We start from the raw sequence: 144,179 nt of genomic DNA, 5'->3' as shown, positions 1-144,179 counted from the left end.
TATGCAGAACGGGGCGCAAGAAACATTGGTACGATCCACACGTCTAACAGTTCTACTCCGGTTTATTTTCCACGGTGTTGGGAGGAATTATTACAGCTTGAACAGGTTAAAGTTCAAAGTAAGGCATGAGAGGATTTCCTTACCACAATGTCCGGATAAGATTGTCAAAGACTGTAATAGAACGTACTCGGGAATGGCTTCGGGTGAAGCTCGAGTAAACAGGTAACAAAGCTACAATTACACACTGAAAATACACGGACGTTGCGAAAACTTTCTCCTAGCACGAGGAGCCCCTTTTGTTTAAGTCCCGTATTAGAACTAGGGGATGACGGGATGCGTAACGCAACACTGAACGACTAAGAAGGCGTTACAATACCAACACGAGTTGTGATCAGATTAATAAGATGCAGCTTTATTGTCATCCGCAGGCGTTCAGAGCCACCTTACACTCGAAAAGTTAAGATGGCATTGAACTACCTCTGGAGAATGTTTTTAAACTTTTTTTGATGATTGATGATGACGATTGCTTGATGATTGATTGTTGACGGACACACTCAAAAAGTAAACAAGGCAAATTACCTGCGCTACTGGCGTTACCACAGTAACGAAGATCGCAATAAGGCGGCTTTTGTAACTCATACACGAAGAAAGCTCCGCAGTTCCTGACTCTTATATTGTTACTCCAGTAACAGCAGTTGGTTGACCAGTACCGTTTATAATTCCAGGAATCATAACAGACTTTACGAGTGACCACACCTTCAGCGACTGTCGGATGTGTGTCATTAAGCCAACCTGGATGTTGAGTACCGCAGTAATTCGTGGGAACACATTTGTCCGCCATCTGATTTCCGGCAGCTCCTTGGAAACGATACCAACCTGGTACCAAGTCATGCCTATCGCATCTATAATTGCTGGCGTTGATCACTATTTGTCCTTGAGCGCGGTCTGCTTCACTCAGGATTGTGTAATTTTTACATCCATCTACTGTAAATAAGGATACATCAGTTGACTACAGTAAACGACAAAACTGCATTTCTTAACTGAACGGTAGTGACAAATAACTAAAACAAACTGAGTCATGAGTGAAAATGACAAAAGCGATCATCTTGGATTGTTGACATTGTTCAATACCTTTTTTTTCAACACTGTCCGCTTCACTCAGAACTGTGTGGTTTTTACACCAAGTTTACAGAGCCAGCCTTGCATCAAAGTCTCGGACTATGCCCGGAGAAAGGATTGACGCTCTTGGAATTACGTGACACACCATGAATTTGAACATAGTGCGTTACAATGCGTGAAAATAATTTGAATTTTCCCTCCCTCCCAAATAAGTAAGTGTACTTATAAATGTTTCGCCCGTATAGGATCGAGTCTCTCTATAAAACTATACACACTATAGGTTTGAATCCTAACTTGATCGAAAGAAATCTCGCAGGCAATGAACTCCAGTAAAATTAAATTTCGTTCGTTGAGCACGGCAATTAAATTACTTGAAAAGAGTATAAAATATTACATAGATATTTCACTTTCCTCATTAGCATGTTCCCCCAAAGTGAAAATGATGCGCATTATTTTGCATGAAGCAAAGTTTCTAAGTTTACTGTACGTGGAAAAAAAATTAAATCCTTTTTAACTTAGACTTCTTGTTTAGCCACTAAATTCTCACTTCTCTACAAAGAAGAATAATAATAAGACGCGTGCATCACGGTCACGTGAACAGTAACAGACGTCAAAATGAATCTCATAATTTATTATGAGGCAAAGTCCCATCCTAGTATCACTAGAATTTTTTGTATTATTATTTATTTATTTTCCATAATCAATGTTTACAATGAGGTGTTTTAATTGAGTAACTATGTAATAAGTATTGAATGAAATAATTGCCTCGCGCTGGCTTCGCTCGCAGTTTTTCTTTCGCGTGTGTTGAGAAATAGAGAGGCTCCGTACACTCGACATTTTCTGAGCTCCGGCTATATTGTGATGAGACGTGCTTCGTACCGTACCGTGCGTACTCTCGCGAGTAGTGTGTACTGGAATTTATGTTTATTGGCTATTAGTTGGCGTGTTGATCAACGCCATCAGTCATAATTTTTTTCAAGCGACCGGTAGAGGCAAGCGTGGTTGGTTAGGTTAGTGGAATTGCGAATAAAATTATCCATTCATCGAATAGCCAAATCTAAATTTCTCTTTTTCCAGTGAAAACTAGTCGACAGTAATAGGTAACCTGCTAAACTTAAAGTAGTTGTAAACATTCATCGATTTAAGAAATAGAAAACATATACCGTGTTTCTATCGAGTTATAGAAATACCAGTGGAAGTTTGGGAGAAAGAGTGTAGAACGAGAAATGTTGTGGGAACACGAGTCGCAGTGTTTCCACAGCTTTTTCGAGTTCTCCCAAACTTTCACGAGTGTTTCTATAACTCGATAGAAACACGGAGAACATGTAGGAGCGTACTTTGTACCGCCAATATTTAGTATAAACTAAGTTCCATCTTTGTATCTTAAAGTTTAATCTTGACGAAGTCTCACTTGCAGACGAAACCGGTCGATTAATGAACTCAGTTGTATAAGATCATTAGTTGTTGCTGCGTGCTGCCCACAAGTATTCTTATCTAAAAAAAAGATCTATAAACAATTGTAGTCTAATAAACCGGAGATGAACGTCGGCCTGATGGGCCACCATGTTTGCACGCAGACTTTCCCGAATCTCTAAAGCAAACACGCTAAGCTCTAGGGATTTGAATTTAACCCAGCAAGTTATTCTAGTGTGTTTTTCGGTGTCGGAGTTTATTAATTTGCATTTGGTCATTATTGTCTCAATACAACGACAATTGAGAGCATGGTACAGAAACGCTTTTCGCTCTCTTTCGAGAAAGCTAAGTTTTGGGCCAAATCGTCATGAAAACCGCTGCTGGGGTTAAGAGAGTGAAAAAAAGGGAAAAGTGCCTTTTTTCGTCGTAAAAATCAAGGCAGATATATGTTTGTTGTTCATGATAAAGAACTAGAGGATAGAAGTGATTCTGATATTTCTACAAATACGCTAAGAATTACTTAACATGGAAGTTTCTCTAGACACATGTTACGTAATACCAATACGAGTTGTAATCAAACTAATAAGATACAGCTTTATTGTCATCCAGAGACGTTCAGAGCCGTCTTACACTCGAAAAGTTAAGATGGCACTGAAATACCTCTGGAGAATGTTTTTAAACTTTGTTTGATGATTGATGATGATGATTGCTTGATAATTGATTGTTGACGGACACACTCAAAAAAGCAAACAAGGCAACTTACCTGCACCACTGGCGTTACCACAGTAACGAAGATCGCAACGAGGCGGCTTTTGTAACTCATACACGAAGAAAGCCCCACAGTTCCTGACTCTTATGTTGTTACTCCAGTAACAGCAGTTGCTTGACCCGTACCAGTAATAATCCCAGTAATGATAACAGACTTTACGAGTGACCACACCTTCAGCAACTGTCGGGTGTGTGCCATAGAGCCATCCTGGATGCCGAGTACCGCAGTAATTCGTGAGAACACATTTGCCCGCCATCTGATTTCCGGCAGCTCCTTGGAAACGATACCAACCTGGTACCAGGTCATCCCTATCGCATCTATATTTGCTGATAACTATTTGTCCTTGAGCGCGGTCTGCTTCACTCAGGATTGTGTAATTGTTACACCCATCCACTGTAAGTAAGCACACATCAGTTGACTACAGTAGACGACAAAACTGCATTTCTTAACGAACAGTAGTGACAAATAAAAAGAACAAACTGAGTCATGAGTGAAAATGACAAAAGTGCTTATCTTGGATTGCTGGCATTGTTCAATACGTTTCGTTGAGCACGGTCTGCGTCACTCAGATTTTTGTAATTTTTACACTCAGTTTACAGAGCCAACCTCGCATCAAAGTCCCGGATTATGCCTGGGACCGGGGTTGGCGCTATCGGAATCAAGTGACTCACTATGAGGAAATTTTACTATATCCAATTTGACAAAGCGCGTTTTAATGCTTTAAAAGAAATTTTATGTGCCGAAGTAAATATGCAAATTAACTTATAAATGTTTCGTCCGGGTAGGATCGAGCCTCTTCACAACACGATACACTCTTGGCTTGAATCCTGACTTTATCAAAAGAAATCTGGCGGGCAATGAACTCCAGTAATATTACCTTTCTTTCGTTGAGAATGTCATGTAAATTACGTGAAAAGAATGTAAAATGTTAAACAGATATTTCACCCTTCTTATGAGCATGTTGCCCCAAAATGAAAATGATACGCATGATTTTGTGTGAGGCAAATTTTCCAAGTTTACTGCACACAAAAAAATGTTTCCTTTTAAATCTGAGCAGTCCTATTTAGCTAGTTAGGGCTAGCTACTTAACTCTCGCTTCTGTACAAATAAGAATAATGATACGCGTGCATTTCACTTTTGTCATTTTAATCATTTTGTTTAGAGAACACGGCAGTGGTTTTCTTTTCCTTTTCTTTCGAAAAAATTGGGTCTGCTTCCGTGGAACATTCTTGAACGGTGCATAAGAAAGTCGACGTTCTACAGAGTTAAAAGCTTCCTCCGTTTCTTTGTAAACGTTCAAATATCAAATGTATGCTGAATTTGCCGCAAAACTTCCACCTCCCAGTATTTGGTGATGAAACATGCTTTGTACCTCGCGTACACTCACGAACGATCTCACGATTGTAGTGTATTAATTGTGCCAGAAGTAGTGTTCATTGGCTATTAGTGGCCATGCTAATCAATGCCAGTCAGTCAAAGTGGTAGACATTTTCCAAAGGGAATGTCTCAGGCGTAGTTTTTCGAGCGGACTGTAAAGGGAAGCTTGGAAAAAAAAACTCACTTGATCGCAGATTAGTCGGATTGTGAATAAAATTATCCTTTCGTCAAATCTAAATGTACAAATCACATTTTCCCTTTTCTCGGTAGAAACTAGTCGACAGAATTGGGCACTTGAACTTACCGCAGTTGTAACCATTCACTCATAATTGTTACTTACCAATTACAGAAGAGGTTGTTGTTAGTTTTACTGTTGAGGCAGCCGTTGGCTCGACGCTGACTTGCACAGAGCGCAACGTCGTAGACATGAACGATGTTGCACCAGACGATCCCGGTGTGGCTGCACTGGGAGATGCCTGTACCGCAATTGATGATCCGTTAGGCGATCCCACGGTTATTGTTGGGCCGGGCGATACCATAGATGTTACAACACTGTAAAATCCTTCAGTTGTTGTTATTGCACCGGATACCTCCACAGCTGATGTTACGGCGACATTTATTACCATGCTGGAGGATAGCGCTTCGGAGCTCTTGCCTAAAAAATGTGCGATTGAAAAAAACAAGACTTCTGGCATTAAAAGAATAAATAATTGAAAATCTTATTTCTTATTATGAAAATCTTATATCATAACGCTCGGGTTTTCCGCCGTAACTACTTAGATTACAGGCAGTCCACCTTATTCCTTAGCTCATAAAACGAGCGGCGAAAAAGGAGCACCTTCCTCCCCCCCCCCCCCCCCGTCCCCTAAAAAAAAAAATACAATATTCAAATTAAAACGGCAGTTCTCGGCGGTCACGACTACCTGGAATTCTTTTGGTTTGATTTTCATTTTGTAAGAGACTTTGCTTCCATTATCACGTTGACTAAAAAGAAAAGATACTCCGAGTAATTTTCTATCAGTGATTGTGATCCGAATCATGCCAAAGGAACGCATCCTTTGTCTTTTGTATTGACGGTGGTTAAGTAATGATAAAATGAGTGGCAGCCGCGACATAAGAATCAAAAGAATGGAAGCTAATAAATAACACCTTTTCAACACGAGACACCCTCTGCAAACATAATACTTCGAATTGAAACAAATTTGAAACAAATAAAGGATAAAAAGAACCTTAATATTACAGGATTAGATATAATCGGAAGTTCAGACACGCGAGGTATTTTGTTATACAGGGAAGAAAGAAAATGGGAAATGTTTGGACAGTGAAAATACTTGAAGTAAATGTTATCAGAAACCGCTCGCGTTGAAATGTCCAAGTTTCTGTTGAAAACATAAAAAAGTATATACTCAACGATGGCCTAAGGTTTTTCCCCAACTCTTGGTAAAACTTATACATTTTCTAAACGAGTTAGACGTTGTCACGGCGTCTAGTTGTGTTATACTGCGTTTAGATACGTTTACACTAGGCCGATACCGTGCTCCTCACTAAGCCCCCCACGACTTGCCGCCAAAACAAAAGCACTCGCGCGCGAAATCCCGCTAGCTACGTAGGTCAGTATGATATCCAGAGTAATCAAGACTATATAAGTGCTATCACCCGAAGCTAAAGGCTTCTGAGTCTGATATCACTTACCAAAATTATGATTATTGTGGATATTACGAAAAACCGAATTCAATAGTTGTTCAAGAGAACTTTGAACTTTAAGTTGTGATTAAACACAAGTTAGTCTGAAAATTGCCTGGGGACTTTATTCGATGCTAAAACTTCCTTGGATATTTGGGTATTTTCGAAGTCAACTTTGTTCAACGTTATTTTTATGTTCCGTATTTGAAAGTTGTTTGGCTGCGCTCCGCAGACCACCAAATCTTATCTGCTGCTTACACAAGAGATATTAAGACCTCAATAGTAGTATAGGACGCTCATATGACCGGTAACCAATCGGGAGCCGATAAACACAATAGGCTATTGTTTGGAGAACAATGGACGCTATTGTTTTCCAAATCCAAGATGGCGCTATTTCTTTTAAGCCAATCAGGAATTTTTGGAGTGGGCGAAACAGAAGGAAAATCAAAGTAATTAAGCATGCAAGAGGTAAAACTACTTATGACGTCATAAGTTTGTCACGCTAGGGTCACGCAAAATTGTCATGCAACTTCAAACTCGATACTTACAGTGTCCTGTGGTCCTAAACGACGAAGGTCCGTCCGGCAAGTGGCCATGATGAAGACCGAGAGACTTGGGTCCGAGTCTAGCCTATATAAGGTGGTGCAAAGCATCGTGGGACGATGACCTCATCGATATCCAATCAGAATACTCACAGATGGGCTTCCCCAGTCCCCCTCTGTTAAGGAGAGTATTAAACCAAACATCACACAATGTCAAATGTCACGAACTTAAATATCAAAACTTTTGCGCTAATATTAAAAGATATGACGTCATTGCCATGTTGATCGAGTAAAAAGACCGGTTTCTATCGTCATCGCATAATGTTTCAAATGAACTTTAATGTCCAAAACGTTTGCGCTAAAATTACAGAAAGCTGGTCATTGTGTCTCAAATCAGATAACACTATCAAAAGAAACGGAACAGAAATAATTTGATCTAGCGTAAATGCAATCTTTGACGAGTAACGAATAATAAGCGAAGACAAAAATTTATAGGGTAAAAGGTGAGAAGAAAAAAAAAACACAATTGAAATACTTCAAGTGAAAATGAATTGCTAATGGCAGTTTGCAATAAAATCTAAACTCCTTGATCTCGACTGTTCTCTTGAGAAAAGCATCATTCAAAGGAATCTTGAACAAACAAAAGGCATTTTGGGCGACCATTGAAGAATTAACATAATTAGTCAGAGATGAAACATGGAATAAATTAAAACCGAAAAGCACATGTTTAGAAGCTGAAATCATGATAGACTGTATCTTAACCCTTGAGAATAAAATCAAAGGAATTTCAAAGAAACGTTTCGCGCTTGAAGTAAAGATTTAACTTCATTTACAAACACTGCAAATCGCTCCTAATTCAACAATTATAGTTGTCTAAGCGGGTTTCCAATAGCGTCAAAAATAAATCACTTACTTCAAACATAGTCCTTTCCTCCAAAGCGTCACACAACTAGCAATCGCTCAACTCCATAGCCACTAAGACAGGAAAGAATGTTACGCTTAGAAAAGAAGACGTGTGCTGAACGTTGTCACAAGTAAAATGAATTCTATCAAGACCGATTGACTTATAAACGGGTATTCACAAAACAATAAACAATGTCGCGTGGTTAACAACCAATGAGAGGACGGGGGATAGGGGGGTACGCGATATCACGTGGTTACGAATCAATGAGAAGACGGGGGATAGGGGTTATACCGCACAGTAATTTCATTAAACTGTTATAAGCAAAACAGAGTCTGAGTCTTTACAACGTTTATTGAATAGTAACTCAAAAGAAAGAATTGATTATAATTTTAACTCTTAAAGCTTGACCGGTTACAAAGTGTTGGGAACTAAACTCGTTTCCAGTTTCTCAGACTCTTGGTCCCTGGCCCCAAAACGCACGATATTCTGCCCTAGTTTTCTTAGCTTTTGGTCATGAAGTCTTTGCCTGATGCGTTCCTCATTCTTGGCATAATAACTTCTCCAATATTCGTTGATCCGTTCCCTGTTGTTTTTACAGTATTGTCTTCGGTAATTTCTAATGTGCTCCTTGTTCTGTTGACAATAGGCTCTCTGGCTGCTGGCGAGTCGTTCCTTCTTGTTTTCATACCATCTTTTACGACACCACCACCACCTCATCCACTACCACCACATTTACCACCACATTTACCACCACCACCACCTACACCGCCACCACCACATTTACCACCACCACATCCACCACCACCATCACCATATTTACCACCACCACCAAATCCACCACCACCTACCCCACCACCACCATATTCACCACTACCGCCACCACCACCACATCCACCACTACCTACACCACCACCACCACATTCACCACCACCGCCACCACCACCACATCCACTACTACCTACACCACCACCACCGCCACCACCACCGCCACCACCACCGCCACCACCACCGCCACCACCACCGCCACCACCACCGCCACCACCACCGCCACCACCACCGCCACCACCACCGCCACCACCACCACCACCACCGCCGCCGCCGCCGCCACCACCACCGCCACCACCATATTTACCACCACCACCACATCCACCACATTCATCACCACACCCACATCCACCACCTACACCACCACCACCGCAGCCACCACCACCACATCCTATCACCACCACCACATCTACCTACACCACCACCACCGCCACCACCATATCTACCACCACCACCACATCCACCACATTCACCACCACAGCCACATCCACCACCTACACCACCACCACCGCAGCCACCACCACCACATCCTATCACCACCACCACCACCACAGCCACATCCACCACCACCACCACATTCACCACCACCTTCACATCCACCACATTCACCACCACAGCCACATCCACCACCACATCCACAACCACCTACACCACCACCACCACATCCACCACCACCGCCACCACCACCACATTCACCACCACCACCACATCCACAACCACCTACACCACCACCACCACATCCACCACCACCGCCACCACCACCACATTCACCACCACCACCACATTTACCACCACCACCACATTGACCACCGTCACCACCACCACATCTACCACCACCACCACCACCACCTAGTCGTGGTGGATGTGGTGGTGGATATGGCTGTGGTTGTGAATGTGGTGGATGTGGCGGTGGTGGTGGTGAATGTGGTGGTGGTGTAGGTGGTGGTGGATGTGGCTATGGTGGTGGTAAATGTGGTGGTGGTGTAGGTAATGGTGGATGTGGTGGTGGTGGCGGTGGTGGTGAATGTGGTTGTGGTGGGGTAGGTGGTGGTGGATGTGGTGGTGGTGGTAAATATGGTGGTGGTGTTGTAGGTGGGATGTGGTGGTGGTGGCTGCGGTGGTGGTGGTGTAGGTTGTGGATGTGGCTGTGGTGGTAAATGTGGTGGTGGTTTAGTTGTTGGTGGTGGTGGCAAATGTGGTGGTGGTGGATGTGGTGGTGGTGGATGTGGTGGTGGTGGATGTGGTGGTGGTGGATGTGGTGGTGGTGGATGTGGTGGTGGTAAATGTGGTGGTGGCGGTGTAGGTGGTGGTGGTGGTAAATGTTGTGGTAGTGGATGAGGTGGTGGTGGTGGTGGTGAATGTGGTGGTGGTGGCGGTGGTGGTGGTGGTGTAGGCGGTGGTGGATTTGGCTGTGCTGGTGAATGTTGTGGATGTGGCGGTGGTGGTGGTGAATGTGGTGGTGGTGTAGGTGGTGGTGGATGTGGCTGTGGTGGTGGTAAATGTGGTGGTGATGTAGGTAGTGGTGGATGTGGTGGTGGTGGCGGTGGTGGTGAATATGGTGGTGGTGGGGTAGGGGTGGTGGATGTGGTGGTGGTGGTGGTGGTGGTGGTGGTGGCGGCGGTGGTGGTGGTGGATGTGGTGGTGGCGGTGTAGGTGGTGGTGGTGGTAAATGTGGTGGTAAATGTGGTGGTAAATGTGGTGGTAAATGTGGTGGTAAATGTGGTAGTAAATGTGGTGGTAAATGTGGTGGTAGTGGATGAGGTGGTGGTGGTGTCGTAAAAGATGGTATGAAAACAAGAAGGAACGACTCGCCAGCAGCCAGAGAGACTATTGTCAACAGAACAAAGAGCACATTAGAAATTACCGAAGACAATACTGTAAAAACAACAGGGAACGGATCAACGAATATTGGAGAAGTTATTATGCCAAGAATGAGGAACGCATCAGGCAAAGACTTCATGACCAAAAGCTAAGAAAACTAGGGCAGAATATCGTGCGTTTTGGGGCCAGGGACCAAGAGTCTGAGAAACTGGAAACGAGTTTAGTTCCCAACACTTTGTAACCGGTCAAGCTTTAAGAGTTAAAATTATAATCAATTCTTTCTTTTGAGTTACTATTCAATAAACGTTGTAAAGACTCAGACTCTGTTTTGCTTATAACAGTTTAATGAAATTACTGTGCGGTATAACCCCTATCCCCCGTCTTCTCATTGATTCGTAACCACGTGATATCGCGTACCCCCCTATCCCCCGTCCTCTCATTGGTTGTTAACCACGTGACATTGTTTATTGTTTTGTGAATACCCGTTTATAAGTCAATCGGTCTTGATAGAATTCATTTTACTTGTGACAACGTTCAGCCACGTCTTCTTTTCTAAGCGTAACATTCTTTCCTGTCTTAGTGGCTATGGAGTTGAGCGATTGCTAGTTGTGTGACGCTTTGGAGGAAAGGACTATGTTTGAAGTAAGTGATTTATTTTTGACGCTATTGGAAACCCGCTTAGACAACTATAATTGTTGAATTAGGAGCGATTTGCAGTGTTTGGGCAAGATTTCCGTATAACCCCATACATTTATTATGCATACAGTTCTTTGTTTAACTAAACAATAGAGTAAACAAAAGCGCTCCTTTGAGACTTATTTGATTTGAATAACTCTAAATTTTACCATTTGTGTAAGTGTAAGTGTCGCATACTTTTAGATTTCTTTGAGACTGCGAAATATCATAATTTGGGCCGCATTTACCGTATTTTTAAACTGAACGCAGGCTTAAAACTGCTTAAAATAATAGCGATTTAGACCTGTTCGCTAGTTTAAAAAAGCTTAAGAATACTGCTTTAGGCCTAAGCAAAACCGGCTGCTTGCGGTTAGCGCAAAAGTTTTGATATTAAAATTCGTGACATTTGACATTGTGTGATGTTTGGTTTAATACTCTCCTTAACAGAGGGGGACTGGGGAAGCCCATCTGTGAGTATTCTGATTGGATATCGATGAGGTCATCGTCCCACGATGCTTTGCACCACCCTATATAGGCTAGACTCGGACCCAAGTCTCTCGGTCTTCATCATGGCCACTTGCCGGACGGACCTTCGTCGTTTAGGACCACAGGACACTGTAAGTATCGAGTTTGACAAACTTATGACGTCATAAGTAGTTTTACCTCTTGCATGCTTAATTACTTTGATTTTCCTTCTGTTTCGCCCACTCTAAAAATTCCTGATTGGCTTAAAAGAAATAGCGCCATCTTGGATTTGGAAAACAATAGCGTCCATTGTTCTCCAAACAATAGCCTCTTGTCTTTCTCGGCTCCCGATTGGTTACCGGTCATATGAGCGTTCTATACTACTCTCAATGTATTATTATGTTCTGAATTACTTGGAATGACTCCAGAGGTCTTGGAATGACCTTACTTGATTCAAGCCGTCAAAAGGTGTCTGGTAATTTTTTTCAATTATTCCTTTTCTCATAAATTATTCCTTTCCTCAAAGTTAATAATAGCCGGTGGGGGAATGGTTATAGAACCCGACAAGTGATAACTTTTTGGTCGCTTTTTTGGCTATGGTTTACTTCGGATTGGGATCCGAACTAACCAACAGAAACGTTTCGGTTCATGAAAACAAAGCATAAGATTATGCACAGTCGTGGACCTTCCAACATAAATCTTGTCATCTTTGTTTGTTCCTTTGCCTGGGCTCTATAAACATTTCCTTCTATTAACAATGCACTGTCGGAATAGCCATTAGAGAGCCATTGTTGTCGCTGATTCAACACTTAGTCAATCTACGAACCCGAACAGATTTCCGGCTGTTGTTTAAGCCGTTGTTAAACAACAGCCGCTCGGAAATCTGTTCGCCGGCTTCCTGAGCAGAGTAAAGAAATGTTAAACTGCAATGGGACAGTAGTCTCACAATAGGATTAAAGCGGTTTACAACTATGGTTTTCTATTAAAAAGCAGATGAAATATCCGTAGATTTGAATAAATAACATTATTCCCCCTTTCCAAGCGACCAAAAATCAGTATCTTCCAGGCATGAATATTCGATTTCGCAAAATGCTAGGAATCACCAATTCGTAAAAGTGCTTGATGAATATTTCCGAGTTTGGCAATATAAGAAGGATTACCGGAGATGAATTTGAATAATTTAATCCAACTTTCTCACGGGTGCGCCCTTGGCGACGGGACTCTGCCATTCAAAACACTGGAAAAAGGACCATCCATATCCCGCTTTCATCCCCTATGTTTAGAAATTTTCTGTCGTTAAACAAAGTGCTGTTCTATCATAGCACTAGGCAGTCTGCAGTCTGTTTCGAAGTCGGGTAGGGGTTATTACGTGAGTCTGCAGAGAGTACAGGTATGAAAATCAAATTGATATAACATGATACAAACAGGAAGACACATCACATTCCTTCTCGATCATGGTTAAGAGAACCACTAAATCCAGCTTACCCGAAGGAGATATTGTAGAAGCCATTACGATGTTGTCATAACTGGATAGCTTTAAAATATAAACTGTGCATAGCAGCACAAAACGAACTCTTCCGTATGCGCCCATCGTTGCTTTGGAATGTTTACTGTGTAATGTAAACTGGGATGAAGCTTGGAGACTTAGATCAAGTATAGGCTATGAGAGAAGAATGGGGAGAAGTAGAGGGAAAGGTATTTTTAGAACGACTGTACCGTGACCTAGGTCATAGAGGTTGACTCTAGTAATTTTGTTTAAATTTCGTTCGTTGAGAATGTCAAACAAATTTCTTGCCAAGACTGTAAAATATCAGATAAATATTTCACTTCCCTTATGAGCATGTTCACCTAGAATGAAAACGATGCGCATAATGTTGCGCGAAGCAAATTTTCCAAGTTTACTGTACGTAAAGATAGAATAATGATAACTGTGAATTTCACTTTTGACTTTTTAATCATCTTGTTTAGAGTACAGGGCTGTGGTTTTCTTTCCTTTTCTTCCAAAAAATGTGTCTGCTACCATACAAGAGTCTTGAACGGGCATAACGTAGTTGAAGCTCAACGGAGTTAAATGTTTTCCATGTTTCGTACCGCGCGTTCGGGCACGCCCGAACGATCTCACGAGTGTTGTGTATGGAAAGTAATGTTCTTGTCTATTCAGTAGTGGCTTTAATGAATGCCAGTCAGTCATAAATTTAACAATAACTGCAAAAATTCGCGTGTTCATTGTCGAATTTTCACTATCAATAAGCGGACAGATACATGAAGATGCTTTAACGAGAGAAAGCGGAGATTTTGACGATTTGTTATTGTAAAAAACAAACTGACGTCAGTATTTCATGTGTCTGTCTTGTTATTGACAATGAATTTCGTCAAAATATTGTCAAAGTAACCAGCAGATCCACGTGATTATCGCCTGGTGGATACACAGCTGCTTTGACAATGTTTTGATGAAATTCATGGTCAATAACAGGACAGACGCAAGAAAACCTGACGTCAATTTATTAAGGCAAGGGGAATTTTAATGCAAATATCTCGTTCACGTTTCACGCAGTCAAGAATCCCTCATAAATTTTTTGGTGATTTTTAGGTATATTTGGAGATAAATAGCTTTTCTCAAAGGTTTAGTGAAATTTATGGAAATAGGAAATTTTGAAATTTTGGTGTTGTTTTAAAGTTAGAATTTGAAGTTAAAAATTGATAGACGTACACCAAACAGTTGTCCACCAACCTGAGGTGCCCTTTCCGGGGGTTGAACTGTCTGGTGGTGTTCCATAACCTTTTTTTTCCCTTTTAATCCCTCTTTAAACTTCCTAAAATTTCACTTAAATTCCTGTAGACCTCCGCCTTAAAATGAGTCCCAGAATTTATTATGTGGCAAGGGCCCGTCCGGCTAGTATCACTAGAACTTTTTTTTATTATCATTTTTTTTTTATTTTCCACAATCATATGTTGAAAATGAGATCTTAAAATTGAGTAACTATGTCATGAATACTAAGTTGAATGAATGGCTCGCTTTTCCTTTCACGTGCATTGAAAAGTAAAGGGGCTCTGCACACTCTACATTTTCCGAGCTTTGGGTACCTTGTGATGAATCGTGCTTCGAATCGTACTACGCGTACACCACCGAACGATCTCGCGAGTAGTGTGTACCGGAAGTAATGTTCATTGGCTATTAGTTGGCGTGTTAATCAATGCCATCACTCATAAAATTTTTCAAGCGACTGGTAGAGGCAAGCGTGGTTAGTTTTAGCTGACTCGCGAATAAAATTACCCATTCCTTAAATAGGCAAATCAAAATTTCTCTTTTTTTCTGTGGAGTCTAGCCCACAGTATATAACCACTGAACTTAGTGCAGTTGAAACCATTCACTCATAACTGTCACTTACCATTTACAGCAGCGGTTATTGTTGGTTTCACAGTTGATGCAATCGTTGGTTCCACGCCGGTCTCAGTGATTGAAATGGGTGCTGTAGTTACTTGCGGTGTCTTTACCGACTGTGACGTTGAGTGCAATGCAGTAGCCGTAAATGATGCGGCGATGGAGGATCCCGCATTTAATGCCCGTGTTGTTATGTAAGACAATGGCACATCTATTGTGCCGCTGGGCGATACCACATTGATTTCACTGGACGATTCCAGAGTGCTTGCTGCACTGGACGACTCCCTACTTATTTGGTCGCTGGGCGATCCCACATTTGGTGTTGCACTGAACGATTTCACAAATGATGTTGCACTGAACGATGCCACACTTACTGTAGCGGTGCTCTGACCTACAAGGAATGTGTGATTGAAAGAACAGTGCTTTCGGCAATAGAATAACCTAACGGAAATGAGAAGGAGGGTGTCACATTCCATGTAAAAGCGCAATAGTTGTACGAGTCAAACGAGCAAGTATGAATGAAATACATTATATTAATCGTTTGCACGCGAAAGCATTTAAGCTAGAAAGGACATCGAAGTGCTGAACCCAAAATTATAACCTAGGGTCTTGATTTTCCGTACTTTCAAACAAAATCCGATGAAATCGATAAAATCGATAACTTTGAAACTACGTCAGCGTGTGAGTATCTAACATTTAAACTTAATTTATCGATTGATATCGATTTCTCGAGTGGTTCCGATATCGATTTTTATCGATTAACTATCCCGGGTTAGTTAGGTTAGTCAAATCGCGAATAAAATTATCCATTCTTGGAATCGAGAAAGCAAAATATCTCTTTTTCGGGGTGGAATCTAGCCAACAGTATTACACAACTGAACTTAGTACAGTTGTAACCAATCACTCATAACTACATACTTACCATTTACAGAAGAGGTTACTGTTGGTTTCACTGTTGATGCAATCGTTGCTTCCACGCCGGTCTCAGTGGTCGAGATGGGTGCTGTACTGACTTGCGGCGTGTTTACCCACTGTGACGCTGACTCCAACGCCGCAGACATAAATTCTGCGATGGACGATTCCACATTTACTGTTCGTGTTGTTACGTAAGACAATGGCACATCCATTGTGCCGCTGGGCGATACCACATTGATTGTTGCACTGGACGATTCCAGAGTGTTTGCTGTGCTGGACGACTCCCTACTTATTTCACCGCTAGGCGATCCCACATTAAGTGTTGCACCGGACGATTCCACAGTTGTTGTTGCCCTGAGCGATGCCACACTTACCGCAGCGGTGCTCTGACCTACAAAGAGTGTGTGATTGAAAGAACAATGCTTTTGGTTATAGAATAACCTTATGGAAAAGAGAAGGAGAGAGTAAAAGGGTGATTATTGTGTCATACCTGATGAGTCAAACAACAAGCAAGTACAGCCGAAGCTCTCCTTGCGACGCCTCTCGTAAGAAACCAGCTTTAGTTACGACCATCTTTTCGAAACCCCACTTGAACTGTGACTTAAACTTTGTAATGAAAAGCACTCGTGAGCCGACCGCGACCACTTTTAGGAATACCCAAGTAGACTTTTCCTTTGTTTTTAAACTCTTGCAAAACTGTATGTATTCACCATGAATACATACAGTGTTGCAAAAGCTTTTGTAAACTAAAACTAAAACAGTAGCGATTATCGTGAAAATGTAATAAGGTTATGATATAGCAATCAAGTTACTGACATCGGTTTGATTTGAAAGTAGAAAGTTACGTAGATCAAAGCAAGATGAAATAATTGTTGCTAACATTTTAATGAAACTGCACATTGCGCAAATGGTTCTTGACCAGTTAATAATTAAACGTAAAGTTTAGCCGTGTCTATATTACATAGAAAGACACTCATTAAACATTAATTTCTTTCTTTTTTTTTTTTTTTTTTTTTTTTGTCAATCTTTAATGAGTTTCCGATGCTCTCGTCGACCACCACCTACTATTGTTTTACCATGCGGTTGCTTACGAGAGTTCATTCTTGTAAGCGATCAACTCTAGTTACGAACACTTTTTCGAAATTCCGAGGTCGTCGTTTGCGAGAGTTTCGACTGTATTAAAATACAGAATATTAATCGTTTGTCCGCGAAAGGATCGGATAGAGGCGAGAAAGGGCATGCAAGAGGTAAAACCCAAAGCTACAGTGTATAAACCAGGATCGTTAAGTTCTGCACTTTACCGTGGCTTGTCAATAGCATGTTCTGTCTTTATCCAAGATATTTTTACCAGCGTTTATTAAATTGCCATTGTGGATTTCACAATGGCTACTAAGGCGAAGGCAAACGCAGGCATATTACTGCAGTTGTTGCGTACGTCTTCCAAATACTTGCCCAAGTTGGAATATGTTCCAAGAGGTTGGATGGTGCAACAGAGTGGCAAAGGTATACTGCGTTGATATGTTGAGTGCGTTTGCCCTGGCCTTAAGGGTTTTAGTCTCTTAAATGTACTGTGCTCAGTTATTAGCAAATTCAATTAATTATGCACCTAGATGTCGTGTGTTAAGCCCATGAACGGCAACGTAATTAAATATAAAGGCATGAATGATCTATCTTCACGACTAAAGCAATAGAGTACATGAGTTTTTGTCGGGCGTTATTTTCACAACTGTTTTAGCTGTGTACATTATCAGTCGTGTCATTATATCTTTCTCCGTAGTTTAAGATTTAACAACCTTGATATATTCATTTGCAACGTAATTAAAGTTGTTTTTTCTTTCTCTTCTTTCGACCGCGTCTTAAGGTCATGTTTTCGCTATCGTTGTGGAAACTAAACACGCACGTACGCTAAACTTACACGTATATTATGAGGAAATTATTGAAGAAAAATGATTAAACTTCCGAAATCAGACACTAGTTATGAGAAAGCAAAAGTATCAGGAACAATGTGAAAATGAATCTCAGAATTTATTACTGAAAAGGCCCCATCGAGTATCATTGGACTGAATTGCAGTTTAACCTAAGTTTTGAAACAGATTTGCAGAAAGCTGTGGTAAACTAACTCAGTTTTGCAGTAAATCACACCATATGAAAGGAAAGCGTTGAAAAACCAAAACAGATGTTTCTTTAGACACACGTTGAACAGTATGCTGAGAGGTTCACTCACTCTTGCGAAGCATAACGTAGGACAAAGGGTAGTTTAGGCTTGTCATCGTTTAACACATTTGAAATTACAAAATAAGGATGGATGAATTTAAATCAGACCTTCCTCCAAACCTAACTCTGTGTCTGCACTTTACTTCACTTAGTTCAAAAGGAAAGGGATTCAATCTTTAGAACATCTCGAGATTGCATAACACAACATTTCAACCATGCAAAATTAGACGCCTTAAAAGTAAAGCTAAAAGTATGACATACCTCTACTACCTCCCACAAGGCAAAGCGAGAAGCACAATACAATGAAGGTTTTCATTTCTCTCCTTATACTAATGATTTAATAGCGTCTTGGTTAAAACACAACGCTTGTCCTAAAATACACCACCGACCGCTCGACTCAGTCAAACTCGTCACCGCTTGATTGACAACTTGTTGTTTGTGCGCGGCAAAGCGTGACCAATATACACCTGGAATCTCTAAAATGCTTTCTTGTTTGCCTTGAAAAACTGAGTTATTTGAACACACCACTGTCTTGTACAAGAAAGTTTCGTGCAAAAGCAGTGGTAGTTGTAAGAAAAGTGGTGCTGTGTTTTTCAATAAAGATGATCACGAATTCTATTTCCTGTTTGTATTGTCTGGATGGGAGTGACATATTCTACATTATTTACATTGTTTGCGTTGTTTGCGTTGTTTGTATCTTTGCTAGCGTCTCCCTTTTCTGCGTTTTCTTTCTTTTCTGCTTGTGGATGCCTTGTCAGCAGTACTCATTGTCAACATAACAATAGGCCAAATAATATGTAACTAACCCTTGGGACAAAATGGCTTAGATCTGATCGGTTAGTCGACAGTGTATAAGAAAATATATCCACTTTTGTCAAGCCTGCTTCCTCAAAATGTAGAGTGTGCACCACAGCACAAATTCTCCTTAGTTCTCAATCCCGGTTTGACAACTTCTCCCGCCTCCCCCTCCCCCCAACGCCCCTAAAACACTCACAATAAGTCATTTACGAGTTGCCTTTTGGCTCTGTTTCAAGACAAGTCTTCGTGCGAAACCATTCATATGAAAATATGTTTAGCCTACAGGTTCATTTGCATGCAAATCAAACTCATTTGGAAGGTTTTGCACGAGAACTGGCCGTTTGAAATAAAAGCACAAGGTAACTCAGAAATGGCCTTTTCTATAAACGAAATTTAACTTGAACGGGGGTGCGTTACACTGCGGCTTACCAATAGAGGGGAAACTGTGGGGCAGCACCACGCTACGTTAAAATATCGGGAATCTTTGACATGTCAACTTTTACGAGGGTTTTTACGTGCGGCACTTTACGGTAACTTTAAATAGAATGTTCTTTTTTTTTTGATCTAAGATATTTTTACCAGCGTTTATTAAATGGCCATTGTGGACTTCTCAATGGCCGCTAAAGCCCAGATAAACGCAGGAAACATAGTACAGACATTGTTGCTTACATCTTTAAGCAAAATCTTGGTTGGTGCAACAGGGACCGACAGGGCGACAAAAGTATCTTGTGTTGATATGTTGCATGCGTTTGTGCTGGCCTTGAGGAGTTTTACTATCTTAAATATATCGTGCTTATTAGCAAATTTAATTAATTATGCGTCCAGATGTCGTGTGTTATAGCCCATGAACAGCAACGTAATTAAATACAAAGGCATGGATGGTCTATCTACACGACTAAAGCAAATGTATACATAAATTTTTTTCGGGCGTTATTTTCGCTTCTGCTTTATTTGTGTAAATTATCATCCATGTTATTATATCTTTCTCCGTAGTTTAAGATTGGACAACTTTGATATATTCACTTGCAATGTAATTAAAGGTGTTTTTAATCTTTGTATTCCATCTACCGAGTCTAGGGTCTACGTTAAAATATGCCCAGGGCTACGCTAACAACTGAATAATAACTAACAACAGATTCCAATTCAAAAAGTCTTAGAAACAGATAGTCCAGCATTTAGAGAATATTTTACGTGCCAACCTTAACGAGGGTCGTTAAGTTCGGCTCTTTACGCTAGCTATAGTTAGGAGATGTCAATATGTTTTTTTTTTTTCCCTAAGATATTGTTGTCAGCGTGAATTAAATTACCATTGTGGACTTCACGATAACCGCTAAGGCCTAGACAAACGCAGGCAACATGTTGTAAATATTGTTGCGTGCATGAACATCGTTCAATCGTTTGCTAGATGTTGGTTCAGTGGTGCAAAAGGCTGACAAAGGTGTGCTCTGTTGATATGTTGCGTGCGTTTGTCCTGGCCCTGGGGGTTTTACTCTCTTAAATGGACCGTGCTCATTAGCAGATTCAACTGATTATGCGCCCAGATGCCGCGTGTTATGGCCCATGAAGGGCAACGTAATATATTGTTAAGTCTTAATGATCAAAGCAATTATGTACACAACTTTTAAAAGCAGTCGTACATTAATTTTACCTGGCATTATTTCACTGCTGCTTAAGTTGTGTTTGTAACTGCTATCATCATTCTGTCATTCTCTCTCTCCTTTAAATTTAGAATTCACGATCTTTCATATGCACTTTTTCTTTTTCATTTATAAGAATGTTTTACAAGGATATCAGGCCGAAATTTATGGTTGGCCATTCGTTCCAAAATTACGACAGGGTATACGCGGGTTTTTCTGCCGCGTATACTTGTTTACATACGTTACGTATGGACTTTAAGCTCATATATACGACCATTTAGATCGCGTATATACGCATTTTTAAAGGGCCACACATTTGCGTAAATTCAAGCGCGGGGATATGCGAAATAAACGCCCAAATATACGCGTCCTACAAGGACCCATATATACGCGTGCTAAAATGCGCGTATATGCGGGTCTCGTAAATTACGTTGTATATGTCAGCACGAAATGTGCCTTTTAAGAGAATGGCTGTTCATGTATGATAGCAATGAAAATTACTTTAACTAGGAATCGTCAATATGGCGGCAACGGTAAAATGCCTTGTCTTGCTCTATCTGCTATTTAATGTTTGTTATTGCAGCTCTCCAATGAATGATCTTCTAGAAACAGTTATGCGTGTTTTGAATGACTGTTCAAGATTTTATCCTGACGCTAATCGTCGTGAAGTTGCTGTGGATTAGTCTATACATCGTTTAGTGGCCTGCGTAGCTTGGCAGTTTTTAGGCAATTTGAACGCTAAGAAAGCGGCGAAGCCGCGATAACGAGCGCCAAATGGGGCGTAGCCACGAGGAGCCTGGGGGGTTCCTGCTCGTTTTCGCGGCTTTGTCGCTATGTGCGCTCGCGCTCAAATTCCTTAAAAGATTGCTAAACCGCCAAGCTACGCAGGCTAATCCGTTAGTTGATTCATTGGACAGAGGTACCAAGGCGAATGCTGAGAGGCTACGGCCTCTAGAATCGCTGGTGAGACAAATGCAATATTTGCTACTTAGATGGGAAATGTTTGCATTAAGAGCAGTTTCATGCACCTCAGTGTACTCCCATTAGGGCTTTGCCAACCGCATCAGCTTCTAAGGGAAGAGTGGGTCGTCCAGCCCATGATATATCAATACCTCAAGGGCAGTTTTAGGAAACAGAATGTGATTTTAGTGTAAGTCCTATTGGGTCTTCACCAGATAATTCATCTGGTTGGGTGTTATCATCAAATGTGTCCTTGACAGCAAGTATTTCCAGTATTACATATATCTTGCAAAATCACTGCGTTCACCCATATTGGTTGTGCGTACAGCATGGTTATTCCATGCATCAACTAGGAGCTAGTTTAACTGGTTGTTAATTCTGGAAAGAAATACGTAATACAAACAGAACAGATCGATTATGCTGGTCGATTCCAGGATGCCATTTTCTTCCATCTGGTAGAACAGAGTGCAGTAGAACTGACCGACTTCAATAAAGACTTCTCTCCAGAGACGTTCAATTCACTGGTTGTGTACAGACAACCCCGCAATTTTGCTTGCCCTATTAAATCCCCTGTGCCATAGCATAGCTCTTCCTACCTCTAAATTTTCATCCCCTTCGTCTGAACACACTCTAGAGGGCAATCTATAACTTTGCACAGCAGCTAAGAACAGAGCGAGCCCAGTAGCAGCAGAATTCTTTGTTGCACAACTTAAAGTCTAGATCCCTGTCAAAACCACCATGTATTACAAACCTCCAACTGATAAGGCAGTGTAGTCCATCAATGTGCCAGAGAGAATTAGGTCCCCTGACGCCTTGTGATGGTGTTGAACCACCTCAAATCAGACCCTGCTGGGTCAGTTTGAAAAAAAAACTTTCCTTTACACGCTGACGCTGAACATAGATGTTTCTACTTGGCAAATGACCCAGCATGATACTGATACCAGAATTGGAAAACCCACGTCAGTCTTATTTCTCGAATCATTAGGGCCGGGTTGTTCGAAAGCCGGTTAACGCTAACCCAGGATTAAAAGTTAACCCAAATATAAATTTTTCTGTATAAACTGTTTTCCACTGCTTATGCTTTGTGTAGTTTGAGATTACTCAAGTTCAAAACTGAACTGCAAGCATTTCCCATCTATGTAGTAAGTATTGAATTTGTTTCACCAGCAATTCGAGAGGCAGAATTCTCTCAGCATTCGCTTGGGCACCTCTGTCCTAAACGGTGAACAGAATCCACAGCAACTTCACGACGAACGATCAAGTTCTCTGCCATGTTACGATTAGCGTGGGGATAAAATCTTGAACAGTCATTCAAAACACGCATAATTAACTGTTTCTAGAAGTTCAGTGACTGGGGGAGCTGCAGTAACAAACATTAAATAGCAGATAGAGCAAGACAAGGTATTTTACCACTGCCGTCATATTGACGATTCCTAATTAAAGTAATTTTCATTGCTATCATACATGAACAACCATTCTCTTAAAAAGGCACATTTCGTGCTGGCATATACAACGTACTTTACGAGACCCGCATATACGCGCATTTTAGCACGTGTATATATGGGTCCTTGTAGGACGCATGTATTTGAGCGTTTATTTCGCATATCTCCGCGCTTGAATTTACGCAAATGTGTGGTCCTTTAACATGCGTATATACGCGATCTAAACGGTCGTACATAAGAGCTTAAAAAATACGTAGCGTATGTAAACAAGTATACGCGGCAGAAAAACCCGCGTATACCCTGTCGTAATTTTGAAACGAATGGCCAACCATAGAAATTTGCAAAATTTGAGGAGTATTTTAAGAATTAACCCGAGGCTGAGATTTTGAAAAGAATATAATTTTGTTTGTGAAAAATTTGTTCATGTTAATACAATTCAATTATACGTTTTTAACTAAGCCGTATAGAATTCTTTTTTTCTCTGAACGACAAAACTAGACAAAAAGCAACAAAAACAGCACTAGCCATATGTTCGATGCCAATAACATTTCTGCATATGTGTGTGATATCTGGCTGTAATGCCTGGGCGCTGGCTCCCTGCGGCCAAAATTAGTTTAACGCCTTTCAGACACCAAATACATTAGAAAACTAATATTTCATACGCTATAATCTAAGAAAATTTACCTAAAACAGGCATAAAAATAAGAATATTCAGCCTCGGCCGAGAAAAAAAAAAAATTCTTACATAAAAAAAAAGATTGTATTCACTTGCAATGTAATTTAAGTTGTGTTTTCTTTGTCTTCTCTCTACCGAGCCTAAGGTCATACTTTCGTCATCGTTGCAGAAACTAAGAGAACCTACGTACAGTTAACTTATAATTCATTATGGAGAGAACATTAAAGAAGGAAAATGACTCAACTTTCGATATCAGACACTTGCCATGAGAAAGAAAAAGTATCACGAACAATATGAAAATGAATCTCAGAATTTATTATGAGACAAGGCCTCATCCGAGCGTCATGGGAATGAATTGCAGTTTAACGTAAGTTTTTAACACAGATTTGCAGAAAATTGTGGTAACTAACTCAGTTTTTCAAGAAACCACATCATATTGAAGCAGAGCGTTGAGAAACCAAAACAAAAGATTCTGTAGACATCCGTTGAACAGTCTACCGAGAGGTTCCCTGACTATTGCGCAGCATAAAGTAGGACTAGTGGGAGTCCAGGTTTGTAATCGTTTAACACATTTGAGATTACGAAATAAGGATGGATGAATATAAATCAGACCTTCCTCCAAACCTTACTCTGTGTCTGGACTTTACTTCACTTAGTTCAAAAGAAGTGGTATTCAATCTTTAAAACATGCCGAGATTGCATAACACAACACTTCAACAATGCAAAATTAGACGCCTTAAAAGTAAAGCTAAAAGTATGACATACCTTTACTACCTTTCACTAGGCAAAGCGAGAAGCACAACACAGTGAAGGTTTTCATTTCTCTCCTTATCCTAACCATTCAATAGTATCTTGATTAAAACAGAACGCTTAAGCGAAAAATACCACCGACCGCTCGACTCAGTCAAACTGGTCACCGCTTGATTGACAACTTGTTGTTCGTGTCAAGCAAAGCGTGACCAATATACTCTTGGATCTCTAAAACGCTTTCTTGTTTGGCGTGAAGAATCGAATTATTTGAACACACTACTGCCTTGTAAAAGAACGTTCCGTGGGAAAGCAGGAAAAAAGTATTTTTAAAAAAGAGTTTATCCTTCAGTGGTAGGTGTGAGGAGTGTTTCTCAATAAAGATGATCGCGAATTCTATTTCCTGCTTCTATTGTCTGGATGGGAGCGATATATTCTATATTGTTTACTTTTTTGCATCTTTGCTAGCGTTTCCCTTTTCAATGAAGTCTTTCCTGCTTGTGGATGTGTTTTCAGCAGTGTTCATTGTCAACATACCAATGGGCCAAATTATGTGTAACTACCTCTCTGGACAAAATGGCTTAGATCTGATTGGTTGATAGACACTGTGTGAAACTATGTAACCACTTTGAAATGGCCATATCAGGCTCAAACAGAGAGCATCAAACTGGTGTGAAGCCTACCTCCAGAGGCGATAACGACTGCTTTATCCTCAAAGGCAAGTTTTAACATGAGAGTGCACCAGAGCACAAATTTTCCTCTCCGCTCAATCCCAGTTTGACAACTTTCGCCTCCCCCCACCGACCTCACTCAAACAATTCATCAGTTTGCACGTGCCTAGAGGACATATTTTGGAATCAACAATAGAGGGCACACAATAGCTAAAGTGTCAAGCGTTACACACCGAAATCTGGTGGGTAGGAAACAATCGCGTGAAAAGTAACATAACGTGTCTGTTATATACACGAACGGTAACTTCAACTGGGGCGTGAAACGGGTGTCTGGAAAACCCGAATAGCGAATAGTCGCGAAGAGCGAACAGCGAATAGTCCCGAATAGTGAATAGCGAATAGTACGAATAGTGGCGTACAGTCTCGAATAGTGGCAAATAGTTGCAAATTAGTGGCAAATCGTAGCAGATAGGATACCCAGTATCTCGCAGTCAACCTCGCGGCAACGTAGGACGGGATTTCCCGCTAAAAAGAACAGACGCTTATCAGGACAAAAGGTGTTTCTAAACGTAATTTCTTCTGTTTTAACCGCTCGAAAAGCGTAAATACGTCTTTATTAGGTTATCCTTCTGTTTTCTGTTTTCTTTATGTCGGCGATGGACAGCCCGAGGCTGAGTCCGGAGAAGAAAAGGTAAATGATAAATTCACTGAAATTCTGTTGCTTATTTGGATAATTAATTAACGCAGGATATTAGACCTAAAGCGGTGACTATTGACGACTGTTCGCCACTATTCGCACCATTCGAGACTATTCGCACTATTCGTGACTATTCGCTATTCGCTATTCGCGACTATTCGCTATTCGCTATTCGGGTTTTCCAACAACTAAACGTAACTAACAAAAGCATCAAATTCTTAAATCACCCACGACTTATGACCCATGATCCACGACCGATAGAAATTCTCAAGCAAAAAAGTGACTTAGAGTTATGCCTTTCATTGTAGGGAAAACATCTAAATAAAGGCATCTAATCGTTTAATTATTTCCAACAGAATGTTTATTTCCATTAAATCGATCATTATATAAACAATCTTATCAAGCATTTACTATTCTAATTAATGTCACGAAGAAAATTATAACCTATGTAAATAATTTTGTGTAACCAGTTATTGTGACATTTTCTACTTGTCCTCGCATTCAAAGGCCTCCTTGAAACAAAGGAGAAGACATCGCCAGTCGACCCATATCCCATCCCACGAAAATGATGTCGCCTTTGATATAACCTGCTCTTCTTGAATTCTTGTCCTGCCAGATATTTCAAGGTGCGTTTTTAAACGTGTTCATAAATTCGTCATTCTTAGGCTGTAATTACAGTGGACTTTCCCTTTTCTTCCACCTGACATTTCGGAGGCAACCACAATCGCAAGATAACAATATTTTTCTTCCTGCATTTCAATAACTATATATGTTGAAAACCTCTTATAAGTGAATGAGGTTTGCATGACCAAACGGGTGGTCGCCTAAAATTCGACATCTTCTTTTTTACACGTATATTAACGGAAAAATGAACGGGTCAGGATTGTGGTACAGCATGTCCGTAGTGGGCGATAAGCATTCTGACGAGCTGGTCTTCTCCAACTTTGACTACCCACTGTATCTGCACCCCTATATGGAGCTCAGGGTCTGGTTCGGCGAAGACTTGGAGAACTGGTCTGAAAGCGATAACCAGGGCAGGGTGTGTGTTGATGTCGTCGCTTATGTCATCGGGGACATAGGAGCCAGTGCTGGAGAGTGCCCTAAAGGAGGGACCTCACGAGCAGAGGCCCTTCTTAAAGACTTGAAAACGAGCCTAAGCAACATCATGTAGAAGAACTGGAAGAAAACAAAAAGTAAAGAGCGGAATGTATTGTTAGCATGTCCATGATCGTAAACAGCTTATTTGTCATCTGTAGCAAGAAAAACTGCGCGTGAAATCAACAGGTTGTCAAAGCACCACCTGCGCTCCACCTTCAAAGGCTTCCTTAACCACCGCCCCTCCCCTACGCCCCAAATTTCCAACCTGAGGGTGATCAACATTGAATTTCTCATTACAGTGCACCAACATGAAAAGGCATAAACACACGGAAAGGCAGGAGGCTAACTCGAAAACCCAACGGTTTATTTAGCCTCTAGTCTCATTGAAAACAACCGAATTTTATAATTCTTAATTAAACTACCTATTCAAAACCTGAATTACTTTTTTTATTGTTTCCTTGATATAGTATTATGAGTAATGAAGTTATTTCTTTCGAGTTAAGCTCGAACATATGAAAGCATATTCCAGAATACAGGTCATGGGGAAGGGAAACATTCTCCCTATTAGTGCATAAAATTGAGCTTCGACTAGTAAGAAGAATGGGGCTGACAGCGTTAACTAGAGCGTGCTGTACTCATTTGATCCTGGATTCAAGCGCGTCTGTCGTAAAGGTCTTCTTCTTCAAACAGATGCTCCCTGGACCTCAACGGCACCACAAATACCTTAAGATATTCAACATCAACATCAGTACAATGGATTTACGCGAGGACCTCAACAGAAAGCATTTTATACAAAGATTTATACACAATTATATTTATATACTGAGGACCTATAGATAAGGGCCTTGATACAAGGATTTCTATTGCTGACTGTGTACAAGGACCATTACTTAAGGGCTATCCTTATGCAAGGAGCTTTGTGCAAATACTTTTGTATAAGGACATTTATCAGACTCATGTACAAATTAAGGTCTCAATGTAAAGGACTTCCTGTATATTCAAAGACCTTTAGATAGGTACCTTAAGAAAGAGACCCTACCTTATACAAGGGCTTCATACGGGGTCCTTGATATAAGAAAGGCTTTCATTGATTTGACCACATCGACATATCAGTGCTACAATCGTGTATCGATTGATCGATGCATCTCTACCTTGATGTATAAGACCGCCGACAGTTGCCATAAGAAATATCGCACCACGATTTAAGATCGAACAGCAATCTTAAATGGTGGCGAAAGAGATAAATTGGCGATCTTGTATCGATTAACGATACAAGATGGCCAAAAGGATGTGCATATAAGCAGAAACTCGTAAATATTTTCCGCATATATACATAACTTTGAATTTCTGATGTACGTTGATCGAAACCATAATTAACAACTTTAACCAGTCAAGTAACGAAATGGAGTTAGGTAAGTTTATGCACTTCTTTATGATGAGCACTTCTCGCCCTGTAGCGCATGACCAACGGACGAAGAAAAGACGGATGGCTTATAAAGTACGGTAAACGTTAATTAAAGAATAATGCGTTAGTGTATAAATCCTGATATATCCTATAGTTATTTCACGCTCGAACTCGAATTCTCCTAAACATTCTCTAGTGTTTGGATCACGTTTTGTGAAAAACAAGCGGCCGTTTCCAATTATTTTTGGTCTAAAACTAAGCCAACAAAAAGTATGCGACGATATTTACATAGCCTCGTCTAAAACGACCGGCCTAGCTAGCCAATCAAGGCGCGAGTTACATCACCAAAATTTTTCAATAGTGAATACCGAACTAACCAATAAGAATTTATCACAGAACACTACTTGAAAGGTTGAATAAGCAGTAATTACAAGACAGTAACAATTACCTATGCAAACAAGGGCAGTTCCACTCCAAGTTCCGTTTTCCGTGCATCTTCTAAATGTTGAACCTTTCGCTTCAGATCCTTCCTTACAAGAAAAACTACACACGGTGCCATATAACATCTCTGTTGTACTGCAGCCCAATAGCCTACTATAGGTCGGTAATGGTAACGTCGGGCACGTGACAGCTACTAAATGGGGAATAAATCAATACTTCGCGTGACTGTCACATCATGCTTGTGCTACCGTACAGATCTCCTACACTCGTTGTGTAGAATCCCAGGGAATTACTCTCGTGCAAAGACTTCAATATACAGTCGAACCTCTCTAGAATGGCCTTCTTGGGGACAAAGGAAAGTGGCTGTTGTATAGGGGTGGTAGGAGTGGTCGGACGGAAATGGCAACCGAAAACCAAAAATACCTTTCAAACGCTCTTATTTTAACAACATACAGCTCGAATGCTGCTTGCGACTCGAACACAACTAGTCACTATTCACACTGTTCGCTCGAATCACATGAATAGATGAATAATTATGTTAAGTATAAAAAATTCCCACGAAATTATTAGCTTTCCGCACACAATGGTCAAGCGTTTATTCTCGATTAGAAAGTGTCTTCCGAACAAGGGGTGTAATATGACACCGGGTTTTTAAGGGTGCATCATCTTTCTGTTTTTTTAAAAAAAAACGCCTATTTTAGAATATATAAATCAAAATATATCAATAAAACAGAAACTTAACATTAACAGAGACAAACGGCGCGTAGTACGAATCAAGTCTGGTCACCTTTTGCAGTAAAACAGGGGGTTTTGTATACACCATTCGTACGGTCGTTGATTAACTGGCCGTTGCCAAGAGGTTATTTGGGCAGTTGGGACCAATTTTAGTGGCCTTCGTGGAGAGGTGGACATAAAAATGTATGGACTGTCCGCAGGACTAACAAAGTGGTCGTTGTACAGAGGTGGCCGTCAGTGGAGGTTCGACTGTATTAGAGCATTGTGGAGGGTTGGGACTATTAAAATTTTGCTTAAATTTTTAACCAAACTTAAAACTTGCTTTAGGCCCAGTTCATAATTTACGTTGCTGCAGTGTCGAATTCAATTAAAAGAATTGAATTCGAAGGAAATTGGGCGTCTGAATTACCTGCCGCATTTTTGCCGCACGTTCGACTTGTCTTGTCGCATTATTTGACAGAAATGCGACACCGATTCAAACGTCGAATTTCTACCGTTTCCAAGCTTAAACATGTACATACATAATGTTGATGTATTGAGCATGCGTAAATTTGGTCCCGCCAAAGAAAAAGATCAAAACTGGCCATTCTCGTTCCAATACTACCTGGCAAAGCGCAGTAGCTCTATGATCACGTTGCTGATATGCTAAATGTGATCTGCTCAAACGAATTCTTTACAAGGACAAGTTGGAGTTTTAACCTGAGTTTTAACCTGAACATATTGCAACACATACTGCTGCATTGTCAGCCTTCTCCTTCTCGTTCCACCGGCGGATATTTTTTCGCAAAATTTAAGTCCTTAGTCCGCCATATTGAATATTCTCATCCTCGGAGACTCAGGGGCAGTTAGTTGGGTCGGGAGGAAATAAATCGGGCAAAAAAAGAAAAGAAGCGTCGTAGGTTTACCAGTAAGGCTGGAAAAGCCCCTGGGAACGGACTCTTGCCAGACCATTTCCAAACGGCTCTGCCAATGCTGCCTCCTGATTGAGCAGAAGAAGTCTTTGTATTATTCTGCCCAATCGGCGAACAGCAGCTTTTGTGGTACTTTGGTGTGTTCTTACACGAACATTGTTGCATCGGCCATACTTCTTTGGATCATTTTGCTTCAGAGAGCCATAGAAATTCGGGAAATCATTTCGGATGTTATCAAGAAAGAAACTCCACGTTTCGCCGGGAAAATTTTCGTTTCGACCGATCAAAGGTATCGTAAAATAGTGGCTTGTTTATTGGCGAGTCGATTTCAGCTTTCTTTCATTTCTTCGGTTAATTAAAACTTTCACGCACTACGTCCATTTATTTTTGTACACAGCCGTTACATCCCTGTCTGATGATTATTATAAATTGCTGATGTTTTGGCTTACTCTGTTCTAAAATTACAAATATTCTTATTATGCTCAATATTCTGAGCACAGAATTTATCCAAGACCAATAAGCTTATTAAATAAACTATTAGAGTAAGAAGCCTTTTGCAAACGTTCTCATCAAATTACGCACAGCAATGAAAACAACTTCCAGTCAAAACTGAAGTTATATTGTAATTTTTTTTCCTGATGCCTGCAACTTTCGGAACTTTAATGCAGTCTTTAACAGTGTTTTCTTACATCAGAATTTGTATCAATGTTTTCCTTCTGTGGTCTGCTCAAACTAAGCAAGAAAAATAGAAAAATTACATGTACCATTACGTACAGTGTAGCTGGCTTTATTCTCACTGTTGTTGTGAATTGCAATAAATAGCATTTATACATGTAGACCTTTGTGTGATTTCAAAATAAATGGACGTAGTGCGTGAAAGTTTTAATTAACCGAAGAAATGAAAGAAAGCTGAAATCGACTCGCCAATAAACAAGCCACTATTTTACGATACCTTTGATCGGTCGAAACGAAAATTTTCCCGGCGAAACGTGGAGTTTCTTTCTTGATAACATCCGAAATGATTTCCCGAATTTCTATGGCTCTCTGAAGCAAAATGATCCAAAGAAGTATGGCCGATGCAACAATGTTCGTGTAAGAACACACCAAAGTACCACAAAAGCTGCTGTTCGCCGATTGGGCAGAATAATACAAAGACTTTTTCTGCCCAATCAGGAGGCAGCATTGGCAGAGCCGTTTGGAAATGGTCTGGTATTAGTCGGTTCCCAGGGGCTTTTCCTACCTTACTTGTAAACCTGCGACGCTTCATTATTTTTGCCCGATTTATTTCCTTCCACCCCAACTAACTGCCCCTGGGTCTCCGAGGATGGAATACTCTGTGTTTAAAACATTTTCCGTCAACCGACATACCCGACAGTATTTAAGTACGACACAAGTGCAACGTATGAATCGACAGTCGCATTTCTGCAGCACTTAATTGAATTGAGTTAAACACGGCAGAAGTTCGACGTGAGAACTAGGCGAAAGCGACAAGTAACATAATGATTAGTTTGCTTTCAGCAATTGAACATGTTAAATTTAAAACTGCTTAAAACTCATCTTAAAAACTTAATTCTATTCTCGGCACAGTTTCTGTTGCCTTCGTCAGATTTAGCTTAAATGCATACTCGATTGTCATTTGCCACTGGTCTAAAGCCTGCCAGTGATGCCGCCCAAGGAAAATAAACTTGAATGTTCACTGGAAAAGCCGTTCTTGCCTTTTGTTCTCGTTCCTTTCTAGAATTTCAACGTAATGGCGTTATCCGTTGTTTTGGAGCGCTGCCAAATTTACCTCCATTGTTCGACCCGGTTTCTTGAAAATGCTGCCTACTGTTTCTAACAGGTACGAATGTAGCCTTAATGTTTTTTTTTTGGTTGAGTAAACGAAAAACCCTTTCAGAAACACCCTTTAAAAGTGGTAATTTTGACAAAAATACAATTAATTTAACCATCAATTTAACCTGTTCCGCAAACGTAAAACCGTGTTACCGAAACAAATTAAAAATCTTTACTGCACAGTTGATGTTTTGGCTACTGACTGAGGTAATTAAAAACATCCTGAGAAACTTACCTGCGATTCCCTCACCGCAATATCGAGCTGGGCAGTAATACGGCCACGGTAACTCGTACACGAAATACGCACCACAGTTCTTTACTCTGATATTGTTATACCGAAAACAGCATTTGTCTGACCTGCGATAACAGGTTCTACGAATGACCACACCCTCGGCGACTGTCGGGTGTTCACCAGAAAGCCAAACTGGATCGCGAGTGCCGCAGCGTTTCATGGGAACACGTTTGTCCGCAATCGGGTGTGCACCAGAAAGCCAACCTGGAGTGTAAGTACCGTAGTGACGTTCGGGAACACATTTGTCCGCCATCCGCTCTCCAGCAGCTCCTTGGAAACGATACCAACCTGGTACCAGGTCATCCCTATCGCATCTATAATTGCTGCTGATCACTATGTGTCCTTGAGCGCGGTCTGCTTCACTCAGGACTGTGTGATTGTTACATCCATTTACTGTAAGTAAGAACACATCAGTTGGCTACAGCAACAACAAAACTGCATTCCTTAACTGAACAAAATTGGCAAATAGCAAAAGCAACTGAGTCAAGAATGATAAGTGTACGACACGCAGGAGAAATTAAGAAAATATCCTGAATAGTGGGTGTGACGATTAAATGCTGAATGAGTAACTTGCGGTGAAGTAGCTTTCCATCCAGGAGGGAGTGGAGATCTATAACCAATTGTAGTCTGACAAAACGGAGATGAACCCCGGCCTGATTGACCACCATGTTTGCACGCAGACTTTGTCCAATCTCTAAAGCAAACAGAATCTTATCCAAGGTACAGTGGTTTTCGACAAACACCTTTCTCCAAAAGAATACAATTAATTTAACCATCAATTTAGCCTGTTCCGCAGCAGTAAAAGCGTGTTGCCTAAGCAAATTTAAATCCTTACTGTAACTTGATGTTTTGGCTGCTGACTGATATAATTAAACGCATCTTGAGAAACTCACCTGCGCTACTGTTACCGCAATAGCGAGCTGGGCAGAGGAACGTCCTCGGTAACTCGTACACGAAATACGCCCCACAGTTCTTTACTCTGATGTTGTTTTTATACCAGTTACAGCAGTTGTTTGACCAGGAAAAACAGACTCTACGAGTGACCACACCTTCAGCGACTGTCGGGTGTGCACCAGAAAGCCAACCTGGAACGGAAGTACCGCAGTGGCGTACGGGAACACATTTGTCCGCCATCTGATCTCCGGCAGCTCCTTGGAAACGATACCAACCTGGTACCAGGTCATATCTATCGCATCTATAGTTACTGGCGTCGATTACTATGTGTCCTTGAGCGCGGTCTGCTTCACTCAGGACTGTGTAATTTTTACATCCATCCACTGTGAGTAAAGACGCATCAGTTGACTACAGTAACGACAAAACTGCATTTCTTAACTGAACAGTAGTGATAATTAAAAACAAAATGAGTCATGAGTGAAAATGACAAAAGCAGTCATCTGAGATTGCTGACATTGTTCAATACGTTTTTTCTGAGCACGGTCTGCCTCGCTCAGAACTGTGTGGTTTTTAAACCCCGTTTACAGAGCCAGCCTTGCATGAAAGTCCCGGATTAAGCCCGGGGCAGGGATTGACGCTCTTGGAATTAAGTGACACACTATGAGGAAGTGTTACAACATCGAATTTGACATAGTGCGTTTTAATGCTTTCCAAAACTTGGTCAGTTTCACGGGTAGTAAAGCCTCGCTCACTAGCTTGTTTACCTGACGCACGCGATCATTGTAGTCTTCGAAAGGTGGACGCTTTCGTGGCAGGATCTGACACACCACAAAGAATTGTATGTTGCACACGCTGAGCATTAATTCCGCTAATGCTGCTAGCCCCGATGCGATAGCGTCTGCATCGCTATCTCGGTCGCAGACATCGTTAAAATCCAACTCTAAAATTACCACGTTTGGGGCGGTGCTGGTAATCGCATCGAGATCGAAACGTATCGCTTTATCGACCGTGCGCCCTCCTACACCAAAAATTTCGACTTCACAAGTATCAGTTAAGTGCAAATCCCGACGATAAACATCTCTCGGCTGGCTGGTGTCGATAAATTCGCCTTAACCTCGCACAAATGAATGCTCATACACAAGAGCACGTGGTTGAGGAGCTGAGGCCATCATTGATTCGTTGCGCCGATGGTAAAGTTAAGATAAAGAATCCGATCCCACCGACGTGTTGGCCGACGTGTTGGCCGACGTGTTGGCCGACGTGTTGGCCGACGTGTTGGCCGACGCGTCGGCTGACGCATTGGTCACTTTTTAACCTTACGACGTACAAGCAGCGTCGGTGGTGCGTCGGTGGCGTGTCGGTGGCGTGTAGGTGACTCATTTGGGCCTTACTGAACTATTGCAATGCTAAACGTATCTTTTCCAAACTGAACTTAAATGCCTTCGACGGAAAACTTTCACCACGATATGAAAATAAGAAATTTACTTTACCGCCATCTTTACCGCCACCTTGTTTTTCGTGCTCTTAGAACCCAGTCCCCATCACGACAAGTGCTATTTCGACCAACGCGTCGGTAGAGTGTCGGCCGACGCGTCGATAGTGTGTCGGCCGACGCGTTGGTAGTGTGTCGGCCTACGCATCGATAGTTTGCCGACCGACGCGTCAGTAGTGTGTCGGTGATGTGTCGGTGGTGTGTCGACCAACGCGTCGGTCGACGTGTTGGCCGACGCGTCGGTGGGATCGGATTCTTTACCTTTACCGAGCTTTGTAACCCGCTCGCTTGGAGCAAGTCAGCAAGATCGTTAAACTAAACCATACTTAGGTTTTTCTCCGCTTCTTTGATTATTTTTCTTAGACACTACCCTCTCAAAGGCTTGTAACAGGGTGAAGAAAAACGTTTGCGTTCCTAAGCTGGAGAAAAAGAGGCCTGAAACCTGGCCTGCATTGATTTAAGTATTCATAACTAAGAGTCCCGTATGTAACCTGACCCTTATTAGGCAAACATTAACTGGCGTAGCTAGCTGCATAAAATCATTTATTCTCTATAAGAATAAATTTTCTTTGAATTTGCCCTCCAAAATAAGTAAGTATATTTATAAATGTTTCGCCCGTATAGGATCGAGCGTCCGCATAACACGATACACTCTTGCCTTGAATCCTGACTTGATCGAAAGAGATCTCGCAGGCAATGAACTCCAGTAAAATAAAATTTCGTTCATTAAGCATGTCAATAAATGAATTGAAAGACTATAAAGTATCAGATAGATATTTCGCTCATCTCATAAGCGTGTTTTCCCAAAATGAAAATGATGCGCATTATTTTGCATAAAGCAAATTTTCCGAGTTTAATGTTCGTAAAAAATGTTTCGTTTTAAATTTAAGAATTCTTTTTTTTAGCCACTTAAACCTCACTTTTCTACAAATAGGAATCGGTAATAACTTTTAAAAAAACTGCAAAACTTCTCGCGCGCTCATTGACTAATTTTCATTGTCAATAAGCGGACAGAGACATGAATTTATAATTATAATTTATGCGATGCTTCAACGAGCGAGAGCGGACAATTTAACAAGTTGTTATTGTAAAAAAAACAAATTGACGTCCGTTTTTCATGCGTCTGTCCTGTTATTGACAATGAATTTTGTCATAATATTGTCAAAGTAATCTGTGGATCCATAGCTTCTTGACATAGTTATGACGAAATTCATTGTCTATAAAAGGGCAGACGAATGAAAAACTGACGTCAATTTGTTAAAAGGTTGGCGAGAGGGATTTTCTGAAAGGATTATCTCAGGCCGTAGTTTTTCGAGCGATAGGAAAAAAAAAAACCTCGCCTGATGATCAGATCACAACTTAGTCGGATCGTGATTAACAGTATCCGTTCGTCGAATTAACAAATTTCTGGCCAACGGGCACATGAAGAGTACCAGACGTCAAAATGAATCTCAGAATTTATTATGAGGCAAGGCCCCCTCCTAGTATATTACTGGAATTTTTTATTATTATCATTTATTTATCTTCCACAATCAGTAATTATATGTATGTAATGCATATTGAATTAAATGGCTGCCTCGCGTTTGCCTCGCTCACTGTTTCTTTTGCGTGCCTGGAAAAACAGGGAGCTTCTTTCACCTCGCGTACAGCCCGAACGATCTCTCGAGTAGTACGTACCACAAGTTATGTTCATTGGCTATTTGTTTGCGTGTTAATCAATGCCATCAGTTATAACTTAGAGCAGTTGTAACCATTCACCAATAATTGTCACTTACCACGCACAGAAGAAGATATGGTTGGCTTCACTGTTGATGCAATCGCTGGTTTCACGCTGGTCTCAGTGATTGAAATGGGTGCTGCATTGAGTTGCGGTGTGTTTACCGACTGTGACGCTGAGTGCAATGCAGCAGTCGTAAATGATGAGGCAATGGAGGATCCCGCATTTAATGTTCGTGTTGTTACGTAAGACAATGGTACATCTTTTGCACTGGGCGATACCACATTTCTTGTTTTACTGGACAATTGAAGAGTGCTTGCTGCACTAGGAATGGACGATTCCGTATTTATTTCGTCGCTAGGCGACCTCACATTTATTGCTGCACCGGACGATTCCACAAATGCTGTTTGACTGAACGATGCCACACTTACGGCAGCAGTGCTCTGACCTACAAAAACCACAACAACAACACTGACCTGGCTTTATTTGCATGATCATGAATACATACAGAGTTGCAAAAGCTTTTGTAGACTAAAACTAAAGTAGTAATGATTATCGTAAACATATAGTAAGGTTATGGTAAAGCAATCAAGTTACATCGGAAGAATATTGCGTAGATGTGGGCAAGATGAAATGAATTTTGCTAACAGAATAGACATAAAACTGAGTCATAAGTTCACCGATGGCTTGTCACTTTCCATATAAAAGCATGCAAAGCGCTGAGAAACCAAAACAGATTTTTCTCTAGACACACGTGGAACGAAATAAGGATGGATGAATATAAATCAGACCCGTTCCTCGAAAGCTGTGTCTGAACTTTACTTCACTTAGTTTGAAAAGAAAGTGACTGAATCTTTGGAACATGTCGAGATTGTATAACACAGGACTTACACCATGCAAAATTGAATGCTTTATAAAACAAAGCACAAAGAATGACATACCTTTACTACTTCCCACAAGGCAAAGCGAGAAGCACAATACAACGAAGGTTTTCATTTCTCTCCTTATCCTAATAATTCAATAGTATCTTGATTAAAACACAACGCTTGTGCTAAAAACACCACCGACTGCTCGACTCAGACAAACTGTACACCGCTTGATTGACAACTTGTTGTTCGTGCGAAGCAAACCGTGACCAATATATACCTGGAATCTTTAAAATGCTTCTTGATTGCCGTGAAGAACCGAGTTATTTAAACACACTACTGCCTTGTCAAAAAAAACGTTCTTTGCTTATAAGGAAGATAATTGATGAAAAGTCGAAACGATATTTTCTATTTTCCTATAATAGAAAGAATGTGTGATTAAAAGAACAGTGCTTTCGACAATAGAATAATCATTCACGGAAAGGAAAAGGAGGGAGTCACCCTCCAGGTGAAAGCGTGATTATTGTCCCGCATGAGTCAAACGAACAGACATGAATTAGGATACAGAGTATTAATTGTTTGCCGCGAAAGCATGAAAGCTACGAAGGACATGGAAGGGCTAAAACTCAAAACTATAAAACGAGGGTCGTTACGTTAGGCACTTTACGGTAGCTTTATTTAAGAGATGTCAATATAATGTTTTTTGTTTTTTGTTTTTTGTTTTTTTATCTAAGATATTGTTACCAGCGTTTATTAAATTGCAATTGAGGACTTCACAATGGCCACTGAGGCGCAGACAAACGCAGGCAACTTAGTGCAGTTGTTGTGTACGTCTTCCAGATGCTTGCCCATGTTGGGATATGTTCCAAAATGTTGGCTGGTTCAACAGGGTGGCGAAGGTATGTTGCGTTGATACGTTGCGTGCGTATCCACCCAGATGTCGTGTGTTGTACTGGCCCAGGAACGGCAACGTATGAATAATCATGGCAGCTATGTAGACGACTAAAGCAGTTGTCTACGTGACTTTTATCGGGCGTTATTTTCACTACTGCTTGAGTTGTGTACATTATCATTCATGTCATTATATCTTTCTCCGCAGTTTAAAATGCAAGAGCTTTCATATACCTGTGCTTGCAATGTGATCAAAGTTGTGTTTCCTTTGTCTTCAATCTACCTAGTCTAAGGTCATATTTTCGCCATCGTCGCGTAAACTAAACCTCTACGTACGGTACACTTACAGGTTTAGTATGACAAAACATTGAAGAAAAAGGACTAAACTTTCCAAATCAGATAGTGGTCATGAGAAAGCAAAAGTATCACGAACAATGTGAAAACGAATATCAGAATTTATTATGAGACAAGGCCCCATCCGAGTATCATTCGAATGAATTGCAATTTAACCCAAGTTCAGATTTGCAGAAAGTTGTGGCAACTAGATCAGTTTTGCAAGAATTCACACCATATAAAAGCATGCAAAGCGCTGACAAACCAAAACAGATGTTTCTCTAGACATACGTTGAACAGTCTACCGAGAGGTTCACTAAATTTTGCGTTTCATATGGTTAGCGCTAGTCCATGTATGTCATCGTTTAGCACATTTGAAATGACGAAATAAGGATGGATGAATAGATATCAGACCCGTTCTTCGAAAGCCGTATCTGAATTTTACTTCACTTAGTTTGAAAGGAAAGTGATTTAATCTTTGGAACATGCCGAGATTGTATAACAGAGGACTTGAACCATGCAAAATTGGATACCTTAGAAAGCAAAGCATAAAGTATGACATACCTTCAGTACCTTCCACAAGGCAAAGCGAGAAGCACAATACAATAAAGATTTTCATTTCTCTTCTTATCCATATAATTCAGTAGTATTTTGTTCAAAACACAACGCTTGTGCTAAAAAAACCACCGACCGCTCGACTCAGACAAACTGTGCACCCCTTGATTGACAACTTGTTGTTCGTGCTGAGTAAAGCGTGACCAATATACACCAGGAATCTCTAAAATGCTTTCTTATTTGCCGTGCAGAACCGAGTTATTTAAACACACTACTGCCTTATAAAAGAACGTTTTTTGAGAAAGCAAGAAAAACTATTATGAAGCAAATTATCAAGAGTTTGTCCTTCAATGGTGAGTGTAAGGAGTGTGATTCTGTGTTTCTCAGTAAGGATGATCACGAATTCTTTTTCCTGTTTGTATTGTCTGGATGGGAGCGACTTATTTAAAATTGTTTACATTTTTTGTATCTTTGCTAGCGTTTTCCTTTTTAACTTAGAAAATATTTTTTTCCAAGTTGCAGTGGTAAAGCGATTGCACCTCATCACTCCTTCACTCCTTCACTGTCACTCCTTGTCAGACGTTTGGAACCCAGGGAAGCTCCCATATGAAAAGGTCAGGGATGCTCGTCGGAAAATTTGAATTTAACTTCAAAAGGAGACTAATGTAGGAGTTACTCAAGCTTCATTAGAGCCCTATAAGTTACCACTTAAGGGGGCTCAAAACAGTTTCCTGCACTTAGATTTTGATGGGTCGTTACAACTACTCTATCACTTGCTACAATCATGGTATTAAAAAAAGCTGCCCGATCATTTGTGAGCACATTATTATCATTTTCCTGACACAGTAGGTTAACATAGTAACAGTATGACCTGCTAAAAACACCCTTAATTACAGCTTTAGGGCTTATAATTAAAAAAAAAAGGCACGGTAATTTTTTTTATATTATCAAATTTTGATAAGCATGATAAGACGTAACGTTTTGCAAGGTTTGAAAATGGCTTAGATCTGATTGATTGATAGACACTATGTGAAAAAAAGATATAACCACTTTAAAATGGCCAACTACATGTCAAAATCAGGCTTAACCAGAGATAGCATCTAACTTGTATTAAGCCTACTTCCAGAGGCGATAACAACTGTTTTGTCCATAAGGTTAAGTTTCAAAATGTAGAGAGAGCACCACAACTCAAATTCTCCTCTCCTCTCAATCCCACTTTGACAACTTTTCCCCACTACCTCAACCGACCCCACCAATACAATTCATGTGTTCATTCATGTGCACGTGGCTAGAGAACATATTTGGGAGCTAACAATAGAGGACTTACAATAGCTAAGGTGACAAGCGTTACATACCAAAATCTGGTGGGTCGGAAACAATCGCGTGAAGACATATCGCGTCTTTTTCTACAAACGAAAGGTAGTTTTAACGAGGGTGTGAGACACTTCTTTGCAGAAACACTCACCAACAGAAGGAACATCGTGGGCCTGCACCATGCTACGTTGAAATATATCCAGGGCTATGCTAATTACTAGACTGTAACTAAAATTAGTCACAAAGAAACCAAGGATTTCACCTATCTAGGAGCTGTTTTAAACACAGAGGAAGGCTGTGACAAAGATATGGGTAGTAGGTTGACTAAGGCCAAAGCAGCGTTCCGAAAGCTAAGAGGAATATGGAGCTCGAAGCAGTACAATAGGAGGACTAAGACCAGACTGACCAGACTATTTGACACCTTAGTCAAGCTAGTCCTGTTGTATGGAAGTGAGACATCGAAGACCAATGTCCAAGACAATAGAAAACTAGACTCCTTCCAATACCAGTGCCTCAAAAGAAGCCTGGGCATATTCTGACCTTACATAGTATCAATTGATGAGCTTAACAAAAGAACAGGATGTACGAAGATGAGTATGGATGTAAATTAAAGGAGATTGAGGTTTTTAGGACACGTTCTTAGGATGCCCAGAGAGCATCACTGTGCCACAGCACTCACCTGGACACCTATGGGCAAAAGGGAAATCGGCTGCCCCAAAACAACCTGGCGCCGTACTGTGGAGAAAGAGAGGGCAATGGCGGGCTGGAAGTCCTGGGAAGAAGTGAGAGCTCTGGCTGAGGACAGGATTCCGCGTTGGAGGAGTAGTGCGGCCTTATGCGCAACAGAGCGCGAAGAAGATAGATGAGGTTAGGTGACACAAATAACAAAACTTTAAACTTGATCCTGAACTCAACAGGTAGCCAATGAAGGTAAATTAAGGACGGTACCTACAAACTGTACTTAATACAAAGGTTTTTGCGCCAGGCTGGGACCACGCGAAAATAGCAGATCTTTGCAAGGGCTATTGGAATCCTCAAAGACAAATTGGGGTAGCCACGCACTTTTTCGAGATAATTAGCCCGGAATCTCAACAGAAATGCTGACATCAGCATTTTTCTGGAAAACGAAGGAAAGGATATTTCGTCACGGGTTTCCTTAGAATTCGCCTTTACATACAGAAAAGCAAACAAATTTATAAAGATCTTAAAAGTGCATGGTAAATGGTACCATAACCATTTTTGATATGTTTTCAATAACAAACGCGTTGCAAAATTAAGTGCTTTTAGAGTCTCTGGCAGCCTTCCTCTGGTTCAGTTAAAATACAGTTAAAAACCTTTTTCTCACAACCAGAAACTAACCACGTGTCTAATACGGTTCCCAATTTCCATTTCATAACATAAAATGTAGGGGTAACCACGCGTTTTTTAAAGTTATTGATCTTTTTTGAAAACTTTTACGGTGCCCGTTACATTTTTTCCTGTCACCTCCCCAGTAAGTAAACCATTTGCGTATCTGGCACTTGTTCTGGGCGAGCACTACGCCATCTGCGGGTACACGTTTGCAGTTGGATCTCAGTATAATTTTTGACAGATAACAGCTAGTTTCTCACTGGAACACGTTATCAGATAGTGGTTGGCAATATGCTGCTATTCTCGTGTTCCTGGTTTAAGCACAGGTTCATTAAACCTGATTTGGTCACAGTAGGAAAGTTTTGCTTTCATTTTAGTCGCGTACGTTACTTGGTAGCGTAGTTCACTGCGTCAATGTCAACCCAGCGCGCGCGTCTTGCAGTCCTCAGAAAATCGAATTTTTCTATCCTGCATAAGTATAGGTGACCGTGAGAGAAATCTGCTCTTAAGAATTAAATATATATGATAGATATAACATTGCATTTGACAAGTTACTTAAATGTGTCTTTTAAACTTCAAAATAACCAACTCTAACTCAGTATGGTCTCGAGTTAGAGGGAAGTGTGAGTCTAGAAGCTGATTGGAAGAAGAAAAGAGATCACCATGGGAAAAGACCTTTAACTGTTTTCTTGTTCAGAAGCCATGCTCTTTTGTAAAAGTTAATAGAGTGCAACTGGCTATCGCCTATGTAACTTGCTTTTTAATCAAATATAAAAAAATGCTAAGAAAATTCTCTCAGTCGTGACCAGCTTAGATTACAAATACTACTTTCACTTTCCTTATAATTTCTTACATGAAATTCATTTTCATATTTCGACAAACGTATTTATAATTATTGGAGTCGAAAATTCAGATATATGTTTTTCGTTTTTATTTATTGACATTTTAATCGAACGAGAAAACGAAATGCGACGCAAACACAAGCACAAGCAAAATCATCCAAACATTCCACCGTTTTGGAAAACTGTTTAGGTGCGAGGTAATCTGGATATGATCCAGTTTTTTCTTGGCCAAACATAACCACCCGTGGTAAATATAATTGTGCTTGTGTTCTGCCTGAGCGGTATTTCGTTGTCACGTGTTGGAGCGCAAACGCAAGAATAAGCGCTAGCACAAGAAAAAGGAAAAATTTTGATCCTTGTGCTTGTGCTTGGGCTTGTGCTTATGCCTGCGTCAAGGCCGTTTTCACGGTGAAATAAGAATTGCTGTGTATGCATGCACTTGAACTTGCATCGCTAGTGTAAACCGGCTTAAAAGGTAATAGAAAAAAAAAACTACGAGGGATTCAGTTTGTTTACTCATCTAGCCGTGGTAAACGTCATTCATGTAAGTGAAAGCGTGCTGTAATAAAAACGTCCTTACGAATCTGAAATTACAATCGGCGAGGATATTTAATTCTTTCTTAGTAAATTATTAGTAATTATTATTTTATCTTTTTGCACCTTGCATAGTCTAAACTTTTTGCGGAACCTAAACAAAGGTGCGCCCAGACCAAAGACAACACTTAAGTTCTTACTTCAGAAACTTGATCTTGGGACTTTGAAGCAGCCTATTCAACCTCTTTTCTTGCCGAAAAGAGGTGGAATCAACGTTTGTGCCAGTCAGTTAAAGATTTCAACAATTTTAAAAATTTTTAAAATTTTTAAATTGTTAATGTTTTGAGTGACAGCTGATTCACTGTTGCGGGGTTAAATTATAAATAGATTTAATTTTATGCAGCTACGATATATTTCAATATGTAAATATTGTCCCCAGTTAGTTTTTCCTAAAGCTAAATACTCTTTGACACTTAATTAAATGATGTGTTTTATTCATTCAAACAATATTCTTTCATGTTTGAAACCAGTATGTGCCATTACTACGTTTACTACACATTAAAATCATAAGCTGTATAATTTATAACAGGGTATCCTTTCTTTGACAAAACGCCCTTTTATTGGTTAATGCATTAGCGCCGGCTGACGCAGCTTCAATTATTTCTACGGTTAGGCCTACCGTTCACACTGCTTTATCATGAAAACGGTGGAAGGAAAACATTTTCAAAACGGAGCTTTTCAAGAACGATGAAACCACGATAATCATGTGATTTCCCAGCTCGCGGGTTTTCCTCATAAACAAATTCAAAATAACCGTTGATTGTTGCGTCTTCAAATTGCTCCGGCTACTAAAGGCTACTAAAACTAACAAAAGTTAAGGGAGTTCTTGGAACTGCTTAAAAACTGATGGAGTCCACTAACAGACGATGTGCTCCTTAGGTTAATTACTTCTACTAACAGCTACCATTCTACAGTAGTTAAAATCATATTAATAAATTAAAAATAAAAAGAGAATTCACTGTGACAAGTTACTGATCCGACAGTTTTCTTGAATAAATTTCCAGTGTATTTATTTACAAATGACGTATATGTAATGTAAACTTGAATAAAAAGTAGGACTGAGCCCAGCTTTTCAAGTTGATCGCGCTTTGAACATTGCTCCGCCTTTTTATGACCGTTCTTTAACTCTATGTTAACACGCGAAAGTCAGACATCTCCTCGACAATAGCAGCCTTGGCATTGCGTTTCGTATTTTCAAATTACAAAGGTAAGTGCAACTCGTCATTTTTTTTCCTCAGGGCCGCGTTAAAATTTTCTTCTCCCTGTTGTTGAAATTTTCCGAATTTACATATGAATATCGTAACTGAACTTCGGCTATCGATCATGCTAACATCCAGATTCATTTGTCGTTTGTAATGTTAATGAAACCGGCAAACCTAATTAAGTGTCGATCTTTTGCTATAATCTCATTTAACAATGAAATTTTCGATGATTTCTTAGCTACACTATTTTCTTATATATAAGAATATAGTTTACAATAGTATCGAAGCTGAAATATGCGAATTTTTAAGCAGTATGTTAACGTCTTTTCTCAACAGACTACATACAGCATGCTATATTTATATTTAAAAGGCTTTTTTGTATTTAACTCGTTGTCCCAATCGGCATACACTCTTAAATAAGAATATATTTTACAACAACATCGAAGCTGAAATTTGCGAAACTTTAAGAATATCTTAAGAATCCAATCACCAAATACATTCGAAAAAAGAAATGCCATACCCTATAATCTATGAATCTTCCCAAGAATATTTTGAGCCTAAAATCGGCAGAAAATAAGAATATTTAACTTCGGCCTGTAAAACAATATTCCTATAATAAAGAATGTACCAGCTAAATTTTCCGACCATCTCTAAGCGATCGACAAAAAATGCGTGCTGTAATATAAAAGTCCTTGCGAATCTGAAATTACAATCGGCGAGGATATCAATTTCATACTATCGCATTCCCCTGATCATTTCTAATGTTACACCTTGGTTCTGCGATTATTTGGTAGTGAGTAGTAAATATTTAATTCTATCTCAGTAAATTATTAGTAATTATTATTTTAGTTTCTTGCACCTTGCATAAACTTTTTGCGGAAACTACACAAGGGTTCGCCCAGACCAAAACTAACACTTCAGTTTTTACTTCCAGAATCTTGATCTTGGTACTTTGAATCAGCCTATTCAACCTCTTTTCTTGCCGAAAAGAGGTTGAATCCGGGTTAATTTTTAAAATCAGCGTTTGTACCAGCCAGTTAAAAATTTTAACAATTTTAAAAAATGTTAAAATTTTTAAATTGTTAATGTTTTGAGTGACAGCTGATTCACTGCTGCGGTGTTAAATTGTAAATATTAATAGCTTTAATTTTATGCAGCTAAGATATATTTTAATATGTAAATATTGTCCCCAGTTAGTTTTTCTTAAAGCTAAATAGTCTTTGACACCTAATTAAATGATGTCTTTCATTCGATTCATTCAAAGAATATTCTTTCATGTTTGAAACCCGTATGTGCCATTATTACGTTTACTACACATTAAAATCATGAGCTGTATAATTTACAACAGGGTATTCTTTCTTTGACAAAACGCCCTTTTATTGGCTAATTCATTAGCGCCCGCTGAAGAAAGTTAAAGCCCTGTCCACACTACGCCGGGGAAATTTGAAAACGGAGCTTTAGTTATTTCTACGGTTAGGCCTACCTTTCACATTACTCTATCATGAAAACGGTGGAAGGAAAACATTTTGAAAAAGGAGCTTTTCAAGAACGATGAAACCACGATAATCATGTAATTTTCCAGCTCGCGAGTTTTCCTCGAAGACAAATTCATAATGACCGTTTATTGTTGCGTCTTCAAATTACTCCAGCTACTAAAGGCCACTAAAACTAAAAAAAGTTAAGGGAGTTCTTGGAACAATGACGTATATGTAATGTAAACTTTAATTAAAAGTAGGACTGAGCCCAGCTTTTCAAGTTGATCGCGCTTTGAACATTTCTCCGCCTCCGTATGACCGTTTTTTTAACTCTATGTTAACACGCGAAAGTCAGACATCTCCTCGTTAACAGCAGCCTTGGCATTGCGTTTCGTATTTTCAAATTACAAAGGTAAGTGTAACGCGTCATTTTTTCCCTCAGAGCCGCGTTAAATTTTCCTCTCCTTGTTGATGTAAGTTTCCGAATTTACATATGAAAATCGTAACTGAACTTCAGCTATCAATCTTGCTAAAGTCCAGATGGATTTCTCGCTTTTAATGTTAATGAACCATGTTTGAGTGTCGATCTTTTGCTATAATCTCATTTAAAAATGGAAATTTTTGGCGATTTCTTAGCTACACTTATTTTTCATATATAAGAATATATTTTACAAGAGTATCGAGGCTGAAAAATGCGAAATTTTAAGTAACATGGTAACGTCTTTTCTCAACCGACTACATACAGCATGCTATACATGTATTTGCATTTAAAAGGCTTTTTTGTATTTAACCCGTTGTCCCAATCGGCATACACTCTTTCTTTTGTTTATATAAGAATATATTTACGACAATATTGAAGCTGAAATTTGCGAAAGTTTAAGAATATCTTAAGAATAAGCCTGTGGTTGAGATCTTGAAAAGAATGTAATTTTTTTTTGTTGAAAATTTATTTGCAAATACAATACAGTTATATGTTCTTAACTAAACCGTAAAAAATTCTTAATTTCTCTGAACAGCAAAATTAGCCAAAACGCAACAAAAACAGCACTAGCCGTATAATTGATGAAAATAGCATTAGACTTTAATGTCTGCAGATTGACTTAATTACCAAATACATTCGACAACAGAAATGCCATACCCTATAATCTAAGAATCTTCCCAAGAATATTTTGAGCCTAAAATCGGCAGAAATATAAGAATATTTAACCTCGGCCGCTAAAACAATATTCTTATAACAAAGAGTGTACCAGCTTAATTTTCAGACCATCTCTTAGCTACCGACAAATATGCAGATCTCAAATTTCAGTTGTCAGTTGCAAAGTTGCCCCACTTCTTGGCGGATAGTTAAAATTCTGAATTGTACCTTGCGAGTGATGACTTTCAAATCAAAGATTTTTGGCAGAAATTAGAATTTATATGAAACTTATGGAAGATAAATCGATAAAATTTCATGGAACTGAAAGTGAACTAGAATAAGCGCTGGAAAAGCTGAAGTTTTTGCTCACCGATTTTTTATAGTTTTCGAGAACCTTCGTGGTGCTCTTACCTTGATAAACATATGAAATGACTAAATGGGTTTTTTGAATTATTTTTTTTTCTTCATTTGTTGATCGTCGTATTTTTTGCTTTCAATAGAAGAAAGCAGTCGAGATAACAATAGTCACCCTATTTCATCCTTTTCTATACAAAGGTTTGTAAACTGATATCGTCCCTGCTCAGTCTAAGTGCCAAGACGTGCACAAGACTACGTTGTCGGCTATTAGGAACACAGGTCTTTCTGTAGACATCCTGATTCTCAACCAACATATTATTAACCAATATACTATTTCTTCTTCGCTTATTGTTTCGTACATCTTATTCATTTTCATTTGTCCATTTATTGACTCATTTTCATTAATGGATTCGAAAATACGTCAATTTTTCATTTTTTCGCCAACCGATCGTATTGAAATTTTAATCGACACAAGAAATGTTTTGGCTACTGAAGTGAAAAATTGATTCCTTACAACTGAGTTAAGACTTGATGTAATAATTAAGCGTTTACAGTCAGTCTGTCAACTGATCTCGTCACCGCCCATTCTGAGTGCTAAGGTGTAAACAAAACTATTTTGCGCGCCTAAGACGACAGATGTCTACATGAAGACAAGTTGAGTTTTACTTAAAATATAATTTGCTAATTTTCTGTGTTGATGCCAAACCAAATATGTTGTCTTTTTATTCTTCTAGTTAACTGTTTGTGAAGTGCTTCCTGTCTACAACGTTACCATCCCTATAAGTTTGGGAAAAAAGCAGCTTTTTTATCTCTAAATAAAAACTCGATCCCCTTGCAGTAAACTGGCCACAGAAACGCTTAGTGCCTGTTAGAGTATACCCACATTAATTTAAAGGCGGCGAATAGACCTGAAAAAACTTGGGTCTTGTAAACTTTCGTCGAAGCTCACGGGTCTCGCAGTCTAGTTTCTCTAGTGGTTACGTGCGTCTTGCAGTCTATTTTTCACGAAGCTCGTATTTACCATTCTCCTTCCCTTAATTTAACCTCCGTTAATTGCGACTTGTCAGGATGGAGGGTCTTCGAAATGACGTTCCTTGTCGACAACCCACATTGCACCACCTAGCCGGCATTTCCAAATGTCCTATTCTGTCGTTTTCAAATCTAGTGTTGAGGTAATTAAAATAAACGTTTTTTCCTTTAGTTTTATTTTTGTCTCGTCTCTGTTTCTTTATTCTTTTTTATTACATTTACTATCAAGAGACCATGAACTAGATCATGGTCTCTCGTTTTTAGTAATAAACTTTGCTAAGCTTATTCACACCGAGTGAGAGAGAAAAGAAACAATAAATGAGAACTTTTCAATTATTTCCTTTATGATCCAGCGGGGAGTAGAAGACACGAGTTTACCTTTTCAGTTTGTTTTGGTTTTTTGTTTTAAACTGTACAGTTAAAAGTTGGGTATAGAAAGCTAGATTTTTCATAGTTTGCTCTAAAAAGGTTTTTAAGTAGAGGAGTAGAGGACATTACACAGCAGCGCAAAGCGGAGGTCTTGTTGCTCTTGTCTGCGTGACTTCATGCCTAAGTAAATTCAGTACTGTGCTTATAAGTTCTCTTGGCACGTTGTTTCCAAAAGCAAAAAAACCAACGACGGGTAAAACTCCTCTTCTATCTCTTGTAATCTGTCTGTGCATCAGCTTCTTTTTCCTGAAAACCACCTCTAAGTGATGGGAGGCCTCCTTAAAATATTGATAATTTTATTTGGCAAGTTCTCAGTTGAAGCTCAGCGGCTGAAGTTTTTCCCATTTTCTCTCCGTTCGTCTTCACCTGCAAGGTCAAGTTAAGAAATATTAGCAAACATATCGTGGTCACCTGCTTATAACACGACGTTCATGACTGAAATTAAACCTGAGAATGTGTCTTTGGCAAACGAAAGGTCACTGAGCGACAGCAAACAACGTTAACTCGTTTTCTGCGTTACACAACTCAAAAGTTTAATTTACAACCGCTGACTGGGCTGAGGTACTTACTGTGTAGAGATTTATATACTTTCCTTTTTCATCTGTTCTTTTTTTTTTTTTTTTTTTTTTTTTGAACTTACAATTGCGGTTAGCTGAATTTGTGCATCAGAAAAGGAAATGAGTCTTTATGTTTCGTTTTTTACAGTGCAGCTACGTTCTAACCATAATAAGTTCTGGGAGATTTTCAGTCGAGATGAGATACAAAATCCCATCTCTAGGATTGATATTTTGCATGGGATTTCGACGAGCCTAAAAGAACATTTTTTTTTTAATAAGTATATACACACTCAGAGATCTTGGTGTTTCGAGCAATCTGATTGGTTCGCTATCTCTAGCTAATTAACAATTATTCCCCGCCGTGGAAGTGGCTAGTGGTGGATATTTACCGAGCTGCGAAGCGCTGGTGGTGGATACTTACCGAGCTGCGAAGCGGTGAGGTAACTATTTAACAATTAGACCCGTGGCCCTTGAGGGCGAATGGTCTAATTGTTTTAGTATCACCCAACTGGTCGAACAGAAAAGGAAATAATAAAGTTAGAAAATACAAGTTGAAGAAATATTTATTTGGGAATAAAACGAAAGAAATCGTCATGCTCGATTGCGTTAATTTCGCTACTCGACAACTATTACTAATAGTCCTCTAGTAGCGTAGCCAATTAAAATGCAGGATTTGCATTAGTCCACTATTTCAAATTTGGTCAACCAATCAGAATGTACGAAAAGCACTCTCCACCAGTTTGGTATATACTAATGAGCATTATTTACCCCCTACTGACCAAACAAAAACTAAACGGCCGGCGTAAACTCGCGTTTCGCTAGTGTTTCTGAATCAGAAATCCTGACAATACAAGAAGATGCTGTACCAGAAAATACAAAGAGGGCTATGGAATTTGGCCTGAAAGTTTTCAAAACATAAAAAAAGACTTCCCGACGTTCGACTTTCGAGCAGTTTCCAGGCATGTCCTTGGCAATCACAGACTTTTTAAGCAAACTCGACCGTACGTCGCCTTGGCAGAAACTAATGCCGTAGGGTTCATGGGCAGAAACATCAAGTACTATTCAACGGAGCACCTCGACAAACCCGGCATTTGCGAGTCAAAGCAACCTCGACACTTGATAGTACAAAACATAACAAAGCGTGCAACTAAAGCGGAGAGCCGAGGGAAAAAGCACTGCACAGACCCAACGTTTGCGAGGCAAAGCACGCATACAAGAACAGTATTGAATATAACAATAACAAAGCGTGCAACTAAAGGGAGCCGAGAGAATAGTACTGCACAAATCAAATGTTTGTGAGGCAAAGCAAGCATACAAGAGCAATACTGAATATAACAAAGCGTGCAACTAAAGAGAGCCGAAAGAATAGCATTGCACAAACCCGATGTCTGTGAGGCAAAGCAGGCATACAAGAACATCACTGAATATAACGAAGCGTGCAAACTAAAGGGAGCCGAGAGAATAGCCCTGGGCAAATCCGATGTTTTTGAGGCAAAGCATGTATGCGGCTTTGCCTAACAAACATCATACAACATTACTGAAGTAACAAAGCGTGCAAAACTGAATGGAGCCGAGGGAATAACACTGCCCAAAACGGATGTATGTGAGGCAAAGCAAACATTACTGAATATAACAAACCGTTCAAACTAAAGGGAGCCGAGGGAACAGCATTGCACAAAACCGGCGTTTTTGAGGCAAAGCACGCATAAGATAACAAACTAACAGTTCTCCAAACTGAAACGGTAAAAGCGTGAAAACACTTAAAGGGCGTAAGGGAAGCGAAAACCGTGGATAAAAGCCATGCAAAGGAATAAAGGGCATAACATGCGCAAAAAAAAAACCCAAAAAAAACAAGCTCGTAAACGACTAAAAGCAACAAACTGCAAGAAAAAAAATTCTGTTGTACCAGTAAGGATGCCGTATTTGGTTTCCATAGACTGGACCTGTTGTACGTGTTTAGTTCAGTTGAAGGAATCAGGAACAGTGCAAGCAGCATGGACGAAGCCTAGATCATCCGGTATGGCGGATCTATATTATGACTCGGAGGGTCTGCAGTTTAACCAATTTTGAGAACTGGTTTGCGAGTACGCATTTATCTGGCGGTTTACGGCTAAGAAACCATCGCTCGGCTGCGGGAAATCATAAATTTAGCTCGCGGTTTTCGTTTTTTGCGTGTTTTTTTGAGGCGGTCATTCAAACATAGTTAAGAGGCTCACAAGAAAGCCCTGAAGACTTGGACTTTTACGCTTCGATATAAACATGTCGATCAATCTTTGTGTTTGTTGACAGCCAATTAGAACAAAACGTCAGAACGTCAGAACGTTAGAACATCAGAATGTCAGACGTCAGATGTCAGATGTCAGACGTCAGATGTCAGAATGTTTTGTTTGCTGGTTACTGAACGGACTTAAAAAAATTTGTTCTGTTCTTAAGATGAGGAGAAATACGACTATTGAGCCCACATACTGTAAAGAATTTGTTGGCTACTGTGAAAAGATCAGTTAAGATGATAATCGTCCCACTAGTAAGGCGGTTTCGGTTTTTGGGAGAAACCGAACGCGGCCTGCGGTTTCGAAAGAACAAAATATGGCGAATTGCAGGAATGTGCGACTTCCCTACAATAGACCCACTGGAAAAGGGAAATCAGTGATTGCTTCCATATCTACGAGTTAACCATCGGTGCATTTTAATTGATTTGCTATATCGATCAGTCGTGGCAGAGGTCGGACTAAGAACAGTGCTTTTAGCCGCTGCGCTCTCGTTTCGTTGTTTCTTCGCACTTTATCTGTTAGTTTCCTTTGCATATGACTTTCCAAAGACAATGAATCATGTAACTGACTCAAGTTTTTAAAGAGCTAGTGAGACCTAGTAATTGATGAAATGCTCAACTATTTAGGCGTAATACTTAAGCGATATCTGTTTTCAAAAACAACAGAAAATCTGAGCGGCAAAGGCGCTAATGAACCAAGGCCAAGGCACTCTGTAAAATTGAGTATTTAAACCCGCCTCCAACAAAGTATTTAATACATCGGTTCAAATTCCTGCTAATCATGTCATGTACTTCCACTAATCAGAGTCGATATCATTGTAGCTTGATCAGAAACTGTTACGCTTATGCTATAAAGGCAAACATTGTAAACAAGATCCCTATTTGCGATAAGGAGGCAAACTGATATGAATCGAGGGGATTGTAGTAAGGAGGTAAACAACCACCCGATCTTCCCCCACCCCCGTCAAGTCGTAACGAATAGTACACACCCAGTCCCAGTGAGATTGAGTAAAAACTACAAGGATTTCGACACTACTGTAAAGGCTATTCTTTGGGTGTGTTTTGCTACCTTAAAACGCTTGTTGTTAATGATTTATTTCACTTGGACAGTAATTGTGTTTGTCTTAACAAAATGACTCAATACGTCTTACCATAGGTCCTATTAAAATTTAAAGTTGTTTTGTTTAATTTACAGGACATGACAAACCATGACACCATCGTGCTGTGTTTGACCGTACTTTATGTGATCACCATGATCGCAGCCTTGGCTGGCAACACACTGCTGATCTACATCGTGTGGAAAAAACCTGGAGCAAGAAATGTAACAAGTTTCCTGTTCGTTAACATGGCAGTGGCTGATTTGCTGATTGCTGTGATTCAGATGCCTGTCAGCATTATTCACTTTTATGTCTTTGGGAGCTCTGAGTTTCTTCTGGTTTTTAAATGCAGGTTTCTCTACTATGCTGTTTATGTCTCGTTGCTCGCCTCCATTTTCTGCCTTGTAGTGATGGCATTTGATCGATACTTTGCTGTTGTACACCCTTTCCGGCGGAGCATTTGGTTCAGGAAGCCTAAGATCATCACGCCGATTATTTGGATCTCATCCATAGCCTTGATGTCAATCGTACCAGTTGCATTCAAGCTCATCCGAGGCAAGTGTCGAATTGAGGAATCTCTAATTTTGCCCTTCTATGCTTCCTTTTTCGCCGTCGGCTTTCTCCTGCCCTTCGTTGTCATTTCAGTTCTGTATATCCTAGTTGCTCGAAAACTGTGGCTCCATGAAGTGCCAGTGGACCATAACGTAAGTGAAAATCAACGAGAACAGGACATCCCCAAGAAAAAAGTCATCCGAATGCTCATCATTGTTGTGGTGGTGTTTGTAGTCTGCTGGCTTCCAATACAAGCCTATCAATTGGACGAAGGTGTGAGCTTTGGCGTGAGTGGGCTTGGGGCGATGTGGGATCCTTATGTAATTATCTACATTTGCTACTGGCTTAGCCAGGCTAACAGCGCCATAAACCCGTGGCTGTACATTGGTCTGAATGGAAAGATGAAAGCAGCCTTCAAAAAAATGATCCGATGCCGCCATGAAGAAATTACTGGTCGAGGACAACCAACCGTAGCCTTAACCACCAGAAGTAACAGAGCGAGTGCCACAAAAAACTCCATGATGGAAGCCAAAATGTGAAAAAAGAAAAAATAGATTGTCCTTCACCCAAAGCGAGTTACGTTCTCTCGAGAACTCTTTGCTAGCAGCCAAAGTGTAATGACTAGTTTGTTCTTAAGAAACTCGTTTTCCGTCTTACTTCGTTGAGAGCAGTATACGTTACGATAAAGATTCACCTGTGGTTTGCTGCGATTAAATTCAAATTGTATCGATAGCTGCACCGTCCAGAGTTTCCCGGCAAACCAAGAATACTAGTTGAGTGTGCTGCACACTTAAGAGATGTAATCTCATTCACCTCCTTCATTACTAGTAGTTTAATAGAGTGTCTTCAATGAGGTCACGGTAGCTGTATTGTTGTCCAAAGACAATGAAACAGCGGGCATGTTAATGAGCCAAAGTTATACTGTTGTTGTGTTAAAACTTTTTGTTCCGATAAATTTGCATAGATGAATACGCGAGGCAATTAAATACGTTTTAGAAGAAGAGAGATCTTTCTGCAATGACCTGAAGTGTTACAAGGAGGCGACTGCCATTTCGATTGCGAACTACTCAGTGGTGCTTTTCACTATTTATGAACTTGAAGTTGGTAAAGGTAAATTTAATGGCTGACTTTTGGAGCAAAATTGACGAAAGGCTTACACTAGAGAGAATATCTTAACAAACCCTTTATCCTGCGATTAATTATCTTTGAGAACTTAAAGTTTATGAATAACAAAATATTTCTAATGCGATGATAGGCTTTGGTATCAGATATTGTATATAACTAACTCAGTGTTGGTGAAGTAATCTGAAGTTACGCAGATAGGCGTAAATAAAAAAAACAAACAAACAAACAAACAAACAGAGATTATTCCATAGATATTCACTTACGTTTCTGAATCAAACTTCAACAGTGCGTATACTGTGCTCATACAGTGCTTAGATGTGCTGAACTAATATAATGTAGCTGATAATAAAAAGGTTAATGAATTACTCTGGTTTCCTCTGCATTTTCTTTACGCACGCAAGCGCCTCTTTGCCTTCTTGGGAAGCGTTTTATATACATTCTGCTAAGCGCTACCCAATGATTTCCCCGATAGAATTGCAATATGTTCCATCCCACGTCTCCCGCTAATTCTCTGTGGGTACCCCCATTCAGGGTTTTCTCCTCCTCTACACCACGCATCTCGTGTAGGTAGTTCCCTAGTCCGCTTTTCCATGTGCTACGCTACATTCAATCCCGCGCTATCGCGCCTGATACTTGGTGAGTTCCCCTAAATTCCTCTTAATTTCCCTAATTCGTTTCCACACGTTCCCCTTGCATTCAGCCGTGCGTTTACTGATACGTCTTAGTGTACAGAGCCCCGTATATTCCCTGGATGTTTCTTTGTAAACATCTTCCTTCGTTTTTCCACTCCATCTCTAGCATTTTGTTTTAAGCAGTCTGAAAGTTAAAAACTAGGACCTGACACTTAGTTTTGAACTGTTCCTGTATTTGGACACTTCCTGTCTTTTTACTTGGAGCGGTGAACATCAAGTCATACGATCACAACACATTATAGATTCAGTTTCTTTCACACAGCAAAACGTCTTGTTATCGATCCTCGTACCAGCACAGAGTGTGAGTAATTTGCTCCGTAATGTTCCCTTCAGCCGTCCCTCATATTTCTTTCTCATTTGCTTTTTATTTTCCATAGTTTTTACTGTTAATGATCAGTTCAATAAAACCATATCGCTGCATTAATCTTAAAGGTAAAGACTAAGGCGTAACAGTCGCACAACACGTTGATTACTGTGCCGACACAGCACATATCAGTTACACGATAAATTCTTGGGGAGGGAGGGAGAGTCTCCCTCCTGGGATTCTATGCATTCGCTTATAGATAGACCCCTATATGCGTTGGTAACCGTTACACTTCCTGTACGTTGGGCTATGCCCAACCCAGTATATTCTCCCGATAGGACCACGGCGTATTCCCTTTTATTTGTTCCATGCATTTGCTAAGGGTGCTCCCTTGCTGGCGCTTCCTCTGTCCGTTTCACCGTGGGCTCGCGCTTGCAGTTTCCTGGCACTTTTACTAAGCCAGGCTCTCCGCCATTTACTACCAAGTACGTTGCGCGACTGATTTCCTTTGATTTCCCCATTCCTTACCCGTGCGTTCATGTCAGGATTCCCGCCCATTATTATTTTTTTTGTCGCACCGTGCGTATCTTATAAGTTCGCTCGTGCTTCCCTCTTTGCGTTCCACAACTGTGCTACACTTAATACAACCTCGTGCGTGACCCCACGGGTTTAAAATTGGCTCCCTCTTACGTTCCCTGTGTATTCCCCTTTATGCCCTTTTTCGTGCGGGGAAACACCGACAATGGCTGGGGGATGAGTCAGATGCTGTTTTTGTCAGAAAAGAATATATCTTTGATAAACGCCATCGCTGTTCAAAGTCTTCGAGTATCGTAGGTTGTTTTAAAGATCATCCACATCTCTTGGCCTTATGTCAAGTATCCAATGCCTTTCAAGGAGAAGTAAAAACTGTCTACGTAGGAATTCAGGTCTTACCCCTAATGCGTGGCTTGTTAGCTTTGGTGGTAGGGGAGTCAAACTTGAAAGACAGAGGTTACAGGCTGGAATCCTGTTCAAGGTTTATTATTTTTAGGTTTTTTTTTCTTCAGTCCCAGGCTTCTTAAACCTTCGGTTGCTTTAAATGGAAAACTAAACTACAAAAATCAACTCCAATCTTCTTATTTCTGATCTCTACGCAGTTCACAGATATAAAATTCTGTCATTCATCTTACGTCATTTTATTTTTTACAATTCGATCATTGCGAGAACTTAACTGTCTTGAGAGCATATAAAATGGAGAATAGTTGTTCATCAGGTGTAATGACTTTCTTCAGTTTAAACGCTTTCTGTTTCGCTGGTTCATGAAGCGTGCAAACAAACATCCGCAGCAGATGTGTGGCGTATTTGTCATTGATTGGCTTCAGTTTCAAAGCCATATTCATTTCAAATTGTAAAGTTTTTCACAAACCATGCTGCCGAGTGGATGTGTGAAGACCTGGTCTTGGTGCGAAGGATGCGTACTGCTGGAGGTTTTTGACGTACAAAGGAAAGCTTACTGAGCTGGGAAGAAAATCTCTCGTTAAGACAACCGAAGGCAAACAATACTTTTGGGAACTGTTATTTTATTTTTCTTCAGATAGTTAGCTACCGCGTGCGTTTACACGTTGTTCACTCATCACGAGCGTCTCTGCCTCGCAATTCAACTTCAAGTTGTCTTAGTTGGCACTGTGCTAATTTGAAATCTTTCGGTAAGATTTCGCGTCGAAACGCCGTTTATTTCAGTGTAGCTCTATGATAATACAGATTAGTGAGAGGGCGGTTCCGATAACGAGCTTCTGACATGAGGAAGGTCTGTGTAATACTTGGAGTCTGTGTAATACTTGGACCCACGACCCACGACCCACGACCGATAGAAATTTTCGAGCAAAACAGTGAATTAGGGTTGCGCCTTTCATTGTAAGAAAAACATCTCAATACAGGTATCTTATTGTTTCATTCTTCCCGACAGAATGTTTATTTCCAACAAATAAATCACATAAACAATCTAATCAAATGTTTCAAATATCTATTGTTCTTATTAAATTCATGAAGAAAATTAGAACCTATGCTGTCACATTGTTCTATGAATTTTCCTAAAAGTGAAGCTGCATGCTATAAAATTAAGCAAAGTTACCATCCCGAATGCTTAAAGACGAGTAACAACCGCCCAAGTCACATGATATACCGAGGCGCGCATGGAATGCTAGTTCACGCTAGCTTGTTTACAAAGACGGCAAAGCAAGGTGCGTCCCTGACGTCGCCTACAACAGTCGCTGGGGTTCCCATGGTTACAGCTCCTTTAAAGCACATCCTTTGAACATCATCATAACCAACAGACACGACAACGTGATATTTCCACTACAGCAGTTTATAAAGCACGGATCAGGATTGTGGTACGCCATGCCCGTAGTGGACGATAAGTATTCTGACGAGCTAGTCTTCTTCAACTTTGACCACTTGCTGTATCTGCACCCCTATTTGGAGCTCAGGGTCTGGTTCGGCGAAGACTTGAAGAACTGGGCCGAAAGCGATAACCAGGGCAGGGTGTGTGTTGATGTCTTTGCTCACGCCATCTGGGACATAGGGGCCAGTGCTGGAGGGTCTCCGGGAGGAGGGACCTTACGAGCGCAGGCCTTGCTTAAAAACCTGAAAACGAGCTTAAGCAGCAACATGCAGAAGAACTGGAAGTAAACAAAAAGTAAACAGAAGAATACATTGTTAGCACATGCAGTGATGTAAACAGGTTATTTGTTATTTGTAGCTAGAAAAGCTGGTGTAAACTAAACAGCATCTCAAAGCAGCCGCTGTAGTTCACGGGTTATCTAGATTGTGTCACTTATTGAACTGCCTCCTTCGTCACAGCGTTACCAGTTACTTTGGCCATAGTCACCTATCTTCTTCACAGGGTTACCATTTACCTTCGTCAGTATAGGATCTTTCTTTACATGATTACTTGACCGCCCCTATCTCCAAGCCCCAAGGGTGATAAAAACTGAATTTCTCAGTACACTGTACCAGCATGAAAAGGCATAAACATAAATAGATGAATAGGGTGGAGACTAACTCTAGTCTATGGTTTCACTGAAAAAAAACCCAAAAAAAACACATTTCTATCATACTTAAAATGCCAACAAAACATCATTCTTTACTTTCATTATTATAGCGGAGCTCCATACTCATATAGGAAAGAAAAGGAAACCCATGAGTTGACTTTCTCGTGGTTATCATGGCTAGCGGTATTGCTCGTGGGCGCGTACGCACGACGGCGACGGCGACGACGACGACGAAGTCGCGCAACATGGAAGGCATACTCCAAATAATAGGTTGACAGATGCATGCAGCCTTGGTTTACCGTGTACTTCTTTCATATCGGACATCCATGTTATGATCAATTGACACCTGTCAAAACAAGGTATCCACTGACCAGTAGCACGTGACCATATTGCGGGCTCAAGTTTACAGGTCATCGAGGACACGGTTTTTTTTAGGTTCACCGCTGACCAAGTGCTGGCTTTCGATCGGATCGCGGGCTCAAGTCAGATTAACTTGTTGAAAACAGGGCAGGATTGCTCGGAGGCCGGTGAACGCTAACCCAGGATTAAAAGTTAACCGAATTATAACTTTTTCTTCTATACAAATGTTTTTTGCTGCTTTTTTTCGTGCATATGGTGATTATTAAAACTCAAAACAGAAGGCCAAACAATGTGCAGAAAACCTCACCGCAAAGTTACAAAACTCAAATCAAAATTCTACCTTTTCCTGGGTTAGCTCAATCGGCCTCTCGACAACCCGGCCCAGGAGCTATGCTTTTAGGCTGGGCTAAACCTATATATTATTAATATTATGAGAATTTAAATTCTTGGTTGTCGAGTTGAGCATCATCCTCTGATATTGTATATTCAAGAATATAGGTCATAGGGAAAAGGAAACATTCTTCCAGTAGTCTAGTTTCGAATTCGCCATGACCGCTGAATAAAAGCACTGAGAACGCATTTGCACAGGGTTAGCCTTGACCTAAAAAAAAATATTCACAAATACTGACGGGAAGGTGCCACAAATTTGAAAATTAAACAATACATAGAGTTGTAAACAGGTCATATTCTCGCTGGAATTTGTGAATATTTTACTTAAGGTCGAGGCTAACCCTGTGCAAATGCGTTCTGAGTGCTTTTAATCAGCGGTCATGGCGAACTCGAAACTGGACTATTAGTGCATTACAAATATGCTTAAACTAGCAAGGAAAATTTGCATTTTGACACATGAGGCTCAAAGCGTTAACTAAAGCGTGGTGAACTAATTTCGTCTGTAATTCAAGCGCGTCTGTCGTAAAGGTGTCCTTCTTCAAACAGATTCTCCCTGGGCCTCAGCAGCACCGCAAATACCTTAAAATATTCAACATCAACGTTAATACAATGGTTTTACCCAAGGACCTCAACATAAAGCACTTGATATAAACATTTCTTTTTTTACAATTATGTTTGGATAAGGACCTGTATACAAGAGTCTTGATACAAGGACCTCTATGATGACTGTATACGAGGACCATTACTCAAGGGCCTTGGTACAGTTATCTTTATACAAGGAGCTTTGTACAAGTACTTCTGAATAAGGAAATGTATTCATGAGACGTGTGTTCAAAGGTCTTTATGTGAAGGTCTTTTAGTACATTCAAAGACCTTTGTATAAGTGCCTTAGAAAAGAGACCCTACCTTAAACAAGGGCCTTCATATGGGGTCCTTGATATAAGAAAGGCTTTCATGAATTTGTTCACATCGACATATTCTACGCGTATCGATTGATCCATGCATCTATACTAAGATGCATAAGATCACTCGTAACCGACAGTAGTCATAAGAAATATCGCACCACGATTTAAGATCGAATAGAAATCTTGAATGGTGGCAAAAGAGATAAATTGGCGATCTTGTATCGATTAATGATCCAAGATGGCCAAAAGGTTGTGCATACCATATATAAGCAGAGACTGGTAAATATTTTTTGCATATACACATAACTTTGAATTTCTGATATACGTTGATCGAAACCATCATTAACAACTTTAGGTAGTCAATTAGAGAAATGGACTATAAGATAATCTTCAGTGCACTTCTTTGTCATAAGCACTTCTTGCTCTGTGGCGAATGGCGATTTTCCTCTCGACGGACGAAGAAAAGACGGATGGCTTTTAATGTACGGTAAACGCGTTCGTTCATCAAAGGATAATGAGTTAGTGCGTAAATCCCTGTCAAGTTTAGTTATTGTACGTTCAAACTCGATTTGGCTCAAGTATTTCGATCTCGTTTTGAGACAACACGCGGCCGTTTCCTATATTTTTTGGTCCAAAACCAAGCCAACAAAAAGTATGCAAGGATATTTACATAGCCTAGGGTAGAACTCGAGCGAGCGAATTATATCACCAACATGTTGCAGTAGCAAATAGGAAACTAACAAATCATTTGTTGTAGAACACGCCTTGAAAGGTTGAATAAGTAGTAATTACAAGACAGTAATAAATACCTGTGCAGACAAGGTCGGTTCCACTCCAAGTTCCATTTTCTGTACATCTTCTAACCGTTGAACCTTTCGCTTCAAATCCTTCATTACAAGAAAAGCTGCACATGGTGTTGTATAACATCTCCGTTGTATTGCATCCTAGTAGTTCAACATTGGTCGGTAGTGATAACCTCAGGCACGAGACAGCTAAAAATAAAATGAGCACCGTGGATGTTCTACGAGACAGCAGTAACATGAACCTATTTGGTGTTGATGACATGAGCCAGTTACATCCTGTAAAATGGCCAGCCTAATCCGCCCTACTGCTGATTAAAATCCTACAATAATTTCACTTATAATTGGCTTTGAACGTCAAATTAGACCGATTTATACTTCGGCTTGGTCCGTAAAATAAATTATAGCCTTATGGTTGTAACTTCCAAGAAAATGACCAAACAGCAGATTTTCATGTATCTTTTCTTCTGATGCATACATTTTGTTAAATTGTTTTCATAGTATAGTTCTCATTATTTATAATCAAATAAATAAATGCATTTCAAAATAAGAAATATTTGTGAATTCTTGAAAATTAATATCAGCTTTTTCCCTCCAAAATAAAAGAATGCTCACCATCACATCGAGGCTGCGTACCGGTCCATGATCCTTCACTGTTGCACTTTCTAATGGATGATCCAATCAGATCGTAGCCTCGTTCGCAGAAGAATTCACAGGAGTCGCCTGGCAACCGGGAGCACGACGCGTTCATTTTCAAATTAGGAGCAAGTTGAAGTGGCTCACAAAGGATTCCTTTAATTTGAAAAAAAAAAGGGCGACAAAAAACAAGTGACGCAAACTTCTCACTACTGGAAGAACTTATCACAAGAATTATCCTTTCTTCTGTCCGAGGAGATAAAGAATAATCTTGGGAATGGGACCTGTATGAGGGATGAACTCATTCACTCCTCATGCTCTCTTGGTAAAGGTGACCATCTGGTGAGAAAGACTCTCGAATTATGAGGGACAATAATGTCAAGCTGTGACCTAGGGAGCATTCTGTTCTTTTGAACAGTTTTCTTTAACCGCCAAATTCTTTCTTGTTTTGTTAGTTTCTTTACTAACTCTTTATTCTTTTTCGTTGTTTTTACACTTTACATTCTCATTCACTTTACATTCAGACATTCGTCTTATTTCCACCAGTAGTTTAAGGCTGTACGTGAGCAGTCTAAAAGTCATGATTTCGTCATATACTAGCCACAGGACGCTTTAGATTTATTACAATATGTTTACGTTGCGTGTATAACTGCGATGATCAACCATTCCTTCTAATCTTTCTCCCAAAGTTCAAATATATCAGTATGAAGTTTCAAGTAAGAGTAAGTCCCATATATATATATATATATATATATATATATATATATATATAGTTTTTTTAGTTTTTAACTTTTAACCTGAAGAAGGCCGAACGGCCGAAACGTTGTACATTAAACTCGTCCAGAACAGTCAAGAGTTGGTCTCTTCGCCACATCGTACACTAAACTATATATATATATATATATATATATATATATATATATATATATAGATTTTTTTTAGATTTCTTAGATTTTTTACTGTATATATTTTTTTCGCTCGAAGTTGTCCGTCCTCGTTTTCCACAATTGCCTACAAATTTCATTACTCGAGGTTTGGACTACGAATCCTTTTGGATCCTTCTGGCGCGTGGCATCCCTGTTGGCTCGAAGCATCTTAACTTTATATATATATATATATATATATATATATATATATATATATATATATATTTAGGCCTTAGTCCTTTGTTAGTTCCCGTAAAACTATTTTCGGAGGGTCTTAATGGGGGTAGTGGCTTTTACAGCTAACGGTTAAATTTTTGGCCGTTACGGTTAACTGGAATTTTAACAATTAATTATAGTTGTTTTACATTATAATATAACAATCAACTGGAAACATGTTAGTTAATTTTCCTTGGTGTGGAGCATGCCAAAATCATGGAAAGTATAGGTAACATCCTCAGTTGACAAGAAATGAAATTTATCTGGTCCGCAAATACATATCAGTCCTGTACTGCGGGAAGTAGAAATTTGGAACTTAAATTTCTGAGAAATTAAACAAGGAATTATATATGCCTGTATGTGGTTAGGTGTTGTAAACATGTTCTTGTTGCTGTTTTGAAATAAATTTTATCATGCTTCTTTTTACATTTTTCATGAGGCTTACCGTTTTACGTTCTCTTAAACATTATAACGTGTCCACGCCTTGATCCTCGTTATCACCGCTCTACTACTGACAATAACTCGGAGTAAAGTGTCTTCACGCTGACAGCACGAAAAATTTTTAAACTCTAATCACGCTGAAAGGATTATAAAATATTTTGTAACTAATCCAAGATTACCACAAACCCAACATCAAGTTGACAGAGATGCCTTCTCGTGGCTTTTGCATAACTTAGCTCAAGCCTTAAACAGCGTACTGGCCCCCAGGGATTCAACGCACAAACAAGCACGCCTAAAACACTTCTTTAGTTAGCGCGAAACCGACATAAACTAGTTTACATATTCTTGTGTAATTAGATTTGAAAAAAAAAGTAAGTAGAAGAAATCGCGACCTCTCTGGCGTGATATCCTTGGAGTCTCAGGGGCTGAATAGTCGGTTCAGGAAGAAGTCAAACGGGCTAAAGCGACGCGAACGAAAGTCCACTAGAATCTCACTCGTTCTTGTTAATCACTGATCAGCAGACGAGACATGCGACGCCGAGTAAACGTTTCGCCATTCGTAATTCAATTTAGGATAACGTTTAGAACTCCGTCGTGTCTTATGTACAAGTGATTTTCTAATTTTACCAAAAAGAAATCTCGGGTTTTTTGAAACCCGCCCACATCTCTCGAAAGGCCATGATCAAACAAATAACAAAATGTTTGTTTTGTACAACTTTCGTAGTCGACCAACACCAAAACGTGTGACATTTTTTAACAGGGCAATGATGAACAGATTCCTCTAAATAAAATCACAATCGGGTAATAGATCACAAATCTTAGGTTAACCACATGCATCGTGTTCCGGACATCCGTACGCTTCTAAATCGACACTTGGAACGTTCAGTTTTTGCAGCAAGTTGCGTTCCACTAGCCCGCCATTTTGAATCATCAAGTCCAGCCGGTCTCAGAAACTCGTTTGACTAGTTCGACCATGACGTCTGTGTTTTCTCATTGGCTATTGGGCAAGGCTTTGTTCTTTCGCTATATAAGCCCGACATCACCCGGATGGTTGGGCGGCCAGTTAACTCCACTGCAATACACACTTCTCTCTTCAAATACTGCCTATATCTCATTAAACCCCCACATATATACTTACACAGCCTATATCTCATTAATTCCGCCACATATACCTACAAAGCCTGCATCTCATTTATCCCCCCACATATACCTACACTGTCTATATCTCATTCACCTACACAGCCTATATCTCATTAATTCCCCAACATATACCTACACAGCCTGCATCTCATTTATCCCCCACATATACCTACACAGACTGCATCTGATTTATCCCCCCACATATACCTACACAGACTGCATCCCATTTATCCCCACACATATACCTACATAGCTTGCATCTTGCGGCGTTGTCTTGTCTTGCACAAGACAACACCGATGACCAAAACGCCTTGCATGTAATGGGACCCACCGCAACGATGTTAGGGCCTCAGCTGATGTCACTTTTCCCTTTATAATCTTAGTTCTTTGCAACGCGACTTTGAAATGATTGCAATTGTTTCATCTGTGTTGTTAGAGCAGGCTGATCTCCCCAGACGATGTCTGCATAATCAATCTCATTCCATGACACACAGGTCGGTTTGTAATAATCAGTAGTTCTTATTTATAACTGTTCCAAAATAACTTCCAAACCATCAAAGTCATAAGGTGATAAAAAGTCTGAAGTATTATCAAGGTAGTTGACCTTGTATGCCATGCAAATATAAGAACATCGTAAGGACATTTTCAGCCTTTAAATTGCAAAAAAGATAAAAACGTTCAGCCTCAGCTCCAAAATTAGACGTTCTTATATAAAAAAAAAAAGAGCGTAGATGATTTGTTTTTATTCCAAGAAGATAATTAGAATTTAACAGCTTTTAAAATTGAACTATACATACGAATGTCAGGCTTGCCATAATTATCTATTGTAAAATTCTTCCACTTTTTGGCATGTTACGCAATTAGGAATCCTTATGTGATATAAGGCCAGATTGCCACCAACATTTTTATGCTAGCGGGACTTAAACCGCGATGTTTGACGAGTTAGCTGAAAGACCTCTAATGAGTCCCTTGGCTATGACGAAACATACGTATGTCAGGTTTGCCATAATTATCTGCTGCAAAATACTATATATAAATATATATAAATAAATATATGAAGGCCATTTTGAAGTGCTTTTATCGGGACGTTTAAAATTATCTCCTTGATACAGAATAATTAGTTAAACTGGAAAAAAAAAGATAAACTGATGTTGAAAGCCATTAACAGGTTTCTAACCATGATTCCAACCTTGCTGGACAAGGTAATGGTTTTGTTGTTTTGAAAAGTTAGCTCCTTAGGTACCCCTGTGTAACACATACCACGGCAAGTGAAATCTTCCCCACTCCAAGTTCCATTGCGTTGACATCTCCTTACTTGAGACCCAGAGCCTATATAGCCATCATTACACGAGAACTGACAGACGGTATCATTGTACACGGTTGCATTCTCTGGGCATCCAAATTTTAATCCATAGGACGGTGCAGGTAAGGCTGGACACGACGTGTTCTCTACAATGTATAAAGAATGACCACAAAGATAATTCTTACACTTGATGAATTGGTATACAGTGGCACCCCGTTAATCCGGTCACCAAAGGGGCCAAAAAAATCTGAACAGAAGAAAGTGGCCGTAATAACGAGGTGGACGTGAGGCGGGGTTCCACTGCATTGACGAATAATAACGGCCAAATGTATTGTGTGTGATAAACAGATAAAACAAGATAAAAGAAAATAAGCGGGAGGGGAGCATGATTCGCATGCCTTTGAGGGGCAGCCATTTACATAAAGTGGGCAGCCAGAACACGATGAAGTCACAAAGTACGATAAATTGGCGGGCGTGGACTTTGTTAATTTATTACGGAATAAATTTCGAAATATATTGCTCAACCTCAATGCTGATTGGAGGTCGGCAATCTATTGCATTTCAAAATAAAAGGTCGATAGTCAAAAGCGACTCATGAATAAAATATAGAAAATGGAAAAAAAAAATGTAGAAAAATAGAATGAAATAATAAAAATAAGAAAACGCCCCAAAAAATTACGCACATGCTAACCATATTTGTAGAGCATGGTATAATGGCTCTGAAGTTTTCCGAGGATCGCCTGAATATTTTCGAGGAATTTCCGACATAATGGAAAGTTGTACAAAATATTAATGGTTATGTGGCGAATTTATATGGCGCCAAAATTTCCAAAGATATTTTACCAAATTAAGCTTAAGGCTATATCTTTCAAGTGTCTAGTTAACAAGCAATCATAACATTTTCCCGTGCAATCTGGAAGAAATATGCACTTGTAAATTTTTCAGAAACTTTTTGTTTTGACGTCAAGTATTGACGGAGTATTGACGTCAAGTTCCTGAAAACAAACATGGCCGCGAGCATATTATCAAAAACCTTTCCTTGAACAAGATCCCTAGCACCAGCCGATGTGTGTTTTTCGGCTGAAACACTTAAAAACTCACCTGCACCGGCGTTACCACAATACCGAGCGGGACACGTGGGCGTATACGACAACTCGTACACAAAGTAAGCACCACAGTTTCTCACTCTGATCGTGTTATTCAAATCGCAGCAGTTGCTGTGCCAGTTGTAACAAACGTTACGAGTGACCAGACCTTCGGCGACTGTCGGGTGTGTACCAGAAAGCCAACCTGGAGCATCAGTACCGCAGCGAAACATGGGAATACATTTGTCCGCCATCCGATATCCTGCAGCTCCTTGAAAGCGATACCAACCTGGTGGCAGGTCCTTCCCATCGCATCTTGGACTATTCTGCAATGTGTTTCTTTGAGTGCGATCTCCTCCATTTAGCACTTTGTAACTGCTGCACACAGCCACTTAAATTGAGGTCATTCTAATTAGCTACGGTCGCGGAAAATTTACATTTACTTATTGTAGGGGATTTCATATTTCTCTCTCTATAATATGCAAATTGATATCAAAATAAAATACTTAATAATTATTCCCCGTAGTGGAGGAGGTGGCTAGTGGAGGATATCTTCCGAGCCGCGAAGCGACGAGGTAACTATCCACCACTAGCCACCGACACGGAGAAAAGTAATTGTTCTAGTATATATACCAAGCCAGTACGGTAAAATATCCGTAAAAATTGACTCAAAAGGCTGCAAAAAGGAGTTGTAAAGTCTTATTGATTGAAAGCCATGCTGTAAGACAATTAATAAATTCCATTATTTTAATTTCGCTAACCTCTAACCAATCGCTTTGTTGAAGTTGTTGTAAACTTAAATTGCAATAAGCTTAAGTAAACAAATCATTTTGAGTCGGTTTTCGCCGATAACTAGAAATAATAAAACCGTACTTGCAATTGTAAATGATGCAAAACCGAATTTTGTAGTTTTCTTTGTGTTAGTAGGGACAGCTGTTTGATAGCTAGGACTATTAATTTTTTTTAATTCTGACTACTCTCACTCGAGACATTCAACGAGAAGAGTTCATTGAGGATGTGCCAGTCCGTCATCTGATGAAAATGTATCCTATGGTATCCTCACAAATTTTAACTATTGGTTCTAAGAATTAGAACCCGTACTACGTCAGATACAAAATACACTGGAAAACCACTCTTTATATGAGGCTAGGCTGATATGTGGCCAAAAAATATGTGAAAAAGTATTCCTCATCTAATACAGCAGGACAAAACCTCGAGGAAAAGGTATTTTAAAATTAGTTACATAACTTGTTCAAAAAGAAGTTTAATCATAAAAAAGTGGACAAACACTACGACTGATCGACCAACCTAAAATGACTTAAATCTCCCGCCAAAACCGTAAATAGTAGTTAAGCATGCCGTGATTCACTGCGAGTCTCTCTATCGCGCCGTCAGAACGACAATTTCTGCTTAATTCGTCCCTCAACCGTCAGAAATTACATTTTTTGTTACAATAGGAAAACCATTTTGCTTACGACTCTCGCGGGCTCGGGATAGTACTGAAACACTATTCAGAGTTTGAGTAGCCAATCAGAATGCGCGAAAAGCACTATCCACTGGCTTAGCATATATCAATCTACACTGACTGATATTTTGCTGTTTTACACATCCTAAAAGTTGGCTGACATTTTAGCTACAAGCCTTAAAAGGGACTCTCATTTCTGCATTTTGTGAGTAGTAAGTCATAAAGGATGGTCTTCCATTTGCTGCGATCGTTACCGAGAAAGTCGAACGATTCTTTAATTAAGTATAGACTGTTCAAGTGAGCAAACGACACGATGATCCTGCTGGTATACGTTGGATCAATAGTGATCTAATCGGCTTCACATTTAACATGAAGAATATAAAAGCAGAAACTGACACAACGTAGGATGATTTTTTGAAGGTGTACTATTATATTTCGGCTGGCCAAGCCAGCCTTCTTCAGGTACAATGAGAATTTCACATTGGGACGTGTTTTTATGTAGCATATTTTCGTAATACTGGAAGTACGTAAAACTAATTGACAATGTAAATTAAAGATAAGCATACCATAAAATAAAACAATGAAATAACATAACAAAAGGAAACAATTAATATGTTTCTTCGCGGAAGTTCAGACCATCGGGATCAATTGTTCCTCCTTTTTGAATGAAAAAAAGGTCCCTGACCCTACGGATAGAGTATCCCATGTTGTGTCGGTTTCTGCTTTTATATTCTTCAATTTAATTAAGGAACGCTATCACGAAACCTAATTGTCTAGACTCTGTCTAGTCTTATAAACAATTGCTATAAAAGTGCACGTAAGCTTTACAACCGGTCTTGTAATGTATTACGCATATCCATGTATAAGGTTGTGATTTAAAACTGAAAAAGGCTGCAGACGTTTGCAAATTCTGTCGTCGGGTCTTAAAACCTAAAACCTCTAAATAATAGTTCTAGTAAAAATTGCTCTTTCAGTCTTCGACAATTCAATTAACATTTCATACTGATGTTGGGAGCTCTTTGTGTGACAGCGAAAGTGCTAAGCCGTAATTCTAGCCAATGTTTTAACTAACAATGCAGCATAATTGCCGAGTTGGTATCCCTTTAATTCAATTAATTATCGCTAAGTTTATTTTGCAAACTTACTCTGGCAGGTGAACTCTTGTCCGCTCCAAGTTCCATTGTGTTGACATCTCCTTGCTTGAGACCCAGACCCTATATAGCCGCTGTTACACGCGAATTGACAGACTGTATCATAAGAGTACTCTGTCGCACTCCCCGAGCATCCAAATCTTATCCCATTAGACGGTGCCGGAAACGCTGGACACGTGATCACTACAATGTCAAAACAAACCTTTGTTTTGTCTCTGTCATTTACATAATCATATGAGCGCACAAGCCATCCCGAGCTTTTGGTGTGAGTGTCGAAATATTACGGGTTTATTAATAGGAGTACTCTTGGAGCTTAAATTAAGAACGAGTTATGAAGAAGATTTATGGCCAGTTTCGTGAGCGGGCAAGATGAGCCACATCCTGCGCTGTGATTGGCTACCCGAGCGGGGAAGATATGCTGCTATGTTGCCCGCTAAGTAAGCAAGTAAATCTGAATAAGAAATGAGGGCGCGCACTGTCATTGGTCGATAAGTGTGTTTAGATGAGAGTATGTAAACACGGTTGTGACGTTTTAGATTCGCGCGTATTCTTGAGAATTATTTTATAAAAGCAAAGGAGCACTTTTTCCGCTGGGAGAATTCTCGAAAGTTGTGCTCGGGTTTGCATAACTGTCTCGAATTCTCCCAATCCTCCTCGTGTTTAGATGAGGTTATGTAAACACGGAAAAAGTGCTCTATTGCTTAACTGACCAATCGTGAGGTCAAGATGGGAGGATATTGGCCTTATTCTTTTTTTTTTTTTTTTCGGCGTTTATGGACCTGGACTCCGTTTCGGTCCATGAAAACAAAAAAAAGAGAATGGACAACATTCAGCCATCTTGACCTTACTGTTGGTCAATAATTCATATTTCTTATTTAAGTTATTACGATTATTAATGGTTTACTTGTCGTCTGTGTATTCACAGGGCAAATTTTGAGCGTTTTCAGCGTTTCTTCAAGTTTCGTTGTCACTGTGCGAAGACTCGCTAAAATCGCTTTAAAATAGCCCTATGAACGTACAAAAGAAAGATGGGAGAAGAATAAGAGAGGTAGTCCCCCGTGTACCCAAGGTAATCCATAAAATGAAAATTCGTGTAACCCCGCTTGGGCTGTTCACGTGAACAAAGTCCGTGTCCCCGGATTGATTATTCTAGATGTTTCTGAGATCTCTGAAACCAGGAGTGATCTAAACTTAATACCTCGAGGATAAGTATCTTGGGGAAAAGGCCTGTATGGGGGATTAACTTTCTTACCCTTTTTACTCTCTTGGAAAACGACAGGAAAACAACAGAGAGGGAATTGAGGGAAGGCAATTTAAGAGTATTTTTCTGTTTTTTATGAAGATCGAATATAAGCACCTGTTGAGTCAAGCAAGATCAAGCAGGTTCTTATATGCCGGTTACAGTTAAATTATGAACTGTTTCTATAGAGACAACACTACATCTACATTCTGTAATCAGTTGTAATGGGCTTGTCGTAATACAGTTGTCAATAAATACTGTATATTTAAGGACCAAACCCAAGTTTATTTATTTCTCTGGTAATCAAAAAATAAATCTCCGTCATAGAAATTAGGAACCTAATACGAACCTAGTAGGCCTAAATTGCCAATAACTACGCCAAAATACGAGAACTTATTTGCCAGGCTTCAAAAAATGTAGGTTCTTGGGTTTCTACTGTAGTTAGTACTTACCAGGAAGTTGCCGTGACTTGTCATATAGTACAAGCCCCATAGGTTGATAATTCATCACAGGGATATATGTTGGCGATGTTTCATTCGAGGTGTTCACTTTAAAAACCATGCGTCTTGCCGGATCAGTGATGAAAATATCCGATGAATAGAACGCGATTCCAAAAAAAGATAAATAGCCCAATGTCCAATTTCGGTAGCGATAAAGTAATCTTGTGTTGTTTCCATAGTAATGGACAGATCCTATACTGTTCGTTGCTGAATCCGCCCAAAAGACAAGTTTGTTTCGTCTGTCGAGATCGATACTTTGGGCCAAGTTAAGATAGGTTACCAATGAAGTAAGATTGGTTCCGTTTAAAGTTGATCTCATGATTCTCGAGTTCAAATCTATCCAGAACATTAGCCTGCGATGAGTGAAAAATACAGATGACCGAATACATATCTGTCTACAAAAGACGACTTGCTCTTGCTGCGCCGAAGTGGGGACGTAAGGGATTGCGGGGATGGGGAAGGGGAGGGGGGGACACAGGAGGGTCACTCCTCTAGATTTTTTTCTTCGGAATGGAGTCTGCTTTTTGCAAACCCCTACCATATAACGGAACAACTAGTCGTATTGAAAAACAAGAGGATGAAAGGTAAGAGAAAGTTATACTCTCATATAGGCCTCGTTCACAAGACAATCCTTCCCAAGTTATTTTTAGATCACTTCCGCACTCCCGACTTGGAAGATATCCGGAAGGGCTTAGAAAACATGGCGCAATGCGCATCGTTGAAATTATCCGCGCCAGAACTGGGTTCAAGTCTAAAATAACTTGGGAGTGATTACTTTGGATTTAATCTCTTACATATCATGCTCTCGTGTCACGGAAGGGCTAATTTTGTTCATCTTTGAACTATTACAAAAGGTTATCAAGGTAAGAGAGTGAGTTCCCCATATAGGCCTTATACTCAAGGTAACCCCTCTTAAGTTATTTTTAGACATGGTACCCAGTTCTTTAGAGGATGTTACACGCGCGATGCGTGGACAGTCCAAGCGGCTTTCTCGTTATTACCTGAGACGAAATGGCGGGATATGTGGAGAAAAGTTGTTTTATATGTTTTGGTTCTCAAAATACGTTTGATAGCAAAGATATTTTCTGCACTCCCAGCCGTCTTTAATTTCTATTCGACTCGGCTTTTGTTTGCTTTGTGCTTCTTTGGTTGTTCATTCATTTACCGTTCATTCGGTTTCAAGGAGTTTAAAAATAAACAAACCACAATGGCAACGGCGAAGGGTACAATGGCTTTGTACGCATGCGTTATAATTCTTTGTTAATTTCTTTGTTTTTTTTTACAAACAACAACACGGAATAACCACGTTCTGCGTATTCTAGAGAACGTGAAATACGACGGCCAATTTTAAAATTTATTTTTCCAATTTTGACGCTGTCATACATATTCCGCATAAAATATCTCTGACAGTGATAGAAAAACTGAGCGAATGTAAATTATTGCGAGATTCGTGGGTTGAATATAACGTCGTTCTTTGATAGGCGTTGTCCTTGGCGTTGGCGTCGTTGCTTAAACTCCCTTTTGTTCAGTGTTTGAGCAGCGAGTGTCTGTCTGCACTTTCGACCATCCGTTTGTTCAGTTGCGTTGTGTTCGGGCGTTCCTTCGCTTTGCACTCGTTTGGCTGCTCATTTCTCTGCAGTTCCTTCAGTTAATTATTGTTTGGGCAGAAAACATCAGTCTGTTATTTAAACTCCTATTAAAGTTTCGAAATGTATTAAAATATAGCTAGGGTAGAAGCTCCTTTGCTTCTTTAATATTTGTATACAAGTAAAAGAAGGCATCCCAAAGACGTTGGAGGTTTCCTTCCTTCGCTTTGAAACGAAGCGACACATGAACAAATCCTTCACAAAAACATTTACGCAACGCGCGAGTAACATACGAGGACGAACACGGTGCGTTGTCTAGAAATCGCGTAAGAGGGACTACCTTAGGTACAAGGCCTCTTGACTATTATTAAGAGTGCGTCTATGAGAAAACCAGGCAGGATGCAAGCAGTACACCAGCACAGAAAAAATTTTGAGGTCCCCAAAGATTTTATGGCTTTTCCGAGAACTTTATTGATTACTCTTACTATCCACGTTAGAATAATACGTAATTGGTTTTGCCCATTGCAGGTAATTGCCATCGATTAAAGGTTATTCCCAACATTGTGAGATACGCACTTTACTTAAGATGAAGCCACGGAGAGAAATCAAATTGTCTAGTTGAAATGAATATCTGTGCTTTTAGATTGATAGTCGTAGAACATGATCCATTGGATTTCATTATCACATGGCTTTTCTTGCTGAAGAAATACTAAACCAGACGGTTAATGAAATATGGACAAATTAGTGTCAAATGGCCATTTTTGCAGGAGCTCGCCCTAACTAAAGAATTAATAAAATATTTTGACCTACTTTTTTTGCCACGATCATTCACTCAGCAAACCCACATTTGAGCCAAGTTTGAGCAAAATCGGTGATTTGAGCTGTATTACCTTCTGCCAGCCTCTGCCTGGTTTTCTCATGCACACACTCTTAATAACATAATCAGTATGCTGATTACAGAGAGGAAAAACGAGTTTCTTTAACTTACTTATAATTTTAATTACATTTTGCCACTATTGCTTAACTTACTTGCGCTCAGGATCAAGAACAATACCACCATAAGTAGCTCGCCATTTCTTTGAAGAATGTAGAATACGTCTGTTGTTGCCTTCTAAGTCTGATATCGATATCGCACCTTTCCTATGAGTCCAGTACAACTGCGATGACATCCAGTCCAACGCAAGGCCATCGCTTTCTATGCCATTGTGGAGTAAAGTAATATTTGTTCCATCGATGTTAGCTCGCTTAATGTTTCCTTCTGTGACGTCACTCCAAAATATGTAACCCAGGTTGAAATGGACATCTATTGCTCCAACTCTCGTTAAATTCGAGATGATTGGATAAGTTGTAGCGCTGTTGTAGTCCAACGCTTTTATTTCCTGTGGAGTTGCAACTAGGAAACATGGAGACTTGCATGGGACTCCCAAAGCTAAGGCAACAGAAAATGCAACGAAAACAATTGAAAAAAAGTAACAAACAGAAGTTTGGTTAGTTACGTCGATGGCAAAATTACTTTGACAATTACCGATTACATGTAAACAATGGTCTATTTTTGACGTCAAATGGAGGCTATTGTAAAATATAATTTGAAAATAATAAAGTGTATATTAATAAGTGTGTAAGTGTGTCTCCATTTGGCGCGAAAATATGTTCGGAATTTGGTGCATGGACTTAACTGATAGCCCTCGAAAAACCGTGAGCTTCGAGAAAGAGAAACGTCCAATTAAGGACAAATATTCGAGCATATTTTTGAAGTCAAATGGAGGCTATCGTGTTTATTATCCTTCAAATATTTTCGCAACACTTGCGTTTTGAAATTTTGGCGAATATTACTTGGATACTCCCAGCATATTTAGTCACGTGCCACGGTTGGACCAATCGCTTGCGAGCGAAACAAATTAATGGATTATACTTGTTTATAATGGATGACCCGTGGATTTCCGGAGCACCCGAACTCAAAAACCACGGATAAAATGTCGGAATTCCCTTAAAAATTGCTGAAAACACAAGTGGTCACATGTGTAAGTTACTTAGCCCCATGGGATTACCAATGAGAAGATACTTTGGCCGGAAGCCACCCTTGGGAGAGCCTTTAAGGCACTTTACCAGAAAGCCTAACTATCATTCTCGTTTTTCTTTTCATCACAGCCCCGGCGCGGTAATATTTCCCATCACCCTTTAAAATGCTCAAAGACATTTCATCAGTCTCAATCCATTTTTTTATTATGGTAATTTACTTTGAGATGGAAAGGATGAGGGGTAACTTGCCCTGCATCCTCAGAGCTTTACCATCTGTGACGCAATCAACAGCCAAAACATGCGGGAAAGGATATCACATTATCAACAAACTGACGCCAGATTAGATTGGGCCATAACATTGTTTTCATCTCTTTGAATTTAGTTCAAGATCATCTCCAGTCTGCTTTGATTTGACTTCGGGAAATTGTCAAAGTGCTGTGGATCGACAGACCATAGTTAAATTTATTATGGACTAAAAGTCATCATGAGCGATTTTGGCGATTTTCACTTTAACTTTTTTTTTGAACAAACGCGAGTGATGGCCTCCTTTTTGTGTCTGTACTCTTACTGATGAGAAAACTTAACCAATGAGCGTACCAAAAGTTTACAATAAATTAACAGTTACAATTGGTTACGTCACGTGAAAAGTTAAGACGAATCGCGCGTGAAAAAAAAAAAGGATTTGATGGATTATAAAGAGAGCTCAGAATTAAAAGTTAATTAACGTGCATACCTGGTAACTGCGTGAAGCTGTCATAAGATACGAGCCCAAATAGTTGTTTTGAGATGTTCTTGAAGTTAATGTTACTCACAAATGTTCCATTGGCATTAGCCTTCAGTTTGTAAATCCAAAAAGTACGCCAATCAGAGGCTGAGGTGAATAAATTAAAGGAGAAGAAGGTCACTCCATAAAAGGAGACGCCTTTTTGCTGAAAGAGTATTCTTCTGTTGTTGCCATGGTAATCGACAGACTCTACTCTGCCCAGCCACCTATCCACCCAGAAGACAAGCCTGCTTCGTCTGTCAAGGTCAATGGCGAATGGCCATACAAGATTGGACGTTACTATAGAAACACGTTGCGTGCCTGATAAAGTGGCTCTCTCTATCTTTGGAATGTGTCCCCAGTCCGTCCAGAACATTGACCTGTTGAATAAGAAACATTGCATCAACCAATCACAAGACCAAGGGACTCGAGCTCAGTGTAGCGCTCATAATAATCCTGCACAACTGTAAAAGTTATGTATAACTGCGATGACCAGTCAATTCTTCTTCTCTTTCAAATTATGTTCTTCCATACATTCACTTGCATTCTTCATCATCTACGGGTGTTTTATGAACTCACAACGTGACCAGCTCCCAATTGGCTTGATAGCTCAGTTGATAGAGCACTGCACCGGTATCGCAGAGGTCATGGGTTCGAACCCCGTGCAAACCTGAATATTTTTTAGGCTTAAATTCCAATTGATTAATTGATCAATCATGTCTTCATATCATATTATTGTCGTAAGCTGTTTCTTAAATGAAGAAACTGCAAGGTGCCGCCTTCTGGCTGAGACTTGTTTATGGGGAATCTTTTGTTAAAAACTCAACCGAATAGGCTAATTAATTACATAGAAATTTACTCAAATCACTCTTGCGTTGATCATCGCCTAGCACTCCTCAAAGTTAGAAACAAGTGGCAATACAAAACTTTCCTTAGGGAAACCAATCTTGCAGTCCCACTTGCTACCAGTTTTGTATGCAAAAAGATACAAGTCTTATCAAAACATGAATAATCTTCACTGCTTCGCAAGGCATGACGGCATTTCGTTCCCAGGCCCGGTTGTTTTTCCTCTTCTCATTTTCCCCAAATGTTTTACCCTCGATTCACTTTCTAATATTCTATATCGTGGGGAAGGAAAAAATACTGGCTGTAAACTTACCCATGGTAAGGATCCACAGCAATTCCTCTAGGCTCATCAAGAGTCGAAGAAACCAGAATACGTATGTTATTTCCGTCCAGATCTGACACCGATATCCTATTATAATCTTCATCGGTCCAGTACAATTGCAACGAAATCCATTCTACTGCCAATCCACCAATATTTCCTGTGTTATTGTGTGTAACAGTAATATTTGTTCCATTAATGTTAGTTCGCTTGATGTTAAATTCTGTTGAATCACTCCAAAATATGTAACCCAAACTGAAATGGATATCTATGTTGTCAGCGAGTGTTAAATTGGAGATGACTGGGTAAACTGTGGTACTATTGTAATCCAAAGCTATTATTTCCGTTCCAGTTGACACCAAAAGGCATGGAGACTTGCACGAGGTTCCTAAAGCTAAGGCAAAAGCAAATACAGAACAATTTAATTTTTACCACAATGGCTACTAATCTGGCAATCTGATCGGCTAATTTGCCATTGTCGATACAAGTCCAGACAACGCAGCTCGCGTCATTGTGTCACGCAATGCCTTTTTCAGCTCGCGCTTTAAAAAAAACAAAATCATTTTCTTTGACGTTGATATTGTGGTAAAAAACAAATAGAAATGTGGTTTAGCGTGGTCTTTACTCTTATCGACAACGATACGGGTCATTACAGGGGTCAAAATTTGCTGTGGACTCACTCGGCTGCGCCTCGAGAGTCCACAACATTTTGACCACTGTGATCACGCGTATCGTTGTCGATAAGATTACAGACCACGCTAAACCACATTCGATTTGTTAAATAGACAATAAATCAAACTTTAGTTTATTTTGTCGATGGTATAATTACTTCGAAAATTCAATGCCAACACGATTCCTCGAGAAAACAAGATATTGTTGGGCATCCAGGCGTAGTCAATCGATAAAAATCGATATCGGAAATCAATCTATATCTATCGCCGATTGCTATCGATTGATATCGGCAATCGATAACAATCGATAACTTACAGAAAAATGTCTTTATCGATTGCTATCGATTGGCAAAATCTATAACAATCGATAATTCCTATCTCCAAGAATATCTGCTGTTATCGATTTAAAATAAACGACAATAACTACCCGGACTATTCAAAGATGGCTTTGTTATTGTGTAAAATAATACCTGGACACGAGATGTTCATCTTCAGCGTTCTACTAGATAATATTTTCCTTTTGGCCTGCTCCGAGATCTATTCTTACGTTTGTTTCCTGATGCAAATAATTGAAATCACTAGAACTCTGACTGTTGTTTATTTTGCTTCATCTTAATAGCTGGTTTTCACATGACGTCACCAAAATTCGAACTACAAAACATTGATCTTCCTGAGATTTTACTTAAATGATGTATAAGAGCAGTTTAAACCTAATATTTATACAAATTTTCGCTCCGAATGGGTTCTTGGTTTTGTGAAACACTACGCTTGAATTTCTAAGCTTTTGCGTGACGCGGCATTCACATGACGGCCTAGAGAGCTGTCATGATGGTTAAAAAAGTGACTTGTTTCGGGGAACTTGGTTATCTGAACAGTTCATGTCCTAGAAAAAGTATTATTTTAATGTTTTAGAGTTCCTCGAGGGACAAATTCACGCTTTTGTAGCAAAACTCAGTGACAGATGTTTCTGTTGGTTTCCGGCCGCCATGTTGGTGCCCATACGGATGGGCACCAGCATGGCGTCTCCATACAAATCTCTATAAATTTGGGTAAAAAATTTCTCCGCGAGAGCCTTTGCATATTTACCTTCTTTCATTTCCCAGATTGTGGACTTTATCTTTTGACCGGTTTTGATTTTTATTTTGATCTATTTTGAATTGCGTGACACTGAAAACCAGCAATACCGATGCTACAATGAGACTGGAAGGTCTTACCCTGCTACTCTAGGCTGAGCTTCTTCCCGTGTCGTAAACTAGCAAAGAACGATCTAAAGCCCAAAAAATTTCTGCCAGTTGTTTCCGTTCTTGTTGTTTTGTCAATGATAGTAAAAGATACGCAGCTATGATAAACTGACTCGATAAAACCATTATGGACAAATTTTGTCAAACTTTTATCAATGTAACTTGTAAAAGGACAAAAACAATTTCTGATAACAATCGATAATAATCGATACCAACTGATGAATCAATCGTTGTCCATTACTATCGGAAATCGATAACTCACAACTTTTTTTCTTCATCCATTTTCATCGATTGCTATCGGCAATCGATACTGATATCGATTGTTATCGATTAATATCGATTATCGGTTTATTGATTGACTATACCTCGAGGGCATCGATGGTTGTTTGTCGGTCGAATCAGCAAACCTTTATCGGTGTCTAAAATACCTTGAAATATCCCTAACATCGCAAGGATTGCGCCGTCGACGACTAATAACGACCCCGCTCTTCACCCGCCCGCTTTTTCGATCGTCGCCACAGACCGAGAGCCTTGAACAGACTAGCTATTAGCATACTGCTTTAAACCGAGTTAAAAAATTATTTTCATTTTTTTAAAAAGTCAAAAATGTATTTTGATTACTGTAAAACTTGGGACCATTTGGGATGGAAAAGGTATTATTATAAGAAAGGCTGCCGAATGTTAAGTCCCCCGGGTTTTCCTAGTCTCCTCCGCAGCCGTTGGGATGTCACGCAACGCTTCTCCCCCCCCCCACCCCCCCTCCCCCACCAAGAGCGAGAGCGTTGCGTGACACACATTGTTGAAGAGAACTTTGAACATTTAGTTGTGATTAAAACCATTTTAAAACCAGTTTAGTCTGAAAGGTGAATGGAGGATATTTGTGTATTTTCCGAGTCAACTCTGTTCAACGTTATTTTCATGTTCCGTATTTGAAAGCTATTTGGCTGCGCTCCACAGATCACAAAATATTATCTGCGACTCACAAAACAGAGATTAAGACCTCAATGTATTATTATGTTCTCAATTACATGGAATGACTCCAGCGGTCCTGCAATGACCTTACTTGATTCAAGCCGCCAAAAGGCGCCTGGTAATTTTTTAATTATTCCTTTTCTGTAATTACTCCTCTGTCCACAGTTAATAAAAGGGAATGGTTATGGAGCCCAATCAATGACAAGTTCTTGTTCGCTTTTTTGGCTTTGATCACATGAACGGAAAACAACAGTCGTTTATTTCCGATAGAGACCCGAACTAACCAAAAGAAACGTTTCGTTTACGTGGTTCATATAAACAAAACATAAGATTATACACAATCGTGGACAAGTTCGCACGCTCACTACCGCTCACTTCTGTTGCGTTCTTCTTTGCGTTCTTCCCATGGATTTTCGAGCAAAAGAGAGACTGCTTGCAGTCTAGCTCCTTTGCTGAACTACATAACCGAGGGTCGTACAGGGTGGGTCTCTGACACGGTTCACGAACGGAAAATCACTGGTCACGGATATAAAAATTTCGTTTTCCCGACTCTTTTTAATGACCTGTTCTTACACTAAAAGCAGTGTTTGAAGAAAGTAAAATCGCGAATGGCTAAGTCAAGGCTCCATATTGCAAATCGCATACCTAAGTCACTCTCGATAGACGACTTTAACCATTCGGAGGACCTGCGCCTGAAAATCACGTAGAATAGAGTGGTAAAATCGCGAATATCGGTTAAATAATTCAGGTTCTTCACGGGTCACTAGCAAACCTTCAGGTCACTAGTCACGAGGAATAATTTCCTAAATTCACGTTGCACGGAAAATAAAATCAGCTAATCACGCATCACGAGAATACCCCCGTACGACCCTCATAACCATTTCTCTCTATCAAAATTTTCCGTTGAAATAGCCATCAGAGGGCCATTGTTGTCGCTGATTCCACATCAGTTCAATCTACAGAAGGATTTCCGGCTGTCGTTTTAGTCGGTGTTGAACAACAGCCGGTCGGATATCTGTGCAGGCTTCCTTAGAGAAGGAAAGAGATGTTACTGTGAAACCTGTATTAAGCGGACACCCTTGGGACACTCACTAAACATGATCTAATATATTGGGCAATAACAGTTAATTATTAACCTTTTTGTAACACAGTGTAACACAGTGTAAGATCAATCTGGAATAATCTACTTTGCTTTAAAACGACATCGCTGAACAATGTTAAAGGAATCTGAGCTGAGCTTTTAGAAGTAAAAAGCCCTTGAAAATTTCCCCTTATTACAGGTTTTGTGCGACAAAATGGCTTAATATGGGGTCCACTTTATACAGGTTAAAGCGGTTTAAAACTAGTTTGTTATTAAAAAGCAGATGGAAAATCAGTAGTTTTGCATCACTGACATTATTTTCCACTTTCAAGTGACCAAAAATTAATATCTCCCTGGCGTAAGTATCTGATTCCACAAAATGCCAAGATTCACCAATTCGAAACAGTTCTTGATGAATATTTCCGGGCATTGGAAGGATTACGAGAGCTGAATTTGAACAGTTTAAACCAAAGTTTTCAAGGTGCGCTATTCGCGAGTTGACTCTAATTTAAATCACTGAGAAAGTCCATCCATAAGTGATCCTTTCATCCTCTATGTTTAGAAAATGTCCTGTCGTTAACTAAACAAAATGATGTTCTATCATAGCCCTCACTGCTTGAAGGTGCGCTATTCGCGAGTTGACTTTAATTTAAATCACTGAGAAAGTCCATCCATAAGTGATCTCTATGTTTAGGAAATGTCCTGTCGTTAATTAAACAAAACAATGTTCTATCATAGCCCTCACTACTTGCAGTCTGTATTTCTCTCGAAGTCAGGGATTATGAAACGAGACTGCAATGAGTACAGATCAAGTTGATATCACATGATACGAAAAGCAATACAGATCATATTCCCTCTCGATCTTTGTTAAGAAAAGCAAAAAATCCAGCTTACCCGCTTGAGATGATGTAGAAGCCGTTACGAAGTTGTCATTACTGTCTAGCTTAAAAATATAGATTGTGCATAGCAGCACAAAACGAACTCCTCCGTATGCTCCCATCTTTGCTTTGAAATGTTCACTGTGCAGTGTTCACTGGGATTTAGATCAAGTGCGGGCTATGAGAGAAGAATGGGAAGAAGTGGAGGGGAAAGGTATTTTTAGAACGACGGTACCGTGACTTAGGTCATAGAGGTTGACTAAACATCGTGCAAGCCACGTCATTCAGTGCTGAAACGACGGAACCTCTGAAAACTTCTGAGAATACCTGCAAATAAAGTTGCTGTAGTAGTATAGTAGACTGCTAACATTTATTCGCGACCCTCTGAGTCATGCAGATGTCCTTACAGGCAGAAATGATACAGTAGTAACCCGCGTGTAAGAAGCCAGTGCTTCACGAACCCTGCTGACAGAAATTTTGCCATTTTGATATCCAAAAATATGACAGGACCTGTTTAGCCAAGCAAGAACAAGCAGGTTACATGGGTTACAGTTAAATTATGAACGCTTGTTATAGAGACAACACCACATCTACATTCTGTAATCGGTTGTGTTAGACTTTTCATAATACAGTTGTGAATAAATACTCTTTATTATCCAACTGCAGCGAATACCGTCCAAATAACAGTACAAATATACAGCGATATTGTACAGTTATTTGTACAGTTATTTGTACAGTTATTTGTACAGTTATTTGTACAGTTATTTGTACAGTTATTTGTACAGTTATTTGTACAGTTATTTGTACAGTTATTTGTACAGTAGAAAACCTGTTTGCCGTACAGGTCGGCGCGTGCACGCAAAATTGTCACATTCTCCCCCTTTCATAAATAAATTTATTGACTACAGCAGTTGGATAATAAATCTCTTATTAGATGTTTTGGTGTGTAGTATCGCTGTATATTTTTATTCGTTGTTTGTATTTTGGCTCGTCAAAATACGGCACAACTCGTAAAAATATACCGCGATACAGCACACCAAAACATCTCATAAGATACATGCAGTTAAGGACCAAACCCAAGTTTATTTATTCTTCTGGTAATTTACAACTATATCTCCTTCACAGAAATTAAGAAACTAATTAAGAACCTACTTGGCTGAATCGCCAATAACTACCCCAAAATACGAGAACCTATTTTGCCAGACTATAAACAAAAGCCCTCTGAGAGGACATGTGGTTACTGGATAGTCAATAACCACAATTAATGGAACAAAAAAGAGTTGCAGACTTTGAGTTTCATTGAAAAATATTTGTTTACAAATTTAAATGCTTGACACGTATACTCGATGAGAGGAGAAGAAGGCCAGGAAGGGAACGGCAGTGGACGCGGGAAACTTTGATTCGCTAGTCCCGTCTTGTCGCCAAACACAAAGTGTTTTTTTATTTTTTTCTTTCAGTTTCGTATCGGACGGCGACATCAATTACTTGAGCTACATAAGAGCTTTTCACAAAAGCAATGACATCCTTGAGAGATAGTAGAAGTTTTATCCTTTTAAGCTTAAACGATGGTGAACTGACGACGCTGAAATTATCTTTATATGAGCTTATATGAAGCAAACATTCCTGATCTGTCAGTATTTTAATAATAGAGAATCCAGAAAGTCCGTATGAAGAGATCTTATCGACTGTTATCGACTTGGTTCAGATGGCTTTTTGCCAGCAGAGCGTTTTATAATCCTGTCGAAGAATCCTGACTTAGTAGAATATTTCAGTTTCCATTTGTTATTGGAACAAGTATTTATAATGAAACAAACATTACATCTAATTCCGGGTGGTACGAGAAATGAAATAAACATCAATTTGAGAAAGTGCATTTATTTGCTCGATGAATGCTTTCAAGGCACGTAACAATCGTATTTCCAATCAAAACCTTTCGGAAACCGCTCAAAATCTTACAAGATTCTTCGAGAAAAACACTTTGACACAATCGGTGAAAGCTGTGCCTGGTTATACGAGAAAGAAAGGTAGAAACTGAGAAAACATTGCAGTTACTCACCTGATTATCCAAACAATTTCACGTCATGTGGTAAGAGCGTGGGAAAACGAGTCTGCAATGTCCTTCGGGCGGTCAGGGGCTAGGGATCGTAGTCATTCGTAATGCTCCGTAACGCTACGTTTCTGCTAGCAAATGTTTTTTTTTTTTTTCACTCCAATAGTGATATCAAATAAAACGAAACCAATTTTAAACAGTAAAGGTAGTTATTTTTATTAAAACTCGCGTTTTAAAGGTGAAAAAAGGTCAAAAAAGGTGAAAATCGATCAAAAGAACCTGAGCAAATCTCGAGGTGTTTTCGGCCTCGCTTCGTGAGATCCGAAAAGTCACGGACTATCTTACTAACGTACATGATGACATATATTGGTGACTGGCTAGAAGCCAGTAACCACAAAAATAAGTTCTTACACGCGGGATTTTACTGTAATCATTTTCCGAGGGTCTGTATGGGGTGTTGGAAAACCAGTTATCAGTTATCAGTTAATATTTTAGCCCATTTATCAGCTATCTGTAATTTTTGCGGATCTCAGGTCTCTCTCTGCCAGGTAGAAAGCGAGTCATTTGTCAGCTGACAGTTAAAAGTTTTACCAATTCCCACGTATCAGTCAAACCTCATCCAGTCCCTCATTCTCATCACCAGAGGATCAGACAGACACTCAATTTCACCCTGGTCTTGGATCTCCATGGCACAAATACCATAGCAGCATTTTGGTTCGCATTTTCCATTACTTGTCTAACAAGGACCTTTTCGCTGCTTGGGAATTAGGTTCCACGGTGAGCGAGAGGTGCCCTGCTTCTAACCGAGATCTTTATTTATATCAGGTGGATCAGAACTTCGCTCAGCAACAAGTAATTTTATTGTGTTCTTGACTCGATCATGCGTTACAGACAGAACTCAAAGATTTTAATAACAGACTACTTGTCATATATGTGTCGCAGCCAAAAGCATTTGAACAACTCAACCTCGTTTAAGTAAGCCTACATTATTGAAGAAATTTCAAGCGTCGCATCTTTACAACTTAAACTCTAAGGGCTTGGTTCTAACAGCAGGTTACAGATAATGGGAAACACCTATACGATTGACAAACACCTTAACAATTGTCTCTGCGATCACAAAATGGAGATTATTTCTAATCAGAGAAAAATCTACGTTTTACTAGTAAATGTCCCGTAACAATTGCCCCCAGGTACGACTCAAAGCAAACTGGACTGGGAGCCAATGACGTCTTCCTCGAAGAAGTCGACTGAAGATGCATTTAGATTGGTGCTCGGTGAACAGCGGAAGTTCACAATGTCCTGCAAATACCTTAAGAATAAAATCAGTTTCTGTACAGTTAAACAAGCGTGAAAATACGTGAAAATTGAAGAACACGAAAACGAAGAAAAAGAAGAGGAAGAAGAGGAAGAAGAAGAAGAAGAAGAACAACAACAACATTAACAATGTCAAAGCATCAAGAACATAATTAACTATGAAGCCAATGTCTTCTTCAATGTAGAATATGCATTTTTTTAAAACTCCAACTAAAAATCCGGGATCTTTAAGGACAGAAAATTTCTTGATATCAAAACTGACGACAGCTGAAAGTGACACTTCAACGACACTTTACGAGGAAGAAATTTGATACTCTGCAAAACCAGAAAAACAACAGAGTCAATACATTGATACAAAGCTTGTCATAAACAGAACATACCTGTTGCTATAGAGTAAGGAAATATACACTCTGCAAAACCAGAAAAGTAATTAACAACAGTCAATCCATCGACACAAATCTAGTCATAAACAGAAGGTACCTGTTGTTATAGAGTAAGGAAATATACACTCTGCAAAACCAAGGAAAATACAAGAGTCAATCCATCGACACAAAGCTTGTCATAAAGGTATCTGTTGTTATAGAGTAAGCAAATATACACTCTGCAAAACCAGAAAAATAACAAGAGAGTCAATACATTGGCAAAGCTAGTTATACAAAGGAGAAACCAGTTTTATCAGTTTCAGCGATTTGTATTCTTTACATTAGAGACGCATCAATCCGTCCATATGGATTATGCGTGTGCTGTTTTATGCATCTAGGAAGAACTAAGCATCTGTTCGAGTTGCACAATAAAAGAAGATAATTGGCCTTAACGTCGAATTATCTGTCCTTTGGCTGACGTCAGTGCTGCAGACACGTAATAACACCCGGACTCATAATACGTCTGGTATCTGTCTTTGACATGCAGACGGATTATCCGCCGAATTCAAGACGCATTAATGGTACAAATAGTACAACTAGTACGTGTTAACGTGTAATCGGTCTAATGTCTGTCATTATACTGAGACGCATTAACATACCGTGCGGGCTAAAACTCTGGCGCAAGTCCGTTAACACGGAATGTGTCTCAAGTATAAAAATTGACAACAAAGAGCCAACTACAGTAAACGTATCGCCTCTGGTCCTCATCTCGAAGTACGCAAGCTGCGAAATAGAGATCCATTGACAATATTATTTAAAGCGGAGATCACGTGTACATCGATTTAATATCTCTCAATGATCTTATATCGCTTGATCTATGCATCTGTAGAATGCATAACATCAACCGCGTAGCCTCAGATTCTATGATTTAAGATCGAATTTTGCGATCTTGCAATCGAGATGGCTGTTTGGCGATGTTGTATCCACTGATTAATGATTCAAGATCGCCAAACAACATGAGATGAATTGTTTTGTGCATTTAGCATCGAGTTGACACTGAGATCTCACAAGTAGAAATAATCAAATGTCGAAACGAAGACATTACCGACTAATCCAAAACATAAAGTGAATAGCAGAGTTTTTAAGATAATACAACGAGAAAAATTCGATTACAGATGCAGGTTAAAACAGTGCGATACTATGAAGTCGAACAAATGCCGAGTAACGGCATTGATTTGATTCGAAAATGTTTAAAAAGGTCAGTTTTAAAAGCGTGTATTGATTTGAGCCTAAGCCTAATTTAATAGTTGCCTTAAGAAAGGCCTAAAATTAATCAACAAGAATACCATTCTTTTCGGATTATATCTAATAATTACGTTATGAGCTCGAGGTTTTTATGACCGGACGCTTATTATTTTAGTATAAATCTACTAGTCGTTCAAAACTTTATCTAAATCCTCTTGACAGACACTTCGAAAACACAAAGAAGCGGCCGCCAGTTTGTTAACAACTTAGGCTACTCACTATCTACCAAACAATTAGATTATGAGCTCGAGATTTCTATCCCGTCATCGTTGAAGAGGGCGAAGCCCGAGTCAACTATTACGTATAGAAATTGAGAGCGAATAATCTAATTGTTTAGTATAAATCTACTCGTCGTTCAAAACTTTATCTAAATTCTCTTTACGGACACTTCGAAAACGCCAAGAAGCGGCTGCCAGTTTGTTAACAAGCGCGCACTGCTACGCTACTCACTATCTTCAACAGAATAGATAGTGAGTAGCGCCGTAGCCAATCAGAGAGCGTCATTCGTGGTAAACGTCAGTAGATTTATACTAAAGCCAAATAGATAGTGAATAGCGTAGCCATTAAGAGAACGACATTCGTGATAGAACGCTAGTAAATTTATACTAAAATCTGATGGTAGCCTTATGTCGGGATTTGATATTTCTAAGTACATTCTCGAACGATTTACTTATGACTGCCGTAGTTGTAGTTGACCAAAAATGTTGTTTCTACACCAATCCGAAGGCAGCCGCAAATAAACAATAACCAATCAGATTCGGGGAAGCACGGGAAAATATGTAACAGGAGAAAACATGAATGTTAACGCGGTAACGAATGCTCTCAAACACGTAACCCTGAGAAACGCAAGAAAACATGTTGCCCGTGCCGCGATCTAGCACGCGAGAAAACTCGCGTGTTAAGGATTGCTTGAGAAAGAGAAAAACTTGGCCCTGATTGGTCAAGCAGGCTGCATTAGTGTCATTCAAATACAAAACTACAAGTAGACAAAAACACTAATTTTAAATTTGCAAGCATTGGAAGGTCGCTTGTTTTTCCAAAAATCTCTAATGATATATGCATTACGTTTACGACCTGCTGGTTTCAATGTTGAACCATTTGTATGAATACCTTCGCAGACAACGTCAGTTGCACTCCAAGTTCCATTTTCTGTACAGCTTCTAACCATTGAACCTTTCGCTTCAAATCCTTCATTACAAGAAAACCTACATACGGTTTTGTATAACATCTTTGTTGTATTGCATCCTAATAGCTCGCCATTAGACGGCGGTGACAACCTCGGGCACGTGACAGCTAAATGGAGAATAAATAGAGAAAAAAAATTTGATAGTAATCTATTTGATAAGTGAAGTTACTTTAACCTCCCTTGTACTTACGCTGGCAAGAAAACTCTCCTCCACTCCAAAGTCCATTCTGCTGGCATCTTCGTTCGTTAGAACCAATGGCTTTATAGCCGTCAAAACATGAGAATCTACAGATAGTGTCGTGTGGATACGCTGATGAATTCCCAGTGCAACCATATCGCAGGCTATTGGGCGTTGAGGGCAGCGCATGGCAAGTCACGACTGAAGAAAAAAAATAGACAAGAATTAAAATGAGCCAACTGACCCTTTGCAACAAGTGGTCACGTGGTAGAGAATCCGCAATGCTGACTGGCAAAACCGATACGAGGGTCCAACATGGCTTTGGTGGGATGCAGAATGGAAGTAAAAAGGAACACGGGATGCGGGATGCCAGAAATTCCAATGGCAGGATGCGAGATAAAAATATTTCGACAAGAGCGGGATTTGCTCATTTTGACAGGCGTGACGCGTTTTAAAATTGACGGTGCGATAAAAGACAGCAAATCGCAGGTTAAAGACGTTATGCGGAGAACTGCAACTCTAACCAGGCCGGATCGGGATAAACATTATATTGAGTGGAGCGGGATGGCAGGTATGATCAGCAAAACATAGTGGCGGAATACAGTAGTAGAAAACTTTTATAACCTGTGATACGACAGTTCACAGAATAAAACTATTTCATTCTATCAGTCAAACTTGATGCTTCTTTGTTGTTTCTCCAGTACGTAGCTTGCTAGGTTTTGTACCATGTGACCGTATTTGTAAAAGATTCATTGCTTTGCACTTTGTTAACTGATGAAACAAGGCGTGCGCTTTGCGACTATCGAAGTTACAGTAAAGTTATTGAGTTAAAGCCAAGAAAATTAGCCGAGATTGACTGATGTTTATAACAATTAGGTAATCCTCAAGAAGCAATTAAACCTTACAGGTGCTGCTTATTTTGCGGATAGAAGATCATCATCACCATCGTTCCTCATTGCCCCATGGGACGGATAAGGCCTTAGAATAAAAGATAATAGCGCAGAGCTTGGGTGTTACCCTTTAAGCATCCACAAAAAAACATCAATCTTCAGTTACTGGCAAAGATTGAAGCATTCCTGTAACAATGTTTTATTACGTGAAGCATTTCAATGGGCAACAAAATATACACCTTTCTTCGACATACAGCAGAAAGAAGAAATCAATAACAAGTGTAAAGTAAAAGAACCAGCAACCCAGCCGCACATCAAGAATGCATTATTAGTTATAATGAAAACACTCAGGAATCAATATTTACAAAAAAGGCTGGAAACCCGGAATAGGTCATCAACAAGTTCAAAAGAGAAATTTATAGAAAAGGAAGTTAAAAATAATTATCAATTTGAAAACTACTTGACAGGGGGAAGTCTTATGCAAAGTGGTTTTCGATAATTACCTTTTCTCCAAAAGAATGCAATTAATTAATTTAGCCATGAATTTAAAATGTCCAGCAACAGTAAAAACGTGTTGCCTGAACAAATTTAAATCTTTACTGTAACTTGATGTTTTAACTGCTGACTGAAACCATTGAAAACATCCTGAGAAACTTACCTGCGATTCTGTTACCGCAATACCGAGTGTAGCAGTAACGCGGCCTCGGTAACTCGTACACGAAATACGCACCACAGTTCTTTACTCTGATATTGTCATGCCAAACACAGCAGGAGTTTAACAAGCTATTATGATAACAGACTCTACGAGTGACCACACCTTCGGCGACTGTCGGGTGTGTGCCATTAAGCCAACCTGGGTAGTGAGTACCGCAGTGATTTTCGGGAACACATTTGTCCGCCATCTGATCTCCGGCAGCTCCTTGGAAACGATACCAACCTGGTACCAGGTCATCCCTATCGCATCTATAATTGCTGTTGATCACTATGTGTCCTTGAGCGCGATCTGCCTCACTCAGGACTGTGTAATTTTTACATCCATCCACTGTAAGTAAGGACACATCAGTTGTGTACAGTAACGACAAACTGCATTTCTTGACTAAGTAGTTGTGGCAAATAACAAAACGGAGTGAGTAACGAGTGATAAATGTACGGCACGCAGGAAAGTTTAAGAAAATATTCTGATGAATTAGAATGGTGATTAACTGCTGGAGGAGTAACTTTCGGTGAACTAGCTTTCCATGCACAGGGGGGGGGGGCGGGGGGAAGGGGGGGTGTAGATCTATAAATAATTGTAGTCAGACAAACCGGAGATGAACGTCGAACTGATGGGCCACCATGTTTGAAGGCAGACTTTCTCGAATCTCCAAAGCAAACACACTAAATTAGAGTGATTTGAATTTAACCCAACTTTATAGTCATTCAGAGTCAGTGTGCTTTTAGGTGCCTTCTAAGAAGAAAAAAATGAACTTCAAAAACATACTTGGCTTTTGCAAATGAAGATGTTTTCACACTCGGCTTTTGTTTTTTTGTTTCACTTGAACGACAAAGAAACGCATAACACTTTTTTTACAAGAAAGTTAAGTTTTACGCCAAATGTTCACGACAACCGCCTTTTGTGGTTGAGAGAGTACACTTATGAAAAATGGTTTTCGACAATCACCTTTTCTCGAAAAGAATACACTTAATTTAACCATTAATTTAAGGTTACACAATACCTTGAGAGTGCTACTTTTGTCTCAGTTTTCTTTTCAAGCAAAACTAAAAGGCCGCTGTAAAATCTAACATTCCCAGAAAATGAGAGTAAAACTTTATAACGCGCTTGAGGTATTTAGACAAAAAGTTTTTTTAGTAACAGTTAGGTGTCATATATAATCCTCATAGCGCCTAGACAACTTTTGCGCGAAACTGCTTCCTCCGGCAGCTCTTATTACAAGGGCCTTATTAGCATTATTTTGTAACACGCTATTTCTCAGTTGTGTTCTCGAATTAATTCGTTCTTCTTTGCTATCTATCACTCCTTATTGAGGTCATGAAACGTGCTAAAAAAAGGAAGAGAAAAGCCCTTGGACAGCGAAAAAATCGAAGCCAGGGGCCCGTTTCTCGAAAGCCCCGGAAACTTTTCGGGCCCGGAAAGCCATAGCAAAATCTCGAACCTTACGATTACAGAGCTGTTTTATTTACATATTCTTAATATGAACAGAGGTTCTGTTCATACAAGAAGTTTCAAGCGTATACTATTCTCCGTTTTTAGATACAGATGAACTAAAAATGGCTTTACGGGCCCGAAAAGTTTCCGGGGCTTTCGAGAAACGCGTCCCAGGACCGGAGACAAAAACGGAATTTCTGGAAGACAAGAAGGTAACCTTGACCAATAGCGGTAAGGGATCGTGCATACTCGTACCACGCTTATTCCTCTTGGTTTTCCCTAGTTCTCATGAGCGGTGAAGACGTCTCTATAAATGCACGCTCAGTGAAGTTCAACAAGAAAAACGTGACTATTAGACCATTCTTGCCTTAGGATTCCCGCGAAAATCATTTCACTTGCCGTGAACGTTAGGGGTGCCATGATTTCATTGGCTGGCGGCATATTCTGTTGACATACATCCGAGTAAAGGCGTGACATGTTTACCACTCTTTAACGGCGATAACTTGCAATAGTTTTTCGCGAGAGTACTATCTCTTTAAATGAATTAATAGGGTATGTAGAGTTGGTAGATTGTCACGAAATTTGGCCAGAACATTTCCTTAACATCGAAGAACAAAAGTGTGTCGAGGATTCTTCTTTTTATATGGAACATTTCTCTTGTGGCAGGCGCGAACGTAGCAGGGTCGGAAATTATTCGATACTGTAAATCACCGGTCTATAAAAAGATGACCAATAAGAATACAGGAAAACCCCGACATGCTTTGAGAGATTGATGCTTTCTGATTAACACTGCGTTTGATACCAGATTAATTCGGCCGAATAACAGTCGGTCGTTTTCCATTTTCCATCTTCTTTCTTCTCCACAAAGGCACGGCCAAAATAGTAGGTATTTTTCCCGAAATTTACAGTTTATAGCCTTTCTATTGACATATAGTTTGTGGTAGTTTCCTTAAAATTAACGCTGATACGAATTTTTTCTGAAGGGCACCGCGAAGGTGTTGTGTAACCTTAACCTGTTCCACAACAGTAAAAAGGTGTTGCCTGAACAAATTTAAATCCTTACTGTAACTTGATGTTTTGGCTGCTGACTGAAATAATTAAAAACATCCTGAGAAACTTACCTGCGATTCCGTTGCCACAATACCGAGCTGAGCATGAACGCGGCTCCAGTAACTCGTATACGAAATACGCACCACAGTTCTTTATTCTGATGTTGTAACGCCAAAAACAGCATTTGTTTGAATAGTGAAAACAGACGTTACGAATGACCACACCTTCTGCGATTGTCGGGTGTGGGTCAGAAAGCCAAACTGGCATATCACTGCCGCAGTGATTCATGGGAACACATTTCTCCGCCATCCGATCTCCCGCAGCTCCTTGGAAACGATACCAACCTGGTACCAGGTCTCGCGCATCGCATCTAAAATTGTTGTTGATCTCCACGTGTCCTTGAGCGCGGTCTGCTTCACTCAGGACTGTATAATTTTTACACCCATCCACTGTAAATGAGGACATATCAGTTGGCTACGGTAACAAGATGAATTACGTTGCTTAACTGAACAGTACTGACAGATAACAAAACCGAGCAAGTCACAAGTGATAGATGTACAGCACGCAGGTAGCAGGAGAGTTAAAAATGGGTGTGGCGATTAAATGCTGGAGGACTATCTTGGGTGAATTAGTAGCTCTCCATCTATGGGGGAGTGGAAATCTATGAATAATTGTAGCCTGAGAAACCTGAGATGAACGTCGGCCTCATGGGCCACCATGTTTGCATGCAGACTTTCTCGAGTCTCGTATGCAAAGTGATTTTCGACAATCACCTTTTTCTCCAAAAGAATACAATTAATTTAACCATCAATTTAACCTGTTCCGCAACAGTAAAAACGTGTTGCCTATTTATTTAAATGAAAAATTGATGTTTTGGCTGCCCACTGAAATAATTAAAAAATCCCGAGAAACTTACCTGCGTTTGCATTACCGCAATACCCAGCATAGCATTGATACGGCCTCGAAAATTGGTACAAGAAATACGCGCCACAGTTCTTTATTCTGACATTGTTATACCGGTAACAGCAGGTGTCTGACGAGGAAAAACAGACTCTACGAGTGACTACACCTTCGGCGATCGTCGGGTGTGCGCCATTGAGCCAACCTGGAATTGCAGTACCGCAGTGACGCATGGGAACACATTTGTCCGCAATGCGATCTCCAGTAGCTCCTTGGAAACGATACCAACCTGTTACCAGGTTCCAATCGCATCTATAGTTGCCGTTGATCACTATTTGTCCTTGGGCGCGGTCTGCTTCACTCAGGTCCGTGTAATTGTTACATCCACCCACTGTAAGTAAGGACACATCAGTTGGCTACAGTAACAACAGCACTGCATTTCTCAATTGAACAGTAGTGAAAAATAACAAAACTGAGTGTGTTACGAGTGACAAATGACGAAAATAATGTACGGCTTTTTTTAAAGTCGACGTGATACTTTGCACAAATGTTAAAATTTCCAGTCGATGTATTATTTGCCGGCTGGGAGTTCCGTAAAGTGAAAAACTGTTACCCGGAGGTCTTAATAATTCTGCATTTTCAAGCCCGAGGTCACAGTGTTTCACTCTACGGACCGACCGTAAGCAGGCAAATAACACATTTTTTTTTTCCTGCCGTAAATCGGCTTTCGTAACCATTCGTAAAAAAATCTAACGAGGGAACGAGCGAGTAACTCTGATACCAGACAAAGAAAGACCTATTAAAGAACAGATTTATTTCGAACTTCTTTATGTTAGTTGCATCAAGTTCACCAGTTAAGTTCTCCAAAATTGTTTTATCTAGTGTGAAATTTCCTGCAAAGTTTATAGTTGTACTACAAAAATAATTTCTGTCAGTCGTTGCGACCGCGAATCACTCGAAATCAGACTTTTCTACCGTAAATGGAATAACAGAAAGCGAGGAAATTTGTTAAGTGTATTCCACAGAAATTCTCTTAAATACAGCAACGCTCAGAGAGGTAAACTCGACTGTAATTGACGAATTGTTTGCTTAAAATTTTGTGGCGACAGAAACACAGGATTACGCGCAATTACAGCGTCGAGCTACAAACGGCCAAACAAACTCTCACAACTTCAAAACACTCAGTTGAATTTACTTACTGCGACTTTCCTTGCCATTTAAAAATGAATAGAGATAAACTTAAGTTGAGTAATCTCCGATGGAAAAGTGAAAAAGGTAAAAGATTGACGATTACCGACCGCTCCCGCAACAAATCAAATTGCAGGATTTGTTGCCGAACTCCGCCCGCTCACGAGCTGAGAAAAACAATAATTAAAAACGTACTGAATCTGTTCACTCTTCTCTTGAGGTTTTTTTTCCCCGAAATAAAAACAGTGCGCTTTATTTTCTGCGTAATAATGCTCCTTTTCAAATAACATATTTTGTTTAGCCCACAATTTGTTACCTCTCGCTTCTCTACAAATAATAATAACGATGAGTATTATTTTCACTTTTGTCACTTTAATCATTTTGTTTAGAGTATACGGCTGTGGTTTTCTTTTTCTTGTCTTCCAAAAAAATGAATCTGCTTCCGTGTAACATTCTTGAACGGTGCACAAGAAAGTCGAGGATCTACAGAGTTAGAATTTTCCTCCGTTTCTTTGTTAACGTCCAAGTATCAAATCTAGACTGAATTTACCGCAAAACCTCCACCTCCCAGTATTTGGTGATGAAACATGCTTCGAACCGCGCGTACACTCACGAACGATCTCACGGTTGTAGTACATTGTGCCGGAAGTAATGTTCATTGGCTATTAGTGGCCGTGTTAATCAATGCCAGTCGGTCAAAGTGAAAATGTCTCAGGCGTAGTTTTTCTAGCGGACTGTAAAGGTGAGCGTAAAAAAAACTCGCCTGATCGCAGATTAGGCCACCCCCCCCCCCCTTTTTTTTTTTCGTTTATTGTCGAATGCGTTTTCTGATTTTGGGTCGGTCGGTCGGAAAAGGAAAAAAAACAAAAAACAAAAATACAATTAGAAGAGGAGTCTGGAGCTAGGAAGCCCGGTACCTCAGCATAATATCCGTGGAGCCTGGAAACAACAAGGTGTGGTTACAAAGTCAACATCGTGGCAATGGAGGAACGAAAAAGTCGACGTCGTTGTTAAAATCAAACGAGAACAGGAAAAAACTAAAAATCTGTAAGGCAAAAAATTGCTTATGTTTCAGATTAAAGTGACAATTGTTTGAAATAATGTGTCATTGCCTTCAATGCCTTCTGCGTAACTTGTTTTTTTTTTTTTTTGAAAACGCGAAAATCTGGGTCGGTCAGGCGACGCTAAACGGAGAAAAAAAGGGGGATGGCCTTAATCGGATTGTGAATAAAATTATCCTTTCGTCAAATCTAAATGTACAAGTCACAGTTTCCCTTTTTTCGATGGGAACTAGTAGACAGAATTGGGCAACCGAACTCACTGCAGTAGTAACCATTCACTCATAATTGTTACTTACCATTTACAGAAGAGGTTGTTGTTAGTTTCAACGTTGAGGCAGCCTTTGGCTCGACGCTGACTTGTACAGAGGGCAATGCCCTAGACGTAAATGATGCTGTACCCGATGATCCCGGTGTGGCTGCACGGATAGACGCCTGTACCGCAATTGATGATCTTTTAGGCGATCCCACAGTCATTGTTGGGCCGGGCGATACCATAGATGTTACAACACTGGAAAATCCTTCAGTTGTTGTCGTTGCACCGGATACCTCCTCAGCTGATGTTACGGTGACATTTACTACCATGCTGGAGGATAGCGCTTCGGAGTTCTTGCCTAAAAAATGCGCGATTGAAAAAACAAGATTTCTTGCATTAAAAGAATAAATAATTGAAAATGTTATTGACAGGAAAACGCATGAAGCATTTCCGGTATTATCCCTGATAAGGTAAATGGACGACCATGCATTCCAGCACAGAACATTAATCATTTGTCGCGAAAGCATGAAAGCAAAAAGTGCATGGAAAAAATATAAGATATCATAACGCTCGGATATTCCGCCATAAATACTTAGATTACAGGCAGTCCACCTTATTCCTTTCCTTTCCTTATTCCCCCCCCCCCCCCTATCCCCAGAAAAAAAATACAATATTCAAATTAAAACGGCAGTTCTCGGCGGCCACGACTACCTGGAATTCTTTTGGTTTGATTCTCATTTTGTAAGAGGCTTTGCTTCCATTATCACGTTGACTAAAAAAAAAGATACTCCGAGTAATTTTGTATCAGTGATTCTGATATTAGACAACAAGTCACAAGTGACATCATCAAGAAATATCCAAAATTTGATTCCTTTAATAACACAGAGAAAACAATATTTCTATTTAACAGTGCTGACACTTTTATTTGTAAAAAACTAGGTTACTTTATATATGAAGCACTACAAATAAGAGAACTTTGTAACCCTAGAACTTAAAATGAAGAATCTTGTAACTAACTATGTTTATTTTTCTTTCTTGTTGCTGTTGTAATTTGTTTCGTTTTTGAATTTCTATTTAGCGATTCTGTATTTAGGTAACACCATCTATATGGGAATACCAATAAATTGTTGTTGTTGTTGTTGTTGTTGTTGAATCATCCCAAAGGAACGCATCCTTTGTCTTCTGTATTGACGGTGGTTAAATAATGATAAAATGAGCGGCAGCCGCGACATAAGAATCAAACGAAGCTAATAAACAGTACCTTTCAACGCGAGACACCCTCTGCAAACATAATACTTCGAATTGAATTCCAGGGATGCCAAAAGGGAAAGAAGAAGACATTTGAAACAAATAAAGGATGAACAGACCCTTAGTATTACAGGATTAGACATAATCGGAAGTTCAGACACGCGAGGTATTTTGTTATACAGGGAAGAAAGAGAATGGGAAATGTTTGGACAGTGAAAATGCTTGAAGTAAATGTTATCAGAAACCGCTCGCGTTGAAATGCCCAAGTTTCTGTTGAAAACATAAAAAAGTGTATACTCAACGATGGCCCAAGGTTTTTCCCCAACTCTTCTCTTCTTGGTGAAACTTATACATTTTCTAAACGAGTTAGACGTTGTCACAGCGTCTAGTTGTCTTATAATGCGTTTACATGCGTTTACACTAGGCCGATACCGTGCTCCTCACTAAGCCCCCCACGACTTCGCCGCCAAAACAACAGCATTCGCGCGCGAAATCCCGCTAGCTACGTAGGTCAGTCTGATATCCAGAATAATCAAGGCTATATAAGTGCTATCACACGAAGCTAAAAGCCTCTGAGTCTGAAATCACTTACCAAAACCATGATTATTGTGGATATTACGAAAAACCGAATTCAATAATTGTTCAAGTGAACTTTGAACATTAAGTTGTGATTAAAAACAATTTAGTCTGAAAGTTGCCTGGAGACTTTATTCGATGCTAAAACTTCCTTGGATATTTGGGTATTTTCGGAGTCAACTTTGTTCAACGTTATATTTATGTTCCGTATTTGAAAGTTGTTTAGCTGCGCTCCACAGATCACAAAATATTATCCGCTGCTCACTCAGCAGATATTAAGACCTCAATGTATCATTATGTCCTCAATTACTTGGAATGACTCCAGAGGTCTTGGAATGACCTTACTTAATTCAAGCCGTCAAAAGGTGTCTGGTAATTTTTTCAATTATTCCTTTTCTCATAAAATTATTCCTTTCCTCAAAGTTAATAATAGTCGGTGAGGGAATGGTTATGGAACCCGACAAGTGATAACTTTTTGGTCGCTTTTTTGGCTATGGTTTACTTCCGATTGGGATCCGAACTAACCAACAGAAACGTTTCGGTTCATGAAAACAAAGCATATTATGCACAGTCGTGGACCTTCCAAAATAAATCTTGTCATATTTGTTTGCTCGTTTGCCTGGGCTTTCTAAACATTTCCCTCTATTAACAATGCACTGTCGGAATAGCCATTAGAGAGGCATTGTTGTCGCTGATTCAATTAACACTTGGTCAATCTACGAACCCGAACAGATTTCCGGCTGTTGCCGGCCGGAAATCTTTTCGCAGAAAAGATGTTGTACTGCAATGGGACAGCAGTCCCACAATAAGATTAAAGCGGTTTACAACTATGGTTTGCTATTAAAAAGCAGATGAAATATCCGTAGATTTGAATAAATAACATTATTTCCCCCGTTCCAAGCGACCAAAAATCAGTATCTCTCAGGCATAAATATTCGATTTCGCAAAATGCTAGGAATCACCAATTCGTAAAAGTGCTTGATGAATATTTCCGAGTTTGGCAATATAAGAAGGATTACGAGAGATGAATCTGAAAAATTTAATCCAAAATTCTCACTGGTGCGCCTTTGGCGACTCGACTCTGCCATTCAAAACACTGGAGAAAGCTCCATCCATATCCCGCTTTCATCCCCCATGTTTAGGAAATGTTCTGTCGTTAAACAAAGTGCTGTTCTATCATAGCACTAGGCAGTGTGCAGTCTGTTTCGAAGTCGGGTAGGGGTTATTAGGTGAGACTGCAGAGAGTGCAGGTATGAAAATCAAATTGATATAACATGATACGAACAGGAAGACACATCACATTCCTTGTCGATCTTGGTTAAGAGAACCACCAAATCCAGCTTACCTGAAGGAGATATTGTAGAAGCCATTACGATGTTGTCATAACTGGATAGCTTTAAAATATAAACTGTGCAGAGCAGCACAAAACGAACTCTTCCGTATGCTCCCATCGTTGGAATGTTTACTGTGTAATGTAAACTGGGATGAAGCTTGGAGACTTAGATCAAGTGTAGGCCTATGAGAGAAGAATGGGGAGAAGAGGAGGAGAAAGGTATTTTTAGAACGACTGTACCGTGACTTAGGTCATAGAGGTTGACTAAACATCATGCAAGCCACGTCATTCAGTGCTGAAACGACGGTGCATCTGCAAACGTCTGAGAATACCTGCAAATAAAGTTGCTGTAGTAGTATAATACTCTGCTAACATTCATTCGCGATACTCCCATTCAGATGTCCTTTCAGTGTTTTCAGTTAGAAATCATACAGTGCTAGCCCGCGTGTAAAGAACCAAATGCTTTAAGAATCTGCGGCCAGAAATTTTCCACTATGATTTTAATACCCTAAAATACAAGAACCTGATTAGCCAAGCAAGATCAAGCAGGTTCTTTTATGTGGGTTACAGTTAAATTATGAACTCTTGTTATAGAGACAACACTACATCTACATTTTTTAATCACTTGTGTTATGCTTATTGTACTACCCTTGTAAATAAATTCTATATATTTAAGGACCAAACCCAAGTTTACTATTTTCCTGGTAATTAAAAACTATATCTCGTTCATAGAAAGTAAGACACAAATAAAGAACTTAATTAGCCTATATTGCTAATAATTTCCCCAAAATAAAACAACCTATTTTGCTAAGGTTCAAAAAACATAGGTCCTTACACGCGGGTTTTTACTGCAATCATTTTCCGAGTGTCTGGATGGGATGCAAGAAAATCAGTTATCAGTTAAAGTTTCGGTGATTTCTTAGCTTGCACTAAATTTTTGCAGATCTCAGATCTTACCTGTCAGCTAAAAACCGAGTCATTTCCAAGCTGACATCCCGAAGGATCTCGGGAGTACCGCGCACCGGAAGTAATGTTCATTGTGTTTCAACAAGTAGATAGTAACCTACCACAAGAACAAAATAACCGTTTATTTTGAAAGTCATTCTTCCTTATAGATACATCATAACGAGGCTAACGTGCACCCTAGTACCGAGGCTACCTAGGCTACCATACATAACACATTGGCTATCAGTTGGCGTGTTAATCAATAACATCAGTCATAAAGTTTTTCTAGCGACCGGTAGAGGCAAACATGGTTAGTTAGGTTAGTGGAATCGCGAATAAAAATATCCATTTGTCGAATCGGCGAATCAAAACCTCTCTTTTTTCCGGTGGAATGTAGAAGACAATATAAGGCAACTGAACTCAGCGCAGTTGTAACCATTCACCCATACGTATTACTGCCCATTTATAGAAGACGTTATTGTTAGTTTTACTGTTGATGCTATCGTTGGTTCCACGTCGGTCTCAGTGGTTGAGATGGGTGCTGTAGTGTCTTGCGATGGCTTTACTGAATGTGACACTGAATGCAATGCAGCAGTCGTAAATGATCCTGCGGTGGAGGATCCCGCATTTAATGTCTGTGCCGTTACGTAAGACAATGGCACATCTATTGTGCCGCTGGGCGATACCACATTGATTGTTTCACTTGACGATTCCAGAGTGTTTCCTGTGCTGGACGTCTCCCTACTTATTTCGCCGCTGGGCGATCCCACATTTAGTGTTGCAGCGGACGATTCCACGAATGTTATTGGACTGAACGATGCCACACTTGGGGTAGCGGTGCTCTGACCTACAAAAACCACAACTATAACAACTGGATTTATTTGCGTGATCATATATACATACAGTTTTGCAAAAGCTTTTGTAGACTAAAACTAAACAGTAATGGTTATCGTGAACACCAGAAGAAGGTTATGATAAAGCGATCAAGTTACAAAGGTTTGATTTGAAAGAAGAATATTGCGTCGATCAAAACAAGATGAAATGAATTTTGCTAATTAAATACTAAGAGAATGGACATGATGATTTGTAGAAGTCACAAGTTCGCCGATGGCTTGTAACGAAGATGATTGTTTAATAGTCGGAACGATATCTTCTATTTAACAAATAGATTCCATGTTGCCGTGTGTCTGTTTAGTAATAGATCATAGATGACGTCAAAATGTGGCAACAGAACAAAAAAGTAACGCCCGAGGCGATAGCCGGTTGGTGTTCTTACCACATTTTGACGTCTTCTGTGATCTATTATTGAACAGAGGCACGGCAACATAGAATCTAATTGTTTTATATAATAAAGAAACAAACTGCTACAGAAAAAAGCCTTTTTATTTCCAAATTTTTCACATAACTCGAAAGCCGGCCTTTGGCCACTTTGGCAAACAAGGAAATAGCAACTTGACGTAATCTATTGTCTGTACAAAATAAAGCCACATTCCCATTGGTTGCTATGCGTAGCAAAGAATTGTGATTGGCCTAAGAAAATCACGCCCATGTCAAACTCGCTTCTCGTGGAGTAAAAACTTACAGCTAAAGCAGAATTGAACGGCAAAATCTATAAATCTTAAAGAAAATGCTGGAAAAGTCAAGTCAGTTTTGGCCATCAGAGCAGCCCTGTGAGCCGAAAAGTTGAACGTTGACTTGAATATTGCAGGAGTTGAAAAATACGCTCAGAAAACCTGCGGTTGCGGTCAACAGTGGAAGCCATTCGATTCGGGTTTTGAATGAAAGGAATTTGTGTCCTCTGTAGTTGGTGCTTCTCAAATCAGTTTGATGTAGTGTGGGAGCCACCTTATAGCTGAGATACAGTTGGCCGTGAGCTGTAGTGAGTTATACTTAAGCTTATGTGTTTATTTTAAATGACTTTAAGAAGTGATGCTTTGATGTTGCATTCCTGACATCAATCTGTGTGAACAATTATTTTGAGACTGAGAAAAATAGAATTTTTTAAAGTAATTAATCTCATAAACATTTTGTTTATTGGGTTTGTTAAATTCGAGACCAAGCAATAGTTTCTTATACATTTCAAGACCAATTTTGTGTTTGGCTTGGTCTCGCTCGACTGCCGACTGAGACCGCTCGATTATTTTTTCAGAGTCCGGCATTGTCTAAGAAGGAAACGGCTTTTTCTTCCTTCATCTGTTTCTCGTGCCTGTTCAATACCTCGACAAGACTTAAAATACAAACCATTACTTGTTTGCCCGCGACAGCATGGAAGCTACGAAGGAAATGGAAGTGCTAAAGCTCAATACTTAAACCGAGTGTCGTTACGTTCGGCCCTTAATGGTAACTTTATTGAAGAGATGTCAATATAATGTTCTTGTTTTTTTGTCTTAGATATTGTTACCAGCGTTTATTAAATTGCAATTGTGGACTTCACAATGGCCGCTAAGGCCCAGACAAACGCAGGCAATATAGTGCAGCTGTTGCGTACCTCTTTCAAATGCTTGCCCACGTTGGAATATGTTGCAAGATGTTGTGTGGTGTAACACGGTGGCGAGGGTATGTTGTGTTGATATGTTACGTGCGTATCCACCCAGATGTCGTGTGTTATACTCGCCCGGGAACGGCAACGTATGAATAATCATGGTAGTTATGTAGACGACTAAAGCAGTTGTCTACATGACTTTTATCGGGTGTTATTTTCACTACTGCTTGAGTTGTGCTCATTATCATTCATGCCATCATATCTTTCTCCGCACTTTAAAATTCAAGAGGTTTCATATACATTAACTTGCAATGTGATCAAAGTTGTGTTTTCTTTGTCTTCTTTCTACCGAGTCTAAGGTCATATTTTAGCCATCGTTGCGGAAACTTAACACCTACTTACGGTAAACTTACAGGTTTATTGTGAAGAAAACATTGAAGAAAAATGATTAAACTCATTTCGAAATCAGACACTGGTTATGAGAAAGCAAAAGTATCGCGAACAATATGAAAATGAATCTTAGAATTTATTACGAGACAGAGCTTTATCCGAGTATCATTGGAATGAGTTGCAATTTAACTCAAGTTTTGAAACAGATCTGCAGAAAGTTGTGGCAACAAGCTCAGTTTTGCGAGAAATTACAGCATATAAAAGCATGCAAAGAGTTGAGAAACCAAAACAGATGTTTCTCTAGACACACGTTGAACAGTCTACTGAGAGGCTCACTAAATTTTGCTTATCATAGTATTAGCGGTAGTCCATGTTTGTGCATCGTTTAGAACATTTGAAATTACGAAATGAGGACGGGTGAATAGAAATCAGACCCGTTCCTCGAAAGCTGTCTCTGAACTTTCTTCACTTAGTTTAAAAGGAAAGTGATTTAATCTTTAGAACATGTAGAGATTATATAACACAGCACTGCAACCATGTAAAATTGGATGCGTTAAAAGCAAAGCATGAAGTATGACATATACCTTCACTACCTCCCACAAGGCAAAGCGAGAAGCACAATACAATCAATGTTTTCATTTCTCTCCTTATCCTTACAGTTCAGCCATATCTTGAATAGAACACAACGCTTGTGCTAAAAACACCACCGACCGCTAGACTCAGACAAACTGTGCAACGCTTGATTGACAATTTGTTGTCCGTGCGAAGCAAAGCGTGACCAATATATAACTGGAATCTCTAAAATGCTGTCTTGATTGCCGTGAAGGACCGAGTTATATGAACACACTACGGCCTTGTGAAAGAACTTTCTTTGAGAAAGCACGAAAAACTATTATGAAGAAAATTATCGAGAGTTTGACCTTTAGTGGTAGTTGTAAGGAGTCTGATTCCGTGTTTCTCAGTAAAGATGACCGCGAATTCTTTTTCCTGTTTGTATTGTCATGATGGGAGCGACTTATTTAAAATTGTTCACATTTTTTGTATCTTTGCTAGCGTTTTCCTTTTTAACTTAGAAAATATTATTTTCCAAGTTGCAGTGGTGAAGTGATTGCATCTCATCACTCCTTCACTCCTTCACTATCACTTCTTTTTAGACATTTGGAACCCGGGGAAGCTCCCATATGAAAAAGCCAGGGATGCTCGCGAGAAAATTTGAATTTAACTTCTAAAGGGGACTAATGTAGGAACTACTCAAGTTTCATTAAAACCCTATAAGTTACCACTTAAGGTGGCTCAAAACAGTTTCCAGCACTTAGATTTTGATGGGTCGTTACAACCACTCTATCACTTGCTACAATCATGGCATCAAAAGGTGCCCGATCATTGGTGAGCACGTTGTTACCATTTTCGTGACACGGTAGGTTACCATAGCAACAGTATGACCTGCTAAAACACCGTTAATTACAGCTTTAGGGCTTATAATTAAACAAAAAAGGCACGATAAATTTTTTATCTTATCTGCAAATTTTGATAAGCATGATAAGACGCAACTTTTTGCAAGGTTTGAAAATGGCTTAGGTTTAATTGGTTGATAGACACTGTATAAAGAAATATAACCACTTGGAAATGGCCATATCAGGCTCAAACAGAGAGCATCAAACTGGTATTAACCCTATTTCCAGAGGCGATAACAACTGTTTTGTTTTTAAGAGTAAGGTTCAAAATGTAGAGAGAGCACCACAGCACAATTTCTCCTCTCCTCTCAATCCCAGTTTGACAACTTCTTTCGCCTCCCCCACCGACCCCACCCACACAATTCATCAGTGTGCAAGTGCCTAGAGAACATATTTCGGAACTAACAATGAACGCTTATATTTGCTAAAGTGACAAGGGTTACACACCAAAATCCGGTAGGTGGGAAACAATCGCGTAAAAACATATCGCGTCGTTTATATAAACGAAAGGTAACTTTAACGGGGGTGCGCGACACTTCTTTGTAAAAACACTTACCAATAGGAGGAACACCGCGGGCCTGCACCACGCTACGTTAAACTGTGTTCAGAGCTACGCTAATAACTAAACAGTGACTAACAACAGAATCAAATTCTTAAATCACCCACGAGTTGCACCAACTACCTACGACCCACCACCCACGACCGATAGAAATTTTCAAAGCAAAAAAGTGGATCAGAGTTGTGCCTTTCATTGTAAGAAAAGCAGGTAAATACAGGCAGGTAATTCTTTAATTCTTTCCAACAGATTGTTTATTTCCATTAAATCAATCATTATGTAAACAATCTTGACAAGTACTTAATATTCTTATTAATTTCATAAAGAAAATTAGAACCTATGTAAATAATTTTGCGTAACCAGTTATTGTGATATTTTCTACTCGTCCTCGCATTAATTCAAAGGCCTCCTTGAAACAAAGGAGAAGATATCGCCAGTCGACCCATATCCCATCCCACGAAAATGACATCGTCTTTGATAAAACATGCATACTCTTTTTGCAGTCTTGTTGTACCAGATATTTCAAGGTGTGTTTTTAAACGTGTTCACAAATTCGTCATTCTATAATTACAGTGGACCTTGCCTTTTCTTCCACGTTTCGTAAGCAATCACAATTGCAAGATATCAATTTTTTTCTTCATTCACTTCAATGACTAGATATCTTGAAAACCTCTCATAAGTGAGTAAGGCTTGCATCAAGAAGACGGATGGTTACGTAAAATTCAAAATCTCTTCTACTTTTCTGTACGTAGATCAACGTAAAAAATACAATCCAAAATTTATTGTCAAGAGATTATATATTTGCAGTTGGAACGCTTTCCTATATTAGGTAATAAGCCTCATTTCCTTGGTTGAAGGGTTTTTTTTTATTATTAATATAGCAATCATTTGTTTGCGTTTTCTGCCGCACAGGAACACAAAACGTGCATTTTCCTTTCCATATAAGGAATCCCTTTTTAGTTAATCTTCTTGAGTAGTAACAGCCTTAGTTTATTGACGGTTTAATATTACTTCTTTGTGAGTCTTCTATCTAGAGAAGCTGAATAGATTTCAACTGCTAATTGAAAATGTTCAAAATTTTAACTTTGAGCTGAAAAAAAAAAAAAAATGACTTAAATAGCTGATAGTTGAGAAGTGGCCTAAAATTTTAAGTGATAGCTGAGAATAGCCGAACATCAAATAACTGAGATTCCATCGCTACCTTACGACTCTCTTTTCAATTTGGAAAAAAAAATCGAGTTCCAAATGGGCTTTGAACCAACGACCCTTCGTAATCCAGCTGGACGCTCTTACCATTGAGCTGCTGGAGACTCTATGGTAAGCAAGGGTGAAATGTGAGTCTTTGACTAGAACCGCATCGCTTTTTTTTTTCAGTCTGGTTTTTTTCCGCGTTGATGTTGTTTCTACATTTAAAGTTCCTTATAATACTCACTTTGGAGGGTGTTTGGTTGCATCTTTGAACTTCCTCACCCTGACTGCGCCATGCAGTTAGTGACTTCATGAGTACCAAGTCATCATTTGGCTGTGTGACCACGCGATGCGGTTCCAGTCAAAGACCCACATTTCATCCTTGTTCAGAGGCTCCAGAGAGGCTCCAGTAGCTCAGTGGTTAGAGCGTCCGGCTAGATCACGGAGAGTCGTGGGTTCAAATCCCATCCGGAACTTGGATATTTTTCCGAGTTAATGTTATTTCTACATTTAAAATTCCTTATCTACTCTTCACTTTGAAAGTAATTTTGTACATCAGAAAAATTCTTTACGATATTGTGGCATAGCTTATTTAATAAGTTCTGATTGTTGTTTGAATTTTTCTTAAGGCGAAGCTACTTGGTATCAAATCGACTATGGTCACCATCCCGTATGCTTCGAGGCCAGAAACAACCGTCCAGGTCACGTGATATACCGAGGTGCGCAAGGCATGCTAGTCGGTGCCCTGAAGCTTGTTTACCGAAGCGGCGAGGTATGATGCGTCTCTGACGTCGCCTACAACAGTCGCTGGGGTTGCCATGGATACAGCTCCTTTAAGGCACACCTTTTGAACGTCATCATTACCGACAGACTCGATAACGTGATATTTCCACTGCAGCAGTTTATAAAGCACGGGTCAGGATTGTGGTACACCATGCCCGTAGTGGACGATAAGCATTCTGACGAGCTGGCCTTCCCCAACTTTGACTACCCGCTGTATCTGCACCCCTATATGGAGCTTAGGGTCTGGTTCGGCGAAGACTTGAAGAACTGGTCTGAAAGCAATAACCAGGGCAGGGTGTGTGTTGATTCTTTCGCTTATGTCATCGGGGACATAGGAGCAAGTGCTGGAGGGTCCCCCGGAGGAGGACGTCACGAGCGCAGGCCCTGCTGAAAGACCTGAAAACGAGCATGAGTAGCATTGTACAGAAGAACTGGAAGTAAACACAAAGTAAACAGAAGAATACATTGTTAGCATGTGCACGGTTGTAAACAGTTATTTGTTATTTGTAGCTAGAAGAACTGGTGTAAAATAAACAGCTTGTTAAAGCATCCCCTTGTAATTTTTGGGTTATATAGATTGTATTACTCATTAAGCTGCCTCCTTCGTTGAACACTAACTCAAGACTGCAATAAGTTTACTTTTTATCAGATTCTCAGTCTGTTGGTCTTTAAAAGAATGAGCTGCATGACTGAGAAATTGCTGATCAAAGGGTAACCACTTACCTTGATCACAGGCTTACCACTCAGCTTGATTACAGGTTTGCCACTTTCCTTGATCACAGGTTTACCATTTATCTTGATCACAGGTTTGCCACTTATCTTGATCACAGGTTTACCACTTACCTTGATCACAGGTTTACCACTTACCTTGATCACAGGTCTACCAGTTATCTTGATCACAGGTTAACCACTTATCTTCATCACAGGTTTATCACTTACCTTGATCACAAGTTTACCACCTACATTGATCACAACCTTACCACTTACCTTTATCACAGGCTTACCACTCACCTTGATCACAGGTTTACCACTTATCTTGAGCACAGGTTTACCACTTATCTTGATCACAGGTTTACCACTTACCTTGATCACAGGTTTACCACTTACCTTGATCACAGGTCTACCACTTATCTTGATCACAGGGCTATCATTTACCTGCGCCAGTGGAAGTTTATGGGGCTCACAGCGTGTTGTATTCAGTTGATCCTCGATTCAAGCACCTCTGTCGGTCGAAAAGGTGTCCTTCTTCAAATAGATGCTCCTTGGGCCTCAACGGCACCGCAAATACCTTAAAATACTCAACATCAACATTTATACAATGGATTTACACAAGGACCTCAACAGAAAGCACTCTACACAAAGATTATTTATACAATTATGTTTTAGTATAAGGACCTGTATACAAAGGCCTTGATACTAGGACCTAGGACTGTATACAAGGACCATCAAACAGGGACCTTGATACAGCTATCCTTATACAAGCAGCTTTGCACAAGTACTTTTGCATAAGGACATTTATTAGACGTATGTAATAAGGTCTCTAATAAAGGACTTTCAGTATATTCAAAGGCCTTTATATAGGTGCCTTAAAATAGAGACCCTTCCTTACACAAGGGCCTTCACATGAAGTCCTTGATATAAGAAAGACCTTCACGGATTTGATTAATCGAGATATCTTACGATCGTGTATCGATTGATCGATGCGTTTCTGCCTTGATGCATAGGATCACTCGTCACCTACAGTAGTCATAAGAAATAACACTCCACAATTTAAGATCGAATAGCAATCTTGAATAGTGGTAAAAGTGATAAATTGGCGATCTCGTATCGATCAATGATCCAAGATGGCCAAAAGGATGTGCATACCGTATATAAGCAGAAACTTGTAAATATTTTCTGCATATATACATAGCGTTGATTTTTAGATATACGTCGATCGAAACCAAAATAGTTCAGTTTAGGCAGTCAATTTGAGCAATGGACGTTAAGATAATCTTCAGCGCACTTTTTTGTGATGAGCAATTCTCGCCTTGTAGCAAATGGCCATTTTCCTGTCGACGGACAAAGAAAAGAGGGATGGCTTTTAGTGTACGGTAAACGCGTATGCTCATCAAAGAATAATGAGTTAGTGTGTAAATTTTACTTTTTTACCCCAAGTGCCACTAATCTCGATATCTGATTTGCTAATTTGCCGTTGTCGATAAGAATCCAGACAACGCTGCTCGCATCAATGTGTCACGCTCTTGGTCACGCTCTGAAAAAATAATTTTCTTTCACGTTGATATTGTGGTAGAAAAACAAGTCGAATGTGGTCTAGCGTTGTCTGTACTCTTACCGACAACGATATTCATCGTCACAGTGGTCAAAATTTCTTGTGGACTCACTCGGCTGCGCCTCGTAAGTCCACAACATTTTGACCACTGTGACGACGTATATCGTTGTCGATAAGAGTACAGACCACGCTACGGCCACATTCGATTTGTTAAATTGTACGCTAAAATTCGAGATTTTCGCAACTTTGGCTCAAGTATTGGGATTTCGTTTTGTGAACAACACGCGGTCGTTTTCTATTTTGTATCCAAAACCAAGCCAACAAAAAGTATGCAACGATATTTACATAGCCCGGTGGACAACGACCGGCATAGCCAATCAGGGCGCGAGTTATCACGCTTAAACTTGAATTCTCTAAAACATTCTTCAGTGTTTGGATCACGTTTTGCGGCCGTTTCCAGTTTTTGGTCTAACACTAAGCCAACAAAAAGTATGCGACGCTATTTACGTAGCCTCGTGTAAAACGACCGGCCTAACTAGCCAATTAGAGCGCGAGTTACATCACCAGCGTTTTGCAGCGGCGAATAGAAAACTAACCACTCATAATTTGTTATAGAACACCACTTGAAAGTTTGAATAAGCAGTAGTTACAATACAGTAATAATTACCTGTGCAGACAAGGTCGGTTCCACTCCAAGTTCCATTTTCTGTACATCTTCTAGCCACTGAACCTTTCGCTTCAAATCCTTCCTTACAAGAAGACCTGCATACGGTGTTGTATAACATCTCTGCTGTATTGCATCCTAATAGCTCGCCATTGGTTGGTGGTGATAACTTCGAGCAAGTGACAGCTAAAAATAAGGTAAACAACGTGGATGGTCTGCGAGACAGCAGTAACATCAAACAATTTGGTGTTCATGACATGGCGGAACCAGTTACATCCTGTAAAACGGCCAGCGTAATCCACGCTACTGTCGATTAAAATCCTAGAATAATTTCACCAATAACTGGCTTTGAACGTCAGTTTAAGGTCATTCCTTAGTATTGCATTGCGCATCCCTACTGGGCATAATTTCACGCGTGATTAGCACGCACGCATTAAAAATGGCGGCTTTTTCTTTACAGCTGGACCTCGCCATAGAGGTAAATCATCATTTTCTCGCAAACGAGTATGGTGACCTATCATTTTTTTATGTTGTTTTGAGTTGAGTAATAAATTTCTCTGTGTAAAATAAATATGGACCAATTGTCAGTGTAGAACAAAAAGGAATCGTCGGAAACGTGAATTTAGCAAGCAATCGTAACTACAATCATGGTGCTATTATAAGGATTTATATGGGTATAAACAAGGTGCTTTAGTCCTAAACGAACATGGGGACCCCTCATTTTTATTTCAAAATTTAAGAATGGCTGACCGTTAGGATCGAGAAACGCCGGTCAACGTCCCATTTGACAAATCGCTCATATTTTGCCCAAAGATACCCTTAGGTGACCTAATTCTAAAAATCATATTTAAAGGTTCCAGCGAATTTTTATTTTTCAGAAATTCGCGAAAATTTGAAAGCGCGGTCAAAGTGCGGTTTTTCGTGTAATAAAATGACCGAAATAAGGTGCGAGGACGAAGCGCTGCTAAAGTCTTAAAATACACTCAATTGACTTCAAACTTCACACAAATGTGGAACAACCACTCTAATTTATTCCTCGCTTTAAACTAATCTCAGATATGTTGATATAGTGGTTTTCCGAACCATTTCAAAAACAGCTATCAAGCGTGTGAAAAATAACGGCAAAATATAGGTCATGTTTAACAGCATAAAAATGCATCTGGTACCTCACTTTCCGATTATTTTACTTGACAGTCTTAAAATATCATTATGAAAGATACACCATGCCAAGTTTCATGCTCGAACTCGCAGTATTTCCCCTTGTGAAAAACGAAAATCTATGTCAATGTGTTGGGCGCAAATAACACAATAATTATGCACGAACCAGAGACAAATCAATTTCAATGGCGAAAGTAACAGGTTATCATTAATTAGAATCCCGTCAATTCACTGCTATCAGTAGAAACATAATGTCCACTGCATAAAAACTGTTTTTAGACGTTTTCGAACCATTGCCCGTTAACTTTGTTTAATTTCGTGTCCGCCGTCATATCTAGTTTGTCATCGCGTGTATTTCCTTAATGTCAACAACACGTGAATGGTTGTCATAACAAACGCAAGAGATTTCCTGTAACCTAAATGTTTTCGATTCACCAAAACGCTTTAAGTTTGTTAAGACACAACAATGGGTCAACTTGGAATGCTTTTTAGCATCAAGGACGTTAAAGGACTAAATTAATCGAGTTGAAATATCTTGAAGCAAATCAAAATCGCGCCCTTATTCTAATTTGGTAAACAGCCGATCTCCGTTCAAGTTCAAGAAGTCGAGAGGTTAATCCGGCAATGTATTACCTGTACAACAACAAAATCAAACCGAGGTCATCAAAAGTGTAAGTTTAAAAGTGTAGTGGCAAGTTCCAAACAAATTTCGCCTATATAAATTGGAAACAAGATGTGAAACGGTCTGACCCAAAACAAATAAACAAAATATTAATACGACTACTTTAACCCGAAAATGTTACAGAAAACATACCTAAAAGCCGTCGATTCCCCTCGATACCACTCCGCATTGCCTTAAAGAGCCCAAGCTTTCTGCTGTAAGAATCAGGGGCCTCGTGAATCTGTATTTATTATATCGGCAACCATGCTGCGTGGCTGATATTCGAGACTCAGTAAAAGTTGTCACACAACCGTACGAGCAGCCCAGTCACGCTTTCACTGCTCTTGCGCAAATGTTCAACATTTCGCAATTTGCATAAAACGACTACAAGTTTAAAGTAGTGTCAGTAGATTGAAATGCACTTTTTAAAGCTGTCCTATCGAGGAACAATTATTTCTTGTTTTTGAATGGCTCTTAGTTGTAGCTACAGTCGGGGAGGGGGGGGGGAGAGGGTATTCCCGGAAATTTCGGATATCTGTATGCAGTGGAAGATTAAGTGGTCTCCAGCTCTTAACGCCAACACTGAAACACTAGATGATTCTCGAAGTATCACAGGGGTCACTAAGCTAAATAATTTTGAGTGTAGCTCCACTGAGTCAATTAACCGTTGGCGCGCATATTGCATTGACCGTGGACAGGTGGAAAAACAGTTAAACCGGAAAAGCCTGTTGCACATTGTAATTTAGCGTTGTCCAACACGCAGTCGGTCTGGTTGTAATGTTAATCGTATTTGAGAGAATCTTAAGTTTTCTTTCGACACATACTGGGGTGACATACTACTAGATGGGCGTGGCCGGCAGCCACGAGTCAAGTCAGTCAACTCGCCATGCTTAACCGAGAGGAGTGACTGCGACCTTAACATCAGTGCCATTATCAACGGGTGTGACCGAGGAAGCGTCTGCTGAGGTTTCCATAGATAGTAACCATGCACGGTAGGGGTGTATTGATGTCTTCAAGGCCGCTGCATTCGTGTCTTTTATAGGCTGTCTACTTTAGAGAGGCACTTGTCGCTGGAGAAATGTACTCAGTCCCTGGAAAGCTATTCCCTTATGGACTTAGCCAAAATGTGCTACAAACCTTGCTTGGAGCAGGCGTTGGCGCTTAACTCAAAGCCACAATAGGTCACCAGGAAGCCCTCGTTGTTTTAAAAAAGGTTTGGGCTCTCAGGGCAGTCAGTGACAAGGAGTAATCGTATCTTATGGCAAAATTCCGCGTTGGTCAAACGACAGGCCGAAAGGTTGACGCCGAACTGGTGGTGCGTGAATGCGCAGTGCCCGGGATCCTTATAATATTCGTCTTTTTCAGGTGCTAGTTTTTCTCTCACCGAAGTGCCGCAATGCGCCAAAGTGATCCTGATGAGATGCATGTTCATGCATCTGAAGAGGAGAGAAATTTTAGTCAGGCAAAGGAAGTTGTAGAAATACTCCAGCGCCAGCATCCTTTGGTACACGACCAGCAAGACTCTTGTGCCTTGGCGATGGAGGGTGACCTAAAGAACCTGAAACTGTGTATGCTACCGTGCGGGTGCGAAGACATGGGACTAGATATACCTCTCCCACTCGTGCGCGGAAAAGCTCCAAACTCGGCGCTTCTGAAGTATTTTACTAACAACTGCACTTGGCGGAGGTATTTTTAGAAACTGCCGGTGTTTGGCCTCTTCGGTATTTAGCAAGCACCTCTTGCGGGGGGGAGGGGGGAGGGGGAGGATCGTTAAATTTTTGTAGAGAAGGGGAGGGAGTAGAGGAGGAAGACACTTAAGAGGAAAAACTAACGGCCGAATCGTCTCAACCTCGTTCTCAGGGTCTCTCATCTCACCACCCCACTGGAGCGAGCTCAGCATCAGTTCATTAGAATAACACAGAGGCCTATTAGGGTAAAGGGTAGGGACAATCTGCAGTCCTTCTACTAGTGGCTCACTATTACTCTTCTCGGTTAAGCATGGCAAATTGACTGACTTGACTCGTGGCTCCCGGCTACGCCCATCTAGTAGTATGTCACCCCAGTATGTGTCGAAAGAAAACTTAAGATTCTCTCAAATACGATTAAAATTACAACCAGACCGACTGCATGTTGGACAACGCTAAATTACAATGTGCAACAGGCTTTTCCGGTTTAACTGTTTTTCCACCTGTCCACGGTCAATGCAATATGCGCGCCAACGGTTAATTGACTCAGTGGAGCTACACTCAAAATTATTTAGCTTAGTGACCCCTGTGATACTTCGAGAATCATCTAGTGTGTCAGTGTTGGCGTTAAGAGCTGGAGACCACTTAATCTTCCACGGCATACAGATATCCGAAATTTCCGGGAATACCCTCTCCCCCCCTCCCCGACTGTAGCTACAACTAAGAGCCATTCAAAAACAAGAAATAATTGTTCCTCGATAGGACAGCTTTAAAAAGTGCATTTCAATCTACTGACACTACTTTAAACTTGTAGTCGGCTTATGTAAATTGCGAAATGTTGAACATTTGCGCAAGAGCAGTGAAAGCGTGACTGGGCTGCTCGTACGGTTGTGTGACAACTTTTACTGAGTCTCGAATATCAGCCACGCAGCATGGTTGCCGATATAATAAATACAGATTCACGAGGCCCCTGATTCTTACAGCAGAAAGCTTGGGCTCTTTAAGGCAATGCGGAGTGGTATCGAGGGGAATCGACGGCTTTTAGGTATGTTTTCTGTAACATTTTCGGGTTAAAGTAGTCGTATTAATATTTTGTTTATTTGTTTTGGGTCAGACCGTTTCACATCTTGTTTCCAATTTATATAGGCGAAATTTGTTTGGAACTTGCCACTACACTTTTAAACTTACACTTTTGATGACCTCGGTTTGATTTTGTTGTTGTACCGGTAATACATTGCCGGATTAACCTCTCGACTTCTTGAACTTGAACGGAGATCGGCTGTTTACCAAATTAGAATAAGGGCGCGATTTTGATTTGCTTCAAGATATTTCAACTCGATTAATTTACAGTCCTTTAACGTCCTTGATGCTAAAAAGCATTCCAAGTTGACCCATTATTGTGTCTTAACGAACTTAAAGCGTTTTGGTGAATCGAAAACATTTAGGTTCCAGGAAATCTCTTGCGTTTGTTATGACAACCATTCACGTGTTGTTGACATTAAGGAAATACACGCGATGACAAACTAGATATGACGGCGGACACGAAATTAAACAAAGTTAACGCGCAATGGTTCGAAAACGTCTAAAAACAGTTTTTATGCAGTGGACATTATGTTTCTACTGATAGCAGTGAATTGACGGGATTCTAATTAATGATAGCCTGTTACTTTCGCCATTGAAATTGATTTGTCTCTGGTTCGTGCATAATTATTGTGTTATTTGCGCCCAACACATTGACATAGATTTTCGTTTTTCACAAAGGGAAATACTGCGAGTTCGAGCATGAAACTTGGCATGGTATATCTTTCATAATGATATTTTAAGGCTGTCAAGTAAAATAATCGGAAAGTGAGGTACCAGATGCATTTTTATGCTGTTAAACATGACCTATATTTTGCCGTTATTTTTCACACGCTTGATAGCTGTTTTTGAAATGGTTCGGAAAACCACTATATCAACATATCTGAGATTAGTTTAAAGCGAGGAATAAATTAGAGTGGTTGTTCCACATTTGTGTGAAGTTTGAAGTCAATTGAGTGTATTTTAAGACTTTAGCAGCGCTTCGTCCTCGCACCTTATTTCGGTCATTTTATTACGCGAAAAACCGCACTTTGACCGCGCTTTCAAATTTTCGCGAATTTCTGAAAAATAAAAATTCGCTGGAACCTTTAAATATGATTTTTAGAATTAGGTCACCTAAGGGTATCTTTGGGCAAAATATGAGCGATTTGTCAAATGGGACGTTGACCGGCGTTTCTCGATCCTAACAGTCAGCCATTCTTAAGTTCCTATAATATAAACAATCGATAGGCAAAGTTTTACAGAAATCTCAGTGCAGGTTCTATTTCAGCGGAATGACCTTAAGGAGATTTATACTTCGGCTTGGTCAGTAAAGTATAGCATTATGGTTTTAACGTCCAACAAAATGACCAAAAAGCAGATTTTCATGTATCTTTTCGTCTCATGCATTTAGCTCATTAAATTGTTCGCGTAGTATAGTTCTCATTATTTATTTAACAAATAAAGAAGCCTAAAACGTGTATTACACTGTGATAAAACACGAAGGGCATTTGAGAAAACGAGGGAAATGTACAAAACACGAGCCTCAGGCGAGTGTTTTCTACATTTCTCGAGTGTTCTCAAATGTCCGGAACTTCTTTATTTGCTTTATGATATAGAGGTAATGTGGGGAAAAACAACACAACATGCTTTTCCTATTTTTATACTCTGATAAAACATGGATTTTCGACCAATCAGAGCGCGCTCAGCGTCCTATCTATATTATAAACTCTGTTAGAAAACAGTCTTAAGAAAATACGCGCGCCGATTGGTTAAAAGTCGTGTTTCTATATACGTACAGTTGACGATAATAGTAAAAGATGTGGAATTAAAGAAACTTATACCACAGGTAGCTATACATGTTTCACAGATTTGTTAAGAGGAGAATCTCAACATTGTTGATAGGTAGCAATAACATTATGCTTTGCAGAGACAGAAGGAACCACTGCAGAGCTGCGTTTAGAGTTCTTGACAGGCAAGTGTTCCTGCATATGATGACGCAGAATATTATTCCTACAATAATAGGAATAATTAACATTTATTGGACGAGGTTGAGCAAAATATCGCTCGCCACTGACAAATCACGACATATTGGGATAACCAAGTTCGATAATTGTTTTATCCCTCGATCACCAAGTTTGTTTTCATATTTCTAAAAACTCTTAAAAAATTCTTTCTCTGACAGCTCAGGGAACCGCCGATTTTTTTCACACAAAATTACGCATGAGCAGAATATTATTTGCAGCAAAACACATTTAGATGGTATTATGCATGAGCAGGCTATTACGTAATTGCAGGCGGTTATCTGCAGGTTGCGTGGTGGGCCATCGGCCGAAAGGAAGAATGGAAAAACTGCATCGAATAATAAACAGTGTTCTTATACGTTTATTTCTCTTAGACTGACATCCCACCTTGCTCGCAGATGGTAGTTGATGCGTTATTATGTATTATTAAAGTTATCTGCTACCCAAATTTTAAATTTAAATTTTTGCTTTGTCTGATTGTGAAACGGCATGAAAATGTCATCGTGAAAGTATTATTAGCAAACTTGTACATGTAATACCTACTTTGACAATTGAAGTCTTGTCCACTCCAAGTTCCATTGTGTTGGCATCTCCTTGCTTGAGACCCAGACCCTATATAGCCATCATTACACGAGAACTGACAGACTGTATCATTGTACATTGTTGCATTCTCTGGGCATCCATATTTTATTCCATTTGTTGGTGCAGTCAGCGCTGGACAAGTGTACACTGCATTGCGAAAAAAAAAAATCAGAGATAATTTAAAAGAACAGTTGACCCTGCCGTGAGTAAAGGTAACTGCGCATTTGGTGACGTGTCCAAAAAAAATCGCTCCGTTGAAGAAAGTTATTATAACTTCTTTTCGTTACCAAAGGCTGCGCATCCATGTCATGTCACTTAAAGATTTGAATAAGGCATTTCCGAGTTGCCTTTTACCTCGGCATCAAAACGTATCGACGTCCGAAACCGTTCATGCGCAAATTTTCATGAAAAAGCAAAACTTATTTTCAGATGAGAGGTTTTGCTCGAAGACTAGTTTTGAAAAAGAGGCAAAAGGAAACTTCGAAATGGCCCATTAAGAATTTTTGTATCGCTTATGATTACGGTGTACAGAGCAGAAAGCCAATGTTGATATCCATCAAGGTATTCTCTCACGATCACATTTAAAGAAATTGAGAAATGCCGCCCTACTTTGTTGTTTAGATAAGTGTGGTGTGAATTTTTGAGTCTCCGCCACATTTATATTTTATGTTTAGTGGATTAAGCGGTCAATTTCGACCGTCACCTTTTCTGCAAAAGAATACATTAATTTAACGATCAATTTAACCTGCCCCGCAACACTAAAAACCATCCTGAACAACATGAAAAACATCCTGAGAAACTTACCTGCGATTCCGTTACCGCAATACCGAGCTGGGCAGCAATACGTCCTCAGTAACTCGTACACGAAATACACACCACAGTTCTTTATTCTGATATTTTGATACCAGTTACAGTAGATGCTTGAGTATGAAAAACAGACTCCTTGAGTGACCACACCTTCAGCGACTGTCGGGTGTGAGCCATTAAGCCAACCTGGAAAGCGAGTACCGCAGTGACGTTCGGGAACATATGTGTCCGCCATCCGATCTCCAGCAGCTCCTTGGAAACGATACCAACCTGGTACCAGGTCATCTCTATCGCATCTATAATTGCTGGCGTTGATCACTATGTGTCCTTGAGCGCGGTCTGCTTCACTCAGGACTGTGTAATTGTTACACCCATCCACTATAGGTAAGGACACATCAGTTAGCTACAATAACGACAAAACTGCGTTTCCTAACTGAACAGTAGTGACAAATAACAAAACCGAGTGAGTCAAGATTGATAAATGTTTCGCAAGCAGGAGAGTTTAAAAAATATCCTGATGAATCGGTGTGGTAATTAAACATTAAACATGAACAGTGAACGGTGAACTAGCTTTCCATCCAGGGGGAGTGGAGATCTATAAATAATTGTAGTCTGAGAAACCGAAGATGAATTTCGCCTGATGGGCCACCATGTTTGCACACACACTTTCGCCAATTTCTTAAGCAAACACGCTAAGCTCAAGGGATTTGAATTTCAACCGACTTGTTATTCCGGTGTGTTTTAATTAAGGTACCTTTTAAGGCTCCATTTATATGGTCTCGGGTACCCGAGACAACCCTCCCCCTGCGGCAACTTTATCGAGCGTTGATATGTGAAAACGTAGTCCCTGTAGGCCGAGTCAAAGTTGACCCTGCATTGTTATTCATAACCCTTCTTGAATAATGAAGTGTGCAAATATCCCTCTTTCTTTGCGTTTCCCTCGGTCATTCGATCACAGATCACGCCAAGAGTTGCCTCGGTTAGGCGAACAAAAGCATTTCTCTGAAGAAAAGTTGTCCTGCTTGCCAGGGTTACTTTACCCTCTGAGGCGAGACAACTCGCTCCCCCGAGTTGTCTCGCCCCCTGGGACGGTTTTGCGATCCTAATGTAAACGCTCAGTTGAATTTCGTAAACAAATGAGCTAAAAGCTACCTCAGCCAGGGTAACTCAGGGGAGGGTTGTCTCGGGTACCCGAGACCATATAAATTGGGTCTAAAAGGAAAAAAAGGAATTCCAGTGACACGCTAGGTTTTTTTTTTGTTTGCTGTACAAAAAAGTGTGATGTTGACGTTCCCACTTGGCTGGAATCTAATTATTTGCATTTGGTTATTATAGCGACCTTAAGCAAACCACGATGGCAACGACAATGAGAACGCCACCAAGCAAAAGGCTTAATAAACAGAACAATGGATGTGCACGTCTCAGCCGTGCTTCGCAAAACAGCAACATGTATGGACTAAGTTCTGCATATTTTAGAGGACGCCAAAGACGGCTGCTAATTTTTTGTATTGTTAATGGCATTGAACTCTGGTATTACATATTTAGTTTGAACAACTTCTGCTATCGATAGGCGCTCTGAACAGATCTAAACAATTGCGAAATTCCAGGGTAAAATATAGATTCACTTTTTCATAGGCGTTGTCCTCCGGGTCGCAGTCGGCGTCATTGCTTAAGCTTCCTAATTTTTGTCTCACTCTGAACGACAATGCTCAGAGACACAGACAATAGAAAGTAAGTAAGTTGTCCGCTGTTGGGGTTGGGAGAGTACATTTGGTACCTTTTACTGACAGAATGACAAGAGAAAAATGCCGTATTTCGTAGAAATAATTAAAGCAGATATTTAGAGAGGAAGCCACATCAGCCTTAGCTGGTTTTCACGCGCGTCCTCTGTCTTCTTCGAATTTGAATTTGGAGATGTTAGTTTTTATGGAAAGAGGAAAACCGGAGAACCCGGAGAAAAACCATCGGAGCAAGTCGAGAACAAACAACAAACTCAGCCAACAAATGGCACCGGGCTGGAATCGAGCCCGGGTAGGCCAGCGCTCTCACCACTGCGCCATCCCTGCTTTCCAATATAAATGTTGGATGTTAATGATAACGAACTAGAGGATAAGAAGGGTTGTAATATTTTACTAATACGGTAAGAATTGCGTAACATGGAAGCTTCTGTAAACGCATATTTTACGTACTACCAATAAGAATTATGCTCAGATTGATAAGATACAGCCTTATTGTCATTCGGAGGGCTTTAGAGCCACCTTAAATTCGAAAAGTTAAGATAGCACTGAACTACTTCTATAAAATGTTTTAAACTTGGTTTGATGTTTGATGATGACGATTGATTGATGACTGATTGTTGACTGACACACTCAAAGAAGGTAACAAGGCAACTTACCTGCGCTGCCGTTACCACAGTAACGAAAATTGCAACCAGGTGGCTTTTGTAACTCATACACGAAGAAAGCCCCACAGTTCCTGACTCTAATATTGTTACTCCAGTCACAGCAGTGGTTTGGCAAATACCAGTAATACGAGCTATAACAGACTCTACGAGTGACCACACCTTCAGCGACTGTCGGGTGTGAGCCATTGAGCCAACCTGAAGCAGTAGTACCGCTGTGATTTTCGGGAACACATTTGTCCGCCATCCGATCTCCAGCAGCTCCTTGGAAACGATACCAACCTGGCACCAGGTCATTCCTATCGCATCTGTAATTGCTGTTGATCACTATATGTCCTTGAGCGCGGTCTGCTTCACTCAGGTCTGTGTAATTGCTACATCCATCCACTGTAAGCAAGGACACATTAGTTGGCTACCGTAAACGACAAAACTGCGTTTCTTAACTGAACAGTAGTGACAAATAACAAAACCGAGTAAGACACAAGTAATAAATGTACGCCACGCAGGAGAGTTAAAAAAAATATATCCTGATGAAGGGGTGTGGCGATTAAATGCTGGAGGAGTCACTTGCGGTAAACTAGCTTTCCATCCAGGGGAGAGTGGAGATCTATAAATAATTGTAGTCTGAGAAACCAGAGATGAACGTCGGCCTCATGGGCCACCATGTTTGCACGCAGACTTTCTCGAATCTCTAAAGCAAACGCACTAAACTCTAGGGATTTGAATTTAACCAGCTAGTTATTCTAGTGTGTTTTTCGCTGTCGGAGTTTATTAATCTGCATTTGGTCCTTATTGTCTCAATACAACGACAATTGAGAGCGTGAAATAGAAACGCTTTTCGATTTCTTACAAGAAAGCTAAGTTTTGGGTCAAATTTTCATGGAAGCCGGCGTTGGGGTTGAGAGAGTGAATAAAAAGGGGAAAGTACCCGGCGTGTTTCGTAGTAATAATGATGAAGGCAGATATATGCTGGTTGTTCATGATAAAGAACTAGAGGATAAGAGAGATTCTGATATTTCTACAAATACGCTAAGAATTGCGTAACATGGAAGTTTCTCTAGACGCACATGTTACGTAAAACCAATCAGATTGATAAGATACAGCTTTATTGTCATCCAGAGGCGTTCAGAGCCACCTTTAAAAGAAATTCAATTTGCTGAAATAAATATGCAAATTAACTTATAAATGTTTCGCCGGTGTCGGATCGAGCCTCTCCACAACACGATACACTCTTGGCTTGAATCCTGACTTTATCGAAAGAAATCTCGCAGGCAATGAACTCCAGTAATATTACATTTCTTTCGTTGAGAATGTCATATAAATTACGTGAAAAGAATGTAAAATGTTAAATAGATATTTCACCCTTCTCATGAGCATGTTGTCCCAAAATGAAAATGATGCGCATACTTTTGTGTGAAGCAAATTTTCCAAGTTTACTGTACGCAAAAAATGTTTCCTTTTAAATTTGAGCAGTCTTGTTTAGCTACTTAGGGTTAGCTACTTAACTCTCGCTTCTGTACAAATAAGAATAATGATACGCACGCATTTCACTTAATTTTGTCATTTTAATCATTTTGTTTAGAGAACACGGCAGTGGTTTTCTTTTCCTTTTCTTTCAAAAAATTGGGTCTGCTTCCGTGGAACATTCTTGAACGGTGCATAAGAAAGTCGAGGTTCTACAGAGTGAAAATCTTCCTCCGTTTCTTTGTAAACGTTCAAATATCAAATGTATGCTGAATTTACCGCAAAACTTCCACCTCCCAGTATTTGGTGATGAAACAAGCTTCGTACCTCGCGTACACTCACGAACGATCTCACGATTGTCAGGTTTCGTCTTCGACTAGGAGAGTGACGGTTGGTGTTCCCCAAGGGTCAATCCTCGGCCCATTATTATTTACCATCTACATCAATGATCTGCCCAAAGTCCTTAAGAACAGCAGCGTTACCTTGTTCGCTGATGATACTGCCCTATACTGCTCTTCAGAATCAGCTTATAGATTACAGACCATACTGAATCATGATTTTTACAGACTAGCACAATGGCTTTTCGAGCGTAAACTGACTGTAAATGTCTCGAAATCTAAATTTATGCTCATCGGTGGCAATAAGAAGCTGAATTCATTTAATGATGTCACTTTGTCAATCATGGATAGGAAGTTGGATAGAGTGAGTTCTTATCAGTATCTGGGCGTCATCATAAATGAGAATCTGACTTGGTCAGATCATGTAGAACACCTCTGTACCAAAGTGTCGCAAAGATTGGGTTTATTACAAAGAATTAAGTGTTTTCTTCCGAGGAACATCAGGGAACTTTTTGTTAAGACGACCACAATACCGTTATTAGACTATGCGGATGTTACATGGGGAGACAAAAACAATGTAATCCTGATGAATAAAATCCAAGTACTGCAAACCACAGCTGCGAGGATTGTTCTTAACAAGCCAATGCATTCATCTGCTACAGAGGCACTCGTACAGCTCGGCTGGGAGAACATGAAGAGAAGAAGAAGTTTTCATCGCATGATTTTAATTTTTAAGGCCTTAAATGGTTTGATTGACTAGGATTTTAATTTTTGTAGTTTTAATTTAAAGATATTCATGGGTATAATACGAGAAGTAAAGACAACTTCCATCCCGTCGCTCCTGGGTACAAAAGCGTTTTATTGACAATGCCGTTAATGAATGGAACACTTTACCCGATGAAGTTAGCAACAGTATCATTATTTTTAATTTTAAAGGTCAATTTAGGGGTATTTCTTAATTTTTAATTACCTTTTTTTTTTTTACTGTATTCTATATTTCTATTAGTACAATGGTTAAATGTTATTATTATTTTTAATCTATTATTTCTTTAGCTTTTACAATTTTATTTTTGCAGGGCCCCACTGAAAACCACATGTATGTGAAGTGGGCTCCCTGTTGAAAGATCTTTATTATTATTATTATTATTATTATTATTATTATTATTATTATTATTATTATTATTATTATTATTATTATTATTATTATAGTGTATTAATTGTGCCGGAAGTAATGTTCATCGGCTATTAGTGGCCGTGTTAATCAATACCAGTCAGTAAAAGTGGTAGACATTTTCCAAAGGAAATGTCTCAGGCATAGTTTTTCGAGCGGACTGTAAAGGGAAGCGTGGAAAAAAAACTCACTTGATCAGATTGTGAATAAAATTATCCTTTCGTAATCTTTGATTATTGTTTATAGTAGATTTTTAACTTTTAATACATTTAAGAGGGCCACAAATTTATTAGTTGATAAACTATTACGTGTCACCCTCGATAAATAAAGTTTTGATTTGATTTGATTTGATTTGATTTCGTCAAATCTAAATGTGCAAATCACATTTTCCCTTTTTTCGGTCGAAACTAGTCGACAGAATTGGGCACTTGAACTTACTGTAGTTGTAACCATTCACTCATAATTGTTACTTACCATTTACAGAAGAGATTGTTGTTAGTTTCACTGTTGAGGCAGCCGTTGGCTCGACGCTGACTTGTACAGAGGGCAATGCCCTAGACGTGAATGATGTTGCGCCGGACGATCCCGGTGTGGTTGCACTGGGAGATGCCTGTACCGCAATTGATGACCTGTTAGACGATCCCACGGTTATTGTTACAAATAGATGTTACAAAACTGGAAAATCCTTCAGTTGTTGTTATTGCACCGGACACCTCCACAGCTGATGTTACGATGACATTTACTACCATGCTGGAGGATAGCGCTTCGGAGTTCTTGCCTAAAAAATGTGCGATTGAAAAAACAAGATTTCTTGCATTAAAAGAATGAATAATTGAAAATGTTATTGACAGGAAAACGTATGATGAAGCATTTCCGGTATTATCCCTGGTGAGGTAAATGGACGACCATGCATTCCAGCACAGAACATTAATCATTTGTCGCGAAAGCATGAAAACAAAAAAATGCATGGAAAAAATATAAGATATCTAACGCTTGGATTTTCCGCCATAAATACTTAGATTACAGGCACTCCACCTTATTCCTTAGTTCATGAAACGAGCAGCGAAAAAGGAGCACCCCCCCCCCCCCCCACCATCCCCAGAAAAAAAATACAATATTCAAATTAAAACGGCAGTTCTCAGCCTCGACTACCTGGAATTCTTTTGGTTTGATTTTGTAAGAGACTTTGCTTCCATTATCACGTTGACTAAAAAAAGATGATCCGAGTAATTTTGTATCAGTGATTCTGATCCGAATCATCCCAAAGGAACGCATCCTTTGTCTTCTGTATTGACGGTGGTTAAATAATGATAAAATGAGCGGCAGCCGCGACATAAGAATCAAACGAAGCTAATAAACAATACCTTTTCAACACGAGACACCTTCTGCAAACATAATACTTCGAATTGGATTCCAGGGATGCCAAAAGGGAAGGAAGAAGGCATTTAATAAAGGCTAAACAGACCCTTAGTATTTAGATATAATCGGAAGTTCAGACACGCGAGGTATTTTGTTATGCAGGGAAGAAAGAGAATGGGAAATTTTTGACGATGAAAATGTCTTGAAGTAAATGTTATCAGAAATCGCTCGCGTTGAAATGCCCAAGTTTCTGTTGAAAACATAAAAAAGTATATGCTCAACGATAGCCTAAGGTTTTTCCCCAGCTCTTCTCTTCTTGGTAAAACTTATACATTTTCTAAACGAGTTAGACGTTGTCACAGCGTCTAGTTGTCTTATACTGCGTTTATAGATGTGTTTACACTAGGCCGATACCGTGCTCCTCACTAAGCCCCCCACGACTTGCCGCCAAAACAAAAGCACTCGCGCGCGAAATCCCTCTAGCTACGTAGGTCAGTCTGATATCCAGAATAATCAAGGCTATATAAGTGCTATCACCCGGAGCTAAAAGCCTCTGAGTCTGATACTACTTACCAAAACCATGATTATTGTGGATATTACGAAAAACCGAATTCAATAATTGTTCAAGAGAACTTTGAACATTAAGTTGTGATTAAAAACAATTTAGTCTGAAGCTGCCTGGAGACTTTATTCGATGCTAAAACTTCCTTGGATATTTGGGTATTTTCGGAGTCAACTTTGTTCAACGTTATTTTTATGTTCCGTATTTGAAAGTTGTTTGGCTGCGCTCCACAGATCACAAAATATTACCTGCTGTTCACACAAGAGATATTAAGACCTCAATGTATTATTATGTTCTCAATTACTTGGAATGACTCCAGAGGTCTTGCAATGGCCTTACTTGATTCAAGCCGTCAAAGGGTATCTGGTAATTTTTTTCAATTATTCCTTTTCTCATAAAATTATTCCTTAATAGCCGGTGAGGGAATGGTAATGGAACCCGACAAAGTCGCTTTTTTAGCTATGGTTTACTTCCGATTGGGATCCGAACCAACCAACAGAAACGTTTCGGTTCATGAAAACAAAGCATAAGATTATGCACAGTCGTGGACCTTCCAACATAAATCTTGTCATCTTTGTTTGCTCCTTTGCCTGGGCTCTATAAACATTTCCGTCGATTAACAATGCACTGTCGGAATAGCCATTAGAAAGGCATTGTTGTCGCTGATTCAATTAACACTTGGTCAATCTACAAACCCGAACAGATTTCCGGCTGTTGTTTAGGCCGTTGTTAAACAACAGCCGGTCGGAAATCTGTTCGCCGGCTTCCTTAGCAGAGGAAAGAGATGTTAAACTGCAATGGGACAGCAGTCCCACAATAGGATTAAAGCGGTTTACAACTATGGTTTGCTACTAAAAAGCAGATGAAGTATCCGTAGATTTGAATAAATAACATTATTTCCCCTTTCCAAACGACCAAAAATCAGTATCTCTCAGGCATAAATATTGGATTTCGCAAAATGCTAGGAATCACCAATTCGTAAAAGTGCTTGACGAATATTTCCGAGTTTGGCAATATAAGAAGGATTACGAGAGATGAATTTGAAAAATTTAATCCAACTCTCTCACAGGTGCGCCTTTGGCGACTCGACTCTGCCATTCACTGAACACTGTAAAAAGGACCATCCACATCCCGCTTTCATCCCCCATGTTTAGGAAATGTTCTGTCGTTAAACAAAGTGCTGTTCTATCATAGCACTAGGCAGTGTGCAGTCTGTTTCGAAGTCGGGTAGGGGTTATTAGGTGAGACTGCAAAGAGTAGAGGTATGAAAATCAAATTGATATAACATGATACGAACAGGAAGACACATCACATTCCTTCTCCATCTTGGTTAAGGTTACCGTATACCTTCAGGGGTGTCTCACGTCCAAGCGATGTAGCGCGTTCGGTTTAAGCTGTAGATACCTAAACCCCTATATCAAATTAACGCTTATAGAGCTGGCTATCAAACCATACCAAAAATTTTGAAATAAAATGAAGTGCCGATTTTTTCACGGTCACTAAATGCGAGCGTCCTAATCACCTTTTGGAAGCTACAAGTCAAAGCGAATTTTGTTTTTCGCCAATTTATTTTTTTCCCCGGTTTCAGGACAAAAAGCGCTAAAAAAGCGTGTCTGCGTTTTGCCACATTCAATTGCAGTAAAAAGTTACAGAACATTTTCAAAATAGGACTTAAAAAATGTGATGTGATCGTACAAAAATTGCTCTCGGAGAAAAAATATTTCGAAATAAACAATTCGCAGACACGTTTTTGTTTTTTATATGTTAATCTAGCTACTGTCCAAATTTGAGGGCAATCAAACAAATCCCCTTTGAGTTGTAACTCTTTAAAGTGTCTGCTTCAAGCGAAAAAATTTATTCGAGAAAACAGCGCTAAGAAAAATCTCTTGCTTCGCAAACAAACTCCGCCCACAAACGCCTTCAACTGGGTTCTCAGATCACTGAGCCAATCAGCGCTTGGAAAATTTACTACCATTAACTCGCGGTGAAATTTACGCGTGAATCTCGAAAAAACCCTTGAGTTTCGCAATGTGCTCAAGGCGGATAGATAATTTTTCTGTAGCTCGGTTTTTCTTGAAGCTGGTCTGGCAAAATGGGGAAGACGAAAAAGGATACGAACGCTAGAGTGGCTGGGCGACGAGAACAAACTGAACAAAAGAAAGCGCGGCGGAGCAAATGTGCATGGATAATATTCCAATGGATCTCAATGAGTTGGGCGATTCATCGGTATCGGACTCAACAAAAGAGTCAATGTACACGTCGCTGTTATAGCTGTCGAGTTCCCAAACTTTTACAGAATCTTTCTCTACTCTTGACTCGATCTTTTTGCCTGCTTGATACGATAGCTATAGCTTCATCCGCGAGGCCAACTTTCGCTTCTTCACTCATTGATGTGTTTTCATTCGTTCTTCGCTTTTTCGAACTGGTAAACAGAGTTTTCCGTGGTCCATGTTTACTTATAACTTAATAGAATTACATCTAATAGGAAAAATGCTTGGATCTGAGTAGCCAGCCAATTCGTGGTATCCATATATTCCCGCGAAAGTAGTCTCGGTTGATTGCGTACACGTTATAGGGCTGTCAATCAAGAGGGAACTTTTACTTCCGGCCGTAACGTAAAACCTCCATTTCTCCGCCAATATTGAGTTTTTTTCAATTTTGTTTTCAGAAATTAGAGGTTACTCTTCGACCATTACTTTGAACCAAAAATCCAAATTTGAAGAAATTTGCCGATCTGAAGGTATACTGTAACCTTAAGAGAACCACCAAATCCAGCTTACCTGAAGGAGACATTGTAGAAGCCATTACAATGTTGTCATAACTGGATAGCTTTAAAATGTAAACTGTGCAGAGCAGCACAAAACGAACTCTTTCGTATGCGCCCATCGTTGCTTTGGAATGTTTACTGTGTAATGTAAACTGGGATGAAGCTTGGAGACTTAGATCAAGTGTAGGCTATGAGAGAAGAATGGGGAGAAGTAGCGGGAAAGGTATTTTTAGAACGACCGTACCATGACTTAGGTCATAGAGGTTGACTAAACATCATGCAAGCCACTTCGTTCAGTGCTGAAACGACGGTGCCTCTGCAAACGTCTGAGAATACCTGCAAATAAAGTTGCTGTAGTAGTATAGTAGACCGCTAAGACTCATTCGTGATCCTCCCACTCAGATGTCGTTACATGCACTGAATGATACAGTACTAACCCGCGCGTAAGAACCGCGTGTAAGTGTTTTACGAACCTGCTGACAGACATTTGCCATTTTAATACCCAAAAATATAAGAACCTGTTTAGCTAAGCAAGATAGTCTCTTGCAGGTTCTTACATGTGGGTAGACAACACTACATATAATCTTGTAATCAGTTGTGTTAAGCTTTTCAAAATACAGTTGTGCGTAAATACTCTATATTAAGGTCCAAACCCAAGTTTATTTATTTTTCTGGTAATGAACAACTATATCTCCTGATACAGAGAATTGCCTAAATCAAAACGTAGAACAGTCTAGAACCGGAAATTATTATAAAAACACTCCGGAGCGTTCTATTTATTATGTAATTACTCGGGTTAGAAACTGTGTCAAACTACTTCATTCAGCTCTTTATAGAAGTTTTTTCTAGAACCTTAAACTTCATATACATAATAGCAAGAGTTTCATCTGTAAAGAAATGCAATTTAAATGCGAAGAAGTTTAGTGCTGTAAATTCGAGAAGTCAACATGGGAAAATAAACTAGTTTGTTGCCGTTGGCGAAGATCCTGAGTTCTGTCTGGGAACAACAATGTTCTACAACGACATTCGTAACAACAACCTACTTTGCATAAATTGCCAATAACTACCCCAAAATACAAGAACCTATTTTGCAGACTAAAAAAACATAGGTTTTTACCCGTAGGTTTTTACTATAATCAATTTATCAGTTAAAACTTCAGCCCATTTCCTAACTATCAGTAAATTTTTGCAGATCTCAGATCTGACCTGTCAGCTAAAAACCGAACCATTTCTAAGCTGACAGTTAACAGGTTAACCAATTCTCAGTTATCGTTCAAACCTTATCCACTCCCTCATTGTCATCACCAGAGGATCAGGCAGACACTCAACTTCACCCTGGTCTTACGCTGCTATGGTAGCAATTGCCATAGTAGCGTTGGGGTTCGCATCTTCCCTCATTGGTGTAGCTGGGGATTTTTCCCTGCTGGAGAATTAAGCAAGAGGTGAGCGAGCGGCCTGCCTCTAACCAAGATCGTTATATCAAGTGGATTAGAACTTCGCTCAAGGAATAAGTCATTTTATTTGTGGCCTTTCCTAAAGCAGTTGCATGCGGAACTCGAAGATTTTACAGAAAGGCTATTTGTCATATATGGTCTGCAGCCAATAGCATTCAACAGTTCAACCGAGTAAGTTAAGACTTACTCATTCAGCACGATTGACGATAGTGAATAAAGAGGTTGTGCCGTCTTTGTTTGTTTGTTTGTTTGTTTGTTTGTTTTTGCTATATGCACGTAGGGGCCAAACCACCCCTCTAATGTTTCATGAAGGCTATATTTGCTTGGTTTATATATTTCTGAACCAAGTTTGGCAGATGAGCTTTCTTTGTTCTCCAGTTTATTTTAATTTGGAAGTTGTGACAAAATGTCAGATTATGACGTCATAATTGATGACGTCACCAAAACGTGCTATAATTTTTTGTAAAATCTTATGTAAAGATTATGTCATTGGAAAGGCCCTGACTTGAGGAGTAAAATGCCGGAAACCGTTTTTTGCTATGATTATTATTTTTTGAGATATGGTAAGTTAAATATTTTTTTGTTGTCCCCCCCGGAATTTACTTAACCATACTGTCCTTCTTAAGTCAATCTCTCTGGTTTATTTTTTTCAGTTTTATTCTAGGAAGGCTAATAATCTAGAAAAATAGAAAGCTTGATATTGTCAAAAATCGTATGGTTTTAGAAATTTGATTTTCGGCTTTGTTACGATGGTATTAACAGTAAAAAACGGGTGACGTCACGGGTTATGACGTAACAAAACTAGTTTTAACGCAATAACACTAGAGGGATAATTTTTTATTCCGATTTTCTTCTTTATTTTTGCTTTAGTCATCTGGCACATCACATGTGCAACATAGCTGCATTTGCTGGAACAAAAATACAGCTCCAATTTGGGGATTTTTCTCAAGGGGGGACCCCATATTTTGCAGAGTTATTTTTCATATTCAGGAGGGAGGGGGCGTCTCTAAGCAAAACATTGGTTGAGTCATCACTGCCAGTGTGACGTCACGTTTCGCTTGGATGAAATTCAAAATGGCACCCAATGGGTAAAGTACAAGAGGTTGATGAAAATGCAGAATTTCGCTCCGATATTCACCCCATTTGCTTAGGTTCGTTAATATGTGGTTTATATGACATTAAGGATTCTTTATTTGGTACTTTTTGTTGGCTAAAATATTCAACAGGTAGATAATTTGATCGAGAACTTTCTGTTTTGAAGCCAATTTGTCGAGCAAAACTGTTAGCTGATTGACCTTTCGAGGGCCACTGCATAACGAAACAGGGCCCTTTTGACACAAGAATAGGAGGTTCGACAGAGGGTATGCTTGGCAGTTCTTCAGTGCTCGTGGTTCGTCTCATCAATCCCTTTAAAGTGCAAAGACTGGCTGTATGGGAAGAACAGCCATGTTTCAGTTAGCCAGATCAGGTAAGTTTTCTGCCTTATTTCACCTTTGTCGTACTACAGTTTACATTTAGGGCAATATCCGTAATTTGGTTAATATTTATGGTTTTGATTAGTAATTCGGTTCTATTTTATTTTGTTTTATTTGAGAAAAGAGAAGTTTTGATTTTCTTATATGCTAGATCTGCCACAAATATTATACATAGTTGTGTTACATGAAAAACTCAGCCTAGTTCCTGGCCGGCGGCCTAATTGTGACTAGCTTTTCCCAGATTTTAGTTTGGAATTCGATATTTGAAGAATTGGTGAATGCTGTTAATCCAATAGATCCATCAGAATCTATCGATTTGCAAGGCCATGATCAGCCAATAGTCCCCTTTTGTTCATCTGAAAAATTGTGTCCCACTGAAAACAGGTTATTAAAGACACTTCGGGGTTTTTTTTGCAGGGAATGTCACTGGAAGGAACATGTCATAATGCACAAATTCCCCTCCAGAATGCCACACTGGGCAGCACTTAGGGATTCTGATGAACATTTTCCCCTTGATGGCTAATGTCCCATCGCTCCCCCCCCCCCCCCCCCTGCCCCTGGATGATCAACTGGCATGGAGTTTTTAACTCAGCTTAGTTCAGATTTTTTTAAAATTTCTTTATCACCTGTCAAGACATACATATGAGAGCTACATATTTTTTTCATGTTCAATCATGCTGTCAAATTTACAAGTTCTTTCTTCATTTTTGCACCCCCTTAAACACTTTTCCACACCTCGTTATTAAACTCCCATCGATTATGACAGCCGAAGACATTTCCTTTAAAGGAACAGAGTCATACAAAGGCTTACCACAGCTTGATTGCCAGTATAAATCAATTGACAAGTTTAATTTGGAATTAATTTGAGGTCCCAAATTTACGATAGTTTCACTTAATAAATCGGTGTGAAGTTAAAAAATGTGACTTTTCTGTTACATCAGCAACTAAAATAGATGCCACCAACCTTATTGACTTTAATACCATACTGAAGAAAAAGCTAGGGTGGTGAAATTCAACCATTTTTACACAAGGATAACTAAACATTTAGCTATGAAGACACAAAACAGTGCAAAAGAGGGGAAATTCTCTGGAGCTAACATCAAGGTTTTCAGAGCTGACTGCTATCACACAAACCACAAATAAAACCACTAACAATGGATCAGGCAGGGCATGTATGGCCATATATGGTCAGAATGAGAGCATAGCTGCTAAGCACACTGGACGAGAATGAAGCTTACGGACCTCCGGAGTCTGAGGAAGACATGTTGATTCAGTCAATCATTCATTACTTTATTTGGTAATGCAGGTTTTATGAAAAGTAGCCTTCATTCGGTGTCCGCTCTGTGGATATTATCAATTCCAAGAAGATAGGAACAGATAATGTCCAAGGACAAATATCGAGCATATTTTTAAAGTCAAATGGAAGCTATTGTGTTTATTATACTTCAAATATTTTTGGCAATGTGCAGAATCTGCTTGAAGATTGGAAAATAGGGGAGTACCACTCCACTGGAGAATATTTTACAGTTGTAGCTTGAGCATTTAGTGATGCAATTAGACGAAGACATGCAAGCGACAATATTTGATGGATTAAATGGTACATATAGTCATAATTGAAACTACCGGCTGATGTAGACCTGTGAAGAGCAGGAGATGATTATAAGAGCAGAATAAATAAAAAAAGCTAATAGGCATAAAACTTCTTTAAATATAAAAAATTAATAAGAATAGATGTCTGATTGTCTTTACAGCATTTCTGCACTCTAACACTTAGCATTTGCTGTCATTTATTTTGAGTGCTATGCTGCAATATCTATTTAGTGACATTTAGTGGAGGGTTGTTTTTTTTTAGTTGGAATATAATGAGAACTTATAGGGATGAAAAGACTACAATGCAGCCTTGAAATTCTTGGAGGCTTAAGAAATAGGAGCCATTACAACATGGCAATGCAGGACAGTTGCAGCATCATTAACCTGTTCCATGCTCTCGGTCTCTTTCTCTACAAAAACCCGCTTGTTGCTCGGCCACTTTTTTCGATTGTGCCCACTGACCAAGAACCTGGAACAGGCTACAACATCATCCAAGATGTGGCATTGTTCAGGAATAAGCCAAGTTATCAGGTTATGACAAAAGATAACTAAATCATACAGCAAAATTGATTTCACCATAACTGTAATTATTATATTTAAATGCTATATATTTTTACACCAAAATTGTAAGTGGCAAGAAGAAAACCAAACACAGCTTACTCAGGCTAACTCTAATTTGAACTTTGTTGTAAGTATGAAATCACAACACTGAACACCACAACTGCAGTGGACAGCAATAAGTCAACAGTTGCAACGAGACAGGAAAAAAAAAGCCAACAAACCTTCACAACAAAAGCCAACAAATAAAGCTGCTGTACGATTAAAGCCAACGAATATCACCATACAGCGGACAAAATTAAAACACAAAAAGCAAACGGAGTTAAAACACAAAGAATTGAATTCAAAGACCAGATAACTACCACCAAAGTTCTCCAAAACATGCAAAAACCGATCACATCGCAGGGAAATTTTGGTGGAAATCAAGAAATAAACAACATCTCAACACTAAAACGGATTGATGAGAGGAACGGCTGATTCAATCGACACAGCGATATACGCAGATTAAACGTATACTATCAACGCATAAAACCTCCTATTAACAAGACTATTGATAAGACATTTAAGAGAGAAAACGCGAACGTTTTACGTTGACCTCTCTCATCCCGTTTTCAAGATGGCGGTCCCGCCACTTACCCGTAACAAAATTCAACAAGGATACACGATAACGCGCGTACAAACCTAAAACAAATAATGCACACAGACAAAAAGCAACAATAAACTGTACACACCTATACTTAGTTAGCGAACAAAAGCGATATTAGGCTTGTTTTTTGGTCTTTCTTAACCTCTGTTGTCCTTCTTCAGTGGCGTAATCTGAACAAGCTACTCGAAGCCTTCACTCGTTGCTATGTGACGTCACACTGGTAGCAATGAGTCGGTCACGAATCAATACCGAAACACAATAGAGTCACCCCCTCCCTCCTGTTCATATTTAAAAATGCCATATTTCATTTAATTTTTGTGATATGGACAAAATTTTTTCAGGTTTCAACTTCCTTTGATGTGCTCTTTCGAACACATTATAAAAAATATGCATATTAAAAACTTCAAAAGTGGCAAAAAACATAACGTCATCACTGTGACGTCACAACTTTGACATTTACCGACATTTTTCACGTAAATATAATTGGCAATAAGTCTCCTGCTCATCTGCCAAGTTTGGTGTAGAAAGAGTCAATACTTTTTAAGTAATGCGAAATAATGTGAAATACCCAAGAACTGAAGAAACATTTGGGGGGTGGTTTGGCCCCTACGTGATGATTGTTTAAGGGAAAGTCTACATATATAACAAAGTACTTAACGTATGGTCTCTAGGGAGACTAGTTAGTTTTGTTCTCCTTCGAGTGCTTGTGTTTCCCTCGACGTCGTCTCGGGGAACGTCAAGACTCTCGGGAAAACAAACTGCTTCCCTCGGGACCATACATTAAGTGCATAATGTTGTTATAGGGACTAGAGGTAGCTCGGACTATTTAAGGTCCATTTTCATCAATCTTTTTATTAATTATGCAACAAGCGGTCACCGGTCGATCACCCGCAGCCCTCGGTGAAACTCGAGACATTGTCAAGGCTCCCAAATTAACAAGTTGTTTAATCATTTACAGAGTTTACGGAGTCTTAAGTGCATAATTTTCAAAAATACAATGAATGACTGAGCATTTTGCATTAATCACAAAAAGTGGACGCGATTTTCCACATGATTGACAACTGATAACTAATTTCTTTAGCGCCTTTTTTCTATACATTTTTTAAGAAAACTATCAGGTTTCAGACTTCAGGACCTCCACTGAGTAGAGATGGCATGCCTGTGTACAGTTGTCTGTTATGACCGACCTGTTGTCAGTTGATCCTTTTCTGCTTTGATCCACCATGAAGTGCGTTATTAGCCAACTGGAATGCCTGCTTGGCCTGTTCCCTGCAGCTGTCGTCGCATTCACCCGGAATTTGTATCCCTATGTTCACCTGATGATGGCTCTCTTGTTTTGTTTCGTGGACTTTGACTTTGTTAGAATTCAGTCCAAACGAAACTGTTCCGTCTCCAAAGTCGAAGTTGACACCAAAGTTCTCCGACTTGCTCGTTCGACTGTACGACTCCATCTTGACATCCTGAGCTATGGTTACCACCAAGTCCTTGTTTTCTTTGCCAACTTGCGACTGTCCCTGAGGATTGTAGATAACCTGTTTTGTCTCTGGATCAAACATGGCGGGGACAAGTTCACAGGGCACTGGTGGAAGCATTATTTCAAAAACACATAGAATAAAACACATTTTAAACAGCCTTCGGTCTGGACACAAACTCACAGGGGCCATCCTTGAAAAGGTTTCACTTTCGTGTCATCACTTGAAGGGATGACGTCATACATAGGGGGTTTTCCGCCGTACGGTTCAGTGAACGCATCGAAACCTTCTTTGTCTCTGTAGATTTCTCCTCGATAGGACTTCCAAAGATTTTTGTTTTCTTTTTGCACAGAAGCTGGTATAAAATAAACTATAATTAATTCAACTATGTATTTTTCATGTTTTCAGCGATATCGAAACAAAGGTTTGCTTCCGCGAAACCGGCTTTGCGTGACTTGAGCCACGGAGAGCGCGCTTCGCAACTTGCAGAAACTCCATTTTAATATTTCTTAGAAAAACAGGAAGCATAAATTATTCCACCTCATGACTATGATTACGGGAATTTTTCCTTGAGATTGCATCATACTTTTTTCATACATTTCACCATTTATTAGGCTTGTGCAATCGTGACCCACAAACCATCTAGTTGCGGATCAGAATGAAGGTCTCAACATGTGTCATTTTAACTCTAGTCTGCTTTCTAGTTCTTGTTTCCACGCCACACAAAAGCGCCGCATTCATCGACAAAGTTCTCCACAAATTTGAGAAACACGTGCTTAGACCAGTCTTCAAGGAGGTCGTAGAGAGGCCTGTGAAAACGCTGTTGAAAGCTGTGGGACTGAAAAGAGTTCGAAAAAGCTACAAGGAGTTCAGACGCGAAGTGGTCCATGCTAAGGTTACATTCACCGCCGATACCTACCGAGTGGAAAAGATAACTCCATGCCCAGATGGAAAGCACGATATAGTGAAAGCACAACAGCCAGTTGAGATACACTTCGATGATGGCGTGACCGTTATTCAAGACAGATACTGCAGGAAATGCGGCCAGCATTTCTTCAGCGGCGGTGACCCAAAGTACGAGCTCTAAAATCTTTCGGCGTACAAGCAGTAGTAGAACTGTTTGAGAAAGCTGTCAAACGAACTTTTTCTATGCGCAGCTTGATTCGAGTGTTGAAAAGTTGTGTTTGTTTGAATAGATTGAAACCCTTTTCAAAGCAATTTATACTTTTAAAAAAGAACTATTTTATCATTTTGAAAAACTCAGCCAGCAAAATATGCGACCAAAAAGATCCAAATTCGGTGCTATCACAGAATGTGGACTATTTTGAATGCGTATATGTTGTATGTAGGATCTATATTTTAGAACTTCTTGTCCCGCCAACTCAGTGAGTTGTCTCGTCAACTGGCGGCTGATATGGAGGTAAATTTCCCGGAAAAAACCGACAGGTTCTCCTGATCGTAGATGATTAAGTTGGAAACTGTATTAAAATGAAGTTACAACTTAATTAAAGCTGTATACTTTCTGGCTCACTGGTCTACAACCATAAGTAAGTAAGTAAGTAAGTAAGTAAGTAAGTAAGTAAGTAAGTAAGTAAGTAAGTAAGTAAAGCTTTATTTTAACAGGGTGGCCCTTATTATATTCTACTTTCGACAACGATGCAAACAACAAGACAGTGACGTTTTGGTTTCATTTATTACAAAAAATTAAGTATCGACAAAATCTACTCTTTTATTTGTGTTGTCATTGTTAGTGAATGTCAAATGTTAAATGTCTATACTTTGAATCTCAAAATCCTGTATTTCTTACGATCAGGCCTCGGCTCACTGAGCAGGAATCAAAACATAAAAATTCCCTTTCTTCCTTCAATTCAAAGCTCTGAATCATTGAATTAGAGCAAACCGAAAAGGTTCCTCCTTGTCAAGCGATTGTTCGACACTCCTCCAACTTGGCTATTTGTGAAGTTGTGTCCTAGTCCATTTTCCGTAAATTCTTTCCTTGGCCATTACTGTCAATTGTTCGTTCTATTGCTGACACCATTTTCACTGAGCTGCAATAGCCTTAGACAGAAGCGGCTGCAATGCCGGTTGCATTGCAGCGACTTGCTTTAGTTGGTCGAGTGTCATAAACACCATTCCTGTAGCCATTCGACACTTTGAGCACACAGTCACACTGCTTTTTATCCACATCTGTTTTCTTATCTCCACGGCTCCTTGATCTTTGCTCGAAGACACAGTTATTCCTAGAAACCTGCTTTTGTCCGTGGTGACCCATTTGACGGAGCTATGCACGGAAATCGTGACAACACTGAAACCTTCCTCACGAAAATCGTGTTGATGATTCGGGCAGCCATGCGTCTGACTTAACTGCACAGCTACACCAAATACGATCGACACTAACACCATTCGCAACACCTTCCAGCTGACGTGAGATGTTTCTTTCATTTTACAAACTAAGGTTGTTGACAATAGACTACTTTTAATACGATTTCTGTTTTAGCTGCAGCGATAGTGAAACGAGACCTCTTATGACGTCATCTAAAGGGAAATTTCCCGCGATCTCTGATTGGTCGGCTTTGTCAAGCCCGCATAGAGGCCCTCGTTAGGGGCTGTGTGCGGTTGAAGGACCGGGGGAAGAGTCTCTATGTCCGCCATCTGAGTTTCAAACCCTTTCAAGTCGCAATTTCGGATTCCGGAAAGCTTTGATTTTGGCTAGGTAGCGAGAATCTATCGACACTGCCAGAAAGAGCACCTAAAAATTAATCAAATGGCCAAGTTTGAGAGTCACATCTTGCTAAATATCGAAACTATATGGTTCTCCAAAATCGGGAAATGACACAGACGTTAATTTGTATGACTGAATGCTGGCAAGTCGCTGCCTAATTTTAAAAACGCCAATGTTGTTGTCCATTTTGCTTTGTCGCAATTTTACGTGAGCGGTACCGTCATTCGTCGTTATTACAGCTCCCCTATGTCTCCGTTTTAGAGTCGTGTCGCCTGTCGGTGGTTAATGGTGGACACTTACTTTTCTTGTGTCATAATGTCTCGTCCATTATAGGAATCACATTTCATCTCGATAGATGGGTTTAGTAAAGCATTAAGTCCAGCTTACCTGAATGAGATATTGTAGAAGCCTTTACGCTGTTGTCATAACTGGCTAACTTTAAAATATAAACTGTGCAATTAGCAGCAAAAAACTAATTCTTCCATATGCTCTCATGGTTGCTTTGGAATGTTCGCTGTGTAATGTAAACTGGGATGAAGTCCGAAGATTTACATCAAGTGAGGGCTGTGAGACAAGACTGGGGAAAAGTGGGGGGCAAAAGTATTTTTAGAACGACTGTAGCGTGACGTATTAGGCTCAGTAAAAAGTCACTTCATTCAGTGCTGAAACGACGGGGTCTCTAAAAACGTCTGAGAATACCTGCAAATAAAGTTGCTGTAGTAGTATAGTACTCTGCTAACATTCGTTCGCGATACTCCCATTCAGATGTCGTTTCAGTGTTTTCAGTTAGAAATGATACAGTACTAGCCCGCGTGTAAAGAACCAAGTGCTTTAAGAACCTGCGGGCAGAAATTTTCCACTATGATTTTAATACCCAAAAAATACAAGAACCTGATTAGCCAAGCAAGATCAAGCAGCATACACTACATATACATTTTGTAACCAGTTGTGCTATGCTTATCATAATATAGTTGTGAATTGTATTAGTTATTATTTGTAAATTTTATTAGTTATTACTAGTTACCTCAGCCTCATTGGCTGCCAGTAATCTTTGTAACCTGCATTACTAAATAAAAGCGATGATGAAAATAATGATGAATAAATATTCTATATTTAAGGACCAATCCCAAGTTTATTTATTTTTTCTGGTAATTAACAACTATATCTCCTTCATAGAAATTAAGAAACTAATTACGAACTTAATTAGTCTAATTTGCCACTAACTTCCCCAAAATAAAACAACGTATTTTGCCTGAGTTCAAAAACCATAGGTTCTTACACGCGGGTTTTTACTGCAATCATTTTCCGAGTGTCTGGATGGGATGCTGGAAAATCAGTTATCAGTTAAAGTTTCGGTGATTTCTCAGCTATCAGTAAATTTTTGCAGATCTCAGATCTTACCTGTCATTTAGAAACCGAGTCATTGCCCAGCTGACAGTTAAAAGTTCTACCAATTCTCAGTTATCGGTTAAACCTCATCCAGTCCCTCATTGTCGTCACCAGAGGATCAGACGAACACTGATGAACTTCAATCCTGGTCTTGAATTGCCATGGTGCCAATTACCATAACATCATTGTGGTTGGCATTTTCCATTACTTGTGTAGCAGGGGATTTTTCCCTGCTGGAGAGTTAAGCAAGAGTTGAGCGAGAGGCGGCCTGCTTCTAACCAAGATCTCTATAACTAGTGGATCAGGACCTCGCTCAAGGAACAAGTCATTTTATTTGTGGTCTTTTCTCATGCAGTTACATGCAGAACTCGAAGATTTTACTGAAAGGCTATTTGTCATATATGGTTTGCAGCCAATAGCATTTGAACAGTTCAACCTAGGTTACATAATAGAGTAACTCTCGAGTGTCGTATCTTTAGAACTTTATCTCTGTGGGCTTGGTTCTAACAGTAGGTTACAAACAGCTGTGTGATTGGCTTTACGATCTCAACATCGTGATTCTTTCTCATCAGAGAGAAATCTACGTTTTACTAATACATGTCCCGTAACATTTGCTTGCCACCAGGTACGGCCATTTCGACTCCAAGCTAACTGGACTGGGAGCCAATGACGTCTTCCTCGAAAAAGTTGACTGAAGACGCCTTTATTGGTGCTCTGTGAACGGCTGAAGTTCAGTATATCACTGCAAATAACTAAAGAAAAAAAATTAGCGCCTGTAAAGCTAAACAATCGTGAAAGTGAGGAAAATGGAAGAAGAAAAAGAAGAAGACGAGGAAGAAGAGGAAGAAGAAGAAGAAGAAGAAGAAGAGGAAGACAAAGAAAAACAAGAACAAGAACAGGAACAAAAATAATACCAAAGCATGAAAAAAACTTAAATAACTATGAAGATTATGTCTTATTCAATGTAGAATATGCATTTTAACTCCAACGAAACATCCGGGATCTTTACGAACAGAGAATTTCTTGATGTCAAAACTGACTACAGCTCGGTGTGACACTTCAACGACACTTTACGAGGAAGAAAAATTGATACTCTGCAAAGCCAAAAAATAAAAAAAAGAGTTAATACATTGGCACAAAGCTTGTCATAAACGGAAGATACCTGTTGTAAGAGTAAGGAAGTATACACTCATATACACTGTGCAAAACCAGGAAAATAACAAGAGTCGATACATCGACACAAAGCTTGTCATAAACAAGAGATACCGGTTGTTATCAGTTTCAGTGACTGGCAGTCTTTACACCAGAGACGCATTAATCCGTCCTAATGGATTGTGCGTCTACTGTTTTATGCGTCTAGGACGAACTAAGTATCTGTTCGAGTTGCACAAGAAAAGAAGATAGTTAGCCTTGACGCCGAATTATCTGTCTTCTGCCTCACTTCAGTCAGTGCAGACACGTTAAAACCTCCGAACGCATAATTCGTCTGATGCTCGTCTTTTACATCCAGACGGATTACCCGTCGCGGCCAAGACGCACTAAGGCAGATAGTTCGTCTTGACGTGTAATCGCTCTTGTGTCTGTTTTTATACTGAGACGCATTACCAGACCGTTCGCGCTAAAACTCTCGCCCAAGTCCGTCTAGACGGAATGTGTCTCAAGTATAACAAAGAGCCAACAACAATGAATGTATCGCTAGTGAGCCTCATCTCGAAGTACGCTAGCTGCGAAATAGAGATCCATTGACGATATCATCTAGAGCGACGATCATATATCGATCTAAAATCTCTCTTCGATCTGCTATCGATTGATCCATGCATCTGTAGAATGCACAAGATCAACCGCAAAGCCTCAGAGGCAACGACTGAAGATCGACTTTTGCGATCTTGCAGTCGAGGCGAACGAAATGGCTGATTGGCGATGTTGTATCCATTGATTAATGATCCAAGATCGCCAAACAACACGAGAATAATTGTTTTGTACATTAAGCAACGGGTTGACACTGGAACTTCACAAGTAGAAAATAATCAAATCTCGAAAGAGATGACATAACCGACTAATTCAAAACGTGAAATGAATAGCACGGTTTCTCTTAGACAGTACAACGAGAAAAAATAAATGATCAGTGACAGATGCAGGTTAAAACAGTGCGGTATTATGGAGTCGAACAAATATCGAGTCAAAGCTGCATTAATTGATTGATCTGAAAATATGAAGAAGGTCTAATTTAAAAGCGTGTAATGATCTGAGCCCATGCTCCGTTTAATACTTGCCGTAATTAAGGCCTAAAAATTACCGAACAGATATTCCATTCTTTTCCACTATATTTAATAATTAGGTTATGAGCTCGAGATTTCTATCACGCTAATTCTTCTAGTATAAATCTACTAGTCGTTCAAAACTTTGGAAATTACCGCTGTAACAAATGCTGACAAACACGTTATGTTACATGTAATCTTTGCCACGATTGTTACGATCTAGCGCGGGAGAAAAATTGCGTGTTAATGACTGGTTGAGGAAACAAAAAAAACCTTGGCGCTGATTGGTTAACCAGGCTGCATTAGTGTTATTCAAATACAAAACTAGAAGTAGACACAAAAAAGAAATTTTAAATTTGCAGACACTCGAAGATCGCTTCTTATTCCACCAATCTCTAGTAATAAATTAGACATATGACTTGGTGATATTAATGATAAACCGCTTCTACGGGGAATACCTGTGCAGGCGAGATCAGTTCCACTCCAGGTTCCATTTTCTGTACAGCTTCTAACCACTGAACCTTTCGCTTCAAATTTTTCATCACAAGAAAACCTGCACACGGTACTGTATAACATCTCTGTTGTATTACATCCCAATAGCTCGCCATTGGTTGGTATTGATAGCGTCGGACATGTGACAACTAAATGGAAAATACATGTAAATGAATGATTAATTAATTAATTGTAAGACTGGCGAGTCACATCGTGTTGTTGTTGCCAAACAATGTCAGGAAAGAAAATGTAACACAGCCGCTGTCAAGATGATCTGTAGTGACCCTAACGTCGATTAAAAATGAACTAACATTTTAGCTACGTCGAAGCTCGCAAAAATCTAACGTAGTTTATCTTATGTATCTGTTGCTATAAACCTATTTCTCCAGGGTTTATTAATTTTGTTATTCTGCAAGCAGAGGCCCTTTGACCTTCCTAGAGAGGATCTATTCTCGCAGGGTAATCAGACGTAAAGCTAGCTCCCCTTAGTAAAGACTTGTGTCCATCAAACACACCCGCAAACAGAAGAGAACTTGCCCCCGGAAAAACTCCTATAAAAGTTGCCCTCTGCTTGTTCTGCCCCATACGTCAAGATCAGAAGTTTTGCCACATCTCATCCTGCCCGTACTCAAAGAGAAACCTACAACAATTAATTACATTTTCACGTCCCAAATATGGAAATACACATATCTGATTAGTCGTGTCATTGTTGTTTATTCGCTGATAAATTTTGATCGCGCGCATTTTTGCATTGCAAATTGCTCTGGAATTTTAGCTTAAAAAGTCTTGTAGGCTTTGACCTACTCTCCTATAATAGTCTCTACTTAAAGAATTACACTACTAGTCCTTGTTTTCGATGAGTTATAGTCCACTAGACCTCTCCTCTTTGAGCATCGCGCATAGAAAACTAGATAAAGTTATTTCATCCTCCCTTGCACGTACTTTGGCAAGAAAATTCTCCTCCACTCCAAAGTCCATTCTGCTGGCATCTTCGTACGCTAGAACCAATGGCCTTATAGCCGTCAAAACACGAGAATCTGCAGATAGTGTCGTGTGGATACTCTGATGAATTCCCAGTGCAACCATATCGTACGCTATTAGCGGGTGAAGGTAGCGAAGGGCAAGTGACAACTAAAAAAACAAGGTGAGAATTAAAAAGAGCCAATGGATCTTTTGCAGCAACTGGTCACGTGGTAGATAATACGCAATTCTGAACTTCAAAACAGATACAAGGGTCCAACATAGCTTAGGCGGGATACAGAATGAGAGTGAAAATAGACAAGAGCAGGATTTGCTCATTTTGACAGGCATGATACCGGATAGTTTTGAAACTGACGACGGTATGAGGGATGTAAAACAGAAAATTGCAGGTTACAGACATTCTGCGGAGAACTGCAACTCTAACCAGGCGGGCTCGGCATAAACATTCTGAGTGGGGCGGGATGACGGGAGTTTTGATAAGCCAAACATAGTGGCTGTATACGGGCTTGAAAAAGCCCATGTTGCAGCCTGTAATTACGACAGTCCCCAAAATAAAACGACTTCAAATTGTCAAACTTGATGTTTCTTTGTTTTGGTAAGAGTTCATCGCAACCAGCGTGCAACTCCTTAGCTTACTAAGCCTATGTCACGGCAGTTTTACAGACCGTTCTATTTTTAGGCTTCTTTATCCGCGAAACAGGTCAGTTTTGGTCCACATGAGCGCGCAAGGGTAAGGAAAGAAATCACATCTTCCGGTTAAATGATGACGTTGGGTCTGAATTCGCGGTAAATTAAAACTAAAAAAAGATCGGTCTGTGAAAACGCCGTGACAGGAATATGGGGTAGTTGCACGCTACTTCTGATAGTTTTGGTTATTCGGGTACGTGGCTTGTCATAAAGAATACTTGCTTTTGTGCCACGTGACCGTATTTGTAAAAGACCCATTGCTTTGCACTTTATTAAGAGATAAAACAAGCCACGCGCTTTGCGACTATCGAAGCTATTTAGTCAGAGCCAAAGAAATAAAGACTGACTGATATTTTATAACAATAAAGTAATCCTCAAGAAACAATTAAACCCTAAGGGTGGCACTTATTTGTGGACAGAAGATTATAGCAGTCAGAATTTGCGCAATTATCGCAGAGTTTTAGGAACATACTTTGACAAGTGAAGTCTTGTCCACTCCAAGTTCCGTTGTGTTGACATCTCCTTGCTTGAGACCCAGACCCTATATATCCATCATTACACGAGAACTGACAGACCGTATCATAATACATTGTTGCATTCACTGGACATCCAAGTCTTGTACCATTGGACGGTGCAGACAACGCTGGGCACGTGACCACTGCAATGTGAAATAATATAGTAAGTAGTTATTATAATCTTCGTGGGAGGCGCGTTGGCCTCATGGTTACTGCGCTGGTCTCCGGATCAAGCGGTCCGGGTTCGAGCCCTGGCCGGGGACATTATGTTGTGTTATTGGGCAAGACACTTAACTCTGACAGTGCCTCTCTCCACCCAGGTGTATAAATGAGTACCGGCCAACTTAATGCCGGGGAATAGAATACCAGCCAGGGGGAGTAGAAATACTCCCAGTAACCTCGTACTATGGAAACCAGGATTAGCTCCGACCCGATTGGCCACTTGACTCGTATACAGACTTTATTAAAATCTTCATTGGAATACATACTTTGACAAATGGAGTCTTGTCCACTCCAAGTTTCATTGTGTTGACATCACCTCGCTTGCTATATATATTGCTATATATGTATATTGCTATATATTGATGAATGGTCTCTTGGAAAATAGTGAATTTTGTTTCCCTCGAATCTCAGGCTTTCCCTAGACG

At 39.7% G+C, this 144,179-nt stretch overlaps 7 protein-coding genes and 2 pseudogenes across 18 annotated transcripts in view; 3 read left to right on the top strand and 6 right to left on the bottom strand.

Moving 5' to 3' along the window:
* LOC145502325 (uncharacterized) overlaps positions 1-19,913 on the bottom strand; it is a 119,818-nt gene extending 99,905 nt beyond the window's left edge. Inside the window, 6 exon segments of the mRNA XM_081481588.1 lie at positions 580-984; positions 3,296-3,694; positions 5,019-5,333; positions 14,983-15,366; positions 15,898-16,281; positions 18,366-19,913. Coding sequence (XP_081337714.1) covers positions 580-984; positions 3,296-3,694; positions 5,019-5,333; positions 14,983-15,366; positions 15,898-16,281; positions 18,366-18,420 — 1,942 coding nt within the window. The 5' untranslated portion in view covers positions 18,421-19,913.
* A 7,599-nt stretch (positions 19,914-27,512) lies between these two features.
* Positions 27,513-119,953, bottom strand: LOC145503458 (uncharacterized). The gene is made up of 6 exons (XM_081482915.1): positions 119,627-119,953; positions 117,229-117,609; positions 33,341-33,724; positions 32,391-32,840; positions 28,684-28,869; positions 27,513-27,553 (listed from the first exon to the last, which is right to left on the bottom strand). The coding sequence occupies exons 1-6, from the start codon at positions 119,877-119,879 to the stop codon at positions 27,513-27,515; spliced, it is 1,695 nt and encodes a 564-aa protein (XP_081339041.1). The 5' UTR covers positions 119,880-119,953.
* On the top strand, positions 52,043-54,062 carry LOC145502417 (allatostatin-A receptor-like). Its single transcript, XM_081481746.1, has one exon. The coding sequence runs from the start codon at positions 52,947-52,949 to the stop codon at positions 53,934-53,936; it is 990 nt and encodes a 329-aa protein (XP_081337872.1). The 5' UTR covers positions 52,043-52,946; the 3' UTR covers positions 53,937-54,062.
* LOC145502442 (uncharacterized) lies at positions 56,756-58,185 on the top strand (annotated as a pseudogene).
* LOC145502360 (low-density lipoprotein receptor-related protein 1B-like) lies at positions 60,943-81,911 on the bottom strand. The gene is made up of 10 exons (XM_081481663.1): positions 81,498-81,911; positions 76,633-77,032; positions 75,444-75,853; positions 73,721-74,120; positions 71,058-71,458; positions 69,360-69,548; positions 66,766-67,140; positions 65,622-65,810; positions 61,618-61,794; positions 60,943-61,194 (listed from the first exon to the last, which is right to left on the bottom strand). The coding sequence occupies exons 1-10, from the start codon at positions 81,601-81,603 to the stop codon at positions 60,947-60,949; spliced, it is 2,895 nt and encodes a 964-aa protein (XP_081337789.1). The 5' UTR covers positions 81,604-81,911; the 3' UTR covers positions 60,943-60,946.
* On the bottom strand, positions 83,753-98,971 carry LOC145502369 (uncharacterized). 2 transcript variants are annotated; one of them, XM_081481682.1, is made up of 8 exons: positions 98,534-98,971; positions 95,408-95,722; positions 92,879-93,253; positions 92,034-92,411; positions 89,425-89,808; positions 87,889-88,077; positions 87,623-87,805; positions 83,756-85,990 (listed from the first exon to the last, which is right to left on the bottom strand). In XM_081481682.1, exons 1-8 carry the CDS (start codon positions 98,637-98,639, stop codon positions 85,914-85,916), a joined length of 2,007 nt encoding a protein of 668 aa, XP_081337808.1. In that variant the 5' UTR covers positions 98,640-98,971; the 3' UTR covers positions 83,756-85,913. The 2 variants fall into 2 exon arrangements, with proteins under 2 accessions (XP_081337807.1, XP_081337808.1); XM_081481681.1 differs by having other exon boundaries at positions 83,753-87,805.
* LOC145502451 (uncharacterized) lies at positions 99,904-103,278 on the bottom strand. Its single transcript, XM_081481777.1, has 2 exons — positions 102,923-103,278; positions 99,904-100,313 (listed from the first exon to the last, which is right to left on the bottom strand). The coding sequence occupies exons 1-2, from the start codon at positions 102,975-102,977 to the stop codon at positions 99,919-99,921; spliced, it is 450 nt and encodes a 149-aa protein (XP_081337903.1). The 5' UTR covers positions 102,978-103,278; the 3' UTR covers positions 99,904-99,918.
* Positions 103,928-107,487, top strand: LOC145502491 (uncharacterized; annotated as a pseudogene).
* A 17,002-nt stretch (positions 119,954-136,955) lies between the features above and the next one.
* Positions 136,956-144,179, bottom strand: part of LOC145502336 (sushi, von Willebrand factor type A, EGF and pentraxin domain-containing protein 1-like) — a 39,772-nt gene continuing 32,548 nt past the window's right edge. For 6 of the 11 annotated variants that reach the window (XM_081481610.1, XM_081481611.1, XM_081481609.1 and 3 more), the window contains 3 exons: positions 143,490-143,675; positions 142,292-142,480; positions 139,977-141,498 (listed from right to left, as the gene is read on the bottom strand). In XM_081481610.1, coding sequence (XP_081337736.1) covers positions 141,182-141,498; positions 142,292-142,480; positions 143,490-143,675 — 692 coding nt within the window. In that variant the 3' untranslated portion in view covers positions 139,977-141,181. Of the gene's footprint in view, positions 137,238-137,597; positions 141,499-142,291; positions 142,481-143,489; positions 143,676-144,179 lie in introns of those variants that run through there. The other 5 variants (XM_081481603.1, XM_081481614.1, XM_081481612.1 and 2 more) reach the window with 5 other exon arrangements.

This window comes from Orbicella franksi, chromosome 11, assembly GCF_964199315.1.
Source record: "Orbicella franksi chromosome 11, jaOrbFran1.1, whole genome shotgun sequence".
NCBI lineage: Eukaryota > Metazoa > Cnidaria > Anthozoa > Scleractinia > Merulinidae > Orbicella > Orbicella franksi.
The sequence above is the reverse complement of the archived record's forward strand: the minus strand, read 5'-3'. Positions and strand labels throughout refer to the sequence as shown.

Bases quoted from the DNA above. Each gene is read 5' to 3' on its own strand.
- LOC145502369 (XM_081481681.1), bottom strand. From the start codon at position 98,639: ATGGGAGCATACGGAAGAGTTCGTTTTGTGCTGCTCTGCACAGTTTAT. The intron at 89,809-92,033 runs GTAAGTTTCTCA...CCTTACTTACAG, and splicing joins TTGTGGCAACGGAATCGCAG to TGGATGGATGTAAAAATTAC. The intron at 88,078-89,424 runs GTAAGTTTCTCA...TTTTTTCTTCAG, and splicing joins TTGCGGTAACAGAATCGCAG to TCGTGACTTGCCATGCGCTG.
- LOC145502360 (XM_081481663.1), bottom strand. From the start codon at position 81,603: ATGGGAGCATACGGAGGAGTTCGTTTTGTGCTGCTATGCACAATCTAT. The intron at 67,141-69,359 runs GTAAGTTTGCAA...CCTCAATTTAAG, and splicing joins ACAAGAGTTCACCTGCCAGA to TGGCTGTGTGCAGCAGTTAC. The intron at 61,195-61,617 runs GTGAGCATTCTT...TTTTATTTTTAG, and splicing joins TACGCAGCCTCGATGTGATG to CTGTCTCGTGCCTGAGGTTA.
- LOC145502451 (XM_081481777.1), bottom strand. From the start codon at position 102,977: ATGAAAACATTGATTGTATTGTGCTTCTCGCTTTGCCTTGTGGGAGGT. The intron at 100,314-102,922 runs GTATATGTCATA...TGGTTTTTGTAG, and splicing joins CCTTGTGGGAGGTAGTGAAG to GTCAGAGCACCGCTACCCCA.
- LOC145503458 (XM_081482915.1), bottom strand. From the start codon at position 119,879: ATGGCGGACAAATGTGTTCCCGAAAATCACAGCGGTACTACTGCTTCA. The intron at 33,725-117,228 runs GTAAGTTTCTCA...CTTTACTCACAG, and splicing joins TTGCGGTAACGGAATCGCAG to TGGATGGATGTAAAAATTAC. The intron at 32,841-33,340 runs GTGAGTTTCTCA...TCTTACTTACAG, and splicing joins TTGCGGTAACAGTAGCGCAG to TAAATGGATGTAACAATCAC.
- LOC145502417 (XM_081481746.1), top strand. From the start codon at position 52,947: ATGACAAACCATGACACCATCGTGCTGTGTTTGACCGTACTTTATGTG.